The sequence below is a fragment of the Rhinatrema bivittatum genome, chromosome 1, assembly GCF_901001135.1.
Source record: "Rhinatrema bivittatum chromosome 1, aRhiBiv1.1, whole genome shotgun sequence".
Classification (NCBI taxonomy): Eukaryota; Metazoa; Chordata; class Amphibia; order Gymnophiona; family Rhinatrematidae; genus Rhinatrema; species Rhinatrema bivittatum.
Genome location: NC_042615.1, coordinates 757,698,970 through 757,806,852, shown reverse-complemented (window position 1 = coordinate 757,806,852; position 107,883 = coordinate 757,698,970). Strand labels below are relative to the sequence as shown.

General features: G+C 44.5%; 1 protein-coding gene across 1 annotated transcript; it reads right to left on the bottom strand.

Moving 5' to 3' along the window:
• Positions 1-1,526: 1,526 nt before the first annotated feature.
• AMACR (alpha-methylacyl-CoA racemase) lies at positions 1,527-66,577 on the bottom strand. The gene is made up of 8 exons (XM_029579100.1): positions 66,515-66,577; positions 61,181-61,896; positions 58,097-58,170; positions 46,429-46,688; positions 35,794-35,937; positions 27,440-27,600; positions 9,806-9,992; positions 1,527-2,490 (listed from the first exon to the last, which is right to left on the bottom strand). The coding sequence occupies exons 4-8, from the start codon at positions 46,673-46,675 to the stop codon at positions 2,081-2,083; spliced, it is 1,149 nt and encodes a 382-aa protein (XP_029434960.1). The 5' UTR covers positions 46,676-46,688; positions 58,097-58,170; positions 61,181-61,896; positions 66,515-66,577; the 3' UTR covers positions 1,527-2,080.
• Between the last annotated feature and the right edge of the window lie 41,306 nt (positions 66,578-107,883).

The window sequence follows — 107,883 nt, the reverse complement described above, 5'->3', positions numbered from 1 at the left end:
AATGTCATAATTCTGCTTTACATCCATTATTGTGGGTCAGGGGGGTTCCCGTGGATGCAAACTGAACTTTTACATCTAGCCCCGTGACGATCATGGGTCAGTGTGTCATGCATGTGAGAACCATCTGTCAGGTGTGTCCCGACAGAAAAAAGGTTGAGAACCACTGCTCTAGCCTATAGGAATCCATAGTTTTCACCCATGCCCCTTTGAACTCTCAGTTTTCATCTTCACCACTTCCTCCGGAAGGGCATTCCAGGCATCCACCACCCACTCTGTGAAGAAATATTTCCTGACGGTTCTGAGACGTCATCCCTGGAGTTTCATTTCATGACCCCTAGTTTTAATGATTTCTTTCTTCTGTATGAAAATGCACAGCACTTGCCCTACAGTCAGTGGGGCTGGCCCTAGAAAATGCTCGACTAAGAATTCAATAAAACACCAACAATTGCAAAGGAAGGTACAAAGCATGAAGAACTAACTGCATGAGTGGAATGTATGAAAATATTGCAAAATATATTTCCTGTTGGTTCTCTCTTTTTCTACATCATTGAATTATACCCAGCTTGCCAATTAGGGTACAGCATTGACCCTTCAGCAGGCAAAGCAACTTACCTTCCATTTACCAGATCATTCAATATTCAACTGCTGCACTGCTTTCATTTTATTTTGACATTTTGTTTTAACATACAACTGGTACACTGTATAACCAATTATATTCAGTTATAAGTCCCTGCCACAAAGAGTAACAGAATACAGAATCACTTGAGTATTGTGTGCAATTCTGGTCACCATATCTCAAATAGATATAGCAGAATTAGAAAAGATAGAGAAAAGAACAAAGAAAATGATAAAAGGGATGGAATGATTCCCCCACCCCTATTAGAAAAGGCTCTTCAGTTTGGAGAAGAGATGATTGAGGGGAGATATGATAGAAGTCTATAAAATAATGAGCAGAATGGAATGGATGAATGCATATCTGTTGTACTCTTTCAAGAGCTCAAAGATTAGGGGACATGCAATGAAGTTACTAATAGTATATTTAAAATAAATTTTTTTACTCAGCACATAATTAAGATCTAGAATTCATTGGCAGAGTACGTGGTGAAAGCTGTTAGTGTAGCTGGGTTTAAAAAAAGGTTTAGACAAGTTTCTGGAGGAAAAGATTTTAAAACATTATTAAGATGGACTTGGGGAAATCCCTTGCTTATCCCTGGGATAAGAAGCATGGCATCTGTTTAGCTTTTGGGATCCTGCCAGGTATTTTGTGACCTGGATTTGCCATTGTTGGAAACAGGATATTGGGCTTCATAGACCTTTGGTCTGACCCAGTATGGCAAATCTTATGTTCTTATAAAACTTACTCAACATCAAAAGGAGAAGCAGGATTTGAACCCATAGCTCAACACAAAGGTATTACAGGGATAGTAGAGTTGACAAGGGATTCCCTAGCAGATTGTGAAACTTTGGCAATACACTACCTTTACCCTACTACAAGAAGAACACAGAAAGAATAGTACACATAAACAATCATTTCAAAAATGAAGTCTTTAATTAGTTACAAAGAATACAGTTCCACCAACTAGAGGATAAATCCATAAACTGCAAAGACAGTAATTAATAAGCAATAGTAGCTTCTGATCTATCTAATGTTTGGGTACTTGCCGGGGTACTTGTGACTTGGATTGGCCACTGTTGGAAACAGGATACTGGGCTTGATGGACCCTTGGTTCTTATGTAACAAATGAAACAAACTTTACATGAATGTATGAAACTTTGAAAGTTCGGGTGCTTCTGCAACTGCTATGCATTAAAATCTGAAGAATCTTTGACACCTTCTAGGACAAAAATAAGTGTGCTAACATTCTTCAGATTAAAAATATATGTCATCATTTTCATGTATGCTTAGCTTAAGAAAAGAACTGAGTTCAGTAAAAAGTTAGAGGACAACTGCTTTTTCAATTACAAAAATGTAATTCTAGGCAACAAATACTGATCTGCAATTCATTCCATTTCTAAAGCATAAAATCACAAGCAATTAAAAGTTCTATCACTGAAACATACCGACTTGCATGCTTAGGTATTATAAATTAGCTTTTGCCCTATGGCATTCAATTATTCCAGCAGACTGGAGGTTAGTGATCTCTCCCTCAGTGAACCCATATTCCTTTAGTATCTCATGCGTGTGCTCTCCCACCAGTGGATCCCTTCTTGTGCTGGGAGTGGCTGGCGTTCGTGAGAGAAGGGGGGCAGGTCTCGGGCTCACGTCCTCTTTAGCATTCATAAAAAAAGAGGCCCGTTCTTTATTGTGAGGATGCAGAGCAGCTTCCTCAAACGACAACACTGGTATAACGCAGGCATCTGTGCCATCAAAGATCTTGCACCACTCAGCCTGCGTCTTCTTTAAGAACGTGTCTGTAAAAATGCTTCTCAGTGAATCCCACTTAGAAAAGCTATGCTGATCGGGAAGTTTGGTGGAATCAAGCTCAAGCCCTGTTACCAAAAATGAAAAAGAAAACAAGTTAATATCCCTAAAGCACATGGAAGTCATTTCAAAAGAAAGTCTAGAACACAGCACAAAGCACTTCTTCCTTTAATGGAATAGCAGTTACAGAGAGTAAAAACATTACAATAGTTGTAAGAGTATGGGACACAAAAGTAAATGACATTGTTTACAATAGTGGCAGAAAGTGGTAGTAAAGGTGGAATCACAATAATAAATCCGTGCCATTAAGGTGGAATATAGCTGCTCCTCGTGGCGTCATGGGCACAGAGGTGGCAAAAGGCTCATTAGAAAGAAATTCCTTAAAGAGTTTATTGGTCCCATAGTTTAATATAAAATTATAATACATACATGGAGTAGATATATATAGGAAATTACAATAAATGCAGGCAATATATATACATAGTTGAGGTGCAAAATTAGTGGCAGTGATGAAGCTATGAGGCAGGGGAGCATCTCTGACATATAGAAACAGAAGGATAGGCATTTAAACTAGGAGCTGCAGGAAGACAGGTCTTCAGGAGTTTCCTGAAACTTATGAGGTCAAGGGCCAACCATAAATCACGGAGGAGCAGATTTCAGTGGCAGCGCACACTGCAGGAGGTGGTTTCCTTTCTTCTAGGGATAAGATACAAACATTTCATCTGTGGTGTGACCGCACCTTGAGTACGGTGTGCAGTTTTGATCCCCCCCATCTCCAAAAAGATAAAGCAGAACTAGAAAAGATACAGAGAAGGGCAACAAAAATGATAAAGAGATTGGAATGGCTCCTTTATGAAGAAAGGCTAAACAAGTTAGGGCTCTTCAACTTTGAAAAGAAGCTACTAAGATGGGATATAGAAAAAGTTAAAAAAAAAAGCATGACCACTGGGATGGAACAGGTAAACAGGAGATGGTTATTTACCCTTTCAAATGGTACTAAGACTAGGGAACAGTCCATGAAACTAGCATGGAGCAGATTTAAAATACATTGGGGAGATTATTTTTTTCACTCGACAAACAATTAAGTTCTTGGATTTGTTGCCGGAGGATGTGGTTAAAGGAACTAGCATTGCTGGGTTTAAAAGCTGTTTGGCCAATTTCCTGAAGAAAAACTCCATAAATCATTATTAGCCAGGTAGACTTGGGAAAGCCACTGCTAATCCTTGGGAGTGAGCAATAAGAAATGGATCTAGGAGTCTATTCTTTAGGATCTGCCAAGAATTTGTGACCCAGCTTGGATACTGTTAGAGATAGGATGGTGGGTTTGATGGATCTTTGGTCTTGCTTAGCAGATATGCCATGCTATCAAAATATCTAGCACATTTCAGTAAACTATTAGAAGGCAGCACTTTTTTTTTTATAAAATGAGAAGCTCAATGACAAATAAAGAGGTCATCATGTGAGGCTAGAAGGAGGAGGAGGGCTTAGAAGGCAAGAATAAACTTTTTTTTTTTTTACACAGAGAGAGTGGTGAATACATCTGCAAAAGATTTCTAGCAGAGGATTAGGAACAGAAACAGTGGTACAATTAAAAAATGCTTGGGACAGACAAAAAGGGGATCTAGTGATAGGGACTTGCAGGGAATACAACAGAACAAGCAGAATCTGTGGTAGCATGGTAATTAGCGTACCAACATCTTTTGTATTTCTATGATTGATGTTATTAAAGAACAAAATTGGAGAGAAGCATGGAAGCTAGAAACACGGGGGTAAATTTTAAAAGGAGCGCACGCGCGTCCATGAGCGTGCGATTCCTGGCGCGCGCATATGGATGCATTGATTTTATAACATGTGCGTGCTGTTATAAAATCAGATGGCCACATGTGCATGTGGGGGCGGTGCGTGCAGGAGGCCGAATTTTTGCTAAATATGCACGGCGAAGCAAAAGAGCCTCCCCCAGTATGGGGGGAGGAGACTGGGAGGGAACTTCCCTACCCCTCCCACCTAAACTCCCTCCCTCTTCCCCACCTCCTAAACCCTTCATAAGAACATAAGAACATGCCATACTGGGTCAGACCAAGGGTCCATCAAGCCCAGCATCCTGTTTCCAACAGTGACCAATCCAGGCCATAAGAACCTGGCAAGTACCCAAAAACTAAGTCTATTCCATGTTACCGTTGCTAGTAATATCAGTGGCTATTTTCTAAGTCAACTTAATTAATAGCAGGTAATGGACTTCTCCTCCAAGAACTTTATTTATTTATTTAAGGTTTTTATATACCGGCATTCATGAAGCAATCACATCATGCTGGTTTACAAATAAACAGGGGTGCAATAAATACATCAAAACAGAAATAACGTGTCGAAGAAAGCAGTTACAATTAACAAGGACTATTGAACTGGGATCAGAGGAAATAAAGATAGTTTAGCAGAGACTAAATTAAGGAGATGAGGTACAGCTGCTGTGTTGGATAAGTTGATGGCGAGGTGCATTAATTTAAGTCCGGGAAAGCTTGCATAAACAGCCAAGTCTTGAGTCTTTTTCTAAAGGTTAGGAGGCAAGGCTCCTGTCTGAGATCCAATCCTTTTTTAAACACAGCTATACTAACTGCACTAACCACATCCTCTGGCAACAAATTCTAGAGTTTAGTTGTGCGCTGAGTAAAAAAGAACTTTCTCCGATTAGTTTTAAACGTGCCACATGCTAACTTCATGGAGTGCCCCCTAGTCTTTCTATTATCCGAAAGAGTAACCGATTCACATCTATCCGTTCTAGACCTCTCATGATTTTAAACACCTCTATCATATCCCCCTCAGTCGTCTCTTCTCCAAGCTGAAAACTCCTAACCTCTTCAGTCTTTCCTCATAGGGGAGCTGTTCCATTCCCCTTATCATTTTGGTAGCCCTTCTCTGTACCTTTTCCATCGCAATTATATCTTTTTTGAGATGTGGTGACCAGAATTGTACACAGTATTCAAGGTGCGGTCTCACCATGGAGCGATACAGAGGCATTAGACATTTTTCGTTTTATTCACCATTCCCTTTCTAATAATTCCCAACATTCTGTTTGCTTTTTTGACTGCCGCAGCACCCTGAACCGATGATTTCAGTGTGTTATCCACTATGACGCCTAGATCTCTTTGTTGGGTAGTAGCACCTAATATGGAACCTAACATTGTGTAACTATAGCATGGGTTATTTTTCCCTATATGCATCACCTTGCACTTATCCACATTAAATTTCATCTGCCATTTTGATGCCCAATTTTCCAGTCTTACAAGGTCTTCCTGCAATTTATCACAATCTGCTTGTGATTTAACTACTCTGAACAATTTTGTATCATCTGCAAATTTGATTATCTCACTCGTCGAATTCCTTTCCAGATCATTTATCAATATATTGAAAAGTAAGGGTCCCAATACAGATCCCTGAGGCACTCCACTGCCCACTCCCTTCCACTGAGAAAACTGTCCATTTAATCCTACTCTCTATTTCTTGTCTTTTAGCCAGTTTGCAATCCACGAAAGGACATCACCACCTATCCCATGACTTTTTACTTTTCCTAGAAGCCTCTCATGAGGAACTTTGTCAAATGCCTTCTGAAAATCCAAGTGGATAAGTGCAAGGTGATGCATATAGGGAAAAATAAATCGTCAGTTCAGTGTGCTGCGGCAGTCAAAAAAGCAAACAGAATGTTGGGAATTATTAGAAAGGGAATGGTGAATAAAACGAAAAATGTCATAATGCCTCTGTATCGCTCCATGGTGAGACCGCACCTTGAATACTGTGTACAATTCTGGTCACCACATCTCAAAAAAGATATAATTGCGATGGAAAAGGTACAGAGAAGGGCTACCAAAATGATAAGGGGAATGGAACAGCTCCCAGTATGCAACGCTGGATATCTACAATCCCTTTGATAACCAAGGGGTAAGGAAATGGGCAGTGGGTGTGAAGAACTTACCAGGGAAGGTGGCACAGCTGTGTCAGTGCTCTGTCCTCTCGCCCTCTCTCTGCAGCGGCCTCCCCCTCCATACCAGCCCCAGCCAGCAGTGCCACCGGCTAATGTGCCCCAGCCGCCAGCTGAAGCCTCGCAGCCCCCCCGGAAACCCATCCCCACTGAACCCAAAAACTACAGGTTCTATGGAAGTCAGGTACGTCAGGGGTGGCAGTGCCTCTTGCACAGCTGGGTCACATTTTCTCTCTTGCGGGACAGCTGTGCCTTGTCAGGTTTGTGTCTGATTGAAGTGAGGTGACGCGGGAGGCCAAGCCTGTGGCATGAAAAGGGTATTTGGGGGAGGGGGGGGTGAAGAGAGAGCTCCTGGATAATTCATAGATTGTGAAGCCCCATGTGAAAAAGTGCAATTAAGACAGTGAAGAAGATGAGGCACTGCAGGAAGACACTGGTTTTCACCCTTCTCTGCTGAGGAGAAGACAGGAGACTGACTCTTCTCTTCCTGGGAGAGGATGACCCTCCTGGGACCTCTTATCTGTGTTTCCTCTCCTGAACCTTATGGTTTGGATAAGTTCTTGGAGGAGAACTCCATTAATGGTTATTAATCAAGTTTACTTAGGGAATAGCCACTGCTATTAATTGTATCAGAAGCATGGGTTCTTCTTAGTTTTTGGGTACTTGCCAGGTTCTTGTGGCCTGGTTTGGCCTCTGTTGGAAACGGGATGCTGGGCTTGATGGACCCTTGGTCTGACCCAGCATGGCAATCTCTTATGATCTTATGCTTGCCCATATGCAAGAACGAGGGTGGAATGAGGATGAAAGGGGGTAGACTCAGGAGTAATCTTAGAAAATATTTCTTTTTAGAGTATGTTGGATACATGGAAAGGTCTCCTGGTGGAGGTGGTGGAGATAAAAACAGTTTCTGAATTCAAGAAAGCATGGGATAAATACAGGGGATCTCAAAAAGAATAATGGTAATTACAAAGTTATATTAATTGGGCAGATGGGCACACTAGATAAGTCATACTGTCTTTTTCTGCCATCCCCAAATATCTAAATGAATCTCCCGCTCATTTCAAAGAAAAGTCTGGACTCCAAAGAGTTTGTACCCACATCGAAGTGCCCATAGACTCAGATTTGTCTAAATCTATATAAAATTTGTTTAAATCTATATAAAAATGCCTAAATAAATAAATAAAGTTTTAATTCTAAAATAGAACCAAAAATAGCAAATTCCTGCCTTCAAAAAATTAACCTGGTTAGTCAAATGTACTAACATATCTGCAAAAGCACCAATTTTAAATTCTAGATTCCCCATAGAAACCTCTCGAACTTCAGCCATGCCATGAACCCATTGCCATAGAGGTTTTAGGGAAAGCAGAAATAACAAAGGGGGCAGCTCTGACAAGCTCCTCTCTGAAGATTAAATTCCTCAGTCCTTCCCCTGTTAATCAGGTTGAAAGCTTTAGGGATTGAATACAGAAGTTGGCCCTTTGTATAAATGAACCCAAAATCCCCCCTTTCTCCAAAACAGCAAATAGGTAGCTCCAATCCACCTGATCAAATGCTTTCTCAGCATCAAAACTGATAAGCAAAGAATCCACATTTGCCGCCCGCACTGCCATCAAAGAAGCTAAGATCTTTCTCAAATTGATTTCTGAGTGACGATATCTCACAATCCCTACCTGATTATCTAAAACTGGTTAGGATGGATAGATGCCAATCTCTCCGCAATAATTCTGCCAACAATTTTACATCAAAATTAAGTAGGGAAACAAGCGTGTACGACTCGGGTCTATAAAGATCTTTGCCAGGTTTGGGAATAAACGTGACCAGCATTTTATTGAAACCAAATGTAAATGTACCATCTGCAATAGCCTTTGCACACATATCTGTCAAAGGCCCCACCACTTGCTCATTAAGCAATTTATAAAACTCTCCCCCATATCTATCCGGACCTGCTCACACTCCTCCCCTTCCCCAATTAGCATGGCATCACTGTGATGAGGGCCGTTATCAATGCGGTAAGGCTTTATCACGTGCGATAAGATCTTAATGCACGCGATAATGGCCCATCGCAGAATAAAGAACGACCCTTTAAAATTGGTAATCTTGTATAATCATCTACCCAAAATGGAATACTACGGAGGAAGATGCCTTCAGTACTTGAATATAACCCGCTTTGAAGCGCCCGAAAAAGCAGAATATAAATCAATAAATAAGAGATGATAAATGTACTTGATAAGGAGTGGTATATTACAGATAGATATCTGTATATTTTACATACCTATGAAAAAACCACCAACATCCAGAGAGACACAGTCTATAGAAAAGAGAGCTTTTTATATTAGAGCTTAGGTATCAAGTCAACCATTGTGAAAAATGCTCTACCATTATAATCAGTCTCAATGATTATAATGGTAGAATATTTATCACAATGGTTGACTTGACAACTAAGCTCTAATATATAAAGCTCTCTTTACTATAGACTGTGTGTCTCTGGATGTTGGTGGTTCTTTAGTAGTTAGTTATGTTCTATGGCTAGCAACTGGGATATAACCTTAACAATGTGCACAGAAATAATTGGGCAGACTGGATGGGCTGGATAGTAGATCATGGCAGAAAACCTCTATGTTAGCCTAATGGTTATAGATTATGCATCCTATTTGAAACCTATAGCTTTCTACATGGACTAATACCAAACACGATAAGCTGTCGCTCTCCCCCTTTTCTGGTCTTAGGTTATTTATATTTAATAATATGAAATGACGTCTGACCATCACTACCATAATTGTTTGTATTTATTTTTTACAAATAGAAAACAAAAAAAAAACTAAACTGGCCTGCTTGATTATAGTAAACTAATGTAAAAATAAATAAACAGCAAATCTAAATAAAGAAGGCACTGAGGGAACACAAAAAGTAGAAGCCAGTGAGGTCATTAGGTATTCTATTATATGCAGCAGAAATGTAAATGAAATTGGATGAAGGGTTCAAAAGTTACTGAAATGTCTAAAGGAAGGATGAAGGGGGATGAATGAGAAGGGAATAAACATTTTCTAAAAATTAAAAAAAAGTATTGAAAGCTAGTGAACCTATTAAAGGAGACATTTTAACAACTTTTTATGGGTTTCAATGAAGCACTATTGCTTTACACAAAACTGCAGAGTATACTGACAGATAAGACCCATGTAGTCTACCTAATTTCCTTTCCGGTTGCAAGATTATAGACCTCACTTGATCTCTGCCTTTACCATCACTTCATCTCAACCAATAAAATTAGGCTAAGAAACCTAATACCAAACCAAAAGATGCCACAATATTTCCATAAACTGTACTTTTGACAATATTCTTGTTTATCAAAGTTACCTCATTAGTGATGAAAATGTCTAGGAGTCACCCAAAAGCAGTTCCTAGCTCTTGCTTACCTTTCAATAATGCCTGATAGAACTTTGGCTCAAGGGCACCCACTGACATAAATTTTCCATCCAATGTCTTGTAGGTGTCATAATATGGCGCTCCACTATCTAGCATATTTTCTCCTCGAGGTCTGCTCCAAATGCCAAGACTTTGCGACTTCCATAAGAAGGAGCCAACATAAGCTGCGCCTTCAACCTTAAAAATACAAACAAAAGGTAAATGTCTGAATTATAAAGTTCACAACTTCAGAATATTCTGGATTTCAGTTGGTTTAACTTTCATACATTTTAAAGCAAATGAATTAAACAGACTTTAAAAATCTTTTTATTTTTAAACTGAGGTGCCACATACTCAACTGGGGGAAAATCTGAGTTAAGTTTAGCCGGATCTTTAATCCCTCCAGCCAAATAAGCCGGTCAGTTCTTTCATGACCAAGTTTTTCAGAGTTTGTACAAAATTTCTTATGAACATTTTAAATATCCAAATTAAATATAGTCATTAGTGCACTCTTCAAATTTTTCTTGCATGTAGGCATGGAATTGTAGTTCTATCTTGTTTAAACAGAGAAGGTAAGGAAGGAGATCCAGGCATAGGCACACTGTAGATGCACTGAGTGGGGAAAAAAAGAAAGAACTCGGTAACTTTAGACTTTCATGAGGAAGGGAAGGAAACGTTCTCTGCAAACTACTTGACCTGTTGAGGGAAGACATTTTAACAACTTGTATGTTTTTCTAAGAAGCACAGAATATACCAACAAATAATGATCATAAGAAACCACCTAGGTTGCCCAATTTCATTTCAAGATCCTTATCCAGTCACAGCGAGGATAGCAAAATTAGCCAAATAAACATATCCAGCTAATTTTGGAGGTATATTCCATAGTGCAGCCACACTATTGAATATAGACAGCTAACTTTAGGAAAACTCTTTGGCCCAACCAGACTTAGTCGGCTAAAGGGGTGATGCATCAAGCCGTATTAGTGCTCTAACTCGCATTATAATCGAATAAATTGTGTGTTATATGCAATATTTTGCATCTCCTCATCCAGATACCCTCCCCTATTACAATGACCTTCTTTGCATGCGATTTGCATGTATGAATAATGCAAATGCATGCAAAGAAGGTCATTACTAGTCAATTTGATGTAAATATTTTAGCACATCTGAGAAGGCGATAAAATAATGCCTATCTGAAATGCATTAGAAGTGAGGCGGGAGGCCCTGTTCCCTAACATGGGTCCCAAGGCTCCCATCGCCCATATAAAGTGGCAGGGGGAAAAAAAATCACAGCAAACAGACCAGAATGCTTTCTGTTGTAAGGAAACGATTCCATGCTCTGATGAACTGGATTAGTTGGATTGCAGTCAGTATAGATTTCACGAAGTTGATAAAAAATCCGAGAGTCTGCAGCAAACTTATTGTGGTGTGAAGTGCTTGTAATGCTTCCTTTTGGAAGGGATGATATTATGAGCCAATTATCCAGATATGGGAATATCTGGATGTCTTGTGTGTTAGGTGAGCTTCTACTATTGCAAGGCAATTGCTGAAGATCCTGGGGGCAGCTGATAAGCCAAACGGGAGCTCTTTGTACTGATAATGAGTAGAATCCAGTTTAGAACAAAAGTAACGCCAAAAGGAGAGAGAGATAGGGATGTGCACATAGGTATCCTTGAGATCCAGGGAACACATCCAATCTGTCTCTCGAATAAAGAGGCATCTGGTGTTGTGGGAGTTCAGTCTGAACTTCTCCTGGTGGAGATAGCTGTTCAGTTGTCTCAAGTCCAGAATGGGCCGCAGCACACCACATTTGAGAATGAGGAAGTATTGGGAATAGAATCCCTGGTCTACTGCAAAGCTGAGATTTTCTAAATGGCACAATGCTGGAGAAGAATCTGAATTTCCATGCAAAGCCAAGGGAGTTGCGATTGATCCAGGAGTGAAGGCATAATACACGGACAAGAGGAAATTTTGGAAAATATAAGTTGTAACCTTAGGGGTAGATTTTCAGATGAGCGCGAACAGCCTACTTTTGTTTGCGCTCCAGGCGCAAACAAAAGTACGCTGGATTTTAGTAGAATCGCGCGTAGTCGCGCGTATCGGCTAAAATCCTGGATCGGCGCGCGCAAGGCTATCGATTTCGTATAGCCTGCGCGCGCCGAGCCGCGCAGCCTACCCCCGTTCCCTCCTAGGCCGCTCCGAAATCGGAGCGGCCTAGAAGGGAACTTTCCTTTGCCCTCCCCTCACCTTCCCCTACCTAACCCACCCGCCGGCCCTGTCTAAACCCCCATCCTACCTTTGTCGGGGGATTTACGCCTCCCAGAGGGAGGCGTAAATCCCCGCGCGCCAGCGGGCCTCCTGCGCGCCGGGCCGCAACCTGGGGGCGGGTACGGAGGGCGCGGCCACGCCCCCGGGCCGTAGCCACGCCCCCGTACCCGCCCCCAAAACGCTGCCGACACGCCCCCGAAACGCCGCGACGACCGGGCCCGCCCCCCGACACGCCCCCGACACGCCCCCCTCGGAGAACCCCGGGACTTACGCGAGTCCCGGGGCTCTGCGCGCGCCGGGAGGCCTATGTAAAATAGGCTTCCCGGCGCGCAGGGCCCTGCTCGCGTAAATCCGCCCGGTTTTGGGCGGATTTACGCGAGCAGGGCTCTGAAAATCCGCCCCATATTGTATAATCTTGAGGACTCATTTGTCTATTGTGATTTGGTGCCATGATCCCAGGAAGGATAGAATTCTCCCTCTTACCAAAATGGAGAGGTGTAGGGGAACTGGGATCAAAGACTCAGCATTGGTTTTGGTTGGACCTGTTGGGACTATTTCATCTGTCAACAATCTCTCTGACGGGGTCTACCAGGTTGTTGGTGGTATTGTCGTCTATATGGCTATAGAGGAGGAAGATGATACTGATGAAAGGAGTGATAAGGCCTTCTGTTGTACGAAAAAGCAGGTCGCTGTGGTGCAGACCGAGAATCTGAAGCTGTAGTCAAGGGTTGGACTACTACATTTTGGTCTTTTATTTGCATCATTGTCTCTCAACATTCTTCTTTAAAGAGGTTATCTCCAATGCAAGGAAGATCTGCTAGATTTTCATGAACATCTTCCCTTATGCTACTGGCTCTGAGCCATGCCATGCGCCTAACTCCAATGGCAGCTGCTGATGTTCTTCCAAGAGTTGAAAGACTCAAACTGAACACAAAAGATGTTGAATAGCTTCTTCTAAAGTCATGTGGAGATGACTTCTCCAGTATCAGATCGTATGAAAGGCTTTAGTTTTTGTACACAGTCATGGATATATTGGATCACGTACAACTGATGGTGAGATATATGGACAGTCAACATAGAACCCTGGAATAAATTTTTGGTTTTTTTTTACTAAAGCTGTTCAAGAGCTTGTGGTCCTTTCCTGGTGGAGAGTTACTGGCTTTCTTAAGCGCTGATTTCACAACTTCAGATTGATGTGGCAGTTGTACAACTCCATAGCCAGGAGATTTCTGCATTCGATATTTGAGGTGCAGTTTTCTCGGAGTGGTGATACCAGATATGGGCATCTCCCACATTTTCATCTGCATTGCATCCAAGTGAACATGTGCTGGTAGAGCCTCTTGTTCTGATCAAATATCCAAAATATTGAGTAAACCCATAACCTCCGAGGATGCTTATCCATTTGAAGGCCATGCCAAATTTCTCCACAAATTTGAAATAGAATAGTCCTCAGAAAGAGATGAATGATCAGGTGGCTCTGGAGGAGGGTCAGAGGGAATACCCGTGGAACTTCCGGGCAAATCCACTGGGGCTGGACCAATTGGCCACCAGTGCCTTGAAGACTGAGGTGATAGTGGGATTGTTGGATGACTCGGTGCAGAGAGTAGTGGCTGAGCAATTCCTGAATGCGAAGAATCAGCTGTAACCAATGAAGACCCATGGATCAACGCTAGCAGTGATGTAGAAATTGCAATATGAGAAATATTCACAGGAAGTGTGGAAGGTAAGGCAAAAAATGAGTTGGAGTCTGCAGAAAGTGATGCAAACAAAGTTCTGACTATGTCATCCTGTCAATTGCTTGTATAGTTCTCTGAGCTGATGTAGGAAGAAGGGCATCTTACTCTGATACCAGAATGGGTTCTTGTTCCATAATAGATGATCTGTTAGACAAGAGTGGAACAATAGAACAGATCGGCTCTGGGGTTTCCAGACACAAAACTTGGACAGCAACTGTGAAACTGGAAGTATTGTGGTGCTAGGAGATGTTAGGTGGAAAAACTGATGAGACATCATGGAACTAGCCTTTGCAGTCCAGCCCTGTCCTTGTCTGATCTTTGTCCTGTCCAGCCCTGCACTCTCCTTGTCTACTTTCCAGGCCTTGCCCTTGGGTCCAGCCCTGTCCATACCAAGCCCCAGCCAGGTACTCTGTGTCCAAGCCCTCAGCCAATGTCTGTGTAAACACCCTGCCAGGGGAAGTCTTTTCCACTATGGTGTCTGTAGGTGGGCTGAGTATATAAGGGAGAGATTCATGATGGAGCTGGCAAGGGACGCTTTCAGAAGCCCTCTCTCCAACTGGATGTTGCAAGTAAAGGGACTGGCCCCCACCCAATATTGTCTCCCGCAGGTAGGGAGGAAAAGCAGGGGAAAAGGGGGAGGGCTGAATGACTTGATTTCTTCTGCTGTATAGTAAACAAGATTTATTAGCAATAACAGTGATAAAATGCAAAGAGCCATAAACAATGCTGATAACAATGCTGAAAATTTCTTTATACAATATGTTTTTATACACACTAAAGATGCAACTATTCCTGAGATGACAGTATGTTCAATGTCCTTCAATCAAGAATGACTGTTCAAGAATAAAAAACTGTCAGTTAAGTATTAATCCAAAATATGAACAGTAAGTTCAAGAATTTAGTGCTTTGAATTCACTGTCCTTTTGCAGGTGTCCCTGTTCCTGCTGCCAGGCAGTAGCAAAAAGCTAAGTATTTTTTTACTTTAAGACTGTAGCTGTGTCTTGTTTTTCGTGTTTTCCTTTATTAAACCTTTTCTACTCAGAGTTGTCTTGTAGCTGTTTCTTTCTTTGTCTGAATATATGTTCATTCCTTTAGCCTGAGTTTTTCCTGTGAGTTGGTCCAGCTAGGCTGTAGGCTGTGGTGCAAATATACTTAGCTCAAAGGCTGTAGAAGGACTAGGGGGCATTCCATGAAGTTAGCAAGTAGCACATTTAAGACTAATCGGAGAAAATTCTTTTTCACTCAACGCACAATAAAGCTCTGGAATTTGTTGCCAGAGGATGTGGTTAGTGCAGTTAGTGTAGTTGGGTTCAAAAAAAGGTTTGCATAAGTTCTTGAAGGAGAAATCCATTAACTGCGATTAATCAAGTTTACTTAGGGAATAGCCACTGCTATTAATTGCATCAATAGCATGGGATCTTCTTAGTGTTTGGGTAATTGCCAGGTTCTTGTGGCCTGGTTTGGCCTCTGTTGGAAACAGGATGCTGGGCTTGATGGACCCTTGGTCTGACCCAGCATGGCAATTTCTTATGTTCTTGGTTTCTTTGTAGCTGATTATTGTATCTTGATCCTGAATTTTGGTTCTCTCCAGGTCCTGCAGTCGATGTGGATGCCAGATCGATGATTTGTAGATCTTTCTTCTTTGTGTTACTTAATCTTCAATTAAATAAAATGGGGAGAGACTCAGCTACATTCTCCACGACAATCTTCCAAAGGTGTACTTAAAAGCAGTGTTAACTCAGTGCGTTCCTGAACACTTGTTGGTACTGTATTTCTAGCTAAAGGAAAATATAAAAGGATAAGCAATTTTTCCCTATTCTCTGTCAGGCCGATACAGTAAAGTGCGGCCACGGTTACCCTGTTTTTAACCCGCTTTGTACGCACATTTTGGGCGCGTATGTCTAACCCGCGATTCAGTATCCGGTTTTACGCGTCCTTACCACTTACTGAAACAGACGCTTATCCCTTTCTGTCCGTCGCATGTATATGATATGTTAATGATCGGATTAGCTATTCCCTCCGATACAGTAACGTGCGCCCAGATTATCGCCTTTTTAACCAGCTATTTTGTCGCATCTTTAACCTGCAAATGTACCGCCTACCCTGACCCTGGCGTTAGTGTGGTGTTCAGTCAGCTTCCCGCTGCCTTGAGCGCTGGCTGAATCCGTTCTGTCGCGCTGCAGTTTATGCCACCGCTGGCTCCGGCCGAAGAGTCATCACTAACTGCTGGTTGAGTTGCCCGCAGCAAAGAAAAAAATAGCGCCTCATGCCAGCAACAAAGAGGACTGCTAGAACTTAGCCACCCAGTCCCAAACCAACCCAATCCACAGAAAAAAATGCTTCTCACACAAGGGGGGGAAAAAGTAACCCAACCTGGCACCACCGCGCTTAACCTCAGAGTACTTCGGTTCCATAGGGAAGAATGGTCACAGTTTCCGGGGGCTCCTCTGGCCTTCTCGTGGGTCTGGGCTCCTTGTCGCCGTTGACTTGCAGTGGGCACGAGCTCCTGTATCAGGCCCTATCCCTACACACCCTACGCCGTGACCTCTGACGTCCAGCCGGGCGCTCAGGTCGCGGCATGCGTTCATGCGCCTTCCCGCTGCCTTGAGCGCCCAACTTGGACGTCCAGGCGGGCGCTCAAGGCAGCGGGAAGGTGCATGAACGCACACCGCGACCTGACTGGCTACGACAGCGGCAGCAAGCCCAGCAGCAACCGGTACAGCGGCATTGACATGGGCTTTGACCAGCAGCACGTCGGCCCTCGCTCCATTTACTCGGACTGGCCCGCCGCAGGCCAGTCCATGCTCCAGCCTGTGCGGTCAGTCCCTGGAACTGGAGAAGGAGCTGATGCTGCACATGAAGAAAGAGTATTTTGATGTGTAACTAGTGTGTGGTACTTGCTTCAATGCTGACAGACGTTCATGGGCCTTCCCCCTGCCTTGAGCGCCCAGGCTGGACGTCCAAGCTGCGACCTCGGACTTCCGGCTTGGACGTCCAGCCGGGCGCTCAAGGCAGCGGGGTCTGTAGGAGAACCATCCACTTTCCTGGTGGAATGACATTTCAAATGACATTTGAAATGACAGGTACCAGCGCACCCAGGATACTGTATAGGCGCTGTATACCGCCCTATACAGTAAAATGGATTGCGCACGCCTACCGCTTCATGGACGCACTTTGGACGCAGCTTGCATTTGCGTCTCATTTGAATACTGTATCGGGCGGTATGTGATCCGGACTGTGCGCACGGCAAACGAGGGTGCGCCCGGCACTGCCGCACTCTTTCTTACGCGTCCTTACTGTATCGGCCTGAGTGTTTGGAGAGAATAAAAAGATGGCTAGAGTCTTTTACAGCAGTTGCACTGTTTGTTTCTGTAGCAGTTTCCTTCCCTTGCACAATAACTGTGAAACAAAGGTAGCTTTGCTGGTTCTCAAGTTAACTTGGATTTCCTTTGCTAAGGATTATCAAATTCTACTGTTGTCTTGTATTAAGTTTAACAGTCTCCGAGGCTGCAGTTTGCTGCAGCCATTACCACTGACTGGCTGTGGTAAAACTCGATCTCACACAGTCTAAGAGATAAATTCTTAAATTATTCCGGAGTAACAACAATAGTGAGCTCTTTCTGTAAAGGATTCCCACAGAAAAACTTATGTTCACTTTCTCTCCCGGATGCAGTTTCTTTCTCTCTATTACTTTCTTTTTACAACTGTGGCTTTCTTTTTCCAGCCTGCTTCAACAGCTGCCTTGTGTAGAATATCCTGAAGGAAAAAATACCAGAGGCCTCAAAATGAATTAAGGCTCTGAAGAAAGAAGAAGAAGCTATGGTGAACTATGGCCTAGTTTTGCAGAGCAACATATGAACTATGGCCTAGTAACACACACATTAGCAGAATCCAGGTGAAACGTCAACAAGTGAAGTCACAGGATGAGCATAAGATAAGAAGATGACAGGTCTGAGAAAGGGTATCTGTGAAGATAACAGATCTGAAAAAGGGTATCTGTGAAGAAAGTTTGTGCATATGAAGTAAGATAAGATTAAACGGGAACAAAGAGTAGCTGCACTTAGCAGCAAGGTTAACTGAAATCTTGTGGTTTTGGAGTAAATAGTAGTTATCAATTAGCTTATTGAAAATGTATATAAAAAGAGCTTGCAAAAAGAAAAAATTAAGCAAATGTTCCAGACCATAGATGTGCTATGTACATTGTTGTAAGTATACCTTTGCTTCCTGCGTATACCATTGCTTATACTCAGTATAATAAATATATTATTGTGTGATTCAAGACATAGTCAGAGTTGTTATTACAAACAATTGGTGGAGAATGCGGGCATTCGTCACATGTTTGCGGCAGCAGCTCTGATTATTTCTTGGGAAGAGTAGAAGATTTACGTTCTCCTGGTGTGATCCCCTAGGGCCCAGCTTGATCAACTGGTCCAGGAGTGATCGGTAATTAAAGCCAGGAGTCCTGTGTAAATCGTGGTGATAGTTTTGAGAAAAGGCGCCTGAGGTTTTAACGCTGCAGCAATTGTTGTTTTTCTTGTATTTACTGTGTGGGTTGATATTAGCGTGTATATATTTTGTGTTCTTATTTTGTTTTGGTTACTATATACAGTTATATGTGCGTAGCCTAAGTAAACGACAGTTTAAAATGGTTAACACACACCCAACCCCTAAAAGGGTCCCAGAAGGACAATTAGGAAAGCCTAACACGGTACGTACATTATATGTTAACAGTGATGATACATGTACGGCTGTCCAGCATGTAATTAATTTATTTCCATTTGAGAAAGACCTTATTAAGAAAACAAATGACAAATGGGGTAAATACTCTGCTAAAGATTCCTTTCTTTCCTGGCCCATGGAAGGATCTTTGAAACTTAGTTATTTATTGCCATTGTTAACATTCCTACAAGATAATAAAAAGAAAAATAGTCTAAAGAAACACCTGCATGTCTGGAATTTATTTTCAGTGACAGGTGACTTATATACAGCTGATAAAGAAATAAAAAAGAAAAATAAGGTTATAGGTGAGATAGGATCAAAATCCCTAAATCCGCCCCCATATGTGACTACATGTCCCCTGCTGGAAGACAGTGATCACGAAATTTTAATGCCTATACCAGCAGGCTATGGTCCGTTGAAAGGTCCTGTACAAAAGCCTAAACCCTTATATCCGGACTTAGAACAAGCAGCTAAATTTGAACGGGAAGCTGCTGAGCTTTTCCCTGGAACAGATAACTTTAAAATCAAGGGATTAGTGCACCTGACACCTGCCGATGGCAAGGACTGTCAGCAATTACGGGTTAATGTGTTATCAGAAACCCCACAGAGTCGGTCAACAGAAACGGCTCAAGGGTCATCCTTGACACCAGAGATAATTAAAGAAAGGATTAAAACGAATGAGGAAGGTTCCTATGGGGCTCCATGGTGGACCACTGTTAAGACAGGATTAAGCAATGCAAATATAAACATTCCTTGCCACCCAGAAGGGCCAGTAAATGAAGCACAGCTTGCAGAAATAAGGGAATTAATCGGCAAATATTGTACGGAGTCAGAAGATTGGGAATATATTCAGAAAGGTCTAGACATATGGTTAAAATGTATACAAGATTTAAACTCGCCACCCTTTAAGGGAACAAGAAACAAGAAAGATAATGTGGAATTGAAAGAATTTCCTATCTTCCTAAGAGATAATGGGCAACAGCCACCCATTGCAGCTTATAAACCATATACACCAGTAGATATTAGTACGATTATACAAAAATTGCCTAGTATACATAAAGGAGCAAGGCTCTGGCTCGAGGCAATAGATACTAATACGGCCGGAACACATTTAGCCATAGGGGATTTTAAGGCGCTATGTGCAGCTTGCGGCATTAGTTTACCACAACTCTCAGCAGTAAGCGCACGTCCGAGACTTATCACCCATATTGCTGACGGAATCCCTTTCCAAGGCCAAGATAGGATAGATTTGGTAAATGCTTTAAATGTCCTGTATCCTACCAGCATAGATTTTACAGCTATCACCGCAGCCAAATGGGATGGTTTAACTGATTTTGCAATGCACTTGACAAAATGTATGGACATGTATAAGGCACAAACTGGGCAGGATGCTGATATACAGCCAAACATCCCTGTATTTTTACATTTATTCTATGCTACTTTGCCTGCAAATATGCAGACTAATTTGAATAATGTTGTGGCACTTTCAACAAAAACATGGCCAGAGGTGAGAAACACTTTAATGCATTTCGCCTCAGTGCATTGCAAAATGATAAGAACTTCTAATAAAGAGCAACAGAAAATGGCTAGCAAATTAATGACATTACAGATAGCGGACTTAGAAGAGAAAAAGAATATGAAAACACAAAGAAATCAGGATACAGTAAACCTACAAGGCAGTGATATACAGGATTGTTATGTGATACAGGGTCCTCCGCGTACCCCGTATGAAGGAATATATCAGGGAGCATATCCCTCCTATATCCCCCGAGGTCGAGGGATGAGAAGGGGAAGGGGAGGAAGAGGTTTTGCACAAGGGATAATGAATAGACCGTCCCCTGATAGAAGAGCTCATGTGCAGTGCTGGAATTGCCAGTCATTTGGACACTATGCAACTGAATGCAGGCGATCAGGAGTCCCTGATCAACAAACATTTTTACAGACACCGCCGCCGCTTAACCAAACATTGCAGACATCGCCGTTATCAGCACCAGCTCAGTTACAGGCTGGCCAACAGCCCTCACAATTCCCTGTGTGGGACCAAGGTAATTATTGACAGACTGCAGGGAATAGAGGAATGATCCAGGGAGATACTGTATTCTTACATAATTCAGAGCCATTTATTCAATTATTAGTAGGTCCTCAGCAGGTTCCAATGCAATTTTTGATTGATACAGGCGCTACATCATCTGTTATTTGTGTTAAACCAAGCGCTGTAAAAAGATCCATTGAAACAAACACCACTATTGGCTTTGATGGCAAGCCCAGTAAAAAACATTTAACTGAATTAACCCCAGTAGTAATTAACACTACACAAGGTAAAAGAGAAGCTTCAGTTAAATAGTATGGACGCCAGCACATACTGGACATATGAGCTTTGAGGCACAAGGAAATGACCTAGCAGATAAAGCTGCTGCAGAAGTGCTTACCGTGAAACTAATGACTATGCAAACACGGTTTAGCTCAGAATTAATGCATACTCCATATCCCATGCCACTTGACATACTCCATGAACAACCTAGTGGTGAGGAATTACAGAAATGGGTGACAATTGGATGTTATAAAAAAGGGAAAGAATGGCTTCACCCTAATGGAAAAAAATGTTTGACAACATCAGAAGTGTTGCGATACTTCTTTGCATGGCATGCAACCATGCATCTGTCTGCCACTGCACTATTAGCAGGCATACAAAGTAACCATTGGAACCAGAATCTTTATGCTCTAGCTGTACAGATAATTCATAACTGTTTAGTCTGTTCTACTCATATAGCTCGTCGAGGCCCAGCTGTGAGTCCTGGTAACTTGCCTATCCCCAGGGACCAGGTTTGGAATGGCACATTGATTACACTGATATGATTGAAGCAGTTAAAGGAAAACGGTATGTATTGGTATGGGTGGATAGCTTTTCACATTGGATAGAAGCTTTCCCATGTACAAAAGAAACAGCTCATGTAGTTATTGATACCTTTTTACATAGAATTTTACCAGCCCATGGATGTCCAATCAAAATTGTATCTGATAATGGGACACACTTTAATAATCAAATTATGAATGAATTACAAGAGATCTGTAATATTATCCATCGACGTGTGTCAGTCTATAAGCCAACCTCGAATGGTTTGGTAGAACGATATAATGGAATATTGAAAACAAAATTGAGGGTATTACTAGCAGCATTAAATAAAAACAAAACAAACAAATTATATACCTGGTTGGATGTATTACCATTGGCCTTAATGAATATACGGAATACGCCAGGTACAATCCATGAGATTACTCCATTTCAATTACAGACAGGACGGATTATGAATCCGGTGAGAATAAGACAAACTGATACTCAAGTAGAGTATTGGAAAAAAGTTCAGCCCCTAGTAGCCATGGCAGCAGATCTCATACAGACTGAATCGAAGAAGGTTCCTAAACAATCTTTTTGCGCTTCCTTTTCAGTAGGTGATCAAGTACTACGAAAGAATTACACCCACAAGACTTGGAAGGATCCGATATACGTTGGACCTTTCACTATCACAGACCTCAGCCATACTGCTGCTAAACTATCTGAACATTCCACTTGGGTACATTTGTCGGATATACGGACATTTAATCCGATACTATAATTGGACTGTTGCATTATCTTTTCTCTCTGAAATAGACTGACGACTGAAGGAAAAGAAAATGTTATGTTTACTAACCTGTTTATATGTACTAACGTATACATGGCCACTTGTTATTTCTTTCCCTCTCCAACAGGCCCCTGTTTCAGGTTTAACAAATTTGTGGGTACAGACAATACAAGAATTAGTAAAGACTCTTCCAGCAGATGTTACTGATTGTATCGTCTGTACTCCACATCAAAAAGCCCATTCACATGTCCCAGCCATTTCCTTTCCAGTTCCATTACACCATATTTTAGGATTTAAAGATAATGGACCACACAATATGACCATAGATCCATTAGCAGGACAAACATGGACACAATATTTGGGTAATGCCAAACCTCCCCCACTTACAGCTGATTTACCAAAAAATGGTTTTCTTTGCCTTAGTAATGTTACTTCCCCGAACCCTATTCCTTGCAACTATACTTACTCCACATACAATACAACATGGATTATTCGTAAGGGAACCATCTTACCCAGCACCCCTTTCACTGACATTGTAATAAGCTGTAATTGCACATTTTCACATATTACTGCATCTCCTCCACCAGGTTGCCTCCCATGTATAGCAAATCTGTCCAAGATTGTACATGTAGCCACCGACACCCAATACATACGCACTTTCAATTCTACATACACTGTCTGTCCACGTCTGTGTGACCTCTTCAACATAGCAGACAATAACTGTTCATCTGAAAATGACTTATCTTTGGTTCCTTGTAGTGTATTAGGAAAATATAAATCTCCTTTTGTTTATGGCCCTTATGACAATAGCAATGATACCGTAATACAAAACTTTGCAAATCTTTATGTTGGACATTATTGGTTGTGTGATGGAATAGTTTTCCTCAAACTCCCTACATACTATGAATTTTGTGTGTTAGTTACATTTAACTATTTTTCTCGAATTATTCCATTAAATCACCCTATGCATACCCGCTCCCGAAGGAGTGTTCCCTCAGCTGTCCCTGAAGATCAAGCAATCCAACTCTCATTGGATTATATTAACACAACCTACCCTTTAACTAAAACTAGATTAGACGCATTAAGCTATACCTCATGGTTACCATTTGCCCAACCTGCAGTTGCAGCTGAATTGGGAATGGCCATTCGGCGACTACAATCTATTCTCCATGTAGTCACGCATGAATTAGAAATCGCCCTTAAAGCCCTTCAAGACACGGTAGATGAATTAACTACTGTTTCTACATATAATCGACATGGTCTGGACTATATATTGGCTGCCCAAGGCGGATTGTGTACAGTACTTAATAGCTCTGAATGTTGTACAGTAGTGGTCAATCGCTCTTATATAGTTTACAACGCAATGCAAAAGATACAAGAACTGGCTAGACTTCAAGTTAGCGATTTTGAGGGAGGAATCTCAGTAACTTGGTGGGATTCCATAACCTCCTGGTTTTCTAACTTATCTAGTCATTTGAAGGGGATAGTAGGAGTTTTTCTTGGATTACTAGTTTTAGGTATAATGTTATGTTTTTGTATTCCATGTATTTGTTCAGTATTACAATATTGTCGACCAAAGATGCCAACACCAAAACCAGTAACCAATATGATAGCATATAGCAATATAAACTTGAGAACTACTAGAATGATCCAAACCACAATCAGTACAGATGATAGCTGGGAAACGGAAAGTGAGAGCAGTTAAAAAAGGGAGGTCCTAGGGAGGTGTCCACAGATACAAAGAAGAAAACCCTAGTCTCTATGCTGTTCCCCTGTGTGAAGAATGAAGACACCTAATGTGAGCCAGAGTCAATCTGGCTCAAGGGAGGATTGTAGAATATCCTGAAGGAAAAAATACCAGAGGCCTCAAAATGAATTAAGGCTCTGAAGAAAGAAGAAGAAGCTATGGTGAACTATGGCCTAGTTTTGCAGAGCAACATATGAACTATGGCCTAGTAACACACACATTAGCAGAATCCAGGTGAAACGTCAACAAGTGAAGTCACAGGATGAGCATAAGATAAGAAGATGACAGGTCTGAGAAAGGGTATCTGTGAAGATAACAGATCTGAAAAAGGGTATCTGTGAAGAAAGTTTGTGCATATGAAGTAAGATAAGATTAAACGGGAACAAAGAGTAGCTGCACTTAGCAGCAAGGTTAACTGAAATCTTGTGGTTTTGGAGTAAATAGTAGTTATCAATTAGCTTATTGAAAATGTATATAAAAAGAGCTTGCAAAAAGAAAAAATTAAGCAAATGTTCCAGACCATAGATGTGCTATGTACATTGTTGTAAGTATACCTTTGCTTCCTGCGTATACCATTGCTTATACTCAGTATAATAAATATATTATTGTGTGATTCAAGACATAGTCAGAGTTGTTATTACAAACACTTGCTTTTCAGATGCTACCTTCTTTCTGGCAAAAGCATGTGTAGCCAGAACCTTTTTTCTGACCTGGGGGTACCTATCCTCTGCTGATAATTACACAAAAAACAGTACCCAGGGGTCCTTGGGGTAACATTTACCATTACAAAAGAAACCTTTTTTTTTTTTTATTTCTCTGCTTACAATAGCCAGCAGGAATGATAAGTTTTGGCACAGTTTAATTAAGGTTACTGAAAGTTATTTCAATGATTTAAACTAAAGCACTGCAAGAGAGAGTATCCTTCCACTGGTCTCTTCACTGAATTGTCTCAAGTGGAGAACACCTCCTGGATTTTCTAATTACTTGGCAAGCTGCCAAGCCTGAATATCAGCAAGGAAGTCACAGTGAAACCCTGAACTGGATTCTTGCTTATACTGGAGACCCAGCACAGGGACTTTCCTTGGCCATATAAACACACCAAACCAGCCTTGCACAAGTGGTGGGGGCTAGCCAGGGCCGGCGGAAGCACTAGGGGAGCTAGGCCTGGGCTGCTGACCATTTGGGGGCACGAGCCATGTGGGGCCACCACTATTCACGGCCCAAAATATTAAGAGGAAGGAGTTGGGGCGGCACAAGGTGCCTGGGGCACCTAATCCCCTTGCACCGGTCCTGGGGCTAGCAATGGTCACCTCAATCATTCACTCCATCTCGTTCAAACATTTATTTTTAAACTATTCTTCACGGGGGCTACATGGACTTGCTTACCAGGATGCATCTTTCTCTCCAGGACCCTCTCTCATACAGCCGAGCAGCAGAGGCTATTCCAGCATCCCTTGCTATGCTCTATGCTCCGATGTGCCTCCATCACTCCAAGGGAAGGGGGCTGCAGTAGCTTGTCACTGCTACAGGAGCTTGGTAAGTGCCCTCTACTGCTTGTCCTTTCCCTCCGTGCCTTTAGTTTACTCTCTCTCAGCTTTGTTTTACTTTGTTTTTTTATTTTACTTTTGTGCCTGCCCCCGAGGTGCTGATATAACCTGGATCCTGTAAGAGTCCAGGATATGACGTAATCATTGCTGGGTTGCTAGTGAATGTGGCAGCAGCAGCTCTTCTCTCTGCTTTAACAGCTGATACCAGGGGAGAGAGAGTACCAAAACAAAAGAGCAGCATGCTATCGCTGCCTAGCCCTGCTCAGTACTGCTTTCTGCAGCACAGCTAACTTTTATTTAATATTATATTTTATCCTGTTCACATCTGTATCCAGCCCCACAGCCAGTCCCAAGTGCTTAGTCTGTGTTTGTACTGAGTCCCAGTCAGCCCCTGTATTCAGCCTATGTCTGTATTTAGCCCCAGCAAGTCCTAGATCCCAGCTGTGCCAAACACCAGCTCCCAGCTTGTGCTTGATGCCAGCTTCCAGCCTGCATGGAAGTTTCCTGTCTGTGCCTGACCAATCATGATGTTTAGTCAGAGACAAGTCCTGCCGGTCCAAGGGTTCAACCTCCGGGGGAGGGGACTGGCTGGCTAGGCAGATGATCAATACCAGCTCAGCCCTGCATTTCTGTCCTACTCCTGCAGGGGTGCTTCCTGCTACACCCTTGGATCATGACATCAAGTCAGTGCTGATGCAGTCTCAAGCCATGCACAAAACCATTCTCTGGATCCTCTGAGGCAAGTCTGCACTACTCCTAATGTTATTTCAAGGTAGGGAAGCTATGTCTCTCTCTATTTCACAGCTCAACAGGCCCTCTCTCTCTCTAACCCTTAGAGATTCAAGAGCCAAGCTGGCGTCTTTTTTCTTTGTTCCTAGTTGGCTCAGAGGCTCCTAAGTCCCCATGGGCTCCCAGGGTCAGATGACTTCCTAGTTCACTGCCAAAACCATGCCACAGCACAGAGTCCATTGTACTTGTTAACCCCTTCAGCTGCTAGTTCAGCAGGGCAGCAGCCCAGGCTGAAAAAGCAAGCTCTTTTGACACGGTAGTTCCTTGGGTTCATTTTCCCTTCCAACTAGGGGCAGAGAGCAGACTGAAGGCTGCAAGGCTCCAGGAATAAGACTGCAACACCAGTTTGAATTACGTATCTAGACTCAGATCATGCTGAGCATAAGCCATGAGGCGAGGGAAGCAAGTTTGAGAATCCGGTCACATCCAGTCTTTAACATCAATTGTGGCAAACATTTCCATAGGATCAGTCATAGAATTCATCCTTGTTTTTAATAATATCAGATAGTTTTATCTGAAATGAGAGGATGACAATTGTAACCCCCCCTGACAGGGTACATAAAATGATATGATGGAATTCCCTGTTGATTAAGGAACTTCATCCCAAATTTGATGGGTTCAATGTATGGTTATGAAGAAGGTGAGGTGGACCTGTGTGGAGACAGCATGAATATCCCCAATCACTCTCACCGCTGATCTCCCCATCAACTCCCTGTATTCCAATAGTGCTAGCTAAAGAAGAAAAACTTCAAACACTAAACATCTGCTTGTTTGCCTACTGAATACAGATTTGGCCTGTTTATTTCTATCACCACCCCCACTGACTCCCCCAACATACATAAATGCTTTTACAGAGCATAAACAGCATAACAACCCGGAATTCTGACATTCAGTACCAGTCACAGTTGGTTATGAAATCATGCAATTAAAATGTGCTTTACAACACTGCCATGGCTCATGCATACAATTCATTGGCTAGCATTGCATCTATTAAATCGGAGTCTATTTCCTGAATCCTGGGTGGCACCCAACAGACAAATCATACTTATGCTAGGAAGAGAAAGAATATTGTGTAGAAAAGACTAAAATAAAAAAAAAAGAAAGTATTACCATAGACTAAATCCAACAAGGTAATACATAAAAAGCTTATTTTTGTTGAAAAATAAAAGTTTTGCAATTTTTTTAACCAACAAACCTTCATTTTGAACAGGCTACTTACCATGCTTGCATCAATAACTTGCCCTTTGCCAGACTTCATACGTTCAAAGAGAGCCATAACAATGCCCAAAGCACATATGATGCTACCACCAGCAAAATCACCTAGAAGATTCAGTGGTGCATAGGGGTTCTCATTCTTCCTGCCAAGTTTTGATAGCAACCCTAAAACAGCAGTAAACGTACTCAGCATGAGATATACTCAAAAGTATATTGCGCTTTGACAATTTTATAATCTGCATTCCTATTCAAAAAGCTAGTGAATATTTATATGGAAAAATGGAATAAAAATACGCAATCACTACTAGTAGACTATGTGAAGTACTGGGCATTCTACTGAAAAAGTACAAGGGGAACCAAAATACCTAAAGCTGAGCCACAGGAACATCTTTGATCAAAGATTATGGAAATTGGGAGATTTCGAAATGGAGGGATAGAAGCTCAGAAGTTGTTTTATAATGCTGATGGCACAAAGTAATATTTGTTGTTTACTTTGAGCTGTAAGAAACTGTCTATTTAGTTCAATGGAATAAAATGTTTCCTGGCTTGATTGCAAGATAGTAAAAAAAAAAAAATTATACTTTGGACCCATCAAGAAGGTGCCATGAATTTGGAGCTGGTGAGCTAGTTCTTTTCTTATATTGTAATAGGACATCATTGAGAGAGTTAAAAAGGATAAATTACTACTTACCTGATAATGTCCTTTGCTTTAATAAAAATAGGTGGATCCTCGCAAGTGGGTTATGCACTTCTACCTGCAGATGGAGACGGAGCAAAGCTGATGTCACGGTATATATATAGCCTTGCACCGACATTAGCCCGCCAGTATTCTCTGCAAAAGCCAACTGTGGACAAACTAACAAAATTTGATTATTAACAGACAACCACTCCAGCACTCAGCTAACAGGAAACCACTGAGCTCAGCTAAGGAGTGTAATAATACTGGTCTAGGGACTGGTTTGACACTTAATAGTAATCCCTGGATCATGCAGCCATGCAGGAGGAAATAGCTCAACCATCCAGCACCCAAGGGCGGGAAGGTGGATACCCTATCTTCATTAAAGAAAAGGGGATTATCGGGTAAGGAGAAATTTCTCCTCTCTTAGCATTCAGATAGGTGGATCCACACAAGTGGGATGTTCCCAAGCTAATTGGAAGCTTGGAAAATCTCGACGAGAGACAGCAATCTAATCTCTGTCCATGACAATGCCTGAGCCCTAACCTGACTAGGCAATGGCTGCTCAGCATCCAAATACACGGCTATTGTAGCCCTTGACGCTGCCTCACCCTATTTACTCCCCCCCCACAAGCCGGTCTCTGTCTTCATGAAAGGTTCAAAAAAGTCTAAATACCTCAAGATACGACTCTTCACATTGAAGGACCGTAACAGGTGATATTCATCCACATCTCTCTCCTTGTTCAGAGACATCTGATGGTGGCGGGAGGAGGGAGAGAAGCCATAGGGAATGGTTTGGGGTCTCCTTCTCCTCACCTCTTGGTGCTGTGGCTCCTTCTACCATCAACTGTTAGTCGTGAAGTCTTTTCAATCCCCTAAAGAGATCCTAGCTGGAGCATGGGAAAGAAAGAAAGCAGTCCGGGGAAGGAGCTAGATGGCTCTGGCACGCCCCTGCTCAATACTGATGGAGAGATGGGGAGGATGCTCTAGGTAGCAGTGGTGGGGTCTTCCCTCCTGGTATTGCGAGCACTGCTGCTGTCGTCCACAGCAAGCTCTCTTCTCCCCTAAGCTTTAAGTTACAAAATTTCCCAGCAAATCAATAATTGCAAAACCTCTCTCCACTCACTAGCAAAATCACCATCTGCTCCCAGTATTCCCCTCAAGATTCAAAGCAGCAGTAAAACATTCTTAATTCTGCCAAAATGAAGGCATCAACCAAGCCCTATTCCATGTGCACTATAACAGTTTGTTCCATCAGAGGGGCCAGGACTTAATTTGGAGAATCAACCCAGGGTGCCAACCCTCTGCAGATCTTACCCAGTGACCTGGCTCCGTCCAATTTACAAGCCAGGGAAGACTGCACTGGCTGATATACAGAGCTGCTGTGCCTTACCTAAAAACGTCTCAACTCCCTTTTTCCAGACATACCAGAAACAAGTGACAGGGAGGAAGAATTGGGGGTGATAACTTCAGAACCACTAACTAAATCCATAAGAACGTGCCATGCTGGGTCAGGCCAAGGGTCCATCAAGCCCAGCATCTGTTTCCAATAGTGGCCAATCCAGGCCACAAGAACCTGGCAAGTACCCAAATATCAAGAAGATCCCATGCTACTGATGCAATTAATAACAGTGGCTATTCCCTAAGTAAACTTGATTAATAGCAATTAATGGACTTCTCCTCCAAGAACTTATCCAAACCTTTTTTGAACCCAGCTACACTAACTGCACTAACCACATCCTCTGGCAACAAATTCCAGAGCTTAATTGTGCACTGAGTGAAAAAGAATTTTCTCCAATTAGTCTTAAATGTGCTACTTGCTAACTTCATGGAATGCCCCCTAGACCTTCTATTATTCAAAAGTGTAAATAACCGATTCACATCTACTCGTTCAAGACCTCTCATGATCTTAAAGACCTCTATCATATCCCCCCCTCAGCCGTCTCTTCTCCAAGCTGAACAGCCCTAACATCTTCATCCTTTCCTCATAGGGGAGCTGTTCCATTCCCTTTATCATTTTGGTCACCCTTCTCTGTACCTTCTCCATTACAACTATATCTTTTTTGAGATGCAGCGACCAGAATTGTATACAGTATTCAAGGTGCGGTCTCACCATGGAGTGATACAAAGGCATTATGATATTTTCTGTTTTATTAACCATTCCCTTCCTAATAATTCCTAACATTCTGTTTGCTTTTTTGACTGCTGCAGCACACTGAGCCGACAATTTCAAAGTATTATCCACTATGATGCCTAGATCTTTTTCCTGGGTGGTAGCTCCTAATATGGAACCTAACCTTGTAACTACAGCAAGGGTTATTTTTCCCTATGTGCAACACCTTGCACTTGTCCACATTAAATTTCATCTGCCATTTGGATGCCCAATCTTCCAGTCTTGCAAGGTCCTCCTGTAATGAATCACAATCTGCTTGAGATTTAACTACTCTGAATAATTTTGTATCATCCGCAAATTTGATAACCGTGCTCATCATACTCCTTTCCAGATCATTTATAAATATATTGAAAAGCACCGGTCCAAGTACAGATCCCTGAGGCACTCCACTGTTTACCCTTTTCCACTGAGAAAATTGGCCATTTAATCCTGCTCTCTGTTTCCTCTTTTAACCAGTTTGTAATCCACGAAAGCACATCGCCTCCTATCCCATGACTTTTTAGTTTTCTTAGAAGCCTCTTATGAGGTACTTTGTCAAACACCTTCTGAAAATCAAAATACACTACATCTACTGGTTCACCTTTATCCACATGTTTATTAACCCCTTCAAAAAAAGGAAGCAGATTTGTTAGGCAAGACTTTCCTTGGGTAAATCCATGTTGACTGTGTTCCATTAAACCATGTTTTTCTATATGCTCTATGATTTTGATCTTTAGAATAGTAATTTTGCCGGCACTGAAGTCAGGCTCACTGGTCTATAGTTACCTGGATCGCCCTGGAGCCCTTTTTAAATATTTGGGTTACATTATTATTATTATTTATTTCTTTTATATACCGACATTCAATCGAGATATCACATCGGTTTCCAGATAACCAAGGGAATAGGGCGTAGTCCGCCCTATTTTACAAAAAACAATTATAACATATTATAACAGTGGTACATGGAACAAAAGGTTATAGGATATAACAAAAGGTTATAGAAAATAACATATGTACATGAATGTGTTGTTGATAAAATAAAATTGGGATAAGGGACTTGTTGGGTAGGTAATTTAGGAATAGAGGTGGGAGGGATGAGGGAAGGGAGGGGGGGTGGGAGGAAGGTGGGGTGGGAGGAAGTAGCGGAGTGAGGGATTCGGGGGGTGAGAAGACTTGAGTATGGGATGAGGTGGGTTGCGTTCGGGCAGGTTAAGGGTCGGGTGGGAAGGCTTTTAAAAACAGCCATGTTTTTAGGTGTTTTTTGAAGGTTTGCAGTGATGGTTCATTTCTGAGACAGGTGGGGAGGGTGTTCCATAGGGTGGGTCCCGCTATTGTTATGGCTCGTTTGCGGGTTGCGTTGAGGTGTGCAGATTTGAGATTGGGGATGGCTAGGAGGCCAGTGTTGGTGGATCTGAGGGTTCTTTGTGTGGGGTGTGGATGTATTGCGTTGTTTAGCCAGTTCATTGGCCACCCTCCAGTCTTCAGGTACAATGGATGATTTTAATGATAGGTTACAAACTGTAACTAATAGATCAGAAATTTCATTTTTTAGTTCCTTCAGTACCCTAGGACACATACCATATGGTCCAGGTGATTTGCTACTCTTTAGTTTGTCAATCTGGCCTACTACATCTTCCAGGTTCACAGTGATTTGGTTCAGTTCGTCTGACTCATGACCCTTGAAAACCATCTCCAAAACTGGTATATCCCCAACATCATCATTAGTAACACAGAAACAAAGAATTAATTTAGTCTTTCTACAATGGCCTTATCTTCCCTAAGAGCCCCTTTAACCCCTCCAAATCCTGCACAGCACCACAGCAGACTGGGAGCATAGCCTGAAGAATGTCACTGCCTCCCCATTGCTCTTCAAGAATAGAGGAGGTGTGTACTATCAGTAACTCCTGCTGCTAGATTCACCAAGGGAATAAAGTCATCAGGATCCACCTGGTGATGGACACATTAATGTGAGAACTCAGACTTCCATTGAGTCAGTTCCCAAGGGGGAAAAAAGAATCAGTCGCAAAAGGACTATTGCTCCAGAACACCCCAAGACTCAGCCTATGCTCCATTGGGAACTTGAGCCTATAGCCTTCACATGAGCAGCCTACTCCTAGCTGCTGCACCAGTCCACACGTCTGTCCCATCTGCTGGAGAAAGAAAAATACTGAAGAGCTGAAGGCTGCACCAGACCTCTATTAGAGGGTGAAGTCATCTTTGAGATTTTCCTTCTCTGTCTTCATCTGCTGGCAGGAGTCATAACCCACTCATCTGGATGGCATGGACAATAAGTGCATGACGTGTGTAGTTCCAAACTCTGTCCCTCAGGAAGGAAAGAGCAAGAGGGACACATCCAGGGAAGGGGGCCGCAGGTGGAAGATAAGGCATTGGGGGAAAGGTCACAGAGAAGAGAGGACAGGTGGGAAGGTCATTGGTTGGAGAGAAGCAAGCCATGCTGGAACTTACTGCGGGGGAAGGATCATGGATGAGGACAGATATTTTAAAATCCCACTTGTAAAAGTCTGTGGGTATTAAATTGTACTTGTTGTGCCACCAGCCCTGGAATTTTGAAAAGGGAAGTTCCATGGGGAGTTTCTCTTTGAAAATTCGCTTGCTAGCCCCGCATAAATGTTAAAAATTCCCTCCAAAGCCCATAAAAGTTATTTAGAGGCTGCACACATATGAAAATCTAGTAAAACCAGAAGGTGGTCTAACGGGATCAATTTTCAAAAAGTTTTAACTTTATCCAGTTAGATCAGAAATAAACTAGTTAAACTTCTGCCTTTGAAAGTTTCACCTGCTGACCAGCTAAATTTGTCTTCTTATGCACGTATGTACCTGGCCCAAAAAGGGGTGGCACTAGGATGCATTCCTGGAGTGTGTTTACCAACTAGTCATTCAGAGCTGATATTCAGTGCTAACCAGCTAAATTTAGCTAACAACTCTGGCTGCACAAATAGCTATTCTAAATCTAGCCAAGTAAATTATGTCCAGCTAGATTTAGGAAACCTTCGAGCTAAAAACCTAATCAGTTAGGTTTGAAAGATTGTGTGTGCATGTTGGGTATTTGGACTGTGCAATTTTGTGATGGTGTGTGGGTATAGGAGGGTGTGGGGGAATGGGTGTGATAGGGGTGTATATATGCAGAGTAGGAGGATATATATTGGAGTGAGTGGTGTGCAAAAATAGTGTTCGTAAGTGTGGGGGATGTATGCAAAGTTTGGTCGAGTGTGTTTAAGTTTATTTAAGGGTGTGTAGCTATGTCTATGTGTGGGTGTATGGGGTGAGTGGTGGGGATGTAAGAGTGTGCAGGGTGTAGGTTTGTGTGGGGATCAGGTTTGTGTGATTTTCATAGGGAATGTGGACGTGTGCATGTATGGCAGGTGAATGGAGGTGTATGAGGATTTGGGGTGGGTGTAGAAGTATAGTTTGGGTAAGAGGTGAGTGGAGGTGTATAGCTATGTGTATGTGTTCAATTTATGTCAGTAAGCATTTCTTAATACCAGTTTAGCTGGATCAACACCATCCTTGCTGCTGTTTAATATCTACTTAGTGCCAGTTTGTGAACTATTAGCCAGACTCTGCAAGGGAGGTCGATTGTATGCAGACAACATAAAAATTCTATATCCTGATGGGTTCCTCTTCGACTGAAATGCCATCTATGATCTCCATCTGTTTGCCAACAGTTAGACAGTGACTCAATCACTCACAAACTGACTCTGAACTTGTCAAAAACTGAAAATTCTGCTCAATCAGCGCAGTAGCATTATTTCGACACCTTCTTTTATTATGGTTGAGAATGCTGAACTGAAAGCCTGGAGGTGATGATCAATTCTAACCTGTCTTTTACACATCAAACTAAGGCCGTAAATAATGAAGGCTTTTATAAACGGAGGCTGTTGCATGGCCTTAAGCCCTTTATTGCAACCTGTGGATTTTTGCTCTGTTGTTCAAGTCCTTGTGTTACCTGCCCTGGATTACTGTAATTCGATTTATTTGGTCCGACCAGCGACAGAACTGTCAATTCTGCAACGGTTAATTTCCGGCGGCAGTATGAAAGAACGTACTACTCCAGTTCTGACTGACCTCCACCGGCTTCCAGTCCAACAGAGGATCAAATACAATGTTGCAAGGCTTGGGCCTAAATTACTTTCTCTGGAATCTCTTGCATGGATTAATGCTATCCTGAGTGTGCCACAATCCTCTCACAGTGGTCTCTGGGCGTTCCAACCATGTGTCATGCTCGGCTGGCAGAGACAAGGGAATGAGCATTTTCCATGGCTGCGCCAATACTTTGGAACTCATTACTGCATGAATTTCAGGAGATGGACTGCTCTAAGACTTTCAAGGGCCTATTAAAAACTTTGCTGTTCAGGCAGGCAATCTTATGAAGTGATGGCAGGTTTCTGTTTGATATAAGGCAGCTATACTTAGCGCTATTTGTTTTGTGGTAGGAACTTATTATATTGTTTATGGTTTTTTGAATGCCACCTACAGCCTCGGCATGAGCAGCTTATAAATACTGTAAACAAATTATTAAGACTGACTCTAGAATGCCTATTTCTTTGTTATTAAATTAACGAGTTTTCCATATATGGCATATAACTATGTGAAACTTAGAGAAGCATATTGGGGGGGGTCCGCAAAAAAATTTGGAGGTTGAAACGGGATGTGCATTCCCAAAAAGGCTGGGAGCCCCTGTTCTAAATGTATTTACTGTGCTTTAAAATAAAATACAGAACAATCACTATGAAAAGCAGTTTCTGCTGATGCTATCTTGCAAGCACCTAAAGATGAAATCTAACTTAGCACACATCTGGTAAAATACTCCTGGTTTAAGGATTCAAACACAAATGCATGTGTCACACTTTAAAAAGAGCTCATTATCTCTACCAAATATGCTCTCCCTCCCCTCAACCCCCAAAAATATACTATTTACCTTATCAGGTCACGTGGCTTGGTTAATTGTAAATAATATCAGGGTACCACCCTAAGAGATTAATTCCAGGAACAGCAGCCATGTTTTCCAATATTTCAGAAATTATAACCATCCTTTTGATAGGCAACAGCACTAGCACTCTATGTAGAAAGAGCCTTTATTAGCGCAAGACGCCAAACCATACTGATCACTAGTATTTTGTTAAATATGGGCGTTTTGCTACCAAAGTACATTTAAAACGTTATGCAGTAAAACTGTGCAACCAAGTAAAAACAGAGAATAAAAGGGTATTAAATAACACTAGGGAAAGAAAATGAGGATGGAAAGAAAAGAAAGATCTCAAACCAGCTCCACAATTAAGAGATCTGAAGCCAAATCTTTACACAATGCTTTAGAACGGAGCACTCCACACCTAGCAGCATATTTCAGCTGCTTAGCGACAAGCATTTTACCTGGAATGAGTGCACAGGCAGAGAATACTTTTCACCTGGCAGGATACTGGGTCTACGCAATGAGAGGACCCAGCAGGTCTCCTTTAAATTAAGAATGCTATGAGAAGCCCAGTTTAGGAGCTGAGAGTTTATACCATACCTGACAGAGCCACGAAATTGATGTCATGACCAGCTACTTCAGCATACATTCCAGACTGGCCAAATCCAGTGAGCCTCGCATAGATGAGTCTTGGATTTTCCTGCAACACAGTCTCTGGGCCAAGACCCAGCTTTTCCATGACACCTGGAGGGAAATTAACCATCAGAAACCCTCTTTTCTACTTCTCCAGGGCCTTTTTTGAATGTTTATCTGAACAGTAGCAGTAAAATATGAAAATCAGTATTGACTTGAGTCACAGGTTATATTCAGTGATGTCAAACTAGGTTCTGTATGATGTAGTATACATATTTTTAGAGCAAAAATCTGAGCAACAGATACTATAGTATATGTCAGTATGGTTGAAACATAGAATATAACAGCAGATAAAAACCATCTCGCCTGCCCAGTTTCATGCCTGGTGATTTGCCATAGACCCCAGGTCATCCCTGGCTTTCCCATCACTTCTTCCAAACTAGGAATTTTCTGTACTTTATCCTAAGCTTTTCTGAATTCTGCTCACAGGTTTTGTCTCCACTACCTCTTACTGGGAGGCTGTTCCATGCATTCTCCTGCCTTTATGTAAAGAAGGATTTTCTGATGTTAGCTCGGAGAAAAAGCTTTGTTATTCTGGGTCGCACTTAGTAAGTCTTGTAATATTTGGTTTTATAAGCTCTCCCCTCCTGATGTAAGGTTTTTAAACTACATGACAAAAGAGGGCTCAGAAATGACAGTGAGAACTAGTCCCACAAAACACTGCTAACTATAAACGATCATTACACGAAGAGAAAACTAGGTTGCGTTTTCTAAATGTTTTCTTATAACAATTTTTTTTTTTTTTAAATAAAGAAGAAACAAGTATAGCTTTTACCAGCAGATGCTGGGTAGAAAGTGACCAATTTGATACATTCTTTATAAAATGTCTCTGTTGGACGATTATTTCTGGAGCTGATCTGATACTGAATAATCAGGAGAAATACTGTATGATAATAAAGTTAAAAAAACATGTGGGTGCCCATACATGTGCATATGGCGCGCAAGTGAACACACACTGGAATTTTAAATCATGTGTGCATTTACGCGCATATGATTTAAAATACGACTACCACGCATATGCATGCTCCTAATTTTAAGCAGTTACTCGAGCAAACATATTATGCATATCTTCCTTAGGACTTTGTTGGCTTTAACGCACGCGAGGAAGCAGATTTTAAATCATGCTCGCATGAAGGACATTCCCAGTGTTACCAATTAGTCCACCAGTTTGCCCAGTCTGTCATGAGGTCATCCAGACCCATCTGTTTCTTCAGATTGCACTCCCCCCCAGTTGACCCAGACCCCTCACCCACTCAATTTAGACCCAAACAGAGATTTATCAAGAATTACACCTCGTCAGGAGCAGAAGTAAACATGCGCAGCTAACAGCCCGCCGCATGCTAAGGAGGCCAGTTTTAAATACAGAGTTATGCACGTTATTGTTGGCTCTGCCCCAGAACGCCCACGCCCTTCCCCTTTTTTTTTGCTAGAGCACGCAATTTGCGGGTTATGAAATAAGCGTGGCTCATGCACAGCCTAGATACTTGTGTATATGGGCCTTTTAGTGTGAGCAATGCTTTTAAAATTTGCCTCTATGGTTTTAGTTCTGAGATATTTCGAGGCATGTAAAAAAAATTCTGTACAGAAGTAAATCCTTACAGGATGGAGCCAAACATCTCCCAGGCCACTCAGTTTTGCAGCAAGAGAAAACGCAGCAAGCCAAACAGCTCCAAGGATTTGGTAACGTATACAGTTCAGGAGTTGTGCCAAATATCTGTGGAGGGTAATGGCTATTACTTTTCTCAGTTCTATTCTTGTAGATAGAAGGCTCTTTGACTCCATTCTTCCAGTGTATCTGGGAACGTTTCTGATTTGACCTGGAGTCTCTGGAATTTTAAAGGAGTTGGTGGGTTTTGGGGCAAACATCGGAAAACTCCAGTGTACTGCTGCTGAAGTGGTGAAGAGGAAATCACCTAGGCCAGCACAGGCTGAAAGGAAACCCGCTGGCCCACATGGGCAGGATGAAGGAGGATGCTGTTGGTGGGTTTGGGGAGGGGTGAGAGAATAAGTGAGTATGGGTGCAAGAGGAAGAGAAGGGAGTGTGAATGGGTGTGTGTGGGAGAGTGAATGGGGATATGTGTGGAAGAGGGAGTGAAGTGAGAGAGTGGCCATGTGTGTTTTTGGGAGAATGAGAGGAGCGAGTGTAAGTGAAAATAAGCATAAGAGTGTGCATATGTGTGGGAGAATGAGAAGAATGCAAGTGAGCATGGGTGTGAGAGTGAACATGCGAGACTGTATATGTGTATGTAATAGAGGAGAAAGTTGGTGCGTAAACCCCTGCCCTCACTAATCCACAACAACCTCAGGATGCCTGAAAATCAGAAAGTTACCAGGTATGGTCCTGCAGGACTGCAAGATATGTCTGGCTTCTAGATTTTACTTGCACACATTTAATCCAAAAATAGGTCAATTGTATACAAATGTAGTTACTCTGAAAACCAGACCATTTGCAGACCATCTAAAAAGCATGAGCTGAGGAGCCTTGATGTTGATGCTAAATGCTGGGACTAAGCCACCTCTGGTTCTATTAATAGGCAAACAAACAATGACTGAAAAATCGAGAAACTTTTTAGAGATGGGAGAGCCTGATGTAGAACCCAAGATTAAGCTCGTCAACCTTGCCATGGAAGAAATCAGCCATTGTGAATGAGGGAGATGGAAGAAAGATGACCGAGGTTGGAGGCATTGGCATCTGTAAAATGGATATAACAGGCTTCCTTAGCAAGTATGATAGAGTGGAAGGAGGTGAGAATGAATCTGAAATGTAAGCAGTTAGCATGATAATGAGATTTTATGAAGAGACGCTCTGCAGAGCAAGTGTAGTAGCAAATTTTCGAGGTGAGCTGGGGTCCGAGTTATAAGATGGAGGAAGGGTGAGGCAATAATATCCAAAGCAAAGGAGAGCATGGTATTGTACGAAGAAACTGCCTCATGGGCTGGCCTGCTGGCTTAGTGCCGTGCACTTCCACATGTAAAATCTCCATTTCGATTCCCAAGTCAGGTTTTGCCCTCCCTGGATTGGCTGGGGATGAAGCAAAAGCAGCATTCACAACCACCAGTGGTAGAGGGAGTCGTTATTGCTCAAGGGTGATGTCTAGTGGCCAGATTTAGGGTCCATGACTGCGGGGTTCCAGAAGGAATCTATTTATTTATATATTTGTTTACTTTATATTTATTTATATTCTGCTTTTCGGCACTTCAAAGCAGATTACATTCAGCTACTGTAGTTATTTCTCTGTCCCCAGAGGGCTCTCAATCTAAGTTTGTACCTGAGACAACAGAGGGTAAAGTGATTTGCCCAAGGTCACAAGGAGCGGCAGTGGGATTTGAACCCTGGTCTCCCTAGTGCGCGACCCCCATGGCACTCACCAGACTAAGTATGATCGGGGAAGGGGGGGGGAGGGAAGAGAAAAGAAAATTATTATTTACCTGCTAATTTTCGTTCCTGTAGTACCATGGATCAGTCCAGACAGTGGGTTATGTCCCCAATCCAGCAGATGGAGTCAGCACAAGCTTTGAGGGGGCGTATCCATATATACTACTACCCCCTCTGCAGGAGTTCAGTATCGAGTATATCAAAGCCCGAGTAGAAACCCCCGAAGGATCAAGTTTGTGGAAACAGATAATGAAAACAATTGTAACCGCAACAAGTAACTGCAAACATCCTACCAACTTGTAGGGAGCTGTGAAAAACAGCGAAAAGAAACAACTGTGAAGACACAGAACACTGCGAGCAAGAAGCAGCGCAGAGCTGAGCAGGATCAAGAACCCAAACGCGGTGGGCGTCTGGACTGATCCATGGTACTACAGGAACGAAAATTAGCAGGTAAATAATAATTTTCTTTTCCCTGTACGTACCTGGATCAGTCCAGACAGTGGGATGTACCCAAGCTTCCCTAAATCGGGTGGGGTCCTGCGAGGCCTGCTCGGAGAACCTGCTCGCCAAAGTGTCCAGAGACCGAAGAGGCGAGGTGCAGACGATAGTGCCTCGAGAACGTGTGTAACGATTTCCAGGTGGCTGCCCTACAAATTTCCTGCGAGGATACCGAGCGAACCTCCGCCCAGGAAGCCGCCTGAGAACGTGTAGAATGCGCTACGATTCCGGGTGGGGGAGTCCGACCCGCCCCAATGTAAGAAGCAGCAATGCCGGCCTTCAGCCATCTGGCAATGGTAGTCTTCGAGGCCTGAGACCCCTTCTTAGGACCGGCCCAGAGTACAAAGAGATGGTCAGAGGTTCGGAACTCATTTGTAGCCTCCAGATAGAGGCGCAGAGTGCGCTTGACATTCAAGAGACGGAGAGACTTCGGCTCTGAGGAAGAGAAGGACAGCAACTCCACCGTCTGGTTCACATGGAATGCAGAAACCACCTTCGGAAGGAAGGAGGGAACAGTGCGAAGCGAAACTCCAGAGTCGGAGAAACGGAGATAGGGCTCTCTACACAACAGAGCCTGCATCTCCGAGATGCGTCGAGCGGAACAGATGGTCACAAGAAATACAGTCTTGAGAGTGAGATCCTTTATCGTTGCGCTGCGCAGCGGCTCGAACGGTGGTCCCGACAGGGAGCAAAGCACAAGGTTAAGACTCCAGGAGGGACAAGGGTCCCGTAACGGAGGACGCATATGCTTGACACCCTTGAGAAAACGAGCAATGTCAGGATGCTGTAGAAGAGAGCCCCCATCGCTCAACAGCGAACCAAGGGCGGCCACCTGAACCCGTAGTGAATTATAGGTGAGCCCTTTTTCCACCCCCGCCTGTAGAAACTGAAGGATCTGAGGTACAGAAGCCTTAGCGGGTCTCGTGGCCTGGCTGGTACACCACAGCTCGAACACCTTCCAGACTCGAACATAGGCCGATGTCTTTCGTGCCCGCAATAGCGTGGATACTACCGCCTCCAGGTAGCCCCGACGCCGGAGGCGGCGCCTCTCAAAAGCCAGGCTGCAAGACAGAAGAATTCTGCCTGCTCGAAAAATACCGGGCCCTGATGTAGGAGCTGGGGGAGGTGCCCCAGCCTGATTGGCCTGTCGATCACCAGCTGTAGCAGGTCCGCAAACCAGGGTCGCCTGGGCCATTCTGGGGTGACGAAAACCACGGTCCCCTGATGGCTTTCTATTCTGCGGAGCATCCTGCCCACCAGGGGCCATGGTGGAAAAGAAAGATATGGCGGCCACGGGAGGACCAGGGCATCCACTCCCTCCGCGCTCTCTCCGGCGACTGAAGAAGCGTGGAGCCTTGGCGTTGAGAGCGGACGCCATCAGATCCAAGTGGGGGGCCCCCCACCGATGGACGAGAAGTTGCATTGCTTTGTTGGAGAGAGACCACTCTCCGGGTCCAGCAGTTGACGACTGAGGAAGTCCGCCTGGACGTTGTCCACACCGGCGACGTGCGAGGCCGCTAGCCGGACGAGATGACGCTCCGCCCATTGCATCAGCAGCGCCGCCTCGAGCGCGACCTGCGGGTTGCGCGTGCCTCCTTGTCGGTTGATGTAGACCACGGTGGTAGCGTTGTCCGATAGGATTCTGACTTCTCGGTTCCGAAGAAGCGAGAGGAAATGTCGCAGAGCTAGCCGGACCGCTCTGGTTTCCAGACGGTTGATTGACCACTTCGCCTCCACCGTGGACCACGTCCCCTGCGTGGCGCTTCGATCGCAGACTGCACCCCAGCCTGCTAGACTGGCATAGGTGGTCACCACCACCCAATTTGGCAGATCGAGGGACATGCCACGGGCCAGGTTCGGCGGATCCAACCACCAGCCCAGACTGTCCCTGGCATTCTGTGGGAGCGGGAGAATCATCTGATAGTCCTGCAATACTGGTTTCCAACGGGAGAAGAGCGCCCACTGTAAGGTCCTGAGGTGCGCGAAAGCCCAAGGTACAAGGTCGATGGTGGACCCCATCACTCCCAGGAGTTGCAGGTAGTCCCAGGAGGTGGGCTCTGGCAACGCAGAGAACCGTCGTGTGTGATCCCGCAAGGATTGAGCTTTGTCCTGGCGCAGAAAAACTTTGCCCAGTAGGGTGTCGAAAGTTGCCCCCAAAAAAAACCCAAGCGTTGCGAGGGCATGAGGGAGCTCTTGGAGAAGTTCACTACCCATCCCAGGGAATGTAGAAACCGTACTACTCGAGTCACCGCTGAGCGTCCATGATCGAATGACTTCGCCCGGAGGAGCCAATCGTCCAGATAAGGATGAACCAGGATGCCCTCCTTCCGGAGAGCTGCCGCCACAACTACCATGATCTTGGTGAAGGTGTGCAGCGCCGGCGCCAATCCAAACGCGAGAGCCGTGAACTGAAAATGCTGGTCCAGAATTTTGAAACGAAGGAAACTGTGGTGGTCCAGGCGGATGGGAATGTGCAGGTAGGCCTCCGTTAAGTCCAGGGAGGCGAGGAACTCCCCCCGATGCACCGCCGCAATCACTGACCAGAGCGTTTCCATGCGGAACCGAACGACTCGAAGGGATTTGTTGACTTCCTTGAGGACTAGGATAGGCCGGAAGGAACAGTCCTTCTTTGGTACGACGAAATAGATGGAATAGTGGCCCGAGCCCACCTCTCCGAAGGGCATGGGCGCAGTAGCGCCTATCTCCCGGAGTCTGTCCAGAGTCAGCTGCACCGCTCCTCTCTTGAGGTCCGAGCCACAGGGGGAAAAGATGAACCTTCCCTGCGGGGGGCGGACAAATTCCAATGCGTAGCCGTGTTTTATGGTATCCAGGACCCACTGGTCCGAGGTGATCCGTGCCCACTCCGCTTAGAAATACGTTAGTCGGTCCCCAATCCTGGGGACAGGGGAGTGGGCGAGACTGGCATCATTGTGAAGACTTGGTATAGGGGTTCCCGGTTCCGGGAGTAGTGCGTGCGGGCCGATGCCCGCGGAAGGCGCGCAACCAGGGCTGAGACCTGGGGGCGGATGGCCGGGAGCCCGTCTGTCTGTAGCCCCTGTAGCGCCGTTGCGCTCTGGCTCTGGTCCGAGAAGAAGAAAACGCTCTGGATGGTCGAAACCTATCCTCCGGCAGCCGATGAACAGCGTTCTCCCCCAGGGACTTGATGATCTGGTCCAAATCCTCCCCGAAGAGGAACTTGCCCCTGAAGGGAAGAGAGCCCAGACTGGACTTAGAGGACGTATCAGACGCCCAATTGCGTAGCCACAGTAGTCGTCGTGCTGCCACTACCGAAACCATGGATCTTGTGAGGACCCGAAAAAGGTCGTACGAGGCGTCCGCCCCATACGCCACTGCGGCTTCTAGCCGATCTGCCTGGGCAGCCTCATCGGACGGCAGGTTCTGAGACGTGAGGAGTTGTTGCACCCAAAGGAGACTAGCCCGCTGGGCAAGCGAACTGAACATCACCGCCCGCATACCCAGAGCGGAGACCTCGAAAACCCGCTTAAGGAAAACTTCCAACTTACGATCCTGTGTGTCCCGCAACGCCGCACCTCCCGTCACTGGGATAGTCGTCCTCTTCGTGACCGCCGACACTGCGGAGTCCACCTTTGGGACCTTGATGAGGTCCAGAAAATCTTCGGGGAGCGGGTACAGCTTTTCCATAGCCCAGCTGCTCTTCAGGGAGGCCTCCGGGGTGTCCCATTCCCTGGTGAGAAGTTGTAAAAACGAGTCATGAATGGGAAAAGCCCGAGCCCTCGGCCGGAGTGCCGCCAGGACAGGATCTCCCTTCCTTGAAGAAGTGATGACAGCGGGAGCTACTGGGGCAGGCGGGTCTGGTGGTGGATCCAAATCTAATTCTTGGATGATCTGCGGGATGAGGTCGTCCAGCTCTTCCCTCTGGAAGAGGCGTAGGGTACGCGGATCATCCCCCTCCTGTGTGCCGTCCCCTTGTCCCCCGTCCGGGAGGTCAAGTCCATGTCCCGCTGGGTCTGGCACCGCCCCCACTGCCGCGGGCGTGGATCGGACCCGGGTAGGAAGGCGGGAGGCCCCCACTCCCGGAGGGTCGGGGGGGGCCGGCGTCGAGGGCGACATCCGAGGGATCTTAGGAGGGGGGGGGGTCCCACAGGTGCTTCCAGCCCCTGCAGATAAGCGGTATGCATGAGCAGGATAAACTCCGGAGAGAACCCCGGCCTGCTCGGGTGCGCTTCGGGGGCGGCGTGGTTCCTGCTCCCTGGCTCTGGGTGCTTGGTTCCTGCACCAAAATCGGGGGAACACCCCCGCTGGTAGAGTCCTCCAGGGATCCGTTCTCCCTCGTGGCCTCCAGGGATCCGTTCCCCCTCGTGGCCTGCGCCTCAGGGCGCTCAGAATGTAAAATGGCCGCCGTTCCCGCCAAAAATGGCGGAGTGGCCGGCCCGCACCGCCCGGGCAAAAAAGAGAAATCAGTCAGGGACTGTGAGGTACTTTCCCCCCCGGGAAGGCATCGTGCACAGATGCCCTCCCGGGAAATCCGGGACCCCGGGTCTCCGCAGGCCGCACAGCGGGACGGCCGCGGCATCGGGATCGCTGCAGGAGAAAGAAAAAGCCACGGGGGGGGGCCACGCGCACAAAGGCGCCGCTGCGGGGGGGCCCGGTCGGCCCGCACTGCCCGCTGTCTGAAAATAGAGGAGGGTGCCGCGGGGGGGCCTTCCTGGCCACACGACCCGCCCCAGACATCTTTCCCTAAATGACTCAGCAGCCCATGAGGAGCTGTAAAATGGCCGCGGGTGAGGGAGTAAAGAGCGAAGAGGCCGGCTCCACCGGCTTTCGCGGGCACCGGGGGCTGAGCTGTAAAGGAAAAAACTACAAAGGAAAAACAAACTTACCCCTGGCTGCAACGAGAAATAAACAGCAAGGCCGCAGAGAAGAGACAAGGAAGATAAGCCACTCCCCAGAAGTTGAAAGAACTCTGCCTTTTTTTTTTTTTTTTTTTAAACTTAATACAAACTTGATACAAACTTGATCCACAGAAAAAGACAACAACAAGCCATAATCAAGCAAGAAAGTGAAGGAAAAGGAGGGGAAGCCTGATTCCCCTACTCGCATCTGCTGGAGTCAGAAGATACTGAACTCCTGCAGAGGGGGTAGTAGTATATATGGATACGCCCCCTCAAAGCTTGTGCTGACTCCATCTGCTGGATTGGGGACATAACCCACTGTCTGGACTGATCCAGGTACGTACAGGGAAATATAAAATATGGAAACATTTCCCAGAAAATTGCAAACGAAGGCTCACGGAGAAGGATCCCAGTCTGGGATATGACTGAACTGGAAAAATAAAAGAAAGAGGTGGAAACTGATTCTTTAACAGACTGAACACGACTGTGGGAGAAAGTAGTTAAGGTAACATATAAAGAGACTGAAGGAGCTACAAAATGTATTTTCTAAAAGAAGGAAATAGAGATTATGATACAGTAAAATCTAGTTGGCTTCAATAAAGTACCAGAAAAGAGCATGGTCCATAAAATTAAAATTTTGATAAGAGGTCATTGTATGAAGCTGACAGGAAGGAAACGCAAAAGGAATGTGAGAAGATATAGTGTTTCACTGAGACGATGGACACCCAGAACAGAAATCCAGCAGAGGTAACAGAAGTCGAAAGAGTGGAAGAAGTTACGCATACATGGGACAAACACAAGGAGACCTTAATGGTGGCAGGATGCAGGGAGAAAACCCGCTGCTCGAATGACACTTGTAATGGCACAGCAGGCACAGGGAGTCAGACTGGATGAACCAGTGGTCACTTTCTACCAACATCCTCTATGTTTCAATGTTTTAGTTTGAAAAATATCTAAATGTGGAAACTAAAAGCCTGTGAAATGAACTATAAAAAGGTAAAGCTTCCGGTTACAAATTATGCATCATGTTTCAAAAAAATTTTTCAGGAGGCTCTAGAACAAGGGATCATGGGATGAGCTGAAAAAGGAGGTAGGAAATATTTCTTTACAAAGAATGTAACTGATACATAGAAAGGCCTCCTAATGGAGGTGGTAGAGACAAAAAGAGTATCTGAATTCATAAAAGCATGGGATCAATACAGGAGATCTCCGAAGGAGTGATGGGAGTTTTAAAGCTGAATTAGTTGGGTTGATGAGCAGACTAGATAGGCCATACAGTCTTTTTCTGCCATTACGTATCTATGTTTTTATTACTCTCGTTACAGAACAACTTGCAAGAGGGTTAAAAATTAAAACGTGGAAAACTGCCTGTTTTCTCTGCTCTTGGACTCATTTTGATTCTCCGCTGGTTCCATCAGAAAACCTTAAAAGGATCAGTGAGCGCATCCAGTTGGGCAGCTTAATTAAATTTCTTCCTTTCCACAAATTAGTGCTTTTTAATGACAGTGTAAAAATTGAGTTGCCTCCCGTCATAGTAACCCTCCTTATTTTGCTGCTCACTACAAGCAGTTGCTCTTGCTATGACACCTCTCAGGTCCTCTGTCTGTTCGCAAACTCAAGATGAAAAAAAAAAAAAAACCACACAAAACCCTTAACTTCTCCTTCCTTCTCCCATACGAACTTTGGATAGCTGTATGTTTTTACTGTTACTTGTTATGTCCTAGTGCTGGAATTTAATTAAACAAGTACAATATGTTTGATCAAACAGTAGCAAATCAGTAGCCTGTTACTTACCCTGACGGAAAGGTTCAATAAGCACATCAGAATGAACGCAAAGTTTTTTCAGAACCATGGCTCCCTCTGGGCTTTTCAAGTTTAAGGCCAACGACCTTTTTCCACGAGCCAGCACATCCATGGTGGCTGCATTCTTTGGCCTATCCACACGAATTACTTTCGCTCCAAAATCTGCCAGGATCATGCCACACAAAGGAGCAGGAGCTAACCCAGCCATTTCCAGCACGCTCACGCCAGCCAGGGCCATGTTTACTAGTTAACTAAAGAAAAATAAAAACACAAAATAAAGATAAGAATAGCATAATAATATGGATACAATTTAAAGAGGAAGTACTAGCAGCAGTCCTCAAAGTATCAAAGTACCTATTGCAAAATACTTAACTTAACCTTCATGGAAAATTGCCAAATTGTGCAATTTTCCAAGCATAATTCTGCTATGCAAAAATAGCAAATGAGTCAATTTGCATGATTCTTCAGCTCATTAGTAACATTGCATACATTTTGTGAATGCCTTTGCGAACACAAAAATTGCATGCACAAAAATAGCAAATAGCATTGAAGTCGTTTCATAAACATAATTACTTGCATTATTTGTCATTTTTGTGAGTATTGTATTTGCAAATGCGTGTTAGTACATCAGATGCCAGGGTAGGGTGGTCAGGTGTCCAGTTTTATGCTGGAGAGTTCTCCTTTGTTTGCCCACTTCCAGGAGTCTAGCCCCCCTGCCAGCCAAAAAGAAAAAGGTATCTCACCTAAGCAAAGTGAACTGCAGCAGTGTGTGAGAAGGGCTAGGAGTCAACAGGTCTGTGTGGGACACCAGCAACCAATGGGAAAGCTGAAAGCAAGCTTAATCTCAGGAAGGAAGAGGACGCAGTGCCGTGACTTTAACTAAGAGGGTAGGGGCAATCATTGTCTGCAAGATAACTTACAAGCAGCAGTGTTCACATCTGTGCAGTGGGCCCACTGTGGGCAAAGCCAGTGAGTGTGTGGGGAAAATGGGGGATACAGAGAAGGGGAGAAAGTGGCTATTACAGGCTAGGGAAAGGCTGGCACCCAGCACAAGAATTTTGTGTGATGTTGTTGCATGTCTGCTGGGGGAGTGGGGGAGAAGCTCTTGCTAAGTACATGAGCAACAGCAAAACAGCAGAAGAGGAAATGAATGCAAGTCAGAGAGCGAGAGACCTGGTGCTGGGTAAGGGGGTGAGGTAAGGGAAAGGGGGATGTACTGCTGGGCATGAGGAAGGGAGAGACAGGTGGGAGAGTCCTATACCTGCTGCTGGCCATAGGGAGGGGCTCAAGGATCTGCTGCTGGGCACTGAGAGAAGGGGATGTTTTGAGGGACCTGGCACTGGGAAGAGAAGAAATAGGTGTTTGGATACAGCAGAAAGAAGGAACAGGATACCTCTATAGTAATAAGCAATGTTCCTAGACACCTGCAATTGTATGGCCACAGGAGAAACAGCATAAATAGCTTCTTGCTGCAAAACTGACAATCTGCCACAGAAACAATATACCTTACCTGAAGCTTTCCCACCTTTTAATTCAATCTTTTCAAGCTACAAGGTGCCTGCCTTCCCTGTCAGCTATCTCTGCCCTTGCCTCAGCCCCTCCCCTCATAAAAAGCCTGCAGAGGGGTGAGGTTGAGACTGTAGCAGATGAAAGAAGATATCCAGACCAAGGAACACATGGCTGGATCACCCTCCTATGAGACTAAGTTAAGTAATCTAAACTTTGGAGATAGAGTATTGTAGCAGACGAGGGAGAAGGTTTACTTCCTTGCCTTTTGTGACAAATTCAATATCTCATCTTAGCTGCTTCAGCCTTCTAGTTAAAGTCAAGCATAAACCCTTGCCACAGTCACATGAGATAGGGCAAGGAGAGAGAAGCTGATAGACTGTGTTCAATCTCTTACAGAAAGATACCAGGCCCGCTTTCTGTTTAGTACCAAGCAAACCATTTGGAGAAACTCCCCAGGAGAGAGACCTTTCAGACACTGCAGTGCTCATCTATTTGGTTTGTTATCTAGCCAGCTCCACCATGAAGGAGGACTTCATTTTCTGGATTATTTTTTTCCCCACACAATTTTGTGTTTGGGACAGAGTGCACCCTTTACAAACTGGTGACATTGGGGTGGATCTGTTTCCCCCTCCCCCCTTTTGAGTTCTTAGAAGTAAAAACAATTCTTGAAAGCTGTGTACTTCACTGCCTTTCTCCCCAACCTCTCTCTGTTAGCATTCCTTATTATTATTGTTTGGTATTGTTTTTTTAAATTATTACCTATACAAGCATGTTGGTTGCCCTGGCATATAAGCATGTTATATTTGTATTGCTTGATTTAAAATAAGAAAACTGCAAGTTTACATTATACTTCACTACTGTTCTTTTCCTATTTAATGTTCTGGTTTGATTTACTGTCTACTTCGCAATACTAGTAATAGGTTTAATTAATTTTTATTCTGGCGTGATGATTTTATCTGGTCTGTGGCGCCACAAGTCAGAGGTTGTTTGGGAAGGGCACAGAATTGTGGTAGAGGTGACCAGGACCCTTCTCATCCACCACTCAGACTACGAATCCAAAGATAAATCGCACTGCTGGGATTTTGAAATATTTTTCTCTTTGCCTTCTCTGCAGAGAGGTCCCACCCCATTAATGACTCCTCACTGTCTAACTTCCAGGACGCCCTGACATTCCACCCCCCCATGGAAAGAATGATTAATTGAGCAACTGTCCAAGCATGACAATGTATTTTCCATGCACAAGTGGGATATGGAGTTGGCAAAAGGAGTAAATTTACCCCATACCCTTGCATAACACCTGTCCTTTTTGTGAAAGGTCATGGCAACTAGCCCCAAGCAACATTGAGGTGTTATGGTTAGTGGTGTTTTGGTGGATCCTTGGACACTGTGGCAGCTGACCACGCCCATGGGGGGCAGTCCCGTGAGGGACCACAGTGTCAGGCTAAACTCCATACAGACAAACACAGATTTGAATCTTTTATTAAACAGTATATGGAACCACCAGAGGTGGCAGTAGTGAGTAGTGGTTGTAGAGCCCGGCTGGGCGCATCTCTCTCAAAACGCTGGAAACGGATCCTCTTTAAGCAGTGCTGTAGGGGACGAGACAGAGTTATGAGTACACAGTAGAATAGCATTCAGAGTCCCAAGTAGAATAGGAGAGCTCCAAGACAGGGAGAGCAGGCCCTCGAGGAGCGAGTACCTGATCCCTTAGAGCAGAAAGACTCAGTAGCGTTGTACTCACTAGCAGTAGCAGAGATTCCACTAGATGAGAGGTCTGGCACCGGAACAGAGGGCAGGCCCTCGAGGAGCGAGTACCTGATTCCGGCGAAGTGGTATTGTAGAGAGAGATGTTTCTTGTACTCACAGATGATGACTGTAGTTAGTTCTTCCAAGTAGAAGGTAGAAGTTGCAGGCAGCGACACAGGGAACATAGCCCTCGAGGAGCGAGTACCGGTTTCCTGATAGCACCTGAAAGAAGCAGAGAGGTCCCCGAGGAGCGGGTATCCCGTTAGAGACCCCAAAGGGTAGTAAGAGTTCCAGTAGAGCTGGAGTGGCAGAGTAGCTTAGGAACGGAGAGCGAATCCCATCTGTAAAGTTCCATAAAAACATAAGAAAATGCCATACTGGGTCAGACCAAGGGTCCATCAAGCCCAGCATCCTGTTTCCAACAGTGGTCAATCCAGGCCATAAGAACCTGGCAAGTACCCAAAAACTAAGTCTATTCCATGTTACCATTGCTAATGGCAGTGGCTATTCTCTAAGTAAATTTAATAGCAGATAATGGACTTCTCCTCCAAGAACTTATCCAATCCTTTTTTAAACACAGCTATACTAACTGCACTAACCACATCCTCTGGCAACAAATTCCAGAGTTTAATTGTGCGTTGAGTAAAAAAGAACTTTCTCCGATTAGTAAAAAAGAACTTTCTCCGATTAGTTGCTAACTCAGCGAGCTAGCAAATACTGTAGGCAGATATACCCTGAAGTCGTGACATCAAAACAGGGGGACGCCCCTGAGGTTCGCGCCAACCTGGAAATAAAGATGAGGGCGGCGTGTGCACGCACCCTAGAGGTACCTTGAAGGAGCATGACAGGAGGCAGCACCATAGCCGGTCCGGGGACACCGGAGAGGTCGGCAAACAGATGCCGCGACAGCCATCAGTCCAAGGTGAGCGGGAGGAGCCGCAAGTAGAGAGAGATAGGTGGGGCGAAGCCGAAGACTGACGGACGCAACATGAGGATCCTGGAATAATAGAAGAATCAAGAAGCCCCTATGCCTCCCTCATATTGGTGGCTAGGAAAAAGAATAGGGCAGATTGGATGTGCATAGACTACTGGACATTGAACAAGAGAACTATTCCAGATCAGTACACCCTCATAAGGACAGATGATGTATTAAATTGTCTGACAGGCAGCAAATGGTTCTCTGTGTTAGATCTAAGAAGTGGGTATTAGCAGATCCCCATGAAAGAAAGTGATAAGTAAAAAACTGCCTCCATCTGTCCCCGGGGTTTCTATCAGTTCAAATGAATGTTCCAAGTATGTTCCAGCGACTTATGGAAAAACCTGTGGGAGACATGCATCTCCTGGAAGTGCTGGTTACTTAGATTAACCTCATTGTCTTTGGAAAGACATTAGAAGAGCTAATCTTCCACAGGCTCAGAAATGTGACCCTGGCCTTGGAGTTGTCTGGCGAATTCAGAAGTACCGCAGACCAGCTAAAACTGTGGTGTCACAGTACCCAGATGTTCCCTTGTTGCTGAGAGAGTAGGATCACATAGTGATGATCGATACTTGCTTACTCCTGGGAGAATTCTATGAAAAAAAAAGTTAAATTCTACACACAAAAATGTAAAATTCTGTGCACAAAAAAAACTTATAATTCTGCAAAATTCTGCATACTTTATATTGGTCAAATAACACAATATACATGAGTCTAAGTAATTAATTTAAAATGTAATATAGAAACAAGTTATTACTTAAAGATGCAGCGTTTTAAATGTTTTGAGCAGAATTTCCCACTCTCTCTTCCTACTCCCCTGGCCAGTTTCCTTTCACTTTGCCCTTTCAGGCCCAACTCCGCCACCTGCCACTAACTTTCCCCTCCCCTCTAGACTCAATCCCTTCCACTCTAACTCCACTTCCAGAGTTTGACTCCTCAGTACTGCCCCTCAAACAGGCTCCCTCTCTCTCACACAGGCTCCCTCTCTCACAAACAAGCACCCTCACATACACACAATCACTTTTTCATACGCACCAGCTCCCAGTCTCTCACACATATACACACTCCTTCACAATCTCCTCACATAAGCTCCCTTACCAACACACCCTCACACATACTCTCTCTCTCAACCCCAGGGTCGCAGACTTACACACACAGACTCATTCTCACTGGGGCCTGCTCAATCTTTGCCGTGATCGGGACAGCCTTCCCTCACTACATGCCATCTTCGTCATGAACAGAGGCTGACCCTTTTGTGGTGAAGATAAAGCAGGACCCGGCGTGCCGCGAGCGGGCCTGCTCCATCTTCATCATGAGTGGGACAGCCTCCGCTCACGGCACTCCGGGCCTGCCAAATTCTGCTCCCCTTAGGGCAGATGGTGCGTTTGCCTTCACTTGACACTGCTCCCTCATCCGAGGGGCAAAAGATTAGCGCACCTGTGAGCACAAAGTTTCTCCCAGACCAATTAGTAGAACCATTACAGCGTGAGGAGTCCTAGTCAGAGATGGGATATTCTGCTGTTCTTGCTTCATAGCCAGACTATATATAAAATCACAAGGGTCAGAGGAGCTAGGAGCTGAGAAACAGAGAATTTGAGTTAAGTAATCTATCTTTGCACAGATAGTATCTTAGCAGAGGAGGGAGGTTTATTTCCTTGCCTTTTGTTACAAATTCAGTATCTCATCTTAACTGCTTCAGCCTTCCAGCTGAAGTCAAGCATAAACCCTTGTCATAGCCACACGAGATAGGGCAAGGAGAGAGAAGCTGATAGACTGTGGTCTTTCTGCAAGAGATTGAAACCAGGGCCACTTTCTGTTTAAAATCAAGTAAACCATTGGGGGGAAGTACCCCAGGAGAGAGACCTTCCACACACTGCAGTGCTCATCTATTTGATTTGTCATCCAGCCTACTCCACCTTCAAGAGGGACAACTTCATTTTTTCCCACACAATTTTGTGTTTGGTACAGGTTGCACTCTTTACAAACTTGTGACATCGGGGTGGATGTGTACCACCCACCCTTTTTGATTACTCAGGGGTAATATCAATGTTTGAAAGGTATATATGGCATTTCTTTCTCTCCCCCCCCCCCCCCCCAACCTTTCTCTATTAGCATTCATTTTCTTTTTTTTTTTTTTATTACTAGCCACATGCATATGTTGGTTGCCCTGGCTAACAGTCCATACCCAGTGTTATATTTGTATTACTTGATTTAAAATAAGAAAGCTGTAAGTTTATACAATATTTCACTACTGTACTTTTCTCATGTAATGTTCTGGATGGATTTACAGTCAAAAGGTTAATTACTGTTTTATTCTGGTGTGATGATTTTATATGGTCTGTGGTGCCACAAGTCTCATCCCCCGTTTAGACTAAGAATCTGAAGATAAATCCTATTAGTAAATATAATTTCTCATGTGGTACTTCCCACCCCAAGTATAGGGGTAATTCATAGGCCAGACCAAGGGTGGAGGGCACACTCATGGGTGGTGTGTTGTTTATTTAGAAGAATTTCATCTTTTCACAAAGGTTCGTGAGTATGTAGTCAATCATACACCATTTAGAAAGACCTGCATGTGATTTTGGAATCTAACTGTTGGTATCTCACATCTAACAGAAAGGGTATTAATTTTATAGAAGCCTTAATGAGTGACATTGCTATACATTTACAGGCAGATTTAAATCGCCCATGCGCGTTAAATACGGGGGTTACTCGTGCGGCTGGGCCTTGTGGGTATTTTAGAAAGGGCCGGGCCGAACACGTAACCCTCATTACGTGCACAAGAGCCTGGCCTCGCAAAAGGAACGGGAAGGGGGGTGGGAAGAGGCAGTCCGGGGGGGGGGGGGGGGGGCGGGGCGGAGCTGGAGGCGACCGGTACAACGGCCATTTGCTGCTCTGCCGGTGCAAGCAACTTACGCCAGCTCAGGAGCTGGCGTAAGTTCTGAAACAAAGGAAAAAAAAAAAACCAGGTAGGATGTTTTAAGGGGGTCAGGGAGAACAGGGAAGTTCCCTCTCAGTCTGCTCCCTTCTAAAATGCATGAAGCGCGCCCAAAGCCCGACCATACGCGTAACCCCCATATTTTACGTGCGGTCCGGTCTATGAATTACCCCTATACTTCGGGTGAGAAGTACCACTCCTTAATTGGAGCGGACCGGGAGGAAACTGGGGAAGATCGCGATGCATCACCGCACAAATTTTGCAAACCTGCCCCCTCCCCTCCCCCTTGTGCACATAGATTACAAAATCAGCGTGCACCTATTAAATTTTACCCCATATCTTTCTGTGTAATTAACAGCACGACAAACTGTTCATTCCGAGAGCATTTTCAGCATACTTAAATTCATATACTCTGGCAGAGAATAACTCTCTCAAGAAAATATAAAATGGCTAGTTGGCTGTATTTCAATTCAAAACAAAAGTGACATTTCAAAATTTTATTTATTTATTTATTTATTTAATATCTTTTATATACCGACGAACGTTGGGAACATCTCATTGGTTTACACAGAACAGAACTTAGCAACAGGCTTTACATTTGTCACATGATTATAATAGGAATAGTAGAAATAACAATAATAACAAAAACAATAACATACGAATAATATGGAAGTTATACAAGTAATAATTAACTAAGTGGGATACATGATAGTGGTTAGTCAGAAGAGGGGCAGGGAGATTCTGCTAGATATGATTGATATCAACATTTGTAGGAGGAATAAATTTGTATTAAAAGTTTGTAACTTCCATGTCAATTTCATATATTGCTGATTTTGTACATTTTATTTGTATGTAGTCTAAATATTGCTTAAAAACAATGTGAATGATTTTCAATTTAATATAGACTGATTTTTTTGCAGGGTTGCAAATCTTTTGAACAATGATGAAAACCTGCCATAAATATTTGCTAACTCTTGCCATAGAATCTTTAAAAATTCTGCCGCAGGGGCTCTGGTAATAAGATTAGAGGGATAGGAAGCTAAAGCAAGGGATGGGGCAAAGAACCTGCAAAAATAGTAAGCTCTTTGGAGCAGGGAATTAGTGTACCTGAATTCTAAATATGCTGTAATCTGCATTATTTGGTCAGTGTCTTCTACGATATGGTGATCTGTATTTCTCTTTCAATTAAGGTACTTTATGATGCTGCATCTATGTCAGCACAGTTGCATATACAAATTCATACATGATAATTATATATGCCAATTTGAATTCTGCATTTTGTCCTTTTTGGAGGTGAATATCCTTTTCGAGCCACAAAAATCGATTTAAATGATTTTGTTTGCTTTACAAGAAGAAGTACCATTATCGATACAAGCCTTAAAAAAAACCCTTCTCCCTTCTTTTAGGCATCTAAGGTATTTTTAAAGATAATTCATTTAACAAATCGTATACTAAAAAAGTTGCTAAATAAATGGCCAACGGGAAGAGATTTAAGAGAGCCGCGCCCTCTGTTGGAGGGCTGCTCCTCAGCCTCTCGCTGGCCTTACCTGCCTTATGTCCGATTGTTCAGACTGAGGAACAGGGGTTTAGGTGCTTCTTTGAGCTCCATCTTAAATAGCCAAAGCTCCCATTGATTGAGCGGTTCTGTTGGCTGGCGGGGAAGTGGGACTGCTTTTTGTATTGGTGGCGCAGCTCGAGGTAAAAGCCGCTGCCGGGAGTCCATGAGCTCGCTGAGCCCGAGATACAATGCCTCCCTCCCCCCTCCAAACGAGGCCATGAGCGGGTCCAAGAGGGCAGTCCGGAAGTGCAATGCCCTCCGACTCGATGACGCTCGTTTGTTTGCTGAAACTGGGAGGCTAAGGCATGCTGGTTCGGTCCGCCGGCCGGGCACGTGACGGATCGCGGGGATGCCGGCTGGAGCTGCTGGGTACACTCCACAGCTTACGGTATGGATGTTCTGAAAAGGAGGGAGGCTGCTAAGGAAGTGTGCTCTGGTCTTGGCACTGAAACCTTAGAGGGGAAGGAGTGCAGTGATATCGTCACAGGCATGGAACAACTCAGCCACATATCTCCATCAGCAGGCCCGGAAGAAAACCTGCTTTCACTGCGGTATTCCACAGCCCAGGAAGTCTTCTGTCACTAGATCCTCACCAAGGGAGATAGATCGCAGCAGCAGCAGCTGCCTGCCTGGTGAGGTAGGAGGGGAATGGAAGGGAGAGGGAGAACATGGTAAAAAGCGTTTTTTTAAACAAAAAAAAAAAGTTAAACAAAACATGTCAAAATTAAAAAGAGCAAATTAGGAACAGTTAGTGAAAATTGGAAAAAACACAAATGTTGGGCATGGTAGGATTCAATTTTTCTCAGTTCCTAAACATCTGGCTGGCACCTATGTTTTTTGAAGAATGTTCTACCCTTATTTGTCTGTCTGGTGTGGTCTGATCTGTCTGCCTGTATCACTATCTAGCAGGTCGATACAGTAAAGTGTGGCCGCAGTTACCCTGCGGCCGCGGTTACCCTGCTCCTAACCCGCTTTCTACCCACTATTCAGCCGCGTTAGCCCTTCCTGCGATACACAATCCCCTTTAACCTACTCTTACCCGCGTCCTTAAATCACCGGGTAACCCCTTCCGTCCGCGGCATGTATATTACATGTAAACGATCGAATTAGCTATTCCCTCCCATACAGTAACGCGTGCCCCGACTATCGCTATTTTACCCTGCCGTTTTGCCGCACGTTTAACCTGCTAACTTACCGCCTACCCTTACCCCTGCGTTAGAGGCAGGGGTAAGGGCAGTCAGCAAACTTTCCCCCAGCCTTCGCTCACCTGCCCTGGCTGCGTCAATGGGTGCTGGTCTCCGGGGCAGCCCCAGTCCTCTCCCCTCCTCCCGAAGCAACAAAAGCGGAAAAAAGCGAAAAAGCAAAAAAAAAAGTTGCAAGAGAGAGAGGGGAGAGAGGACGGGCAATCCTACATTCGGGATTGCCAGTCCTCTCTCCCCTCCTCCCGAAGCAAGGCGCGAAAAGTAGCCTTGCTTCGGAAGGAGGGGAGAGAGGACTGGCAGTGAAAAGCAACGAAGCGACTTACTTTTTTTGCAGCCCCCCTCCGGAGACGGACATCGGCGAAGACGACCGCGGCTTCCCTGCCTCCAGCTGCCCGCGAAGATGGACGCCTGCACGGGCGAAAGCGGCCCCTGTGCGTGCAACTGGGCCGCTCAAGACGTGACGTCACATGCCGTGACGCCAAACGTTGTGACGTCACGCCTTGAGCGGCCCAATTGCACGCACAGGGGCCGCTTTCGCCCGTGCAGGCGTCCATCTTCGCAGGCAGCTGGAGGCAGGGGAGCCGCGGTCCCTCGTCGCCGATGTCCGTCTCCGGAGGGGGGGCTGCAAAAAAAGTAAGTCGCTTCGTTGCTTTTCACTGCCAGTCCTCTCTCCCCTCCTCCTGAAGCAAGGCTGCTTTTCGCGCCTTGCTTCGGGAGGAGGGGAGAGAGGACTCACAATCCCGAGTGTAGGATTGCCCGTCCTCTCTCCCCTCTCTCTCTTGCTACTTTTTTTTTTTTGCTTTTTCGCTTTTTCGATTTTTTCCACTTTCGTTGCTTGCTTCTGGAGGAGAGGAGAGAGGACTGGCAACCCCGAGCGTAGGAGAAACCATCCACTTCCTGGTACCTCATTTCAAATGTCATTTGAAATGACAGATACCAGCGTGTCCGTGAAGCGTTAGGCCAGCGCACCCAGGATACAGTATAGCGCTCTATACAGTAAAATGGGTTGCACGGGCCTAACGCTTCACGGATGCTTCTTAGACGCAGCTTGTATTTGCAAGCTATTTACATACAGTAACGAGCGGTAGGTGAGCTGGGCTGTGCGTGCGGCAACCATGGGTGCGCCCGGCACTAACGCAGCTCTTCCTACAGCTCCTTACTGTATCGGCCGGTAGGTGTGTTGTGTTTGCCTGCATTTATCTGGATGTGATGCATCTGTGCCTCTCTCTATTTTAGTATGGTGTGTCTGGCTGTGGGGTGTCTGACATTGTGTCCATGTTTGTGCATGCTTGATCCTCAGCAAGTTGAAAAGAAACAAAATGAGGGCTTTAAGTCGCTGGTTAGAAGCATGGCTGCCTGGTGGCTTAACAACTGGTTTAAGAGCCAACTGGTAGACAGAATTTGACACCAGGTTAGGAAACCAGCATACCCTTTGTGTGTGTATATGATTCACCGTTTCCCAACATTTTCAGGCCCAAGGTACACTAACTAACAAAAATGTTGCATGGCACACCAACCTCCAGGAGGCAGGCAGTGCCAAATATGGAGAGGATTCGTATGATCAAAAGATGAGCTAAGAAAGCACTAAAAAATCCACCAGTCTCTCTTCCAAATTAAAAGAGGGTACAGAAACACATAAGAACTCATCACAATGGGCCAGTTCCCTCTATATACAAGTGTAGGAAAAGGGATAGATATATACAAGGTAGAGAGTGACTCAAGTTAGTTACCTTAGCTGCCACAGCTCCTCCACTGCTGCTGCTCCTGCCACTCAGAATGAGTCACATCCAGTATTCAATGCAACCTGGAGATAAGACAGAGCCTTGACTCAAAAGGAGGGGGAACCCAAGAGGGAGAAGATGAGGACGTGCTGTGTGTGCTCAACAAAGCATGGCCCTGTTGCTGCCCATTTCTTACCAATTTAAGGGCTCATGCCATAGCATGCATGATTAAACATTTTCTCAGAAAGGAGCTCCTACACAGAGACGTTGACACGTGCAATTGATTTTTGTCCTGATTGAGGAAATGATGGGACAGTGTTGGGTGGCAGTTGGTAGAAGATGTGCACACACTCACTTAAGAGATAGTGTCTTTATTTGCAATTTATAAAACAATGTATTTAAAAAGTGCATCTGCATGTATGACCAGAGATTATAGTACCAGACAGTCTTGTTAAGACTAGACACGCCATCAATGAGTGCATTCAGCATCTGAAGTTTGTATGAACGTTATCAGCATTAAGTAACATCAGATCAATATGATTTTAAGAACAATTTAATTGAAGTCTCAACATTTATTTTTGGTGAATTAGGAACAAGACCTACATGTTCAACTGGTGGTGACTCTTTGCTAGGTTTTGTGGACACTTGGCCCGAGGTGGGGGTTGACACTACCTGAGGGGTTGGGCCCCACCGGTCCCCACTGTCAGGAGGCAAGGTAGGCTGGAAACACAGGCAACAGGACCACAGCTGTGGCCCAGGAGAGAGGCGGTGTAGAAGAGCTATCTGCGTCACAGCCACCTCATCGCAGGCACCTGCACTGAAGCAGTACTGCGGGGTGCCCCGAGGAGCAGAGTCTGAGAGAGTCAGTTCAATGGTATCGCAGTGCTGGGCTGGTCAGGAGAGAGGATATACCAGAGGAAGGATCTCCAAGGCAGAAGTGCACAGGGCAGGCCCCGAGGAGTGGGGAAGCACGGAGACAGGATCTCTGGTGTAGTAATGCTGAGGCTATCCCAAGGAGCAGGGAAGCGCGGAGACAGGATTTCTGGTGTGGTAGCACTGAGGCTACCCCGAGGAGCAGGGAAGCGCAAAGACAGAGTCCCAGGCAAGGAAGCGCAGAGCAGGCTCCCCGAAGAGCAGGTACCCAGAGCCCTCAATCAGAGAGCAGAGATCCAAGGCAGGAACAAGCACCAGAGGAGCTCAGGGAACTTGTTGCCAAGTCGGTTAGCGCAGGCCAAAGGAGGTGCTTAAATATCTCAGGCTTGTGATAGCAGCAGCCGGGGATGACCCTGTTCACGTCGTTGGGTCTTTAAATGGAGGACAGATGGCGCTTGTGCGCGCCTAAGGAGGCCCAGAGACTGAGCGTGGGTCGGTGGCGTCCTAGCCACCACGTGGAGCACGGAGAGCCGGGAGGAATGCAGCAGTAGCGGCTGGCCCCAGCCGCATGTTCACTAGGAGTGGAAAGCCAGGCATGACATGAGTTGGGTCGGCCACGGCCGACGGTCATAACACTCTTATTGCTGTGAGGCGTTGAGAGAGAGCCCAAGTGCTGGTCTGGATCTGAGCATTAGGCAATGGTGATTTTTCCATGGCATGATTACATCTGAATGAACAGTAGTTGTGAAACACTGGTATATATCATGATGTAACCAACTTTGGGGGGGGGGGGGAGAGCACAGGCCACGTGTCCCATTAAAGGTCAAGAGATAGCAGGAGAGACTCAAACAAGCAAAGGACAGTCTAGAGTCCACCCAGTTTTTAGGAAACAGAGGAAGGCTGCTCGTCTGGTAACACTGCCATTGGAGTCTGATAAGGAACTGATTCAGAAGAAAAACTTTTTCTAATATAAACTTTATTCTTTTTAAGGTAGGTTGAATTTTTCCTGATATGTATTAGGCAATCCAGTCTAGGCACATGACACTTTTTTGCGGTTTTCTAGGGTAGTCCCTCTTGTATTGATAACTTTTCAAAAGAATTGTTTGTTAGTTTTTTTAAATCTAGTTTAATTGCAGGCTTTTCTGAAGAAAAAGGCTCCTTTGGATGAAGCATCCCATGCAGAATTAGTCCATAATACTTAAGGGAACTTAAGTATGTTAGGTTATGCAAATTTGGAGAGACTATTTTTCCTTATAAATGTTTCAAGCATATTTTGAGATAAGATCCTTCATCTTGAGGGCTTGATTGGTTTGACAGTTGCTTCATTTTGATTTCTATTACTACTACCCTTAGTATAAGGCTAGGGGAAGAAACTGCTACTCCGTGCAGGTTACCATAAGAAGCTTGTTGGGCAGACTGGATGGCCCATTTGGTCTTTTTCTGCTGCCATCATTACAATCACCCTGTGGGTGGGGGGAGAAAAAGGGAATTGGATTCAGACAACACCAATGCAGGGCCCTGACACGCAGACATATTATATTTACATATTACTGCTAACAAAATTTTTACAGACTGAGCAGCCTTCCTGATTATTCAGACAATGCTGCTGCTTGAATGCACTTTGCTTTTGGACTTGGCCATAGAAGCAGTCCTGCATTTTTTCTATAATGTCTGCATATCAGTACTCTAGTCTAGACTATAAAAGTCAGGGCCCAGCATTGGTGTTTGAATCCAATTCCATTTTTCTCCACCCACCCACAGGCTGATACTATAAAGTGCGCTCAACTGATCGCTCTGTTTAACGCGGGTTGGATGTGCATCCACAACCCCTTATACATTAGGGGGTTTAGCTCGTCCATGACATGTCTAACCCCTCCCCCCACCCCAAAATTAAGTGCTCATCTTGATGATGCTATTAGTCATTCATCCCACATACTGTTTAAAAAAAAAAACTTGATCTGCACATTTACACTCAGAAATGAATGCCTGCCCTGAGAGGGGGCATTGAAAGTGGGCGCTGAAAACGAACGTGCTTTTTTAGCACATCTGTACTGTATCAGCCTAAAAGTTAGGTAAAGTGGTGGTCCCAGTAGGCTATCTTTGGAAGGGGTTTTCCTGACCAAAATCCTGTCCATGCACAGAGAGTAAATCTTCTCTCTCCCCAGGGAGTGAAAAAGCTGGAGGGGTGTTCTCAAAGATGTAGATAAGATTCTTACTCACAGTTAGTAGATCTTCAGGATCTTTACTCATGGGGATCCCAGTTTGGTGGGATCCAGTGTCTGAACAGCAGCTTGGGCTGTTTCGCCACGCCAGACAAGGAGAGATAAATCTTCCTTCTGTGCAATTAACCAAAAGACTTTCTTGTCCCCTCAAAAAGACTTAACACCACAGTTGTTCCTTGCAGTGGGTCACCAGCTCGGTGTGCAGTTCTTCCCTATCCCTGGGTGTCCCAAGCACAGGGTTCTTTATTCCCCAAGTACAAGAAAGGCTCCTATCATGTAAAAGTCCAAACTTTCGCAGGACAATCACTCTGCACCTTGACAGAAGAGTATAACGGTGGAGCCCTTGACCCATCCCAAAATATGCCAGGCAGGATGGAGCCCAGATCCCCAAGCAGGCCAAAAATACAACGGACACAAAAATCTAAAACCTTTCTCCAGAACTGCAAAGTATACTGTGCCTCCCCCGAGTTCTCTGTAGAAAGCTGCTATATATCCTCACAGGAAGGGAATATCCCTCCCAGCACCCTCAATGGGGAGGGACTTTAATGCATGGATCCTTCCCTATTGCACTAACGGCATATCCCTGGGCTTACTGGTAACCAAAAATGGCTCAGTTATACCCCAAAAGTGGTTTACAACACTGCAGATTCCCTCCAGCCTTGTGTCCTTGTCACAGTGAACTCATTATCAAACAATGGTCAACAGGAGCTCTTTCTGAAAGGAAGGAAAGCATGATTTTAGGAGATGATGAAAACATCAAGATAAAGCAGTAAAGAAGAAAAATTAGTATTTTTTGGTACTTCTATGGATCTGGAGTACTGGCACTTTAATTTTTTTAGTTTTGTTGAACTCTTGGATCCCATGAATAAGAGCAAGTTGACATCCTCTTCTTTGTATGCAAATATTAAATTGTAGAACCAGACAACATTCATATTTACTTAAATTTACAGTGGCTGGAACTGTAACTTGTGATAACTTTTAAATTGGCATATCAGAAAATCCAAAATAATTGGGTTTTTTCCCTCAGCAGGTGGGATTATTGGATCATGATCACAGATCAGGATAAGATCTTAGCAAATTGGAGAAAAAAAATGTAAAACATGAGAGAAGATTGTATTGCAGATAAGGACCATTTGACCCACTCAGCCTTTGGTGGCTCTGCTTGCGTTTCTCTAATTCTGATCATCACCCTTCCTTGCCTTACTACTGCGCACCCGCTATTCTAAGGACATCTCTTAGCTGTCAGCCATCCAAGCCTAATCACTGGCAGAATGTCACGCCTATTCTTTTTGCCATTAGCTGGAACGTGTAGCCAAGTTGTCCTGCTGCCCCTACTGGTTGGCCTGCCAACATTTGCCAATTAAACTTGAGACTAAGAATGTATCAGAATCCTGCTGCCATTCTGGCTAGATACGAGTATGAATCCAACAAACACCGAAGTAGTCCTTGCACTCTCAAAAAATATTAAATAAATAATAATTTTGAAAAACTCCACCAGGAACTCACTTCATTCTTGCACTTGTATTGATGCTCTAGATACGAGTATGGACAGCATTAAAAGAAAATTATAGAGTTTACCTTCTAGAGGGGCCCCTTGTCTTTTACTGGGGGGGAGGCAGCATTCAGCTGCCACAGGAGGGCCTGTCCCTGCTTCCCATGGCACAGAGCTGACTACAGAGGGAGGGCCTTCCCTGCCTCCTGTGGTTCTCTTTGCCTCAGGGAGAGTGTCAGAAATCTTGTGCACTGCCGCGGATTGTCTCCGCTGTGACAGTAGAAGGAGACTCCTATTGCTGCTGTAGAGCAGGGGTCGGGAACCCATGGCTCGCGAGCCAGATATGGCTCTTTTGAGGGCTGCATCTGGCTCGCAGACAAGTGTCGCCATACTTCGCTGTTCCCCGCTGACCCAGCTGCTCCCCGGTCCTCCGCCGCCCGGGCTTAAAATGCTGTCAGCCCGGGCGGAACGCGGCAGGACAGCTGGAGTCAGCGGCACCGGCGTGCTCTCTTCTCCCCCCCGCGGCCCGGAAGAGGAAGTGGAGAGCATCGGGTGCCTGCGCGGGAAGAAGAGACCACACTAGCGTGGTCTCTTCTTCCACGCAGGCACCCGATGCTCACCACTTCCTCTTCCGGGCCGCGGGGGGGAGGAGAAGAGAGCACGCCGACTGGAGTCATCCGGGTGCCTGCGCGGGAGTCATCGGGTGTCAGCCGGGTGCCAGCGCTGGAGTCATCGGGTGCCTGCGCGGGTCTTCCCGCGCAGGCACCCGATGCTCTCCACTTCCTCTTCCGGGCCGCGGGAAGAAGAGAGCAGCGCGGCTCGGAGGAAAATGAAAATCTTCAACCGCGGCCGATGGGACTCCGCCTTCGCCTCCGCGAGGGCTGAAAATGAAGGAGGTTAGCGTTGGGAGGTGGCTGCTGCTGCCGCGAGTTCCCGGGGGGGGGGGGGGGGGGAGAGAGAGAGTGAATGAATGAGCGAGCAAGCATGTGTGTTTGAGATCCTGTGTGTGTGAGTGAGAGATTGCATGTATGTGAATGATTGAGAGCCTGTATATGTGAAAGAGAGTATGTCTGTGATTGAGATCCTGCCTGTGAGAGAGAGAGCATGAATGTAAGTTTACCATTGGGAACCTGTATGTGTAAGTTTGTAATTGAAAACCTGTTTGTTTGAAAGAGTATGTGTGTATGATTGAGATCCTTTGTGTGTGAGAGAGATCATGTGTATGTATGATTAAGAGCCTGTGTGTATAAGTAAGAGAGAGATCATGTGTGTCTGTGTCTGATTGACAGCTGGTTTAGGTGATGGAGCATGTGAGTATGTGATTGAGAGCCTGTGTTTAAATGAGAGAGAGAGACCATGTGTGTATGTGTGTGATTGAGAGCTGATTTAGGTGAGGGAGCATGTGAGTATGTGATTGAGAGCCTGTGTGTAAATGAGAGAAAGAGAGGACATGTTTGTAAGCATGTGAATGAGAGTCTGTGTGTGAGAGAAAAAGACAGCATGTATTTATGTGATTGAAAGCCTGTGTGTGTGTAAGCGTGAAAAGATAGACAGCATGTGTGTAAATGTGTAATTAAGAGCCTATATAAGTGAGAGAGAAAAAACATTTGTATATGTGAGTGACTGAGAGCATGTGTGTATAGGTGTGTCATTGAGAGCCAGTGTGAGAGAGAGCGCTGGTATGTGACTGAGAGAGGAGAAAGTTCCAAGCAAACCACCCCACCTCCTGCTAATTCAGAACAATCTCAGGACACCTGGATATCAAACGTTCCCAGGTATGCAGAGCAAAAAAATGTTTGTATCCTTATTATTTTTCATTACTGGATCTTTGTGTCTGCTATTTTGAAATATTTTGTTGGTATCTGGAAATGTTTTATATGAGTTTTTAATTATTGGATATTCCACTCATCAGCTGTTTCGAAATATGTTCTTTTTGTTAGTACAGTTTTACTGCTGATGATTTTATATTTCTTGATTTGTTTTATAAGGATGTGTGATGTTTCTTTTTTCCTTTGTTACACTGCATACAGAGACTCTGGCTTGTTGCAGTTTCCAATTCAGTTTTTGTCTGCATGCTTCTTGTTATGCGTTTTGGTCTCTTTATTCTATGTTAGGTGAGGGACAGCACGTGATTCAGGTGAGGTTTTCTGCTGGCGTGTAGTTTCTGTGTAGGACTCTATAGCAGCCTGACTTGGTCCGTTTTCCTAATAGGAGATGTATTGGTGTCTTAAGGCCTGGTGTAATATTTTCAGAGACTTATTGTACTTTAAAAGTGTGATCTTACATAAAATGCACACATTTACTTGTATTTAGTTTTAAACATATTGTATGGCTCTCATGGAATTACATTTTAAAATATGTGGCGTTTATGGCTCTCTCAGCCAAAAAGGTTCCTGACCCCTGCTGTAGAGGCTTAGGACTGGTGTGGGGGAGGCACGAAAAAGTGACAGAGACCCTTGGGGAAGCTCTCGCCACGTTGAAAAAAAAAAAAAAAAGAGGCGGCCAGACCCAGAGTGGTCGTGGCAAAAAAATGTTACTGCTGCAATCCTTAAAGGGGCCATGCAGCGGGGATGGTCCCGAAGGGGAAAAAAATGAGAAACTAACAAAGTTAAAATAAAGGCAAAGGGAAGGAACAAATAAGCAGCAGGGGGTCCCTAGCAAGCCCACACTGTGTGACTCATGTCCTCACACCTTCCACCCCTCCACAAATACCACCCTGTACAGGGTTACATGAGGAGAACTGGGCTGCAGCAAGAGGCCCTGGAAAGCCTCTGCTGCTGTTCTTGGAAGAAAGGAAAAACCCAGAGGGTAACAGAGATTAAGTGGGGCACGATTAGTGATAGGGTGCCCTGTAATAGCTCTCATTAGCAGTGCAAGGGTGGTTTGTGCACCTTTTCTTGTCAAGGGAAAGCCCTATGACATGGCTCCATTTTGTGAGCAAGAGAGAATGATCTTTTATCTGCAGAGGGGGCACCCATACACCCTGGCACGATTTAGGCTGGCAGGCAAAAAATAAAATGGCTGTCCAAGTCCCAATGCAGCAATCGGGCCAGAGCTTGACGGTTTTTGTTTTAAATGAACTTTTAAAATGGACCCGTGACCGGTAAAAGGAGCATGGAGACAAACATCAGCTGCTGCAGGAGAGCTTCCTCTGCCTCCTGTGGGCTCTCGGTCTGTTTGGAGGGGAGGAGCCAGCAGTGGTGCTGGGACTTCACAGGCACAGCAGAGAAGAGAGCTGCCACTGCCGCCATTCGCAGCACATTTAAGGAGGCATGGGAAGGCTCCAAGAAGTGGCTGGGAGCACTGAGAAAGCTCCTGCTGCTACTATTAAGATGCAGCTGCACCCGACATTGATGTCATTGCTGCAACCCTTAAAGGGCTGGGTCGCAGCGGCAGTGAAAAGAAATGTAACCAGTGGTTAAAATTAAAGGGGCGGGGTGTTTAGGTTTGTATTATATTTAAGAAATAAAATGTAGTTTCGGAGCTCATGCGACGAGGGATTGCTGCTGAGAAAGAAATTGCTGAGAATCTGATGGCTAGGAGTGTTGTCATGGCTCACATGCCTGAATCTTGAGCTCCTGCAAGGGGAGAGAGTTGTTATGATCATGCCCGAGTGCTAGGAATTCTGCATATTCAGTGAGGCTGTCATGATCCCTGGATTCCTTACTGAAAATACTGTCACTAAGACTGTTATGGCCAGTGCAGCAAGAAAATAGTATGTTTTGAATTTTATTTTTTTTTTGGCATGATGCTGTAAAAGCATGAGAAGGGCTGAGAGAAGAAAGCAGTCATAAGAGGGAGACTGAAAATAAAAAAGAATCAATTACAAGGGTTTCCTACCTCATGGCTGTAGATGAAGGACAGCCATCAGTTGATTTGTTTTGTATTGGAGGCAAAAAAAAAAAAGCTGGTGGCATGTGTTTATTTCAGAATCAGTGACGTGATTAACCACCCGGAAGTGACCTGAAGGATACTTCCTGGTTATGCAGAGATCAGAGGAATTTTTAAAAGTTTATAAAAATGAATCGGGGCAACGAAAACATTTGTAAAAGGCAGATTCTAGGTGGGAAGAGCGTGCCTGAGCCTCCGCTTTGGTTTTATAGCCTCGATTAATTTTCCCAAAATCGATTTTAGAAGTGCCCAGAACTCCTTTAACACACAAATTCCTGAAAAACTACCGCCTGGGGATATGTCAAGGGAAGCTCCTGAGGTGGCCGCATGTGGTTAGGAGCCCCAGAGTGAACCCTAAATACCCCCTTAAAAAGAGGTGTCCAGACTGCATAATGAAGCTGAATTCCTCATCAGCACTGATAGATAGGATCTTCCCCTCCCCCTCTGCCTGTCAGTAGTTGTTAAAGGCTGAGGGAACTGGGAAGGCAGGCATGACAGAGATTAGAAGGACTGATTAAAGAGCTCTATCCTAGTCTGTGACTATAAGAAAATTAACTGGAGAAGGGAAATATTTACTTATGATCTAATTTGGGGATTTACATTTTATTGTGCTTTGGAAAACTGAATGATTTGGGGAAATGAAATAAATGAAGTGTGAGAGAAAATGTGGGTCTAAGAGGTGTCTGACTGCTAATTAAACTTGAAATCCCAAAAATCCTAATCCAGTCTGTCTTTATTTTGAAACAAACTCCATTTCACTGTTGAGCTGCTGCTCTTCACAAAGTAACCCCACCTTTCTCTGAAAAAAACTTCAGGATCTATGGTGATACTTGAGTATAAGTCTCAATATATCCTATTTAAAGCTATAAATTATAACCAAACTGAATGACTAAATGCCTTATCACATCTTCATACACTACAGCGGAACCTTCGCTCAGCCAATAAGTGTCTTTTATCAATACCATCATTCAGAACAGCACATCTATCAGAGGTTAGAGAGCGAGCTATCTCTGTTGCAGGTCCTAAGTTATGGAACTCGTTACCGGAGGAGCTTAAATTACAAAAGGACATGAAACTCTTTAAAAAGAAGTTGAAAACATTACTATTCAAAAATGCTTATGAACTAGTAGCAGGAAAATGATCAACCTGTCAGTTTGGATTATCCCCTAAGATGTTTCTAATCGTTTATTATTGCTTATTATTGTAACACCTGGTTTTATTTGATGTTTGTTTTATCTTGTATTTTAATTTTATTTTTTTCTATTCTCCACTCTGTTTATTAGATTTTTAAGCTTTAATTTTATTATATTTTATTTTATTAATTACATTGTATTTTACAGATAGTTTTGATTAATTTTAACCTTGTTTAGATTCTTTTGTGATGCGTGTGTGCTTTTTATTTTTATGACTAATTGTACACTGTCTAGATTGCCTACAGATTGATGGTATATAAATTAAATAAATAAATACATACATATTGTAATGTCATCTCTCATATCGCAGATGATCAACAAATACAAAACCCATCTAAATTTAAAAGGAAGCTGAAAGATTCCTAAAAGCTCTTAGGGATAAACTAATACTAAGAAAATAAGTGTTCTGAGGTGTGAAGTTGGCTAAAACTTAATACAAAAGAAAGTCTGGAATTATTTTCACCAATGTCACAAGCAGAGCATTGATCAGTTCAAAATTGACACAGTGAAACGTGATGAGTTGCTGAGGGATACAGGGAAGGGAACAGGTCTGTTTTTCACAGCGGCCTGTACCAGAAATAGTTTTGTCTCTTTAGTATAAAAACACAGAGGGAAAACATCAATTTACACACATAGGGGCAGATTTTCAAAGACCTACTTGCGCTGGGCCTATTTTATAAAGGCCCGGCGACGAGCATAAAGCCCCGGGATGTGTCCAAGACCCAGGGCTTTGAAAAAGGGGCGGGGCCAGAGGCCTCCGGCACAGCAGCCATTTGCTGCTGTGTCGGAGGATCACACGCCGGCAGCCTGCCAGCGCACACAACTTGCACCTGCCCAGATAAAGGACGGGGGGATTAGAATAGGGTTAGGGGGTGGGAAGGGGTAGGAAGGATAGAGTAGGGGGAAGGGAAGTTCCCTCTCAGGCCGCTCCTAAATTGGAGCGGTCTGGGAGGGAACGGGTGAAGGCCGCGGGCATCAGCGTGCGCAAGATGCACTAGTATGCACCCTCTTGCGAGCTCCGACCCCCCCCCCCCCCCAATTTTATAACATGCATGCACCTGCGCGCACATGTTATAAAATTGGGCATCCATGTGTGCGTGCCGGGTAGCGCACGCACATGGATGCCCGTGTGTAGCTTTTAAAATTTACCCCATAATGCTTAGAGTTAATGAATAAGATGTGTGAGAGTGGCAGATTAATGTATGCTATTGTTAGAGTATCAGGTAAGGATAAAGCACTAGCTTAAATATTAAAAATCAGCCAATTCGCGGAAATATTGTTGGCTTAATGTAGACAAGTTGTGAAAGAATGTTGTGGTTTGTGTGCAAATAGTTGTTCTTTTAAAGAAACACAAGTGGTTATAATCCCAACCCCATTTGTTTGAGAAAAGTGTAGATAAACTTTTCTCTATTGCAGCACTGGAGCAGTAACATTAAAGAAGTAAAAGAGTGGGAAGAACAGGAATATTATATGGCTGTTTGGGGCCGATGCAAAAAAAAATGTGGTGAAAGCGGATGCTGAGTGTTCTCAGCCATGCAATATTAAAATTAGGGTTCGCACTGTCAGTGGCGCTAGGGTCAATTGCGTTCCCCTAGCGCCTCCTTGAAAGCGGGTGCCCGGGAGAAGTTGGCTGTCTGCCGGTTAAGAAAACAGACACTGAATTTATCTGCATCCGTTTTCCTAATCGGTGCACATCCATGTGTTTGGAAAACGGACGCTGGTTAACTGAGCTTACGTTTTCCGAACCAGACCAATGGCACTTAAAATTTTATTTTTTTTTTTAAATCTTTCATTCTTCCAGCTTAATATCGTCACGATACTACCTGCATGCATGGTAGTAAGACCACGAGATTAAGTCGGAGGATGTACAGAAAAGCAGTATTTTCTGCTTTTCTGTACAATCTTTTGGGGTCCATTTCCCGAACCTGACCGCAGGCACATTAAAAAAATAATTAAAAAAAAATCTTTCATTCCTCCGACTTAATATCGCCATGGAGGATGTACAGAAAAACAGTATTTTTTGCTTTTTTTGTACAACCTTTTGGGTTGCTCCTTGGTAAATATTCTGGTTCCAGATAGGAATAAGGTAGTCTGACATCAAAGAGTAAAGGAAAAAGTTGCTTGGACAGAAATAGACCTGTGGAATGTATACTTTGCTTATTTCATGGTTAAATTTTGGAAAAGTTGATGCATTTTTCCGCAGGTACTTTGTCAAGAATAAAATTGTAAAAACTGAGCTTGAGTCAAATTCTTGTATTCATCTGACCTACCTGTTTTTTTGTATAATAATCTTTATTCATAACCTCAGATCCAACATTTATATCAAACTGTAACATATAACAGAGCGTAAATCCAAGCGGTACAGTTCAGTAATATTCATAGGTCACCATATACATAATGTAACAAAGGACAGAGACATAAAAAGAACGAAATATTGCAATGCTTCATACAATATGGTCTATCCCCTATCAAAATGACTGCCCTCTTTTCAAGAGACCTAGGTTTAGAAATTATACTGCTGAGCAAAGAAAGAAGAAAAAAGAAAAAAGAAAGGGGACAAGTTTACAGCAAGAGCTCTCTTGGAGCCAAGGTTATAATTTTGTGGTACTGAGGTATCAGCACCTTAATTGGGGAGTTCCTTTCCTCTCCCCCCCCCCTCACCTCCCTCCCTCCCCTCCCCCTGTTTGTCACTATAGTATTTCACCCCACTCTCGGGGGGATGTGAGAAGGTTACTGCACATAAGAAAAAAAAGAAAAAAATGATGAGGAACAGAGCACAAAATGAGGAATATAACACAAAATATTGTTTAGGAGGTTGCGGAGATCACTCACGGCCCTACTAGAAAGGGTATTCCCTAAACGTCTATTTAAGTGGGTGATGGTGCATGGGGCTCCTCACTCTCCAGCTTCGGAAGCAGGTCTATAACTTCACTTGGAAGCCGTTGAACATAATCTCGCCATATTCGGGCTGTCTGTTGTTTGTATTTGGTTGGTCTCTGATTCGCTGTTTGATACTCCATATGCAGAAGGATCTGCATTTTATGTTCCCATATCGATTGGTGCTGCGGGTGCTGTTCCATCCACTGGGCAAGGATAGTAGTTTTTGCCATCAATAAAACTTTGTGAAAGAAGTCTACTTTATATTTGTCTATAACCGCCTCTGAGTCGTGGACCAGCCCAAAAAGCCACAGTTTGGGTTCCAACGGGATCTGGGTACCCCAAAGTGACCGCATGTACATTTGAAGGTATCGCCAGAAGACCTGAAGAACCTTGCACGACCAAAAGGCATGATAGAAATCCGGATTGGGATCCATACATCGAGCGCATTGTCTGTACTCTGTAACTCCCATGCGAAACGCCCTGCTCTGAGAATAGAAAGCTTGATAATATACCTGATATAGTTTGTCCCGTAAAATAACATTTTCCACTGTCTTGGGTATGTTCTGTAGGCTTCGCAGAAAATCAGGAAGTGTAATAGGTTCGGGGAGACATCTATTCCATTTTTGGACTATTGTTCCTGAATCCACTGGATGAAGTAAACGTATAAGTTCAACGTAATATTGCGCGCAACGATGACGTTTCTTGTCGGGACCTTGTATAAACGCCAACAGATTAAACGAAAGAGAAAATTGAGGGTCTTTGAGAAGCCGGTCCATGATAAAATGTCTCAATTGAAGATAGCAATAAAAGTCTGTAGACGGTAGCCCATACGTGCCTTGTAGTTCCTCGAAACTGATAGGAATGGGGGTACCAGCCCGCACGTGGAACAGCTGTGATACATTAACCAAACCACATGTTAGCCATCTTGCAAAGGGAGGGTGTTGCATACCAGGGGTAAACAAAGAGCAGCCTATAATTGGTAAGCATACAGTGTATTCAGGATTTACCTTAAACAGCAGACAGATTCTTTTCCATACCTGGCGGAAGGGAAAAAGAAGAGCACTGGAAGGGATCAAGGGAGGTAACAGATGTATGGGAGACTGCAACACCCCACTAGCTGTGAGTGGATACAACCAGTGATTATAATGGAGGACTGGTGAACAATATCTCGTATCCGTTATCCAGTCTCTTACATGTCGCAACAAGCTTGCGTAGTTATAAGCCTGTAGATCTGGACAACCTATACCCCCTTCCCTTCGAGAGCGCATTAAAATAGAAAGGGAAATCCTGGCCCTCTTACCCTTCCACAGAAATTTGCTAAGAGCAGAGTTTATGGCTTTAGCATCTTTTTTCTTCAGCCAGATTGGTAACATTGCAAACAAATACAGCCATTTTGAAATTTCCATCATTTTCAGTAACAAAACCTTACCAGAGAGTGAAAGTGGCAACTTTTGCCATACAGACAGTTTTGCTAAAAGTTTTTGTTTTAAAGGGGTAACATTTAAGGAATAAAGTCGGTCCAGTGTGGCGGGGATATAAATGCCTAAATATTTTAGGGAATCATCAACCCAGCGAAGGGGAAAGGCCCCCGGCCATGTGCCCCTCAAAGTTCCCAATACGTCCAATGCCTCCGATTTTTCCACGTTAATTTTTAGTCCCGCAAAGACTCCGAAGGCTCTCTGTAGTCTTAACACCTGGGGTAGAGCGGTATGCGGGTTACTGAGAGCGACTAACATGTCGTCCGCAAAAGCGGCCACTTTAAACTCTTCCCCTTTAAATTTTACCCCTTGAAGTTCGGATGTCTCTAGCAGCTTCCTAAGTAGCGGGTCCAATGCCAAAATGTACAGAATCGGAGAGAGAGGACAGCCCTGCCTTACTCCCCTCTGAATAGGAATGTCCCCTGAAAGATCGTCGTTGGCTGATATATGTGAAACCGGATTTTTATAGAGAAGGGAGATAGCTTGAATAAGCTGGGCTGGAAATCCAAAGCGTCGCAAAACAGAAAACATGTAGTCCCATGAGACCCTGTCAAATGCCTTCTCTGAGTCAAACCCGACTACCATGGTTTGTAATTGTTGTCTATGTGAAGTCTCAAGAGCCGTAAGCAATCTAATCACATGAGACCCGGCATTACGTCCCTGTACAAACCCAGCTCTGACCTACCTGTTAACATTTCCAGGACCCTGCCTTCCCTGTCTGCCCGTGGGAGACTACGTGGGTGGGTTTTAGGCCCCTAGGTAAGGGTAGCCCCCACAGGAAGGAGGGCACTTTTATCCTCTTCTCCCCACCTTTGGAGTATTAGTGATTTCCAGAATACTATCACAAACCCCATACTGCCATTACACTGCCCAGAGGGAGCTGAGATTAGAGATTGAAACAAAAACAAAGGCAAAGAAGAAAAAGAATGGAAAACAAGATAAAGGAGAGGGAGGTCATGTAGAGAGAATGCCCAAGGCTGCACCGAGGCACACAGGGGACTTGGAAAGCAGCAGTGGGTCATGGGAGAGCCCTGCTGCTAGGTAAGTACAAGTGAAAACCCAGAAGGCAGCGCTGGGAAAAATGTTTAAAAATAAACAAAAGGGGTAGAACTGATGATGGGGTGCCCAGTATATGTCCCCATCATTTGTACAAAGGTGTTTTGGCACAAGGGCTGCAGTATATGCAGGAATCCGGTCCAGGTTTCCCCCTGCAGCTCATTGTTCAAAGGGTTACCCTGACCCCCACAGTAGCTTGAGGAATAGCCTGGTGGATCATGGGAATGAAATGACCAATGTAAGAATACCGGAGCAGTAAGGTGACTAGTCCCCTGGGGATTTTTGGAATAACGCAATTGCTTTGAAAAATGTTAAATTAACTAGAAACGGCTGGCACCTATGCAGGGTGTTGGTGACTACAGGAATAAGGTCTGTTGAAAACTTTTTTTTTTTCCAAAATCCTAAAGCAGTGGGTTGTGCACCTCTACCAGCAGATGGAGAAAGAGCAAAGCTGACATCATGGTATATATATACCCCTGCAGTGACATCAGCCCATCTCCAGCAGATTGTGGACGTGATTCTCCCTTCTGGGGATTGCTTTAAATTTTAGAAGGAAAAAAGAAGGAAATTTAATTCACCCTGCTCTCTTACAGTCCCTCCCTCAGTCACGAATTCCTGAGGTGATATCATTGGATCCCTCCCTCAGCTGAGTGCCTTGGTCAGGTAGCTGGTTTTCAGCTGGCGTGGACTTAGCTGTAAAAAATAAAATAGAATAGATAAAAAAAAACTGAAAAGGCAGCAGGTGCAGGAAGCCGAGTGCAGCATTGAAGGTATATGACATCTCCCCCACAGCCGGAGACCGATTCTGTACTCAGCTGGGATGGGATGAGCTCAGGTACAGAGTAAAAAAAAAAAGATATAATTAGTGAAAGAGGGAAATTTCTGTAGGGATTACTACCTCCTTCGGCCTCAGTGCGCCAAAAACATTCGTTCCCACCTCGGAGGGAGTTTGGGGGGATGTGGGCAGCCTGGTGGGTTGAGTAGCCTTTTGGCTAGGTCCCACTCTCAGGCTCATCTTGTTCACCACATGGTAGGCTGCCCTCTTCAGCTCTGTTGGATTGTGCTTGTGCATCCGGCTTTGCATTCCGTTGGGTGCCTAGTTAGGCGAATAGGAGCGCCTGCCGGGGCGCCCAATTGTGCACACATGCGCTTTTTTTGTGCGCAATATCTGAGCATCCTGGGGGTGCTCAGTTTTGGTGTTTATCAAGGCACAGTGTTGAGTGCCCACATTTTGGGAGTCCTATTGTCAGACGCTGGTTAGGGCATATGGACAGACTGATGGCGCCCATAGCAAAGAAGCCTAAGGGTCTTGCCCTATGTATTGCTTGTCATATTCGGGCAACCCAACCTCCTGTTTGGAGGCTCAGGGAGAATTGCCTCCATCTGATTATACTAAGCCCAGTTCTTCCCAGCCTGGTGCGGGAATGGAAAAAGAGCTGCCAGAAAGGTCACCTGACTTTGGAGCTCCCCTAACTGGTTTGTCAGTAGAGGAAGGTAGTTCAGTGGGTTCAGGTCAGGTGCTCCCTGGTATTGGCATGGATCCCTCTGCCTTTTCTTGGGTAGAATTTATTTCAAGGACTGCAGTCCTTTCTTCAGGTGCAGTCCTGGCCTCAGCCAATCCTAACAGGTCTTAGTCGCAGGCGGTGAAATCCCGCACGCCTGGTGCTGTGGGTAAATGTTGGGGCATGCCTAGATCAGCTGCCAATAGGGACCCAGATGGCACAGATGATGAAGCTGATCCTTACTCCCTGGAGGATGGGGAAATTCCTCCAGGATGAGCCATAGAGAACTATGTTGGCAGTTATTTCATAGAGATGAGTTATCAACTCTGATTTCCCAGACATTGAAGATGCTGGGAGTACCTGGGGCTGAAACCATGTCTGAGCCAAAGAAAGATCCCATTTTGATTTCTTTGAGTAAAGCCTCATGTTTCTTCCCTATTATATAGACCATTCAAAAATTAATTGATCTTGAGTGGGGCGCTCTAGAAGCTAATTTCAAAGGGGGATGAGTCTTGGAAGGGCTGTACTGGACCCAGCTGTGCAAGAGCAATTGCACTTTTCAAAAGTGGATGTACTTGTGTATGCTGTTACCAAGCGGACAACCATTCCCGTAAAAGGGGGAGCGGCCTTGAAGGATGATCAGGATATGAGACTTGAGGTCATCCTTAAGCAGGCCTTTGAAGCAATGGCAATGAATTTGCAGATAGCTTTTTGTTGTTCCCTGGTGACTTGCTCTTGCTTGCTTCTCTCTCAGGAGGTCAATGAATCTAGTGTGAATGCCAGGGCAGTGATGGAACAATTAGCCGCCTTTTTGGCAAATGTGGGCTGCGATTTGGTCCGCACCTCAACCAGAGGGGTGGCTTCGGTAATAGCAGCCAGGCTTTAATTAAGGCTGAGAAATTGGTCTGCCGATACAACCTCCAAGCCTAACCTTATGAATCTGCCCTTTAAAGGTTTGCTTTTGTTTGGAAGCCAGTAAGTGGGGGAGTCCCTCGTTCCTCAGTTGCCAGAGGATAAGAAGCAAACACCGTGCTCCTTCGGCACAAAATGTCGTGGTAGGTGTTTCAAACACTTTCGACCCTACAGAGGAGCGGCCTTTCAGAGGGGTCGACCTTTGGGTAGGTCTCAGTCCTTTCATCCCAGATGGCTTAGATGGGGCGCAGGCCTTTGTAGTGGAGTCCCCAGAACCTCTCAATGAAGGTGTGCCGACCCATCCCTGGGAAAAGAAGTCGCCTCTCTCGCTTTTATTGAATGTGGGTCAAAATCCTGTCAGACCAGTGGGTTCTGGAGGTGATATAAGATGGCTATACACTGGAGTTGCAGTTTTCCTCAGGACATATTCATGGTTTCTCCTGCAACTCTCCGCAGAAGTGACAGGTGGTGGAGTGTGCTCTTTAAGTTTCCTCAGTCTATGGGCTGTGGTTCCAGTGCTCACGTCTCAAGAAAATACAAGCCAATACTCCATCAATTTTGTTGTGCCCAAGAAGGAGGGCTTTTTGTCCCCATCCTAGATTTCAAGGGGGTCAACCATCATTTGCATGTAACTCATTTTAGCATGGAAACCTTGGGCTCAGTGATAATGGCTGTACAGTCAGGGGAGTTTTTGACGTCTCTGGATTTGTCTGAGGTGTATCTGCATATTCCCATCCAGCTAAAGCATCAACAGTTTCTGCATTTCATGGTTTTGAGATGCCATTATAATTTTCGAGTGCTACCTTTTGGATTGGCCACCACACCCAAAACTTTTTCCAAGGTTCTGGTGGTAGTGGCGGTGGAATTGAGAAAGGATGGGATTCTTGGATGACTGACTGATTCAGGCCAAGAGTCTGGAAGAGAGCCTCTGGGTGTTGGGCAAGGTGATCTCCTTGTTGCAGGAGCTAGGTTGGGTGGTGAAACTAACCAAGAACAAGCTTCAGTCTTCTCAGTCGCTAGAGTATCTCAGTGTTTGGTAGGGATGTGAATCGGGCTTCGGACGATTGAAAATATCGGACGATATTTTCAAAATCGTCAGAAATCAGGGGCTCCCCCCAAATGATAGGAAAACCCCACGATATTGATCATGGGGGTTCTCATCGTTTTGGGGGAGGGCGGGAAAAACGGCACACAAAAATAACCCCTAAACCCACCCTGACCCTTTAAAACGAATCCCTTAGCTTCCCCCACCCTCCCGACCCCCCCCCAAAAAACTTTTTACAGGTACCTGGTGGTCCAGTGGGGGTCCCTGGAGTGATCTCCTGCTCCCGGGCCATCGGCTGCCACTAATCAAAATGGCACCGATGGCCCTTTGCCCTTACCATATGACAGGGTATCCGTGTCATTGGCCGGACCCGGTCACATGGTAGGAGCACTGGATGGCCGGCGCCATCTTGTGCTCCTACCATGTGACAGGGGCTGACCAATGGCACCGGTAGCTCCTGTGACATAGTAAGGGCAAAAGCTATCGGCGCCATTTTGAATACTGGCAGTCGACGGTCCGAGTGCAGGAGGTTGCTTCCAGACCCCCGCTGGACTTTTGGCAAGTCTTGTGGGGGTCAGGAGGGTCCCCCAAGACTTTCCAAAAGCCACTGGTGGTCCAGCGGGGGTCCGGGAGCGATCTCCTGCACTTGGGCCGTCGGTGGCCAGTAATCAAAATGGCACCGATAGCCTTTGCCCTTACTATGTCACAGGGGCTACCGGTGCCATTGGTCAGCCCCTGTCACATGGAAGGAGCACAAGATGGCGTGGGCCATCCAGTGCTCCTATCATGTGACAGGGTCCGGCCAATGGCACGGATACCCTGTCACATGGTAAGGGCAAATGGCCATCAGCGCCATTTTGATTAGTGGCAGCCGACGGCCCGGGAGCAGGAGATCGCTCCAGGGACCCCCACTGGACCACCAGGTACCTGTAAAAAGTTTTTGGGGGGGTTGGGAGGGTGGGGGAAGCTAAGGTATTAGTTTTAAAGGGTTGGGTGGGTTTTTTATTTATCGGCTCGGGCGCAGCCGATAAACAAAACCGCAAGGACCCGATGAAAAAAAAAAACACATGTGAATTGGAACCGGAATCCGAACCGATTCTGGTTCCGATTCACATCTCTAGTGTTTGGTTTGATATGAAGCAGGGTAAGGTATTCCTGCCTGAAAATCACATTCAGAAGCTGATGGCGCAGGTGCATCTTTTGACAAACACAATATGCCCAACAGTGTGGCCTTTTTACAGGAGCTTGGATTGATGGCAGCGGCCCTGGAGATGGTGCCGTGGGCAAGGGCACAAATGCATCCTCTGTAGCGCTCTCTGCTGTCTAAGAGCCTGCAATCTCAGGACTATTCAATTTGGCTTCACCTATCAATGAAGGTCTGCACTTACTTGCAGTGGTGGTTACAAGGGGATCTTCTAAAAGAGGGGGTTTCCCTAAGATCACCAGACTGACTAGAACTCATAACAGATGCGAGCCTCCTGGGTTGGGGAACTCACTATCAGGTGCTTATGGCGTAAGGGCGCTAGAGTACAGAAAAGTCTCTGGAGCATCAATTACCTGGAAGTCCGGGCCATCCTGTTGGCATGCTTGTGGTTCAGCGACTGATTACAGGGTCGAGTGGTCCGAATAATGTCTGACAATACAATGACAATGGCTTACATCAAATAGCAGGGAGGAACCAAGAGCCAGCAAGTGTTGCAGGAAATAGCCTTCTATTTCTGAATCTACTGGTGATTTCTCACAATGCAAAGGTTCCTTGATTCTTCAGTGGCAGCAGAGATCCAAAGACCTTGGGCATTCATGCCCTCATGCAGGAGTGGCCGGAGGGTAAGCTGCTGTAAGCTTTTACCCCATGGCCCATGTTGGGCAGAATTGTTCAAAATTTCGAGAGTTACAAGGGGATGGTGCTTCTGGTGGCACCAGATTGGCACAGGAGACCATGGTATACAGATCTGCAAAGGCTCCTCATGGACTCTCCCCTCCAGTTCCAGTGCACAGGGAACTGCTACAGCAGGGGCCTGTCCTTCACAAAGATCCAACTCAATTTTTTCTTACGGTATGGCCTTTGAGAGGTCTCGGTTGTTAAAGCGTGGCTATTCTACTGCAATGAATGCCACCTTGCTGCGAGTGTGAAAGTTCTCCACTTCCTTAGCCTACGTGCCAGTTTAGTGAGTGTTTGAGGCTTGGTGTGAAGATCGATGAGTTCTTCCTTATTTGGTTAACATCTCACTCATTTTGGATATTTTGCAGGATGGATTGACTAAAGGGATGGCCCTTAATTCATTAAAGGTGCAGGTGGCGTTTTTGCCTGTTTCCGAGATCAGGTGAATGGTGGATCCTTGTCGGCTCATCCAGATGTGGCCAGTTCCTTGAAAGGTGTGAAGCATCTTCATCCTCCCTTGTGGATACCAGTGCCCATGTGGAGTCTTAATCTAGTTTTGGATTTTTTAGTGTACCCTACTTTTCGACCGATATGTAACCTTTCCATGAGGTTACTAATTTTGAAAATGGTGTTTCTTGTGGCAATTTGTTTGGTGCCTAGGGTATCCAAACTGCAGGCCTTGTCTTGGTGAGAGCCATTTCTACGAGTGACTCCGAGGGTGATACAGTTGCATACCGTTCCTTCCTTTTTGCCAAAAGGGGTCTTGGATTTTCACTTGAATCAGTCTATTTCTCTGCCATCTCTGGACCGAGAAAGCGATGCAGAGGAATATTGCCTGTTATAGCCTTTGGATGTCAAGAGGTATATCTTGAGGAATTTGAAGGTTTCTAAACCTCTCAGGAAGACAGATCGCCTATTTGCTCTTCACGGTGGAACCGGCGTCATGGGATACACTAACTTGCTGGATTAAGGAAGTAGTCATGTCCACATATATGGATGCTGAGCAGCCATTGCCTAGTCAAGTTAGGGCTCAGGCAGTGACATGGGCAGAGGTTAGATTGTTGTCTCTCATCACCATTTGCCAAGCTGCAACATGATCCTCCTTACATACCTTTTCCAGGCATTATCACCTGGATGTGCAGGCCTGGGAGGATGCAGTCTTCGCATGAGCAATTTTGACTGGAGGACGGGCAGCCTCCCGTCCTGTTCAGGAATAACTTTGCTACATCCCACTGGTTTTTTATTCACCTGTCTGAATGCTATCAAAGTAATTACTACTTACCTGATAATTTTCTTTTCTTTAGTACAGAAAGGTGACTCCACCTTCCCACCCTTGGTTGTGCTATTGTTCTCCTGTGTGGCTGCGAGTTCCAGCAGTTACTGCTATGTGTTAATCCAGTCCCTAGACAAGTGTTAATATATTCCTTGTCTGAGCTCAGTGTTTTCTTGTTGGATGAGTGCCGGAATGGTTATCTGTTAATAATCAAGTTTGTTAGTTTGTCCACGGTTGTCTTTTGCAGAGAATACTGGTGGGCTGATGTCACTGCCGGGGTATTGATACCATGATGTCAGCTTTGCTCCATCTCCATCTGCTGGTACTAAGGAAAAGGAAACGATCAGGTAATTTCTCCTTTCCTTAACGTTTGGGTAGGTCAATCCCAATGAGTGGGTTATGCATCTCTGCCAGCAGATGGAGACAGCTCAGCCTGTCAGTATTCTCCATCTCTAGCAGATAGCGGACAATCGGACATGCATTTCCCTTCAGAAAAAGAAGAAAGAGGTGTGGTCCCTCCCTTAGTACAGTGCCTTCAGTCTGGAAGCCTTAACTGGCATGGGCCTGAATTCCTATTAGCAGTTGTAGGCCAAGAAAGGCTCAGCGGGAAAGGCTTTAGCCTTTCCCTGTAGCTGGGCAAGGGTCCTGCTCTCAGCCAGAGAGGGCTGAGCTCAGGCAAAAGGTTTTTTTTACTTTAAAAAAAAAAAGAGTCAGCAAAAGGATGACAGCAGGAGAAGGGTCTGTTTCCTCGGTATTTGACTCAGGTCTCTGGAAAGTTCTGTGAGGTGAGGAGAGAGTGTAGGCACAGCAGGTTGAGCAGCCATGTGGCTAGGTCCCGCTCCCTGGCTTCTCCCATTTTCACTGTAAAATTGATTATTATAAATGCAGAATATTTTATTGGGTGGGATGAAGGCAGTGGGGCATGGGCAGAATGCTGTAAAGTTTGCCTAGGGTGTCTAATGCCCTTGCACCGGCCTGGAGAGAGTTTGCCAAAGGCTCCCCCAGCACCACCATTCACCCATCTCAATGCTGGAAGGTGGGAGGCAGGGTTGCCACCTTCCTAGAAACATTATCACTGATACTTTGCCACTCCTCTGGGAACTCTGACCCCTGCTTCCCACTTCCACAACATTTGAAGTCATCGAAAGGGCCAGACTCTAAGGGGGGCCCCCCTTGTCTCTCTTGATGATTTGGCCTGTGCCGTGCTTTGAGGGGGAGGGGCTTGCGCCAGTTCATCACTCGCCTCAGGCAGCAGATTGCCTCGAGTCACCCCTGCTTTCCTGCGATCACAGAGGCTGCTGAAGATGGCAACCCCAGACCTCACGTGTACTGACTCACTCCGTGCCAGATTACCGCGTGCACGTTTTGATGCGGCATGTATGTCTTTGCGGATGCAGTGACCCCCATTTCCATTGCTGTCGTGGGCACAGGATTTTCCCCTGCCTCAAACCTTCCCTTTCTGTGACTTGGACTTGCTTTCATGGTCACGGTCCATAGCATTTTCCCCACTGATTGCATCCCACGCGGCTCTGCAGACTCCTGGCTCTTACCGCATATGATTGGTCAGTGGGAATGGATACTTCATGAGGAGGAAGCAAAAAATGGGCAGGGTCCCTTCTAAAACCTACACACTGCAAGACATTTTCCTGCTCCCAGACATGCTCAGTAGTTAGGGAATCCAATGGAAATTTTAGAGCTGTGAGAAAGTTGCCAGATTTGTGGCTAAATTGTTTAAAAATAACTAACTAGCTATGTATGGCATTCAGTTAAGAAACATATCCATCTGGTTCCAAAAGTGGCCATATCTAGCTACAAAATGGCTAAATTGGTAACACTGGTGCCAAACCACAACAAACATGGAATGACTGTAACAGCTACTAAAGAAAAGTAAGATCCAGTAGAGGGGTCACTTAAGGTAATTTGCTTTGTTTTCCCAGGAGAGGGTTTAATGAAATGTTTTCTCAACCAATACTGAACGAAAGGAAGCATTTGCTACATCAAGTTTATGTCTGCTAGATAAAGCCCTGCCAGCTCTATGCACTAGACTGGTTCGGTCCCAGATCTAAAGCAGCCCCTGCCCTCCTTGAAGCAGTAGATTACCAAAATGGTTGCAAAACTACAGGGCAACAGTTTGTAAACAAGAGTTGCAGCTCAGAGCACGTGAACCTGGGAAATGGCTACTGTGCAGCCTCCTTCCAATTTAGCCAGCTGGAGGAGGGGTGGGCTCTCATGGATGTTAGGCCTACAATGGACGCAAACTTTCCCACAAGATGCTGCAACATAGGTTTTGCCTATGTGAAACAACAAAAACGAGATGGAAGATCTAACTGAACAGTAAAGAAATACAACAAACTACCACCAAAATGTACTCAATAAATTAATAAACAAGTAAAGCATAACAAAATATCACACCGCACTGTACTGCACTGACAGAAGGAGCTCCCTTGGCACATATCTTCTAATCTAGGGCCAACTTTCTTCCTGCCAGAGAGCCCAAATAATTATTAAGGGAACTTTGTCAACAGTAACTTTAGCAGTTTTTGGTAGTGTTCTCAATAAACAAACAGCAAAATCCCTAATGAACAGCAAAAGAATGGACAGAAGTCAGATTGGGTTCCTTCCAAAAAAAACAACTGACTACATCTTTGCTGTACAGACACTGATCAACAAACATGAGAAAAGTAACTCCTTGTAGAGAATATTTGCATTCACTACTTTCCTAGGAGTTAAAAGAGGTAATTTGGCATCTTTTATCTCAATCTGTTCTTTACTTATAGGCACACGGGCTATTTTTTCTTTCATTGGAACCTTTCTATCAAAATGCTTTAATTCCCATTATTTTAGTATCCTATCCTTTAAAGATGCCGCCCTTTGAACCATGTGCTGTTGAGCGACTATTTGCTTTCCTCATTCTTCTAGTATAAAAGCTCCTCTATCTCCTTCTTAAAGGTTAGCACTAGCAGCCTGATTCCATCCTGGTTAAGGTGGAACCCATCCTATTGAATAGGCACCCCCTTCCCCAAAATTTGCCCCATATAAGCCAAAAATAGTTTGGGTGAATCAAACCCATTGGTGTTTTTGCAAGGTTCATGATAAATAATGTATGTGATGAGTTTTTTAAACAGCCACAGTAAGAAGTGTTTTGTCAGATGTGATGCACATTATTTTTTAAGCATGTGGAATATTATCTACCAAACCTTACCAAAAGAATGCTTTACTAAACATTTTGCTCATCAAACAAAAAATGGGACAAAACTCTTCATAGGCACCATTTTCCTTTTATTTCACTGTCTCAGTGAAAGTTACTTCTTGATGTGTTTTTTTTGTTTGTTTTTTTAATGTATCCTTTATCGCTAGCCTCTCTATCCAGATAGCCTGCTTATGACAGCTTGTTTCTATCCCTTTTGTTCTTCTTAACAAAAAAAATCTATATTCCAATTTAAAATGGACAAACCAAATTGTACAGCCACTGAGTTAAATAAAGTGCACTTTACCTATTGCTTAGTGCTTTCACTGTTGATCTATTCCTCTCTTAGCATGATTCCATTTGACATTGTACGTACTGCTTCTGAAAACCAGAAATCACCTGGAATTTTTCCTATTTTGTAAATGGAGCAGGGGGAACCTTGCTGTGTATATGACTATATACGTAAAATATAACCATCCATGTGAGCTTCTAAAATAAACCCATCTCTGTGGGGCATGTAAAACAGGAAAATGATCTTGCCTGCAACAGGCATGCATACTGTACAACGACTTCATCATTTTGTTATTCTTTCTGATATTACTTTAGCTGTAGGTGGCACAGGCACATTTGTTCCCAAAAACTAATGGCTTGGCATAGATGAAAATATCTTAAAAATGCAATATACTGTATGTGCTGCACGTTGTAATTAAGAAAATTAAAACATTATACATATATATCATATATAATATCTTAAAAATGCAATATACATTATTTAATGTTATAATTTTTTTAGTTACAACGTGCAGCACATACAGTATATTGCATTTTTAAGATATTTTCATCTATGCCAAGCCATTAGTTTTTGGGAACAAATGTGCCTGTGCCACCTACAGCTAAAGTAATATCAGAAAGAATAACAAAATGATGAAGTCGTTGTACAGTATGCATGCCTGTTGCAGGCAAGATCATTTTCCTGTTTTACATGCCCCACAGAGATGGGTTTATTTTAGAAGATACAGACAAATACAAAAAGTATAACTTTTAATGAAAAATGCAATACGAAAATACAAATGCAAATATACCATTTTCCATATGGGGTAGATTTTAAAACAAGCATGCATGGCCTACATATGCGCGCGCTACCCGGCGCGCACACACATGTACGCCCAATATAACATGCATGCGCAGGACTGCCCCTTTGATAAAGCCCCAGGACTTACACGCATCCTGGGGCTTTACATGCGTCGCCGGGCCTTTTGAAAATATGCCTGGCACGCATAAGGCTGGTTACATGCGTAAACTTTTTAAAATCCGGCCCTATATGTGTAACCCCTGCAGCACATAGAAAAGAGAAAATGTTGGATCCTTTCTGCACACAACTCCTCTTAGATCTTTCTGTATCTCCACGGATGGCATTTATATTCTGAGTTCTTGGTTTCCCAATTGGGAAAGAACAATAGTTCTTATACCCGTTTTGCAATACCAGCTCTTCTCCGTCCTCTGTACACAGCACTGATAAGCATCACAGTCATTTATCTAAAAAGCACCCAGTGAAGTGGTATAGTTTCCAACTTCTTTTACTGATAGTTCATTAAATGACTGAAGAATATTTACAGCTTCATTTCTTGTTCAAAATAAAGTCAATACATTATAGGACACTAGAAAGATTAATAAACTTGTGACTTCATTTTTTTTAGCAAAGTCTCTCAATTCCTTTGGAAGTGCACTTCTCAACACTTCAATTTCCTCTTTTCCCAGATATCAATTATTTATTTATTTATTTATTTATTTGTGATTTTTCTATACCGGCATTCATGGAGTTCGTATCATGTCGGTTTACATAAAACAAGGGGTGAGCAATACAAAACTATAACTTGAATGTATACATTACAACTTATAATAAATTATAACAAATTATAACAAGTGCTCAGAAGAAGAAGTTACAATAAAACAGGGATGATTCTAACTGGGAGTAAAAGAAGAGGAAGATAGAAGTTTAACAAGAGGTAGAACTTTGCGGAGGTTGTTAATGACTATATTAGTTTAACGGAAGATGATCAGTCTTGTTGTATTTAGTGTAGGAGAATCAGTAAGGGTCCGGAAAGGCTTTCTTGAACAGCCATGTTTTAAGTCTTTTTCTGAAGGTTGGTAGACATGGTTCCTGTCGTAATTCTAAGGGGATTGAGTTCCATAGTAGTGGGCCTGCTGTAGAGAAGGCCCGGTCTCTCAATGTTATATGTTGGGTGGTATTAGCGTGTGGTACCTGTAGATATTCTCTGTATGTTTCTCTGATGGGTCTGTTGGAGGAGTGTTTTTTGAGTTCTATTTGTAGATGGAGTGGAGCCAGTCCATGAATACTTTTGTAGATTGTAGTGAGAGATTTATGGATTATTCTGTAGTGGATTGGCAACCAGTGCAGGTCTTTAAGGACTAGCGTAATGTGATCTCTTCGTCTCTTGTTTGTTAGGATTCTTGCTGCCGTGTTCTGAATCATTTGGAGCGGTTTAGTATGGGATGATGGGAGGCCTAGTAAGATAGTATTGCAGTAATCTATTTTAGCAAAGATTATTGCTTGGAGCACTGTTCTATAATCATGGAAATGAAATAGGGGTTTTATTCTTTTCAATACGTGTAGTTTGTGGAAGCAGTCCTTAGTTGTTTGATTAATGAATGATTTTAGATTTAGCCAGTTGTCTAGAGAAACTCCTAGATCTCTTACTTTTGTGATTTGCAAATTGGCTGGCGGGTTTGTAGTGATTTTGCAATTGTCTGGAGAGATTAGTAGGAATTCACTTTTTGATTGGTTCAAAATTAAATTTAAGCTGGATAGGAGGTCATTAATTTCTTGAAAACAGTTTTCCCAAAGTTGTAGGGTTTTAGCTATGGAATCTTTGAGGGGGATCACAATCTGGATGTCGTCTGCAAATATAAAGTGTTTTAGGTTCAATTTATTTAGCAGTTGGCAGAGCGGGAGAAGGTATAAGTTGAAGAGTGTTGGTGAGAGAGAAGAACCCTGAGGAACTCCTTGTGAAGATGGGTATCTAAGGGATTCTTTGTTGAGGATTCTAACTTTGAAACCTCTGTTCTCTAAGAAAGTTTTGAACCATGTTAGTGCTGATCCTGCAATACCGATGTTCGCCAGTTGGTTTAGTAATGTGGCGTGGTTTACAGTGTCGAATGCTGCCGATAGATCCAATAGGATCAGTAGGAAGGCCTGTCTTTGTCAAGGCCCAAGGTAAGGTAGTCCGTTAGAGAGATGAGTAGGGATTCGGTACTTGAAGCTTTTCTGAAACCGAATTGAGTAGGGAATAGAATATTGTGTTCTTCTATGTATTCCGATAGTTGGATGTTTACTAGTTTCTCCATCACCTTGGCAATGAAAGGAAGATTAGAGATTGGACGGTAGTTGTTAGGGTCTTTGGGGTCCAAGTTAGGTTTCTTGAGAAGAGGTTTGATGGATGCAAGTTTAAGGTCGTCTGGATAGTAACCCTGGATGAATGAGCAGTTTATGATGTCTGCTATTGTTTTGGTTATGGTGTCCGGGATTAGAAGTAGTAATTTAGACGGGATTTGGTCGAAGGGATGTGTTGAAGGTTTCATTTTCTTCAGGAGTGTTTGGATCTCTGAGGAAGTGGTGAGTTCAAGAGTTTGGAAGGATATGTCCTTGTTGAGGAGTACGTAAGTGTTGACTGGTGTGCTTGTATTGGGCTTTAATTGAGTTAGAAGGTTCGTGATTTTATTATTGAAGAAGAGTGCTAGCTCATCAGCTTTTGATTGTGCTTGGTTGGCTGGAATATCTGGTGGATTGGCCTGAGTTAGATTGGAGACAAAAGTGAAAAGCGCTTTGGAATCGAAGATAATGTGATGGATCTTATGTGCGTAGAAGTCTCTTTTTGCTTTTAAGGTGGAACTCTTGTATGAGTGTAGGGCGAATTTGTATGTAGCAAGTGTAGCGGGGGAAGGTGCTTTACGCCATTTACTTTCTTTCTGACATAAGTTGAGTTTGAGGTTTTTAAGTACTCCAAGTAGTTGAATCCTACTTCAAGTACTTCAAGTACTTCAAGTACTACTTCAAGTACTTCAAGTACTCCAAGTTTTTAAGTACTCCAAGTAGTTGAATCCTACTTCACTCCCAGATTAATCCCAGCTTCTCTGCACTGTAGGTGGTTAGAATACAGTCCCAATACTTTATCAGAATATAATTCCAATTCTTACACCTTTCCTGAGGCTCCTTAAATCCTGTAACTTCCTATGCAGTACCTGGTGGGCACTTTACTCTCACTCGTTTTCTAGCTGAGTTAGCAGCAACAAGGTTCTAGTTTCCTTCAGTTCCTTGCCACTTTCTATCCTCTAGTTTCCTTCCCTTTATGCCGCTGGCAGAGATCCCCTCCTCCAGATGAATCTTTCCACACTTCAGATTCTTTCAGGGAGAAAGACACCACTCTCCCACTAGTTTGCTTACTGAGTTCCGGGTCCCAAGGGCCATCAGTTCCCAGTGGAACAAAAATAATCTTTGAATCAAAAAAGAGGAAAACTTAAGCAAGAATCAGGAAGGATGGAATAAAACTTCCCAGCCTCAAAACAGAGGAGATAATGCAAAACATAGGTAACTTAATGTTGAAACTCCTCTGCATCAATTCACTGTCAGGTAGGGATGTGCAGCCAAAACATTTTCGTTGCATTCGGGATATGTATTCGTCGGGGGTCATTTCCGTTGCATTCGGACGTATGGCGCCCCCGATACTTTGATATGTGAACTCGTTTTCCGGTTCCCATTAAAGTCAATGGGTGGTGATTGTAGTTTGTGTTGGATGAATGGTTTTCCATTCCAAGTGTAGGAATTCAGTTTTGTCGATGTTTATTACCAGTTCCATCTGGTTTAGGAGCTGTTTGATTATTTCAAGGTACATATTGGCTAGTTGCAATGTTTCTTCGATGGAGTTTACTATGGGTAACAGTAGTTGAATATCATCTGCGTATAAGTAATGTGTGATTCCCAGTCCTGCAAGTAGGTGACAGATTGGCAGTAAGTAAATATTAAAGAGTGTTGCAGACAGGGCTGATCCCTGTGGGACACCTGTTAGTTTAATTTTGTAATCTATACCACCCATATTTCTCTTTATCGTGCCCTTCTGTAAACCGTTGTGATGGTTATTTAACTTAACGATGGTATAGAAAAGTTTTTAAATAAATAAATAAACAAATAAATAAATAAATAAAAAGTATAGAAGGCACGGGGATTACTACGCTTAACCAATTAGCTTTCATGCTTTCGATGTAACTGCAACATCGCTCTCTGCTTCAGAGGGGGGAAGGCGTAATTGGGTTCAGATGACAGCCAATACTGTGGACTGACTTTTACGGTATGGGGTGCTGATACATAGACATTAGAGATCATGCAAGACTACTTGTAAGGCTAAGTCCAAAACATAGCACATTCAAGCAGCATTGTCTGAATTATCAAGAAGGCTGCACACCCCATAAAAATGTTGCTAGTAGAAATTTGTTTGATTTTGATTGTAAATGTTATTACCCTTAACATAAGGTTTGGGGGGTAACCTGCGTGGAGTGGCAGTTACTATCCTTAACAGAAACATGGAGGTAATCTACACGGAGCGGCAGTTACCAGCATAAGAAACGCTCTGGGCTAGCTGGATGGACCATTTTGTCTTTTTCTGCCATCATTACTATATTACTAATATGTACCACATTGCTTAATTGGCTATATTTTTTTAAAATATAGCCAATTAAGCCAAGAAATGGAAGGCGCCCCAGCACGGATGTGCCGGGAATAACTGGGCACCCACTGCATCCGTGCGGGCACCTCCTCTGCGGCGAAGGGGGCCAGGCTTACCTAACATGTGCAGAAGGAGGGGAGCCCAGCTCCCCTCCCCCCCTTTTGCGGTGGCTGTCTACAATGGCGCTGGCAGTATCTGGCTGGCACCACGACTGGGTGCTCCTCCATCATGCTGGGTGCGCTGCTGCTGGCATTGCTCTCCCTTGTTGGTCCAGCGTCGGGCGTAATGATGTCATCAGAGCGCGCTATCGATACCGGGCCACAGGATTGGCCAGGGAGAGCAACGTGGTGATGTCGATGAAGGGGAGGGACTGGCGGGATATTTAAAACCCATTGGCTCCCCTTGGTTTGGCCTTTTTCTTTCCCTGCCCCCGGTGTGGCGTGATTTGCCACGGAGCGATTTGCAATGACTTGGAGTGCCCTGACGTGGCGCAATTTGTATGGCTTGGATTGCAGCTTATATGTGATGGAGGGTGTTATGGATCCAAGTGAGTAGAAAGGCACCGATAGCCCCTGTCACATGGTAAGGGCAAAGGGCCACCGGTGCCAATTTGTTTACTGGCAGCTGATGGCCCAAGAGTGGGAGATCACTCCCGGGACCCCCATTGGACCACCAGGGACTTTTGGCAAGTTTTTGGTGGGGGGGGGGTCAGGAGTGTGGGGAGTGGTAATTAATTAAATCTGAAGGGTTGGGGTGGGTTTGGTTTTTTTCGGTTTGGGACAGCCGAAAAAAATCGGTCCAAACCGCAGGAAACGAAATTTCCCGCGGCGGGCCAATAACGAAGGCAAAACCAAAAGGTTCGGCCGAAACACGAGTAGTGTGATCCGAAGAAGAGGCAGGGAATGGGTGGAGGATTTCTTGTTCGCCTCCAGTGCGGCTCAGCGCTGGCATGATGCAACAGGCCTTACACATCTAGGAGCCTCAGTGGAGTGCACTTGGCAGGTGGGGGCTCAGGGAGCAGCAGGCATTCCCTCTGGCCTGTTTGTGGTGGCTGCGCTCCAATGAGCATTGTTTTATGGGAGGCAGAAGGAGGTCGGTTGTGTCCTCTCCCAACAAGATTGGGCCTACCGGGGTCGCACAGATTAGATTTGGGGCCGAGCTGATTCGCTGCCAATTGCAGATGTGGGAATGTCTGTAATCGATGCATAAAATTACACAAATATTAGAGAGCCAAAATGAATGTATCAAACATACAAAATTTATTTAAACGACAAAAGTAGATACAAGATCTCTTCGTTTCACCCCTCACAAAAGGGGCTTCCTCAGGGACCGTTATGATTCATCTATTCTAAATATGCTGCCGCACTGCAAAAACAAATATCACAAGAATTACCCACAAATCTAACATCAATATTATTTTCAACCGATGCCATCCCCCTTGTTTTTCATCTCTCCCATTTATTTTATTCCATTTTTAAACAATTGAGGGACTTTCCATCACCAATAAATACCCCAAACCTTATTTAGAATATCTCCCTTTTACTTATAACCATACAATATGACAATACTACTTACGATCACAAAAAACACAATTTTTCTTCTCCTATTTACCTTATACTGAACCCCTGAAAAACTCAGCTCAGATGATTGATTATTATTTGAAACCTTTAGTGCAGAGTGTACCTTCGTACGTCAAGGATTCCACTGATTTTATCAATCAGTTGACAGGTATGCCTGACATACAGCCTGATTGGATTTTACTCACAGCAGATATAACCTCGTTATATACGAGTATTCCCCAGAGGGAAGCCTTATAAGTTATTGAAGGAGAGCTAGCAAAGCTTGATATTCCCCGTAGGAGGGTACATTTCCTAATGATTATTGCAGAAATTGCTTTAACGCAGAACTGTTTCAGTTTTCAATCAGAGTATTTTTTACAAATTCAAGGCATACCCATGGGGTCTCCGATGGCTCCCAGTGTAGCTGGGTTGTATGTTGCAAATTTTGAGAGTCAGTGGGTCTATAAATCTGATTTGTTCCAATATGTAATATGCTGGAAACGTTATATTGATGACCTATTTTTCATTTGGAATGGTAATGAGGTACAGTTGGAAAGGTTTTTGAATTTATTGAATTCTTGGGATCAGCATTTAAAGTTCACTTTCATTAAACATAATCATTCTGTTACATTTTTGGATATGCAGGTGTTTATTCATGGAAATAAGTTGGACACTACGGTATACAGGAAAAGTACAGATAGAAACACACTTTTGCATTATCAAAGTTTTCATCCAAAACAACTTAAGGATAATATTCCTATAAGCCAATTTTTGCGATACCCCCGTTTATGCACCTCCACTGCAGAGTTTAAAATCCAGGCATCTCAATTACAGGACAGGTTCATTGCTAGAGGGTATTCCAAGTCTGTTGTAAAAAGAGCTTACAAACGGGCACTATATTCAAATAGGGACAATTTGTTGATCTATAATCCAAAAGATACTTTAACTCGGATGATCTGCACAATTCCATTCTCTTCAAAAAGTAATCAGATCAAAGAGATCATCTTGAGCCATTGGCATGTTTTGTCATCTATACCATGTTTTACAGAAAACCCTGTATTTGCCATGAAAAAACGACAAACACTACATGATAAACTCAAGGGCAGTAAGGCACCAGGGGATTTATTTTTGACACATGGACAGGTACCCTGCGGTTCGTGTTCTGTTTGTCCTTTGACGCTTCAGTGCCAAATGTTTTGTCATCCTCATTTAAAATTTCCTTATAAAATTCCAAGGTTGTTTGATTGCAATACGAGTGGCGTGGTATACGCTATTATCTGTCCTTGTAATTTAATTTATGTAGGGCAAACTACGCGCCCCATTCGTTGCCGTATTGTTGAGCACCGGAGTCGTATCAAGGCATTACGTGAACATGCTCCTTTAGTAAGCCATTGGGTGGAAAGGGGTCATACGGTGGAAGAAATTCGCTTTTTTGTGATTAAGAAAGTGACTCTTCAACACGGGGGAGATTTATCCTCAATGTTAAGAAAGGTTGAACAACAGTTCATCTACAGTTGGCAGACTGTTGCCCCGTTAGGATTGAATGGTCCGATAGAGTGGAATGCGTTTTATTAAAGATGCAGGTTGGTGGAGCTTTTAGAATGTTTTTTTCATTCCTGGGTTATAAAATAAGAGAGAAGTGGAGTGGTTTCGCTTAAAAGATAATTGGATTGGTTTTTTAAAAGATAATTGCAAGATTTGTTTAATTGACTAGGGGTTGGCCTATATAACGTTTTTTGGATACGCATGAACCTCACATTTCAGCGGGTGACGACTTGGTACGTCACTTCCAGTCTGGACGTGAGTATTGGAAACTTTTTTCTGCGTAGTAAAGGACTTGGTGGTCAATGGTAAGTGGGTGTTTTTTAACTTTAATATCAATTCCTTGTGTTATATTGTTGCAGAATATGTTTTCTTGAGAGCACAGGTCGGTGTGTTTTGTAATAGCGGTATAAAGGAATTGAAGGTGGAATCACCTCGCAACGTTTAAAGAGAATATCTAAGGACACACCGCGGTAGATGCAGTGCTTGAACTGATGGTCTCAGTGCATTGAAAGCATGGTGTTGGATGGAGTTTACAAGAAGTTTTTGAAGTGAAACATATGTATGATTCAGATTTTGAGGTAGGTACGGCCACTATAAACTTGACCTGAGTTTTTCAGGGGTTCAGTATAAGGTAAATAGGAGAAGAAAAATTGTGTTTTTTGTGATCGTAAGTAGTATTGTCATATTGTATGGTTATAAGTAAAAGGGAGATATTCTAAATAAGGTTTGGGGTATTTATTGGTGATGGAAAGTCCCTCAATTGTTTAAAAATGGAATAAAATAAATGGGAGAGATGAAAAACAAGGGGGATGGCATCGGTTGAAAATAATATTGATGTTAGATTTGTGGGTAATTCTTGTGATATTTGTTTTTGCAGTGCGGCAGCATATTTAGAATAGATGAATCATAACGGTCCCTGAGGAAGCCCCTTTTGTGAGGGGTGAAACGAAGAGATCTTGTATCTACTTTTGTCGTTTAAATAAATTTTGTATGTTTGATACATTCATTTTGGCTCTCTAATATTTGTGTAATTTTATGACAAGATTATAGAGAGTTGTATTCAAGTACCCTTTGTGTAATTACATACTGTAATCGATGCATAGCATCCCAAAGCATTGGCAGGGAGCAACTCAGGAATGAGGTTCAGTTGGGGATTGCCAGACATTTCGCTGAGCCTCCAGTGGAGCATTGTCCTCACACACAGTTTGCCTAAAAGAATAGGAGCCTAGAAAATACGGGCTGATGTCCGTGATAACCATGTTCCATCAGGTCACTTCTCGGTACAGTATGTGTCCGTTGATACTGCATTGGATCCGTTAGGATCCCATTGGACAGAGCACCCTCATGGCGAGTGTGGACATTGAGTCTACATCTCGGCTGTTGCCGGCACATCCTAGCAGTTTCCACCACAGGTTTGTGTTGTGATGCTGCTCCTGAGGCCATCAGTGAGCAGCCTCTCACCTCACCAACCTGACACCATGCTTTTCCCCATCACTGGCCCCAGGCTTTCTTTGTGGCATGGGGTGCTGCCGACGCTGCTTCCCTCGCGAGAGGGCTGCTACCATCAGCTCCTCATGGCCCGGATAATGTTAGCATTTTCTCTTTGAGGCTGGAAGCCACTGATAAGATCCTCTTCACAGCCCAGTTGCCACCGATGCCAGCCTGCTGTGCCCCTGACACTTTCATCTTCGCAGCCCAATGCCACCAACACCACTTCCACCTTTGCAGCTGGTGATGCCGTCAACTTGCCCCTTCCCTCGATGGTGCGTGCGCATGCTCCTCTTCTGGATTTAAAGGGCTCGCAGCTGGAAAAGCCCCAAAGCCCTTATTGATTATGTCACCACCTTGTCCTGCCTTCAGCCCTATAAAAGGGTTCTCCATCAGTTCCTCAGGGCCTTCGCAAGGAGTGTACATGGTCATCCATGGTGTGTCTTCCTTCAAGTTCTTCCATGGTCATCTCTCTTTCTTGATGGTATTCATGTTCCTCGTTGGATGTTCCTGATCCTCTTGTTCTTGTTCCATGTTCCTGGTTTCCTTGTCCCTCATCGGAGCTTCTTCATGTTGCTTGTTCCATGTTCCTGGTCTCTTGTCGGTTCCTCGTCCAGTCTTCTGAATCTTCAATCAAGGTCCTGTGCCTGTGCCTGGGCGCGCGATTCTGTATTTAAATGAGACCCGGCGGTAGAAACAGGCAAAACAAGGCACTAGGGACATTAGCACATCCCTAGTGCCTCCTTTTGGCCCGGAGCGGCGGCTGTCAGCAGGTTTGACAGCCGACGCTCAATTTTGCCAGCGTCGGTTCTCGAGCCCGCTGACAGCCACGGGCTCAGAAACCGGATGCCGGCAAAATTGAACGTCCGGTTTTCGACTCAACAGCCGCGGGCCGACTTCAAATTTTTTATTTTTTTTTCCCTTCGGGGCCTCCGATTTAATATCGCCATGATATTAAGTCAGAGGGTGCACAGAAAAGCAGTTTTTACTGCTTTTCTGTGCACTTTCCCGGTGCGCTAATTTCTGAAAGCAAAATGTGCGGCTTGGCTGCACATTTTGCTTTGTGAATCGCGCGGGAATACCTAATAGGGCCATCAACATGCATTTGCATGTTGAGGGCGCTATTAGGTTCGGCGGGTTGGACGCGTGTTTTCGGCCCCTTACTGAATAAGGGGTAAGGGAAAATGTGCGTCCAATGGCGGGTTAACAGTGCGCTCCATTGGAGCGCACTGTTAACCCGCGCACTGTTAACCCGCGCACTGTTAACCCGCGCACTGTTAACCCACTCACTGTTAACCCGCGGGGCGTTCAGAGCAGTATCTTGCTGTCAAGGAGGTGCTAGGGAGTTCTTACCTTGGCACGACACACAAAGACCACTGACCCATGACCTATCGCTGCCCAGGCGTGTCCTGACCCACCACCTCTTGTTACTGATTTGGTGCATCCTGCCTGTGGTAGCAGTATGCATTTCCGGGTTGCCTTCATGCTTGCATTCTTTGGAGGTTTGCTGTGAGAGGATGTCAGTGTCTCGAACAGCATGCCATGTCTAGATTTGAGACAGTCCTAAACTGATCGAGGGGCACACAGTACGGTTATCAAATAGACAATGTCAAGGGGCTTTGGGGCCTCCTCTCGATGTTCGGGCCATGAGTGCTAATGACATGTCAGGGGACTGGGCCTTGACAGATCAATGGCCGGACATGTCTGCGAGGGGCTCTGGAGGGACCTGCTATGTGGCGGCCTGCCCAGGACCCCTTTGGCGAAGGCGGTCATGACGCCTGTAGGGGGGCTTGCAGGGAGCAAGACCCTCAATCCCAATTGGGGGGAGAGAATCAGATAAATCCCTCTGGGTGGAGGAAATCTATCAGCCTTGCCCTGTGGTTATAGCTGTTGAAGGTACAAAAATGTCCGGCCACAGCCGTGACCCTGTGCATGACTTCATGCCCAAAAAGGGGTGGCAGTGACACTATGGTTGACCTTAAGCCAGAAGGGGGTGGCCGTGATACTATGATTGACCTTATACCCAGAAGGGGGTGGTGTGTTCAGTCTTCCTGCAAACCTTGATGAAGGCCAGGCTTCAGAGTGGATGGTTTGGCACTTTCTCAACCCACATCGGATCCACCTTTGGTGCTGTCACTGCCAGTTTCCCACACCCATCTCTTGGTGTTTGGCCATGAACGATGAATGTGAGGCCTGGGGATTGGGCCTTGATGGATCGATGGCTAGTCACGTTTGAAAGGGGCTCTGGTGGGGGCTTCTGGATGGGGTGGCCTGCCCGGGACCACTCCAATGATAACGGTAAGGATGCCTGTCCTAGGCTCGCAAGGAGCGAGACTTGCTCAGTTCCACATGGTCTCTTTAGGTATAGAATTTGGCGGCCATGATCATGGAATGGGTGTTGGCCTTGCGCCACAGAGTGCAATCAGGGACGTCTCTGCATAGCCGTCTTCAAATGTGCTGGTCCAAAATTACACCCCAGTGGAAAATGTGTGGGCAGTGGATGGAAGGGAAGATACCGCACCAAAATTCAATCCGCAGATAGCCAAGGTCACTCAACGCTTAGGCATATATCAACTGAGGCATGTGCGGGTTGCTGCGCATTGTGCAGAATTGTATGCTCTGGATGATTGCATTTGTCAAATATGGGAAATGACTTGTTTCTTCAGGCCTGGCAGAGGGTACATGCTGGTTTAATGCAGGCGCTGTTTGGTATGAGGAACCTGTCCCATGTGGGCGGAAGGGTACTTCCTAGCCCAAACATGACGGGATCCCTGTGGCAGCGGCGACTGAGTCCTGAAAAGACTGTTGTAATGCTAGAGGCTGTAAAACGAAGCAGGGAGGTGCCGGTAAATAAGAGAGTGGCTTTGGGGCCACCACTCGGCGCCTGGTCATGGATAATGAAGGTCAGACCCGGGATGGGGCTTTGAAGTATCGACAGCCAGGCACATTTGCAAGGGGCTCTGGCGGGGCCTGCTTCGTGGTAGCCTGCCAGGACCCCTCCGGTGAAGGCACTCTGCCGCTGATTGGGGGCCTATGATATGGGAGACTAACCCCTCTCATTTCTGATTGGGCGGAATGAAACTGAGATATTGACCCCTGCCCTGTGGTTGAGATTAGGCAGTGGTTACAGGACTTGGGGCCTTAATTAGACTCCTCTGCGGCCATTAGACTCCCCTGAAGCCATTTGCCTCATGTTTTCCTTGATTCATGTTTTCCTTGTTCAATACTCTATTGTTTAATGTAACGCCTTACGGCGAAAGTTTTGTTCTTTGGAAACCGTCTTGATTTGATTTGCATATCGAGAAAGTCTGTATATAAAAACCCTAAATAAATAAATAAAATAAATGTGCATGTAAAACGTTGGTTGTCTGGCCCAGATGGGAGGGGGCGTGAAAGAACCACGGGTGTCTGGGCTACCCGGTTATTATTTGGGAACATACTCTCAGATAACTTTAGACCTATTCCTGGGGCCAGCTAGTGTTAGCTGAAAAACGTATTCATCTAACTCCAAATATCAGAGTTAGCCAGATAAGTTTCCTGGCTAATTCACCCCATTTTGGAACAGCCTCAAAAGATCTTTTAACTTATTTGGCTAATTTTTTAGCTGCATAAAGACTTTAAAATTTCTTGAACTTTGCCTATCTACAGTGAAAAAATGGCTATCCCACAATAAACACAGCTTAAATCTTGCAAAAACTGAAATAATGATCTTAGGACACCCACAATTTGAAAACATTCCTATTTCCATTCTGGTTGACAACATATCCATTAACATTTCCAAACAGTTCTGCAATCTTGGTGTTATCTTAGACCCAAAACTAAATCTGTCTAACCATAGGAATTATTAGGAAGGGAATGGTGAATAAAATGGAAGATATCATAATGCCTCTTTATCGCTCCATGGTGAGACCACAACTTGAATACTGTGTAAAATTCTGGTCGCTGCATCTCAAGAAAGATATAGATGTGATGAGGAAGGTACAGAGAAGGGTGACCAAAATGATAAAGAGGATGGAACAGCTCCCTTATGAGGAAAGACCAAAGAGGTTAGGGCTGTTCAGCTTGGAGAAGAGGCAGCTGAGGGGATTAGGATAGAGGTCTTTAAAATTATGAGAGGTCTAGAACGGGTAAATGTGAATCAGTTATTTACACTTCCAGATAACAGAAGGACTAGGGGGCACTCCATGAAGTTAGCATGTAGCACATTTAAAACTAATCGGAGAAAATTCTTTTTCACTCAATGCACAATTAAACTCTGGAATTTGTTGCCAGGGGATGTGGATAGTGCAGTTAGTGTAGCTGGATTTAAAAAATGTTTGGATAAGTTCATGGAGGAGAAGTCCATTATCTGCTATTAATCAAGTTGACTTAGAAAATAGCCACTGCTATTACTAGCATCAGTCGCGTGGGATATACTTAGTTTTTGGGTACTTGCCAGGTACTTGTAGCTTAGATTGGCCACTGTTGGAAACAGGATGCTGGTTTGATGGACGCTTGGTCTGACCCAGTATGACATTTTCTTAAGTTCTTATGTTCATATTAAATCCACCATCAAATCTTCATTTTATAAATTCAGTTACTCAAACACATCAAGCCACTACTTGACCCAACTCTTTTCCGTACTGCACTTCAATCCCTGATTCTAATTGGGTTAGACTACTGCAACTCTCTCTACTTAGGTCTATCTCAATCCACTCTACGCCCACTTCAACTCATACAAAATGCTGTAGCATGGCTTCTTTCTAACTGCAAACTCATGATCACATTTCCCCAATCCTCTTTCATTTAGACTGGCTGCCAATTAAATAATGCATTCAATATAAAACCCTAACAATAATACACAGTCTTATCTATAATAACAATAACTCATGGCTATCTACTACTTTACATCTACACATTCCCTGCAGAAACCTTAGGTCAAAAAATCAACTTCTTCTACAAGTCCCATCCCCTAAATCAACCAGACTGAGTATGACACAGGAACGTGCTTTCTCAATCGCAGGCCCAATCTTATGGAACACTCTACCCCCTGATCTCAGATTACTCTCCAACACTAAAGACTTCAATAAAGCAGTAAAACACAACCTTTTCAGGCTAGCTTTTCCAGATCTATGTGATATGTCTGTTTCTTTAGCTTAGTTTTATCCATATATGTTTTATTATCCTGAGTTTATGTTGCATTGTATTTATTTTTTGTTTTTATATCTTAATTTACCTCCTCTTATCAATTATGTATGTCTTTTTATAACCCGCCCCGAACATTGGAGGGTGCGGGAAATAAATATTTTTAAATAAAATAATAAATAAAATAAAATAAAATAAATAAATAATATTGCTAAAATTGAGCCAGATATGTACCTGGGATATTGAATATAGGCTTCATAGTTATCAGCAAAGTGTTAACCTGAGACAAGGAAATAAGATGCAGTTTATACAAGATTGCCTGGCTGGTTAGCTTTTGGTATCTTCTGACAATGGTTCAAGGCAGCATATGAGCAGAGCTCTGGGTGTTCTTGCCACTTTTTTGTAGATGATTCTCTAATCTCTCCCTCCTTTTCTGACCACTCTCCTCCAGTTGATTCCTGTTTATCCTCCTGCCTCTTTTTGCTGTCTCATTCAGTATGTATGCTGCATGCACCATATCTCATGCTGAACCCATCAAATGCTAAAATCTTTTTTCTCATTTTCTGTCCATGTTCCTCCTCTTCTTCCTTCTTTTCTGTTAATTGAATCTGTACCCTTTCATTTTCTGTCTCTGCTAACGGTGTTTGACTGGATCCTTCTTTGTCCCTCACTGCCCATATTTCAAAACTATGTTCCACTCTCCTACTTTAAAATGTTGCTAGAATCCATTCGTTACATACATTTGCTGCTTGTTGTTTGTGTCTGCCTGCTGTTGTCTTCTCCTGATTAGACTACTGCAAAGGTCTACTCCCTGATGTGCTTGATTATGCACTATGTCCCCTTTCCCTTCTTCAGAATTCTGCTGCACACACATGTCTCCTTCTTTCTTATCATTCTCACATCACTTCTCTATTCTGCTCACCGAATGGGCTCCTGGTCAGGTATCGTTCCATGTTCCAACTCCTCGTCTTCCTTTTCAAATGCATCCGGAACCTACTCCCTCAATATCTCTCTGACATAATCTGCGAATGTGCTCCTACTGCACTCTCTCTCCATGCTGAATCGCAAACTCTCTTTGCTGTCCCAAGCACTTAGCAAGCCCACTCCCGTTTCCATGCTTTCTCCCTCTTAGCACCATCCCTATGGAAGAAATGTTTGACTGACTTCCAGGAGGCCAACACCCTGGCAAACTTTCAAAATTCCTTCAGTTTCTCTATATTATTGTCTACATTGCTTTGTACCACTGCTTTTTTTTTTTCTTTTAATTTTTGTAAAGTGCACAGTCCGTCTGGCAAAGATAGCCAGATAAGGGTATATTCAATAGTGAAACTGTACTATTGAATAAGGCCAGCTATCTTAAAGTTAGCCTTTTAACTATAGATGTCTAACTTTAGGACAGCTCTTTGGCCTGACCAGACTTAGCCAGCTAAGTCATCCGGCTAACTCTGAATATCGGAGTTAGCCAGCTAACTTAACCGGCTTATTTGTTCTTTTCCCTGCTAACTATATATATATGCTACCATCTGTACTTAGTCCAACACACATATGTTATTTAGGGATGTGAATCGTTTTTCAACAATTAAAATTATCGTCCGATAATTTTAATATCGTCTTAAATCGTTATAGAATACAATACAATAGAAATTCTAATGATTTATCGTTAAAAATTGTTAAATCGTGTTAGTGCGCACTAACGGGAGTTAGTGCGCACTAACTCCCGTTAGTGTGCACTAACAGAAAATGATACAAATTGACACTTTCCAGGTCAGTAAAGGTCAGTTAGGAATGAATATGTATTCCTATTGGCTGGCTGCCCTCTTATCTATTGATGTTACCAAGGTTCCCACTGAGGTGATGGTTGGGGGGATGGGAAATGGAAATGGAAACTCAGGAACACTAACAGAAAATGATACAAATTATTGACACTTTCCAGGTCAGTAAAGGTCAGTTAGGAATGAATATGTATTCCTATTGGCTGGCTGCCCTCTTATCTATTGATGTTACCAAGGTTCCAACTGAGGTGATGGTTGGGGGGATGGGAAATGGAAACTGTTGGTAGTTGACAAAAAAAGTAATGTGATCAGTCAATATGACTAGAACTTGTGCCCTATTCCTGATACCAGGGGTGTTGTGATCTTCCTGCACTCAGTGCCCTATCCCTGATACCAGGGATGTTGTGATCTTCCTGCACACAGTGCCCTAACCCTGACACCAGGGGTGTTGTGATCTTCCTGCACACAGTGCCCTATCCCTATTAATACCAGGAGTGTTGTGATCTTCCTGCACACAGTGCCCTAACCCTGATACCAGGGGTGTTGTGATCTTCCTGCACACAGTGCCCTAACACTGACACCAGGGGTGTTGTGATCTTCCTGCACACAGTGCCCTATCCCTATTAATACCAGGAGTGTTGTGATCTTCCTGCACACAGTGCCCTAACCCTGATACCAGGGGTGTTGTGATCTTCCTGCACACAGTGCCCTAACCCTGATACCCGAGGTGTTGTGATCTTCCTGCACACAGTGCCCTAACCCTGATACCTGGGGTGTTGTGATCTTCCTGCATGCAGTGCCCTATCCCGCCTGCATTACTAGTGAGAGGCTGGCTTCACAGACAGGGGGGAGCTGCCTGACCCTCACTCCTGACTTCCCCCATGTCCCAGCCAGTGAATGGTGTGTGGGTGAGGGGGGGGGGAGGATGGTGAGGCTGAAACAGCTCCTTCCCTGCATTACCAGTGAGAGGCTGGCTTCACAGACAGGGGGGAGCTGCCTTACCCTCACTCCTCCCCTCCCCCATGTCCCAGCCAGTGAATGGTGTGTGGGTGAGGGGGGGGGGAGGATGGTGAAGGCTGAGACAGCTCCCTCCCTGCATTACTAGTGAGAGGCTGGCTTCACAGACAGGGGGGAGCTGCCTGACCCTCACTCCTCCGGGGTGTTGTGATCTTCCTGCACACAGTGCCCTATCCCTGATACCAGGGGTGTTGTGATCTTCCTGCATGCAGTGCCCTATCTCTATTAATACCAGGAGTGTTGTGATCTTCCTGCACACAGTGCCCTATCCCTAATACCAGGGGTGTTGTGATCTTCCTGCACACAGTGCCCTATTCCTGATACCAGGAGTGTTGTGATCTTCCTGCATGCAGTGCCCTATCCCTGATACCGGGATGTGTGCAAGAAGATCACAACACCCCCAGTAACCGGGATAGGGCAGTGCATGCAGGAAGATCACAACACCCCCGGTATCAGGAATAGGGCACTGTGTGCAGGAAGATCACAACACCCCTGGTATTAGGGATAGGGCACTGTGTGCAGGAAGATCACAACACTCCTGGTATTAATAGGGATAGGGCACTGCATGCAGGAAGATCACAACACCCCTGGTATCAGGGATAGGGCACTGTGTGCAGGAAGATCACAACACCCCGGAGGAGTGAGGGTCAGGCAGCTCCCCCCTGTCTGTGAAGCCAGCCTCTCACTAGTAATGCAGGGAGGGAGCTGTCTGATCCTTCACCATCCTCCCCCCCCCCCTCACCCACACACCATTCACTTGCTGGGACTTGGGGGAAGGGAGGAGTGAGGGTCAGGCAGCTCCCCCCTGTCTGTGAAGCCAGCCTCTCACTAATAATGCAGGGAGGGAGCTGTCTCCGCCTTCACCATCCTCCCACCCCCCACTCACCTGAACACCATTCACTGGCTGGGACATGGGGGAGGGGAGGAGTGAGGGTCAGGCAGCTCCCCCCTGTCTGTGAAGCCAGCCTCTCACTAGTAATGCAGGGAAGGAACTGTTTCAGCCTCACCATCCTCCCCCCCCCCTCACCCACACACCATTCACTGGCTGGAACATGGGGGAGGGGAGGAGTGAGGGTCAGGAAGCTCCCCCCTGTCTGTGAAGCCAGCCTCTCACTAGTAATGCAGGTGGGATAGGGCACTGCATGCAGGAAGATCACAACACCCCTGGTGTCAGGGTTAGGGCACTGTGTGCAGGAAGATCACAACACTCCTGGTATCAGGGTTAGGGCACTGTGTGCAGGAAGATCACAACACTCCTGGTATTAATAGGGATAGGGCATTGTGTGCAGGAAGATCACAACACCCCTGGTATCAGGGTTAGGGCACTGTGTGCAGGAAGATCACAACACCCCTGGTGTCAGGGTTAGGGCACTGTGTGCAGGAAGATCACAACACCTCTGGTATCAGGGTTAGGGCACAAGTTCTAGTCACATTGACTGATCACATTACTTTTTTTGTCAAGCTAACAACTGTTTCCATTTCCCATCCCCCATATATTGTCAGTGGGAACCTTGGTAACATGAATAAATAAGAGGGCAGCCAATAGGAATACATATTCATTCCTAAACTGACCTTAACTGACCTGAAAAGTGTCAAATTGTATCATTTTCGGAAAAAACGATTTTTTAACTAAAAAATCTTGCCAAACACGATTTTCTTCTCCTGCTAGACGATTTCAATCGTTAAGACGATAGGGCACACGATTCACATCCCTAATGTTATTGCTATTCTCTTAACACTTTATATTTTCTCCCTGAATGTTGTATTTAATTACACTCCTGTTAACTATATATCATAACAATTGTTCCATGTAAACGTTACTGTTTCTTGTAAACCGATACGATGTGCAAACGGTTATGGGTATATAAAAGCTCTTAAATAAATAAATAACCGGTTAACTCATGTCCTCCCAGTTATGTCCATGGCGTGCCTCTAAATTGTAGCTGGTTATCTTATTAACCGGCTAGAATTTAGCTGGATACGTGCCCTAATTTTCTTTTAGCCGGCTAACTTCTGAGTTAGGGCCTCATTTTCTAAGCACTTTACCGCGTGCGATAAATTCGCAAATCGCGTTAACAGCTGTTAACGCGATTTGCGAATGCAAATTAGTCATTTGGTATTCAGGGGGCGGAGGGATTAGGTATGAGCGTCGGGGGTTGGGGGCCACTTTCGCATTCCACATGAGACCTACGGACTGAACTGTGGTCTCTAGTGCAGATTTGCTGGCCGTCGGAGTGAGGACGCTCACTCCAAGCGGAGATTTGGCCAACGTTCTCTCCACCTAGCATGTTGTTGCCCAGGTAGAGTGTCCATCAAGCTAGGTAGAGAGAACGTTGCCCAAACCACTTCTAGGAGTGAGCGTCCTCACTCCGACGGCCAGCAAATCTGCACTAGAGACCACTGTTCTGTCCGTAGGTCTCATGTGGAATGCGAAAGTGGCCCCCAACCCCCGACGCTCATACCTAATCCCCACCCCGAGTTAGTAGGTGGCCCTCCTATAGGGGTTAAAATACCTATGTAGGGCATAGGCACTATAGTATAAGGTGCTCTCTCTCTCCTCTCTCTCTCTCTCTCTCTCTCTCTCTCTCTCTCTCTCTCTCTCTCTCTCTCTCTCTCTCTCTCTCTCTCTCTCTCTCTCTCTCTCTCTCTCTCTCTCTCTCTCTCTCTCTCTCTCCCTGAAACAGGCTGTCTGGGACTATTGAAATATTGTGCACTGCGATAAAAGAAACCGGCAATTATCGTGCACCGCGATAAAAGACTGAAAGAATCATAGTGCAGTGCTAATGTTTTCACGAATGGCGAAAACATCGCCGCACACGATGTTTCCCCACTGCACGAAAGAAGCCTCATTTGCATTGGTAACGCCCCCTAATGCGTTACCAATGCGATATTGGAAAATAAGGCCCTTAGATGGCTAAATGCTTTTGAATATGGACCTTGTCAAAGATATAAACAAATGATCTTACCCCCCCCCCCCCCTCCCATTTATGGCAGGCCTATGTTCTGTTCTTAATATGATAAATTACATTGCCAGCTCCTGGTAAGGCCTGTTCTACACTTTGGGCAGCACAGTCAGATGCTCCCTGGTTCTCTTTTTTTGTTTTACTACATTACAACTTGTACCATTGCAAAACTACTTTACACCCTCCTGTGCACACTACAAAGCTGCATAGGAAAATTCACTGATTTTAATCAAAGAGTTTCTACATATATAACTGTAATATCATAACATTCTTACAGCAATCTAACCAATTGCCACTGGATCGTTCAGCCCTTTCTCATGAATCATGGCATTTACAGTTGTGAGGAAATGCAAATTCACAGACTTTTTGATCAACTTAGAAATAGCTCTTCTTCTCTGAATAGCTCTCATCATCTCTAGAGACCTGCAACAAATTTCTATTTCTGCCAGACTAACAGTCTTTAATTCCATAGATACTGAGGTCGCCATTACATTATACATTCATCACAGGAAGCAACATAAAAAGATAATGCATTTAATTTGGGGAACATGATGCATGAGGTGAATGGTGTGGATCATGATTCGCTCGCTTTTCAGGACAATGTATGTAGGTAGGCAACTGGGCATAATTCAGCTAAGAAACATTAATTCCACCCCATTATGCAATTTACATTATCTGAACACATCAGCAGGACTGATCTTTGGCATGAATAAATTTGCTCATGTCATTCCACTCTTTGTTAAACCTCACCGCTTGCCGGTTTCTGCACGTATAACATACAAAGCTTTCAGTTCTGGTTCTTCACCTTACCTGGCCAATTTCATCACACCTTACTGTCCAAATTGTACTTTACGTTTAATCCATCAAGAACTACTTACTATCCCTTCACACAAAGAAATCTGCCTCGTAACTAGTAGAGATAGTTGATTTGCTTTTCTTGCACCAAGAAACTCTCTTCCTTTTAGTCTGTGTTTGGAAAAATATTATATTAAATTTTGAAAAAACCTTAGTTTTCTTTTCACCCAGATCACCTCTAATTTCGTTTTAGTACTTATTTTATTTGCTGTTTTTCTTTTATATTGTTTGTATTCCATTTCCTACAATGTTCTTTTATAATTAATTGCCACTTTTATTGTTGTTATGTTTTTATTAATATTAGTTAATGTTTTACTAACAGTAACGTAAGGGATGTGGACCCCTGGACTGTGGTTTAGTTGGCACAGCCTAGAGATTGAACCCTGCAGGGCCCACCCTGACAGCTGGCAGATGAACCCTGGGATGGGACTGGATCAGGGGTTTCACCTATAGCAGCCTCTTTCCCCGCAGGTTGAGCCCTTGGGTTCCAGGGGCCGGCAGGACTTGGGAAAAAGTCCCTCAGGGTATGGCGAGATAGAGAGTCAGAGGTCAGGCTGCGTCGGGGCAGGCAACAGACAAGAGTAGTGGAGGTCCAGGCAGAGGTCATAGGCAGGCAGCAAGCGAGAATTGTTGAGGTCCAGGCAAAAGTCAGATCCAGGTACTCAGTCCGAGGGGGAAGGCAGGAGCAAGGTACAGATGACTGATGAGTCAAGGAAGGCTGGAAGAGACGAAACAAGCTGGAGAGACAAGACAGAGCAGGCTGGGTACAACAAGACAAGGCAGGCTGGAGAGGCAATACACAGAGACAGGAACTCTGAAGCAACATGCGCTGCTATACGGCAGGAGACCCGTTGCTGAGGCAAAGTACAGGTGTCATGGCTGGGTTTAAATACCTAGTCACATGACGTCATCAGGGCATTACAGAGCTAGTCTTTCCTGCCATGGAGCCCTAAAGAGCCACTGCACACATGTGCCTAAGGGACGCATGGCAGCAGAGGAGGGAAATGCTGGCAGCATCCGAGCCATGAAGCAATGTAGACGGCGTCTTTGGTGGGCCTGGCGTTGGAGGTGAGTGTAGCCGGTTATAGGGCTGTCCCCAAAATGGCCAAACATAACAAATAAGCCGTTTTTGGTTTTTTTTTACAGTCTCTTGTAAGTCATAATAATACTGTTGATTTATAGTGTTTTATTTTTAGATTTATTTTGCTTTGTAATGTGTTTAGTTTTTATGTCATTAATACAATACTCTTACGTTTCATTGTATATCGCTTTGATTTATCACAGTAAGCCATAGTGATTAATCAAGTCAATAAACTAAACTAACTCTTTAGGCAGCTTGCTTCTAGACTACCACCTGTATTTACTCTAAGTGCAGTGCACCAGATCAAAAAAACTTCTTTATTTCATTAAGCAAGATGATTAGCTGAGATCATCATTATCACCTCTACCTTTCATTCCAAACAGCACCACTTGCACCTAGTAATTGGTCCGAAGCAAACAAAAAGAATGGAATGTTTTGAAGCAATGGCAAGAGAACATTTATTTTAAACAAATAATTATTATAATGCTAAATCAGCTACTTGAGCAGACATTCCAAGCAGCAACGAAGGTCGTCAAGACAAAACGAGAATATTTTAAAGAACAATAAAATATCCAGACATAAATGAAGTGAGAGGGAGCTGTATGAATTATTTCTTTCATTAACTGGCTTTATCTCTTAAGAAGATCACAGACATTCTTTTTATAGTTTCTTCGTTGACAAGCAGGCATGAATTAGCCATTACGTCATCTGAGGGTTCCAACACAGACCCAGCAGTCAAGAGCTCACTAAAGACTTGATATGCACAGGCGTTCTCCTAACACACACGCTGCCTCATGAGCCACTCAGTCCTTCATCAGCCAAGATATTTCATGGACATATTCCCAGTCCGTTTCTTTAATTTTTTTTCAGTTTGGGGCCTTGTGCCCATATCTTCTTCGCTGCATTCATTTTTTCTATGCTGCCTCAGCAGCATTCAACAGAACTTTTTATGTTCTACAAAAATAATTAAACAAAGAGGAAGTTAGTGGGTACAGTTTTCTTTTCAATTAATTTGCAGAGGTTCAAGGCCAAGAAGCCCATGGTTAGAGGCTTCAAGGCCTGCGTCTGCAAGTGCCAGAACTCCATCATTGGCATGCACACTTTGTGTTATTGATACCTGGGCCCTGGCCATGATTCCTCCAGTTAATAGAGCTGTGATCAAATCTCCTCAGGGTGCATTAGCGGATAAGATGTTGAGGCTTCGGCTTGAAACTCAGCAATGGAGCCATTCCAGGAGTGAGGCACCTTCTGGTGCTCAAAGTAGGGATTTTTTCTCCCTCCCAATCCCACAAATATGGGACAGCTCACCCCACCTCCACCCTATAGGACCTGTTTCCAGCTCCATCTCAGGTCAGAGTTGAGTGTGGTGCAGATGCAGAAACCTATAGAACTGGATAAGGCATCAAGAAGAGCACCCAAATGACACAGGGAACCCCCTTTGTGGTGATCCCCCTTGGAGCAAAAGATGGGGTAGATGCAGGGATATTCTGGAATGGGGCCCTCATTGACAAGTTGGAAAGGAGTTGCACCAGCACAGGGTTCTGATAGAGCAGGACCCTGATCGATGCTGAAGTAAGAGAAAGCTACACCAGTGCAGGTCCCATCATCCTTCATGGCATGGAAAATTCCCATGGCGCAGAGTCATTCATTTTTTATGAACCCAGGACCAGCCAGCAAAGCTTGCACTCCAAGGAGCATTTGTCTCACTTGGCACATTGGACCAAGACACCTTTGTAAACTTTGAAGCAGTGCTTTGGCGCATAAGTCC

Coding starts and splice junctions, on each gene's coding strand:
- AMACR (XM_029579100.1), bottom strand. CDS start 46,675: ATGGCCCTGGCTGGCGTGAGCGTGCTGGAAATGGCTGGGTTAGCTCCT. Junction 9,993..27,439: donor AAGTTATTGATGCAAGCATG/GTAAGTAGCCTG, acceptor TGTATTTTTAAG/GTTGAAGGCGCAGCTTATGT. Junction 2,491..9,805: donor CTATCAGGCATTATTGAAAG/GTAAGCAAGAGC, acceptor TTTTGGTAACAG/GGCTTGAGCTTGATTCCACC.